Genomic DNA, 143,223 nt, shown 5'->3' with positions numbered 1-143,223 from the left:
CCCCCGGCCCGCCTCTCCGCCGCCGGCCACGCCCCCGCCGCGCCGCCCACTCCCATTGGCTGAGGGCGACGAGCGATAGGGCTCCTGGCCAATGGAGCCCGCGCTGGTGCCGCGGTGGCGCCCAATGGGCTCGCGCGCCCACCACCCCTGCCCGTCGCGGCCGGGTGCCGGGGCTGCGCGGTGCCATTCGGAGGGCGGGCGGCGTGGGGAGCGGATGGTGCAGGCAGCGGCTCCCGGGCGCCGGCGGGGGCAGGAGCTGGAGCAAGAGCTGGCTGCGAGCGTCTTCCCCCCTCCCCATCCTTCCCGCTCCAGCTGCGTGCCCCCTCGTCGTGCTCTGCCGCCGACCGCCCTGAGCCGGCAGCGCTGTACGATGTGAGCGGTCGCTGGGCTCGGCAGCGCCCCCGGTGCTCTCGACGTTGGGGCGGGCAGCGATGGCCAGAGCCTGGCGTGGAAGCAGCAGCCGCCGTCGCCGATAGGAAGCGCCGGGGGCAGCTGGGCAGGCGGCGCGGAGACTCCCTAGGGCCGTGCAGCGCTTGTCCCGCCCCGCCCCCTCCCTCCATCCCTCCCCCCTCCTCCTCCTCTCCCCGCGGCCGGTGCATGCGGGGCGCTGGGGGCCGAGCTCGGGTCCCCCGCAGCCACCGGAGCGAGTGACCCGCGGGGGTCTTGCGCGTCCTCGCCATGTCCTCGTCCAGCTCCTCGCAAACCCCCCCGTCCCACCACCAGCCCCCGCCGCAGAGGATGAGGCGCGGCGCCGCCGGGTCCCCCACCGCCGGCACGGCCGGGGGCCCCGGTAACGGCGCCGGGGGAGGCTCGGCGGGGACCAGCCGGCTGCTCCAGCCTATCCGAGCAACCGTCCCGTACCAGCTCCTGCGGGGCAACCAGCACAGCCCGACCCGGTCGCCCTCCGCCTCGGTGGGCAGCAACACGGGGCCGGGGAGCGGCGGCGGGGGTCGCGGCGGTGGCAGTCCCCCACCGCCGCCCAGCGCGACGCCGCCGCTGGCGGCGGGCGGCGGCGGAGCGGAGCCGGGCAGAGTGAAGGGCAGGCAGCGGCGGTCGCCGGAGAGCGGCGGCAGCAGGAGGAGCAGCTCACCTGAGAGACGGAGTCCCAGCTCCCCGGTGTACAGAGGTAAAGCACCCGGAGAAAGCTGGTCTCGCTTCCCTGGCCCGCGGGGGTGCTGGCCGGGCCGGGGCCGCCCAGCCTGCGGGCACCCTGGGCTCTGCTTTCGGGCTGTGCTCTGCCTTCCCCTCTGGCCAGCGGGGGTGGGATGCCGGGGGGACTCCTGGCCCGACGGGAGGAGCCCCGCCGGAGCCTTAGGGAGCGGGTCGGGGGCGAGGATGAGCCGTAAATCCCCCACCCCTGGGGCAGGTGTCGTGCCCCGGGTTTGCTCTACCAGGAAGAGGAGGGAAAAACACTTCGTCCCGCCGCCCTCCCTCGGGATGGGGGGAGGCGACCCCTGAAATGTCATCCTCCTTCTCGAGCAAGGTGAGAATCCTGCTTAGGAGAAACACCCCCGCGCCGGCCTCGGCAGGAGCGGAGCGGGGGCGAGCCCGCGGGCGGCCGGCAGGTCCTCTCCCCGGGGGGCGAAGCAGTGCGGGGCTCCGGCGGCGGGGCTCCTGCTGCTCCTGCCCTCGCGCTCGGGCTCTGGCAGCGGAGGTGTGTATTAGGGAAACGAGCCTAAAATTAACCCGCTTCCCGGTCTCCAGCTGTAACTGTCTCGTAGGGGTGATAATGAGTTAGATTTATATCTGGGGTGTCACAACCCAGTTCTGAAGTGTGTGTTAAGACCAAGCCTCAAATGCTCTTCTTTTCGCCAGAGCTTGGTTTCTTAAAAGACTGGCGTTTTTGTTAGATCATAGGTTAAAAGATGTTATGTTTCCAAGCACAGGCTCCAAAACAAGGAAATTCCCATACTGAGGTGCTTAAAAACAAGTCTGTCTCCTTGTGATATTTAGTAGTGAATCCTTGAGACTGTAAAAAGCTCAACCAAACAAAACCCACTACAAACCAACCCCCAGTGTAGCCAGACTAGGCCTGTAAAGTTTAAAATGTGAAATTGATTCTCAGCAAGTCCAACTTAACCTGCGTCAGGTTGTCTGTTAAATTATTGAGTGTGTTAAAGTGGCAGTGGCCATCTTACCTCCCCCACTCCCTTCTGCCTTCCCCCATCACTTGAGCAGTTGAATGAATTGGACTAAATGCACTTTTTATGTTGTCCTGCTGTAGCTATCAGGTATCGCACATCATCTCTTTCTGGGAATGCTTTCTGTGGTTCAATACCACTTGCTTTTTCTGTCTCTCCCATAAGTCTTACTGTGTGTGATTTCTGTGGCAAATTGTGGTCTGTGTTGGGTGCCAGCTTGTGTTGTAGCAGTGGAATATAACCTTTTCTACTCTTCAGTTTTTATGTGTAGTAAAACCTTGCTGTCTGTAGTATTTGTAACTTGGGCATATCTGTCATCTGAATCGTCCTAGGTCAGGGGCAGCATTTTACAAATGAGAAAAATGTCACTGCTAGTTACAAATGGAGTTAATTTGCCCTATGCATCTGCTTATGCAGATGACCTAATTGATTGTGTTATAATCTGACCAGACATACTTTGTAATGTATTTTTCAAAAAGACAGTCTATTTCTGCGGAGGGTTTTGCGTGCTTGAAAATGGAACTGATCTTCTGTGGTTTTGATTCATTCAAGCTCTATTGAAAATTTTAAAGATCATATTTTTCTGACTGTGTGGAGCACTAAGTGTAGATTTCCCTTCTGCCTCTTAAATCTTTGGAAAATGCTAATGGGAAATTAGGATAAACCAAAATAGCTGTGCATATGAGTAGTGATGGTGCTGATGATGAGCAGTAAATTATTTAATTATGGGAACCCGGAGGAAAACATTGTAGTGGTGCAGTGTATAAAGCCTACGCTTAAGGTGTATTGAAGAGGGAGGAATATGGGCAGTTACCTGCAAGCCAGAAAAATACTGCAAAGCTGTGAAGTACTTCATTAATGTGTATGAATTTTTTGTTGGAGGGGAAATTTTAATTTTAGAAAGTGGTTTCAGTCTTCCTCATCTGTGGGCTATTTTAGCCTTAATAAATCAGACTATAAATTAGTACTGAATGACTTTTCTGTCATTAAACTTGTTTGAGCTTGTCTCCTGGTGAACTGCGTCAGCAGCACGCAGAGCTTGATTTGGTTTAATGAGTGCAGTGTATAAAATCATAAATGGTCCGTCGAGAAATGCACCCTATAATCTGTATGCACTGCAAAGAATTCGTTCCCCCTCCTCCAGGTCAAGCCAGCTGCTGCTGCAGAAGCTGACATCCTTTAGCAAATCCTGAATGAATGAATGAAAACAACGTGATCGCCCTAATAATGACCACAATTGCACACGTCAACAGCTTTATTTTACTGAAATACAGGCACCATTTTCTAGCGGGCGAGAGTAATAAGATACTCTATTTCTTCAGTCTTGCAAATGAAAAAAGGTTACCAAACCTCTCCTTCGTCTGCCCCCCCCCCCCCCCAACTGTAGCTGTTTTTACACAATTTGGAATACAGTTCCATGCCATTGGGCAGTGTTTTGTCTTTGTTCCCCTGCTTGTTCTCAGCATTTTAGTACGTGATGTGTGAACACTAAAAATGTGTTTGTAGTCTATATGATGATAACAGTATATAGAAATTTGCTGAACTGGAGGACTACTGCAGTAATAATGGAGGACTTGAAAAAAAATTGTAAATGTTCCATTTTCAGACATGGACCATTTTTCTGTGGCTTGTTAAACAATGCAACTCCAGCTATTTATAGTTGTTATCAGTATGCAAGTCTTGGGGAAGTGGCTTGATTAAGTTTTTGTGTCAGTTTTTCAAAGCCATTTCCCACTGCTGTAAAATGTGAGCTTAGGCTCTCGGTTTAATCCTGTTGTTTTTCTCACCAGTGCAGGAGATGTTTGGCTCTGCAGTCTGACTTGGATTGTTTCACGAATATGCTTGTTCTGGACACTGCTTGTGATTCTGATGGATAAATGTTATTCTCTTAAGACACCTGTCCCTTCCTCACCTCCTTTCAGCCTTCCTCAGTATAGATGCCTTGAACTGGCTATCCTACTAAACCATTTTGTGTGGATATTTAAGTGATTTGCTAGAGGTTCTTTTATGAAGGAGATTTCTGTGAAAACACTTCTGCTTTGAGCCTCTCCAGGTCAGAGCAACTACCATTGCAGGCGCTGACATCACTACTGCGTGAATGAAAGCAGCATGGTCTGTTTATTTTCTCCCATCATCGTGTTTTCTAACCCTTTTTTCTAGTATACGGTAAAGGTTTTTGTTCTGTAGCAACACCCTGTGTTTTTGGGACTGAAGCTTTCAATAATATGATATTTTCTTCTAAGCAAATTTGGGGATTTTTAGTTGTTAGGAAACCATCAATGCCAGGAGCAGTATTTGGTTAGTACTGTTATTGAGTTGGTGAGAAATTGTGAATGTTACATATATATATATATATATATTTTAGGGTGCAAAAAAAAAGTGGGGAAAAACCTTCTGATATCATAGGATAAATCTGCAGTGTGCAACTCTACACCTTTCCTCTTTCTTGAAATGTGTTTATTGCTTACTAGTAAATATTTTTTATAGTGTGTGTTCATGTTTTGAAGAGCTGGCAGTGGAAAAAGTGTCTGGTTGAATGCAACAACACGTGGTTTTCTTAGAGGGAATATATCTGTTAGATCTCTGAGTGCATAAAAGTAATGTCAACAGAATCAGAAGCTGTGTGGTTTATGACAGAGGATAGTCCAGTGATAATCCAAAAAAGCCAAACCCTTGGACATGTCAAATAAAACTTGCTACTTGCCTGTGGACGCATCTTTTAAAGAAAAAAGCAAGTTCTTTCCCTCCTTGCCTTACCTGGATAAAATCAGAAGTTTTCTGCTGTTATGTAAAGTGACTTGTATAAATATGAGAGTGAGTTTCCTGTTTAGTCTCTTTTTTTCATGAAGCAGTAATATTTTTTATACAAGGAAGGTGTAAATGACTTCTCTATGATTCAAACTCAGCACTGTTCTCACCAAACGCTTTGGTTTGTTCACTGCTAACTCTGGTGGTACTGTAATATTATGCTTCATATTTTTCTAACTTTCACTTACACATTTTATAGTACAAACACTTTTCCATTCCATTTCCAAATTTTAATGATAAATATTAGTTTTAAGAACATATGAAAATACTGTAATCAGTTTGGCTGTTAAGGGTTCCCAATGTCTTTTGCTTCCCAAAATAACTCCTGAAGATTTGCCAACGTGAGCGAGAGGAATTACAAAAGATGCAAAACAACTGCAGGACCCAGTTCAGCGTGAGAAGTATATATATCTGGTTTTAGGCTATTGGAATAAGGAGTGGAATAAAACAAACAATATTGTTGATCTCTACTCTTGTAAGGGATATCAATAGTAAAAAAACACCCAAAATTTGTACTTCTAAAGTTAGAACTGTTTTAATATCCTGGATTCAAACCATCCAATATTTTGGCATCAGAAGCATTTATACCAGAGATCAAGAAGATCTTTCCTTTATTTCTAGCAAATGTAGGTAAGGAAGTAATTTTTGTGACGCTTCCTATTTCCTGATCTCTGAATAATAGCAGTATTCCCATAATTGTGTGGCCAAAACAGTTTTGCTCCAGCTTTGTCCCTCTCTCTTCCCAAAATAGCTTTCATTGGAATATAATATGATGACATAAAAGACCCTGGCTAAATTTGATCCAGTCGTCCTGAACTCAGAGCCTTTTTAGTTACATGTTTTAACAGGACTGTAAATGAGAATGATGTATTAGATGTCTTTAATAAATAATGCTTTATAAAACAAATGAATTGAGCTTCTTTTAGGTGCTAAACTACAGGAAGGAAAAATAGGAAGGTATTTTCTCTGTTGAACTTGAATAGTACTGTAGCAAGGCATAAGCTTTGAAGACAGAACCTCCCTATTTCATGGTAAAAAAACTGACTTAAGAAGTATATGGTTATACCTGTTTTAAATTACTACTTGACCTTTAATTCTTATTCTTTGGATATAAGCAAGTATTCGTGTGTTACATATGGCCAAACTGAAGTTACTTTCCAACATCTGTGCATAGTAAAACAGTGACAAATACTGAAATTTGGTTTCTGAAGTTCATGGTTTCCGGTGTTTTGTTGTTTTCTTTCCCATGGTGGTGGGGTGAATGGAAGTTCTTAAAATGTATTTTAAAATGCAGGGAGGGTAGATCAGTGGAGTGTATCTTAGAATCTTACAAAAAAGGCAGTGTTCACTATGTCTGGACTGCTATATTGCAAAAATTCACAGTGGAAAGCCAGTTATTTTCAAAATGGGTTTTGTGCTACTACTCTGTATCGTTATGAAAAAAAAAATAACTGATGAGTATTTCTGAAGTTAAGTCTAGACTTAAAAGCAGTAGTTGTAACAAGGCAAAGCATTTTGGAAATAGAGTATATGCTCCTCAGTGTTTCAGTTTAAGTGAATATCTGAAATACATTTTAAAAGGGGCTTCACCAGTTTATTAATTATCTTCATCTGAAGAAAATTTTTTTTAACCTGCAGTGAAAAAGTGAAAGTTCCCATTTAAATCAGTTGGTTGTTACTTCAGTAGCGAGCAGTGTTGCCGGCACTTGAGAAAACAGGTAGCTCTTCATGGATTTCACAAATGTTCTTGAGACGTTGTTAAAATAGTAGAGTTTAAACATCAACTAGCATTTTTTTAATAAGTATCTTTTATTGATGAAAAATATAACCCTGTATTAAACTGGAAAATTTTGCTCAAGAATTTAACTGTTAATGATCATCATCTTGCTTTAGTGTTGCAGCATTTAAATACATGTTTGTTAGTCATTCAGTGCTGCCTCCCATGTAAATCTGTAGTGCTTAAACAATGGCTTTAGGCATTTTCAGGCAAGTAAAGTATTACTAACATCTTATAGTTAGATGGGATGCATCACAGCAACTTGTCAGCCTGAGATCATGCCCTTTTCCTTTGTGTCACCATTTTTAAGGTTTGGGTAATTGCAAAATGAAGGGCATTGGAGGTCAGGGTGAAGGGAAAATGGGTGTTTGTACTTAGTAATCTAATTCTGAGTAACAATTTTGAATGTGTATTCATTTCCCCAAAATTAGATAGTCCTTCAGTTATGCTTTTTTTTTTTTTCCCATCCAATTTGACTCTGAAGCTCATCACTGCTGTACAACAAGTTTTGGAGATTAAATGCTGAAGTGTAGAAATAGTACTGAAAGTGATCAGAGATTCTGCAGTATGGATACCAGACAGAGTATCATGACACAGGGTGTAGTAGCAATCCTTTGGAATGGCGACTCAGGCTCTGGTTCTTACCTTTCTGAAGCTGAGGTCACTCATGGGTCACTTATGGTCTGTGGAAGCCCTCATCCATGGCAGAAACTGAAAAACATGTGCTCTCAGGAATTCTTTCCTACTCTCCCAGCTGTGTGAGTCTGGACTTAGAACCAGAGCTGTTCTGTTAGATGGCCCCCTTGGATTGTATGGTGATAACTGTGCTCAGACAGTGTCTCCTGTTAGTAGGACAGAGGAGGGCATGTCGCTCCTGGAAGTCTGTCTTGGAAGGAAACACTGCCAGGCCAAGTGTGGTTGTCTTGGGTAGTGCCTTCAGCCTGCTGTCTCAGGCCTTGTAACACTCTCTCTGCCCTGGGCATGTTCATTTCACTTCTCCACCTTTGGTATATGCACTTCCTAGCTGCTGCTGCTGAGTCCTGCCAAACTGTTTGCCCTGTTAGATCAGTTTTCTCTGATGGAGAGAAAAACACCCAGAACGTGTGAGTGTCTACGCTCAAGCAATAACAATTTTCTGCCCAAAACATTTGTAAATGGGGGATTAACCTAAGCAGTTGGTGTTAGGTCAGTGAAGATGGTTGTGATGGAAGGTTTTCATTTTTTGTAGTAGTAGATCTCTTAATTAGCTTTCCGTATTAGAAATTTTCATATTAGCTTTCCGTATTTCCATATTGTTGCTTTGCAGATTGTATATACTTCCCAGTAGGTCATAAAATGTTACGAGCTTGAGTTTTGAAACTTTAATGCAAGGTACTGTATGGGTTGACCTCCTTATTTCGTGTTGCATATGCCCCAATGAGAAATGATGCCACTGATGTTGGTGTTTATAAGGGCTGGACTTCCACTGTTGCTGGTGCTGAGTTGAGGAGTAGCTATTTGCAATGGATATTGTTCACAAATACAAATGAGTGATTAACAGCATTGGTTCTTACATGCCGTTTATTTTGCGCAACTTGAAACTAGTTTTACCCAAACTACTCAATGTTTCCTCTTTAGGAAGAAAGTGTCTCGTATTTTGCTCCTAAGAGCAGTTGGTAGTAGTTCTGTCATGGTTTTTGAATAATCTGATATCCTCTCTGGAATATTCTCTCAATCTGCTGTGAGGTAGTCTAAACAAGAATAATAATTTAGGTCTCATTCCTTGAGCAGTGCAAGTCACCTGTTTGAAGAAGGCTACTTTCAGCCTCCTTTCCTATCCTCTTACCACTAGGCATTATGCAGTGTTGTAAAAACGCTTCTGAATTTCAGGAATTAACACTTATTTCTGACTGTCAGGTCATTGCAAGATGACTGGCATTCATACTTGAATTTGGAACTAATTTCTGTAGCTAAATTAGTTTTAATATTATAAGTGTAAATCTGTTTTTTAGAAATGTTTTCTGTAACAGTAATTATTCAGTTGTGAACTGATTAAATGTATGGCTGTGTGGGTATTGTTACATTATATGCCTTTTAATCTCAGGTGTGTATACAGTGCCTATTTTAAGAGTTCTGAAAGAAATAATTAGTAAAGGTTGGCTAGCTGGATTACGTGGGTATCTACATTTTTTAAAAGCCTTCATGGTTAGAAAACAACCCCAAATGTTTTAATATAGGTGTTTAGGCTGCAGTGGCAAAAAAATTTCATCCTTTGTCAGCATTTGGAGAACAAGCTATCATTTGGAAATAATGTGTTCTTACCAGGAAACAAGTTTTGGTTATTCACTGTTCAATTACTAGCTAATTCAATTAATTGTGGTCTGCAGAAATTACCCTGTAAATACAAACCCCACTTCAAATTATGTCATGCAGTCAGAAGTTGGCTATTGGGGAGCAGATTACCTAAGTGCAGATATAAAATCCCAAGTTTGCAAGCATGTAACTCTCAGGGATAACAATGCCGTTGCTTTTCTCAGATGAAGTCCTGTGCCCATGCTGGATCAGAAACGTTGCTGGATAAACCTTAAAATTTTTGCACTGTGTTCCCATAACTCGGGCTACAGAGAGACAGCCTGGAGGAGCCAGCTCAACAAGAGCTATGGATTTCTGTAGTTATTTAACATGATCTCAGTACCACTCCTGCATGCTGTGGCAGAGCTCCCTAGCACAGTAGGACTAGAAGGTGGTGGTGAGTATAGCAGGTATCAGAGTGATGCTGTCTGTGCTCTGGGAAGGTTTGGTGAGTCCAGTGCTCACACATGGAGTCAAATTCAGTGCTGAGTGTCAGCTAGTCGGTCTTTCTGGAATCTGGAGCGCTGGAAAGTACATTATAAAAACCAAGTGGCTTTGCAACATTGACTCTGTGAGCTAGGTGTTACACCTCCATGTTCGGCATATATTATTCTAAATCTTTGTTATATGTGATATCTTAGCTTTCTGCTTTTCAAAGCAGTGAATATTTGAGCTGCTCACTGAGAGTTAAACCCAGATTTACGCTGAGTGTCCCGGAACAGACTTTGACCAGTGTGACTCTAAAAATACCAGCTAACTGCTGAAGAATGCAGAATGAGACTTAGGTTTACACAGTAGTTGGGAAGCTGCCAGGTTAAAGGAGAAGCTGTCTTCACAGAAGTAAATTTCTGTTCAAGGTCTTAAAATCTTCATTCTTAACTGATAGCTGTGTTTGCTTAATTGTGGCAATTGATAGTGGAATACCACACTTCCTTTCTCTCATACTTTGATTCCTCTGCTATTTCACCTTCAGTGGCTCCTTTGTTATACCTGATACCCTGCCTGCAATAATCATCTTTGCAGTGTTTTCTTCACCCACAAAGAAAACATAAAATACATTTTAAATACTTGCTGTCCTTTTCAAAGGGAACAAGGAAAAGGCCTAATATGGAAGAGAAAAAATTCTCATGGGCAAAAATGTAATTAACTCATGCATGTTTAAAAGTAATGTGTATTTGAGAAATGTCTGTACAAGGAAGAGACTGGAGATGCATACTCAGTATAGGATATAGTCCACATGGAAGATCCAAATAAACTTTGGGTGTTGCTTTGGAAAGAGAGGCTCATTCTTTCTAAACAAGTTGTTTAGCAAAGTGTGCAGTCCATATATTATTTAAAATATCTTGTAAAACTGCGGTATAGATCTACCTTAATGTCTTCCAAAGAAGGAACTAGGCTATTCAGATGATTGGAGACTCACGATTTTGTTTAGTGGTGTGTATAGCCTTTAATATGAAGTTGAAAGATATAGGGAGATCTTTCGACTGCAAGATTTATAGTAGAACTTAGACTGACCACATTGAAGATAGGAATTACCAACTATAACAACTCAAAATTCAGGAGAGGCAGAAGAAATGGGTGTGCTGACACTTCATAAATGTTAGATCTAGCCTTTGTTTAGTCAGGCAAATTTGCGTGCATATACAGCAAAAGAAGAAAATCCTACACAGAGGTTTGTTTAAAATTCATTAATCTGGAGTAAAGTTTTGATTTCAGAAGGAAATCTCAATCTCAAAGGAAATAGCTCAGATGTTTATTCAATGCTTTGTGCTCACTAGAAAAAAAAGTCTAAGAAATCACTTTCCATAAAGACAGTGATTTTTTAACCCAGAAAGATTAAAAAAAAAAAAAACCAAAACCAAATTGTAAGAGACAAGGATGATTGGGAATTAGGAATTATCAAGACTGATACAGATTGCATATTTCAGTAAAGGCAATTCAGAGATCTCCATTGCAGGATTTGGGAAAAGCCTACTCAGAAACTGACACTTAGCTTCAAATTTCTGAGGTGGTCTTGTCAGTAGGAGCGACATCATTTGAGAGTAGATACCTCCTGAGTATAGCAGGTACATAATTTAAAAATGTGAAAAATGTTGTGTCCAGTTCAGAAGTATAGAGAACTATTGATGAAACTTCAGAAGAAATTTGAAGGGGTGGTGGAATCCAGGGAGAAATGTTAAAGTGCAAAATGAGCTTTCCAAGTGGTGTCATGCTAACTTGGTCGTTTTGATAAGAAAACTGATCTCCTAGATGGGAAGTAGATCTTAACTGGTTAGGCAAATTTTGAAATTAGGGTAATGAAACTGTTGATGAATATTGAGAGATTTAATTAGTACACAGGAAGATTATGCAAGAAGAGTTTAAGAACCATGGGAATTGAAGTAATAAGTTTAAAAAATTAGATTTGAAAGTAAAAAGTGGAAGTTAATGTATGTGGGATTGTACTCGATCAGAGTATCTTTTCCTCAAAGGAGGAACATCTGATTTGAAAATTCTGGAGGGTGGACTTGGGTGATGGTAAGATCTGTAAACTGCCAGCATGAAGTAGCTGAAAAACTTCTGGGCACAGGTCTGGTCTTACATGAAGAGCAGTTGGCCACACAGGGGCTGCTGAGGCATTAAATGGGATTCTGCACACCCTTTTTTGTGCTCCACAGTTCAAGAAAGGTAAAATCAAACTGGAACTGATTCAGAGAAGGACTCACAGGTTAGGAGTTTAACTGTGTGATGCTAAAGAAAATCTGAATAAAAATCCAGTTGCGTTATCAGAATCCAGGTGAACAAGGAAGGGAATGAGCAGGCGGATTGATTTGACAGTATAAATATTTATATATTAAACTGTAAGAAGGCCTGAAAAAAAGTTCTTAGGTCATTTCTCCATTCGGAATTGTGAGGACAAATAGCTGCTGTAAGACTGACTGTACTCTGTTTTGAAGTGATTATGTGTTTTGTCTCAGAGATAGCTGCAAAGTGGGCTTCAGATTTTTGAAGCTGTTTCTAGTCCTTTGTTTCTATGTCTTAACTGATAATGAAAAGATAATTTATTTAATCATCAAAGTTAGGCACTCTCATTTAGGCAATCAATTTTAATCTGGTTTCATGTTTCTATTTTCCAGGGTTTTTTTTTCAGAAAAATATATTATTCTTGTTTTGTATAATTTGCTCTAGCTAGGAGAATGCTTTCTTATCGAATAAGTGGTGATCATTATGATGGCATTGTATAGCCTCTGTGCATTGATTACAGTTCTTTGTGTATTTGGATTATGAAAGTGGTGAGTTGTGTCTTCTGTTTTGTTTTATTCATTATTATGTCCAGCTGCATTTTGATGGAAAGAAGAATTAGATTAAAGGTTTACAAAACCATCATTTTCTACATCTTGTTAAATTTAAAGTATTGTTGTTATAACCAACAACAAAAAAATCCCTTCAGAATCATCAAGTTTGAAAAGTGTTCAGTTACTGAATGAACTATGTGTGCTTATAGTGACCTTCAATATTTTAATTATTAATATACTGGAAGAAAAAATAACACCCCAAGCTTTAGTGCTGTTCTTGGTTCCCAGGTTGGTTCTCAATATTTGATACATAGAATAGATGATTCAGCAGATCTAAATTAATGAACTAAAAGGAGGGCATTTCTCTGTATTTGCTGAAGTTCCCAGCAGTTAGTGGATGGTTGTTTCAGTGTGCTTTTTCCCAAGTACTTAGCTGCTGAGCTCAAATCAAGTTTGTCTTAACTTTATAGTGCAAACCCTTTTTAGATACTTTATTAAATGATATTAAGTTTAGGTATTTGTGTAGTATTTAAATTTGAAATAATAATCTTACAAAGAAAAATACATTCTAAAAATGTGAAATACATAAAAATGTGTTTTTTACTTATATGTCATCCTGTTAGAAGAGTGCAAGTGTGTCGGTTACATCTGTTGAACAAAGCAGTCTTTTGTGACATGAAATCCTTCAGGTCCTATACATGCCAGCAGTAATCTTTGTTAGAAGAATAGTTTAGCTTTAGTGGACTGAAACTTTCTGCCATATGGTTTGTTTACTTTTCTTATGGAGATTAGAGCGTTCTTTCTGTGTTTGATCTCTTAGGATAATGTTAATTTTGAACAGGGGAGTTTTGCTGTGAACAAAATCTGTGACTTCTGAAAGATATTCATAGACACATTTTACTTGTCCTGTGGTTGGGGGGAAGAAGGGACATGAGGCAGAGATCTTGCTTCACCATGCATGCATAGGTAACCAGGATTTTCAGTCAACTGGAGATCCAATGAAATATGCCTACAAATTGATCCCTGTGTTCTACTTCCTCTGATATCCATACTAGCCCTGCCACTGTGCCTTCCTGTGTGGTTAGGTGAGCAGAGCTGTACGTCCTTGAGAGTCATGCACGAAACCTCTGTTACGGAAGGAAATGCCTTAACCTATGGGTTGGATTCAGTGACTAATCAGATCTTTTCCCTGTCTAGATGACTTAGTCATAGCTATAAAAAATAGCTCAGTATAGTTGATTCTTAAATCCTGTACTGTGGGTCAGTGTGTGTACAATTTTCTTTTGAAGGAACAAGCTGGTGTTGGTTTATGTTGTTTTCCCAGTATACGTGATGTCCTGTCTTGATAGACTTCTGTTTCTTGAAGTTCAGTCTGAATTTTCGTAAGCCTTGTCAGGTACAAAACCAAATCTGTCCTGACTACCAGACTGTAAAATGATCTGTGTGGAAGACTGGCTCCCCTCTTTTTTTTTTTTCTTTCTCTCTGAAGAATTCTGGATGTAGAAAACACATAATTCATGGACTTGGATTTCTGAAAAGATCTTTTCTCTCAAGAAGTAGGCTGCATTCTGCTTGTTTGGTTTTGGTTGTTGGAGCCTTGGTTGGATTATGATGCTGTTCTGTGCTGCCTTTTTTTTTTTTCCCTTCAGTTAGGATAATGAGAGGAAATTAGAGTGGATTGTGTCTGTCTCTTTAGAGTAGTAACTTCAGAATGTCATCTCTCTTCATTTTTAGTCATTCTCTCTCTTGATTTCTAAAGATAGAAACTGGGGTATAATTTCTGAAGTTGATACAACTGAACCAAAACCAGTGTGGTGCACATAATGAAAACATTTTTTAAGGAGCTGAATGTAAAGTACTTTAGAGATGTATTGTAAGGTAACTTAAAAAGACTATCTCTTACATTCTCTTAGAATTATTATTTTGGTAGCAAAACACTGTACTGCCTTTTAAATGTTTGAAAACACTAGTATTTTGTTTTGTTTTAAGCTATTAAAGAGATTAGGCTATTTAATTTGAAATTATGAAGGAAGAGTGCAGTAATTTCATGCTTTTTCTTTTCAATTACATAAAAGGGCGCTGTGGGATTTTTTTTAAGATCCTACTTAAAATCCTATTTTTTGTTATTTTGTATGAGCAGTACGTGGCAAACAGCATGCTCTTTGTTGCTCTGCACCTTTCTGGACTGTTAATGCAGTCATGCAGCCAGTTAGCAGATTGGGTCAGAAACAAGTCTGTCAGTCACTGGCAACTGGGAAATGTCTTTTGAGCCAATAGATCTCTTTACTCCTCTGAAGTAAAACTTCAGGGGACCCCAAATCCCTTGTTAATCTTTTTCATGAGAGGTTTTGGCTCCAATTACAAGAGAAAAGCCTTCTTGAGAATGAAGATTGAAGATTGAAATATTTTTTTAGAGTGGCCTCTAAATCCCCATTATTCAGTCTTTTTCCTGACAAAGTCATAGAGACAAGTTCCACAAATTAAATACGCACCAGTTTGACCGTCTACTTACATAATCAGAGCAGGAATGACCAATCAGATATGCATTCAGATATCAGTACAGTGTCACTACTACTTGCTTAAAAAGAAAAAAAAAAAAAAAGAAAAAGAAAAAAACCTCCCTTGACCAGACTGTTCAGAGATACAGTCCTCTTGAATCCAGAAGTCTGCTTTTATGGTACTCAGGGTATCACTGTCCAAAGTAAGCAAGACCAAAGATATCCCTTTTTATCCCTATTCACTTTTACAAGGTGTAACAGGAGAGGGGACTTACAACTAGATGTAGGACTGTCATCAGTAGCTGCTGTGGGAAGTGTGACTTACGTGATGTCAGGCCATCATTCTTACAGGTCAATGTGGGCCACCATTCCTTAATATTCAGCTTTCCATTTCGATTTTTTGATCCTACACTGCATTCCGACGTAATTCATTATTTAAGAAGCATTCACACAGGCAGTTCTGCATCTCATTGGGTTGGTAGATTGTTGTAAATTTGTTGTCATATCTGGTAGGAATGTCCTAGAAATATCTGATACTATTTTATGGTGATATGCCCAGACTCTGAATATCCTTTGGGCCAGACTACCTGAACTCTGTGGTTCTTGAAAGGAGTCTTAAGCAGACTAGGATATCCATCATAGTGAGTCTTCCAAAGAGTATTTCTGGAGAAAATTATTTTGAAGTTAGTATTTATTTCCTAGACAAAATCTGAAATTCTTCAGGGGTAGATGAGTTCTAAGATTGGGACTCATTGCACTAGTCACTTGTGACCAGAAGGTTGTACAGGGTGCTAGCAACTAAACTGAAGAGAAACGACATCTCATGAAAATTGATTGTGGAGTTTAGTACTCATAGTTCATGGCATCTTGGGTTAATAGTTTAAATTAAAGAAGAACTTCTGAGAAAAGAAATTACCATAAGAATGTTGTCTAACCTTTTTGGCAGGACAGTGTCACAATTCACTGACATCGATAGTGCGATGACAATGCTAATGCTCCTAGTTTTGGAGAACAATGAATTTTATTTTTATTTCATGTTTTTTCACTCAGTTCGAGAAGGGTCTTTGTTATCTGAGATTCTCAGGATAATTTTAGTCCTTTAAAATCAATCGTAGCTGTGCAGGTATGTGAGTGGAAAAGTTCTAGCCAAATTTGTACTGGATTTGCTAACAGAAAGAAACATGGGAAGAAAAGATGTTTACAGATGAGCTCTGGTGGATTGAGCTGAGCCAGGTTTTTTTGTGTTACCAATGCTAGCTGTCAGTCTTACTCTCCTGTTGCAGGTGATTTTCCTCATTGCACATGTGGCACAAAGCTATTTAAGCTGAAAATGGTCTGTGAACACGACTTTCAGATTATGTGCAGGTTAGCTGCCTCTATCCTAGATGGGAAGGCAAGCTCTTCATTTTAGAGCTGCAGCAGATGGTTTTATTTGAGCTCCAAGTCCTTTTCAAAAGAGCTGTCGTGTTAGGCTCTTACTGAATTACATTTTGGTGTCAGAGTAATGGAAACCTTTTTTCAGTCAGTCTAGGTGGTATAACTAGAATTCTCTTTGCTTTCAATGCAGCATACAGAATTATGATTTCATGCAGGTTATTTAAGTTGATTCCTGCTGGGAGGTAGGATCACACTGAATTTTGCTAGCTGTAGTATTCAGGTGGACCCTTGTGTCATTTTGTGTAACATCCATAACTAGAATGGTGTGGCAATTTGTCCTAAATACATGCCATTAAAACTTGTGGCGTATTTTAAATAACACATAGAATCACAGAATATTTGGGGTTGGAAGGGACTCACAAGGATGGAGTCCCACTCTTAAGAGAACAGCTGATACAGGGATCAAACCCACACCCTGGGCATTATTATCATCATGCTCTAATCAGCTGAACTAATCTCAGTGCTCGTGAGGTATTTTGCCTTGCTGCAAGCATACATCTTGCTTTTCTAATTTCTAGGTAACTTCCTCACGTAATGTTACACTGCTTAAATGCTGTGATCTCAAGTTTGCTTCTTCTGGAGGTAGAGCTGAGTTTCATGTGAGATGTCTCACTTGTCACTGACTAAGAGAACAGAATCCTTTGACTTACCGCTGCAATAAAATCCATTCATATGCTCAGGATATTGTCAGGTGAGTTTTAGTCTGAAACTTGGATAAAATCAGTCTGTAATTCTAGAGATTTCTTAATACTGTTGAAGCCTTTCTGCATGCTGAAGTCTGTTGGCTGTCTTCAGGAGCTGTTGAGGCACTTCAGCTGTTTTGATTCTCTGAGAAAACTGGAGCACAGAGGTTTCCAAACCAGGGAAAGTGATTTGGGCTGGAGAAGGATACTCATGATAGCAGCATCAGCATTGCACTGATAAGGAAAATTTGGGAAGAAGTGTTACGTAGTAGCTCCCTGAAGTAGCAGGAACCCAGACACATGGTGAGGTGAGAAAAACAAGATTAAGAAATAAGCCCTGGGAGCAGTTCTAGTATCTAGGAAACTGCTTAAGCTGATTTGATCTGCCGCTGTTGAGGTCCAGTACAGTGATGCTCTCCAGGGCATCCCATCATGTCTGAGTACATTACTGTACAAGACACTTTGTCAAATGCTAGTTTGCAAAAGTTCCTTTAAATGTCATGCTTATGGATGCCTTCTCCTTTATTTTTTATGATTTAATGATGCATCATAAAAGATCTGGAGCCAAAGCTGTTCTTGAACAGACCACAGGATTGCTGCTGTTCTAGGTCTCCTGGTGGTTTCTGCCCATTATGTTGTGCTAACTCTGCTGTAATGGGAAAAACCCTGTGGTTATGACTTTAGAGGGATGCACTTTAGTTTTCATTATGTTTAATTCAGTGAATTATTTTGTCAGGTGGATTCACACATCTGTGCATGCCATCTCAAAGGAGATGGAAGGAGCACAGAGTGTTGGAATAGGGGTGGTATTGAATCCATCTCAGGGGATGGAAGGAACACAGACAACGGTGAAATAGCGTGACATTAAATTAGTGTTAACTTGAATTGGTTTATGTAGTTGAGAAGTGTTTTGTTTCCTGTAATTCATAGAACCATTGATGAATAGTAGGGACTTTAGAAACCACACCTTGAACTTTTTTCTCAGCTTTAAGGCTTGACAGTGTCTTGCAGTCCACTTCCAAGTTGCCCGTGGAAAAACAAAACTAGTGATTTTTGGTGGTGTTCAGTTTTAATGGCATTATTTGAGTTAGTAATGTTGGGATTTCTGTTGCCTTTCCTCTGGGTTTAGAACAAACCAAAATTACAAACCTTAGATAATTGTCTGGTTGTATATATTTTGTTGTGTCTTTTGGGCTTGTGTTTTCTTGGGTTTAGTCCTTACTTCCTCATTTTCAAACATCATGTTGTGCATTGTTTCTGACTTGTTTTAAAAGGTGTTTTTTGAGAAACTTTCAAAATTTGGGCTGAGAGAGTAGCATACTGCCATAGCATGACAGGGAAGGTTGTAAGAATTCTTTGTAGCTATTTACCCGTTATGGACACTTGTGTTTCAGTGCAAATGTAAACACTAGTTTAATTTTTAAAATTTGTCATCTCTATTGTGGATTTCAGACTTCTTTACTTTTAATAGTTCAGGGATCTTTCTTAAAATGCAGATTTGTCACAATTGGAGTCCTATAAGGATAGATCTGTTTGAAATGGTAGGGATTTGATTTATAGATAAGGCAGTCAAAATAATTATAGTATAAAAGGCAGCATGATATTTTATGTCATGTCCAATTCACAGCATTATTTAGAACTCTTCACCTAAAATGAGTAGCTAATGCAGTGTTTAAGCAGGTCTACATTTGTCTAAAATGGTTTGTTTTAACATTGTCTTCATATATCATACTGTAACGATGCTGTATTAGTGCTGGCTATACGCTGATTGTGCTGAATGCTATATATCACATTGGTGATGGACTCTGCCATTTGAAATCCATCCGTTCTAGGTGATACACGAATAGGAAATACTTGTGAAGGCCAGTGGCCATGTTTGGACTCAGAAGTGTACCAGCAGGTCTGCTTTCACATTCTGAGCAGTGAATTGGCTTTTGGTGGGTCAGATCAGTGCATAGCAAGTGACTTACTTGGAAGTTACCTCACTTGTGAATTTCTTTTAATACGAGTGAGCAAAACAGACAGTAGCTGCTGTTTAGGGCTTAGGTGGGCTATTGTGAAGTCTAAAAAATGAGTATATGAAGTAATACTACCTAAAGGACAAAGCAGACAAAGACAATCCAGAGTGCATGCCATAAAACTCTGTTCTTTCCCACATCAATCTTGTGAATCACCCTGCACTTTGCTCTCCAAATGAAATGCCAGAAAAGGTGTTCCATGATCTGGGTGTATGGCAAGGGAAGTACAGGGAGGAGATGAGGACTGCAGGCACAATAATGAGTGAAAACAAACAAAGCAGCTGCTCTGGCCGGCGCTCTGTCAGAGGGAAAGATGAGTCACACTATCAGCTTGCAGTGGGATCTTGTAAATAATACGGAATTGATTTAAATTATCAAATTATGTGGAAAAGAGAATAAATAGGATATGCATCCTCTTAACAACCACAATTTTTCTCATGATTTGTATTTTAGTGTATAGAAAGCTAAGCAAGCTGACTTAAAAAGTGCTGTCCCATATTTTCTATTTCTAAATGTCTGGCTTTCCTGAGTTGCATCATCACTGTATTTAAATTAGCTTGATGTTTTTTCTGAAGAAAATACATAGCATAAGTAGCAGTTCTTTGCAGATATGAACACCTTAAGCATTGGGGGTTTTGTAACTGTTAAGTTTTCCCTTTTCTATTTGTTTTTCTCCATTGTCTGATGTATTTACTTTGATGTGATGGCATTCTATTCAGCTTGGCATTTAGACAGAGGTTTCTGGTATGTTCTTGCCATTTTGTGTCATAGCTAGCTTTTAACATTTCATGTCAAATTTAGCCTGACTTTTTTGTTGATTTTGTTCTGGTTTTCTACAGTGGACAGGCCAAAATCCCAGCAAATCAGAACTTCTGGTACCATAAGGCGAACTTCTTCTTTGGACACAATAACAGGACCTTACCTCACAGGACAGTGGCCACGTGATCCCCATGTACACTACCCTTCATGTATGAAAGATAAATCTACTCAGGTAAAAGCTGTAAAACAAGACAACAGAGATGTTTCATATAATTGATGTCTACTCAATTTAATTCTGAAGAAATGTGGATTCACTTAATTTTATTATAAATATGAAACCCTAAAATAAATTACAGTAGTCTATTTTTAATCAGTGCTAATGCAGTAACATGGTATGCAATGATAATATTTTTATGCTTTTAGAAAACAATTGTTAAAAGTAATTTTCTCAATGTGGGCAGATCTGTTGAGGCTAATAAGCAGATAATCAATCTCAGCCTTGTATCTGGTTTATTTTGATGCTGCTATATGCAAGATTGTGCTGAGTATTATTTAAGAAAAAGAGTCCATATAGCAGTGGCTGACAAACTAAAGATTTTACTAAATCATGGTAATAAATCTGTCAGTCTCAAAAACTGTGTGTGTGTGTGTGTGGGGCTGAGGGAAGGCCACTGAGGTTGTTTATGACCTGATACTCTTGTGATAGCCTTGGGTTCTCTTCAGGGCTCTGTCCTCAATGGGCAGGTACAATGCTGGGGCATTCTACTGCTCCAGTGCTCTTGGACTCGAAAGGTGAATGTTCTTTCTTACCTGCTTCCTCCTTGTGCTGGAGCTTGTTGCTCGTGAAGATGTTCACTGTCAAACAGATAAATATTACATAATTCTAGCCACCTCTCCCCAGTTATTATCAAAAGAGCTGCATTATTGGCTTTTTCAGCAATGCGTTTGGGGTTTGGAATAAGCCATGTGAGTTTGTTTTCCAAACTAAATTGGAAACTAGAAGAAACTAGCTCTCCAGTTTTATTTGCAATCTGACAGGCCATGTAGGTTTGGTAGTTAATTCAGTTGCTTATCTCCTGTGCCACAATTCTGATCCATGGGTCTTGAAATAGATTCTATGATTCTAGTGTTTTGTGTAATACTGAATTTCTCAGGACAAGTTAGAATGTGTATAGAAGTTTCTTCATCTCTAAAATGTGGTGTCATGCAACACAGGAAGACCTTTGTTGAAGTAAAGATAAGCACAAAGTGTTTAGAACAGGAAAAAAAATGGGTCTGTATGTTTTAGAAACCTTACTTAATTTGCGAAAATGATGATTAAAATGTTCCAAGAAAATTTTTAGCAACTGTAATGAGGACCCATTGGAAAAGGCTGTCTTCATGTCCTGCTTATTTTGAAATGAGACAGTCAGTTCTAGCCAAAAGCCAGCAGTCACATTTACTGTCACAAAAGATCTACCTAACAGGCCCTTAATCCTGGATTTATTTTAAAGATACCTTCCTTTCACAATGTTATGACTTTAATGTCTTACTGTTTTGAAAGCATAATTTTGATTCAGGAGATTTTCCATAGCATGTTTGTAGTTACTATATTTCTCAACCCCTCTCTTAAAATGTATATCCATATCAATCTTTACAAATACCCTTATGAATACAAAATTTAGAATATTTAGACATTCACAAACAAATCTTTTAACTTACAGAAAAAAACCCAAACTGTTCTATAAATATTTGAGCTCCAAGTATTCGGCAGTAAAATTGCTTTCCTAGTGACGTCAGCTAAGTGTTCAGGTTATGTGAATGTTTGGCTGCCTCCCTTTGCCTCATTCAGAAACTAAAAATGAAGTTTTACCTTTTCAGCATATCAAGTGTAAAAGAGAGGAAAAACATACTGTTGTCATTACAAAATGAAGTATTATTTCAGAGAAATAGAAGCAGGGAGATCTCAAGGTTTGCATTTGTGGATATCTTCCAGCAAGGAATTATATTAGCTGTCTTTTTATTCAAATTGTGCCAGACTCAAGCATTTATCAGTGCTTAAGTTGAGTCACTATTTGTGACTATGAATATGTAAAACGGAATGAGCATATTGATATGCACAGTGATTTCCAGTTGGAGGGCTCTTTTTTGTTTGATGGTTTTTGTTTTCTTTTTCCAAATAAAATGCTCACTAGGGAGGCTTGAAGATGGTCGTAAAACATTGTCTTATGTTTTGGTGTGTGTCTGGGTTTTTGTTTGAGCTGTGTTTAGTTTGAAGTATATCTGATTTCAAGAACTAAGGATGAGTTCCAAGTGGTTGATAAGATGCATGCATAGCAAATCAAGATAAAAAGAAGTTAATGAAAATCAATAAACCATTTTTCTATATGAGCATGTTTCATTGGAGAATAAATTGTCTTTTGTTTTACTTCTAAATTCTTGAGCAATGCTGTCAGTATAACTTCAATTGTAAGTGGAATAATTATTTCTCTTTCAGGGGTATATTTTGTTCCTAATTAAATGTTAATCTAAAATCCAAATTTTGTGTGGTTTTGTTAAGGTGGTGATTATGCTTGTTCCAAGTTTCTTAGAATTCTTGTTTTTAAAAAAAGAGAGACAGTTTGTGGTCTTCATGGTGATCAGATGAACCTTTAATGAGCTTTATTCCAAGTCCTTGTTTCAACTTAAATTCTTTCAACTTGTATAATACTCATGAATACAATGTTTCTTCATAATAACAGAAGGGAGGAAGTAGAATTTTGTTTGGTTTAGTTTCTGTCATATCTTGGAGAGTAAGAACTACAGTTCATATTTCTGTGTCCTTCTTACTTGCCCCAAGTGTTTCAACTAAAAATACAGAAGAGAAGTGAGGTGGTTGTTTGCTTTTGGAAAAATACACTGTAACACTGCATTGTGGTATTTGTACAATTCAATGTGTGTGTGTGCATATGCATACAACTAGCATATGATCTTTCAGGAGCAGCACGTTTTGGATAAATAGAGGTATGCAATTTTATTTAGTAGTGTTTTAAGTATTTCAGAAATGCAGGTAAACTTCCTATTATAGGAAGTTACTTGTGTTGATACACTTTGTGATCCCCTTCCTGAGTTCCTCCATTGTCCTACTTTCCTCTCCTTTTGTAAAATCTGAATTTTTCATTGAGGCCATTTAAAACTCAGTATACCTTCTTTGCCCATTTTTTCTGTCTCTTTTGGGAGTACTGGTGGAACAATTTTGTACACCACTTCTTTATGCTTCATCATTTAATTTTGTCCCCCTTCAAAGGATGAAGAACAACTCAAATGTTGAAATGGCTATGTCTAACCTTAGAATCTTCAGAAACATTTGGATAATTGTCAGAGTTGATAAATATAATTATTTGGCAGTAGCTAAGTAATTTAAAAGATATTTATAAAATTAAAAAGGAGAGATTAAAAAGAAGCGTGATGTTGATGTCATAACAAAAATATTGCCAGTTAAAGTTTGTCATGTGGTCTTTCTCAATCTAAATTATACAAAGAAATGAACAAATAGCTTAGTGGCATTTTTATTATCCCCTGATTTCCAGTTGATGACTTGGGCATATCCAGAAATATTGGAATCCCGTTTTTCTCATTGTATATGAAATTATGTATGGAACAAATGAAACTGAAAAATGTTTGTAAAATTCTTTTTAGAATTTTTAATTCTCTCTAACCTAGAGAACAGTGCAGTTTCTAGGCTGAAATATGCTTTTCCTGTGGGTATGTCAAGGCTTTGAAGTAGCTAGCTCTCGTTAGACACTTCTATTTTCTTCTGGATAGGTTTTTTTTTTTCTGTAAAATTAACAGTCATAAACAAAGAGGATCAATTCCATGAAGCTTTTTTATTGGTGTATTAGTTACAATTGATTCCATGGGATATTTTAATGATGTATATTGGCAGAAAGGACAGGGAATAAGGTATGTGTTGTTGAGCTGTGAATTTGTCTTTCTAACTTTACTTAACCTGTCTGATGTTTAAGGGTCATCATCTATAGTCAAATTGACTTCTAACTCCTTAGGCAATTCCTCTTTGTAAAGTTTCTAGATGGCCTTTGAATACTTTAGAAATAACCTGAAAACCCATCAGTTTTTATCTTCTAGTGCTACCCCTTGGGTTTCTTTTGAATGTGGAAGTTCTTCAAAAGCATATTCTTCTGTAAAGCATAGACATTTGTAGATATTCCAGAATGCAGGCTGCATGTAGTAATTGGAGTGAAGGGCTGGCAACAAATGTGAGATATTTAAGGTAATACAGTCTCATTTTAGGTTTAGGTAGGTTGGTGTGCTATGCAGTCGTTCTGATCTAAGTGGAAAGAATGTAGGTGTATGTCCCTGGCATGCATGGAAGAGCAAGGCAGGATTACCAAATGTGTTGGAAAAAGTGCTGATCTCCACATGACTGGGTGAGTTGGAACTATGGTAGTTGTGATTTACATGAAGACTGGAGGGGGCAAACAGATGTGGCATTCTGAGCATGTCCCGTCCCACGTGTCAGATGAAACGGACCACAAACCTTAACGTCCTGAAAACAAGGGGATCTGTGTCTTGCAGGTGCAGCATGCATTACCTAATGTTTTCAAGGACCACCCCCCTAAAATCTTCATTTCTTAATATGGCCTTGCCAGACTAATCCTTCTTCATGAAGTTCAGTGCATCACTTCTGTGATGCTCTGAAATGTTACCAGTTTCAGAGATAGTGCCTGACATCTCTTGCTGTGAGAGGTACTCTACTCTCTGACTTGAAGTGCAGCAGCTGTGGTTTTGTTTGTGATTCAGAAATTTTTCTTCTAATGCGATTCTGAATTATGTTCTGGCTTTAGTATTATTTTTTTTCATATGTTTAACACTTCAGAAGTACACTTGCAGCTTCAAATGAGGGCTTCCATTGATAAGGTTGTTTTATGGAAGTTGTAAAAAAGATGAGAGAACAATTTCCATGAAATGTGACAGATTGTGGGTGCTACACACCCCCATCTTATTTGTGATCTAAATGACAGCATTTAAGTGAGATATGAGGTGTTCATACATAAGCTAAACTTGAAGAATTTCTGTTTGAATGCAACAAGTCTGGGCTGCTTCTGTTTGTTTTTTAAAAGCTTTTGCTTGAATATAAGGATTTGGTGTTACAAACCCAAAAATATTCTTCATATAATGTGGATTACAACATATTGCAAGCAGCAGTTTCCGGGGTTGGAAGAAGACTACTTTGCAGTAATATTATAGTAACTCCTTATGTTGTATTATTTTTGTAAAGCTTTTTTTTTTTTCTTTTTTCTTTTTTCTTTTTTTTTTTTTTGCCTCTAAGTAGCACATAAATATAACACTGTCTGACTTCAGTTCTGTGCTAGGAACATCATACAGTGTTTGTAATTTAACACTGCAGGTAAAACTGGGGGTCACAAATAGTCTGCCCCCTGTATACAGTGTATGTATACTTTGCAGGGTTGTGTCTTGACTCAGTTTACCAGAGGCTGAAAGCATCGGTGTAGTCCTTTTCTCAAGGGAGAATCTGTTTGAGTGGAAGAGAATGTCAAAGCATTCTTGACCCAGTACAAAATTTAGTATTAAATGAATAAGTATTATCTGATGTTTATTTTTGATTTCTGAGTAAATCCTCTGCACTATAAGGATTCCCACCTCTCTCTCCTAACAGTCAGTGATGTTGTTGATGAAGGTCTCTAGGGGTTGATCTTAGTTTGTGTTTTATCCTTGCTGTTTAGATCAATATCTTTGTTTATTAAAAATCCAGTCAGACTCATGTGTTCTACATATTTGTTTTGTTTTTTGACAGTGTACTTCTTTTTATTGAGAAAGTCACTTTGGCTTTTTAGAGTCTTGGTATCTTTTCAGTTTACTGAGCTGTAGTTGAGAGAGTATGAGCTTATAGTGATCCCTGGTACCCCCTTCTGCACTACAGGTAAGTGTTTGAGCCCCCAAACTGCCTGTTTCTACTTCATCCTGGTGTTCCCCAAGTTGTGAAGCAGTGCTGTATTCAGAAGACACTCTTTAGAAGATAAGTTTTCTTGGAATTCCCTTTGCGTTGCTGTTGTTGTGTGAGGATGTTTCCAGCTGTACTTGAGATATAGTAAAATACTGTAAGAGCAGTTTAAATTGCAAAGTAAATTGTAACAGATTGTGAAAGCCTATGATTTTGAAAAAGTAAAAAAATTTCCCCGTTTTCAGTAGTTCAGTAGAAATCTGCAAGCCACTTCAGTGTTTTTTAAAAAACCAACATTTAAACCCAACAGAATGTCTTCCATGCAAATTTCAGGGAGATGGTAAGTACCCAATCTGCAAAACCAAGTAGTTATTTAGAAGATGGCTCTATTAAAATGCAGAGCAAGCAGATGCACACACACAGGTAGCACATGCATGTGGCAGAGCCTCTGCTTTGGGTCAAGAGAGTTAAGTGCTGCCTGGCTGAGGGACTGCCTTGTCTTTCACATAGTTTTAAGTAGCTGTTTTAACTTCTCACATTTGATTTTATTCAGTTTTCATAACCATGTTATCTTCTGGTTTCTTCCCCAGAACCAGGCAGAAGGGGGTATTACATGACAGAGTCATGTAATAAATACACAGAACTCTTAACTTTTCACATAGGGACTAATTTTTTCTTTTCTGGGAACATGCAGGAAAAACTTCAGGACTGATTTTTTTTTTTTTCATTTTGCTTTCTAGTCACCCACAAAGCTTGCTGGGCCTTGGGTTGAAGTATTACTGGTGGTGTAAAAATAACAGAGAAAAAGCCCCACCAAAACCGTGGAAAGTGCAGGGCTGGCAGAAAACACAAGAGGGTTATGTAGGCCTGTGCACACAGAGACTGAGTACGTTAAATATTAGCAGTGATGAGTTAGGTGCTGGGCTGTAGGCTGTATAATACCACAGCAGTGTGGTGATTATGGAGGTGCAGCCCATGCTCTGAAGTTACAGTCTGAGCTTGATTAGTACCGTGGCTGGCCTGGATTTCCCTGGCCCTGGGGGCTGCTCCCAGCTCCCTTTACAGGGCAGTGAGGAGCTGTAGGTGTTGGTTTGATGGTGTTCTCCAGAGTGGTGCCCAGCCTCCTTCCTGAGCCAAAGAGTCTCCATTATCCATGTGGGTACTACACAAGCTTCTAAATTCTAGATAGAAAGCACAAGTGTAAGGAAAGCTGTGGAGGAGCAGGGCTTCCATGCATGAGAACAAGTCCCACAGGCATGTAGATCCCAGTTTGTCCTTTGGGCTGGGGTTTTGTCTCTCTAGAAGAAGTGTCAGCAGTGGTCCCTCCCCTCCCTTAAAACAACCCAATGGATGAATCGTCTTTTTCAGTGGTACACTTTTATTTCTTGTCTACTTGCTGTGAAAGGTTCAGCTAATACTAGTTGGAATTGTTGGGGGAAAAAGCCCCAACATAAACTGAAATGTATGTGCCTATGGCACTGAATTTTATATACTTCATATCCCAAACTCTTCCTGAATTTTAGATGCTTCCATTATTCCTGTGACTCTTGTTCAGGAATTCTGCTAGATAACCTCAATTTTCATGATAGCTTTGTGGCAAATAAGCATAGTGGTTGAGAGTTTGGGCTTTCTGATGCTTCTCAGTCTTTGGGGTTTAATTCTAGCTCTTACATCTAAGGACAGTCCCCACACTCTAGGCTTTCAGATATGGCTGGAAAAGGTCTGCCTGTCACTGTGCTGCTTATGTAAGTTGGTGCCAAAAGTAATAAAAGGTGCATCAAACTCTTGTCAAATCAGAGCTAGCAAGAAGAGATTGGTTCTGTGGTCCAGTGGTTGAGGAAGACAGGTGGAAGAGGTGAATCCTGGCTTAAGTTTGTTTTACAGTTTTTTTAATTGTGTTGTTTTCTAAATTGTCCACTAAGTAGACATGGATGCCAAAGCATAGGAGGGAGCAGCCAGGTAAGGTTTTTTTCTCAGGCCTCTGATTCCTTCTTCAGTAATATGCGTTGTTCTCATCCTTTGTAAATGGAAGTTTACAAAGCTTTGTTTTCTGTATTGCTTTTTATTTAATAAGATTATTAGTGCTGCATGTGAGATTCTGAAATTAATTCACATAACTCTTACACCGCCTAAAGAGTAAAGCAGTAATTTGTTCCAAAAGATTTTTTTACCCGGAGAATTCAATATAGTGTATTTTCTGGTTTTTTTCCCTTCTAGACACCCAGCTGTTGGGCTGAAGAGGGAGCAGAAAAGAGATCACATCAGCGCTCAGCATCATGGGGAAGTGCTGATCAGCTGAAAGAGGTGAGAAGTTTTGCACAGTTGAGCCTTTCAAGGTTTGATAAGCCCAAGAAATTTTTTAAACCCTATCTGGAGTCCAAGAAACTGCACCCTTTCCCCCTACTCTTTTGCTTTTGAAACAGGTTTTACGCCCAGTCTAAGAGTTGTTTGAAGAGTGATTGTTATTTTATACTTGTTGGACTTTCTCTCTGTGTACTGTGAGGTATTGGTTGTGAAAGAGTGGCCAGAGTGAATATTGAGGAACCAGCTTCTTGTTGCTTGCTTTCTGTTCAGTGTTACCTTAGCTTTCTGACCTTTAATGCTGCTCTCCTGGAGGAGGCAAAGTGTCAGGTGGTATGTTCACGTATTCTTGTGTAGAAATTCTGTTCAAATTTTAGGATGGAGATGGAAAGGACACCACTTCCGTGAGAAAGTGTTGATACAGTAATGATATGAGTACTTGAAATGCTCTTTAATCATAAGTACTTTGCTGCAGACTACAATTGCAACTAGAAAGAACCTACAGAAAATGGATTTACATCATGAGAAAGTAGATACAGTAAAATGGTGTCCACTCAGCTGAAATGCCAGTCTCTCAGTTTTTGTCCATGTAAACCTCCATTTTGTCCAGAGTTTGAGTAACTAAATCTGTCCTGAACCTAATAAGGGGCTACATTCAGCCTCACGCCCCTGTCAGGAAAGTTGTATCTTCTCTTCAAGAACTGCACTTTTCTTTTCAAAAAATGAGTCTTCCAGCATGTTCCCATGAGTTGGAATGTTTCCCTCTTACTCTGGGGTTTTTGCATGCTCTTTCCTAACTCGCTGTTGAATAGGGCATTCAAAAATGAGGAGGAATGTATAAGTTATTTAAGGAAAACAAGTTAAAAGGCAGTATATATTCTTCTTCTGGATGGCCATTGATAGAATAATTGTCAGAAGGAGTGATGCAAGTTTAATTTTAGAATCACATTTGACAAATATGGAATAATCCTGCAATCCATTGGTGGCAGTAGCCTCATTTTTAAAGATGAGGTCCTGGGCCAAAGGGAGGTTGATCAAAAGAGTTTTTTCTGTTCTCAACTCACTGAGTACATCTTATGAAACATTGATGTATTGTTGCATGGGCCATCAGTTGCCTGGATGACTTCGTCTGCAGCTGCGAGGAAGCATTCAGAATGGTTGCTGTGATTAAGTGACCAGAAATTAGCTCAGTAGGAGTTTTGTGTCTGAGAAGTTTTGGCTTAAACCTTACCTACCAGCACAAAGAAATTATAATACAGATAGGAGTAACATCTGTTTTTCTAGGATAATGTTTCCTTGCTTTTACTGAGTGACTATCCTTCATACTCTGGCAATTTCCTATCAGCTTGTGCAACAAGCTGCTCTTCTTCACCACAGGCCTTTGGCTGTCAGTGATAGGGAACCCTTCAGCATGTAAGCAAGTCTCTGCCATTTGATAACAGCGATCCACTGTGCTGGGTTGCCACCCTCTTGATGTACTGACCACAAGAGAAAGATAAGAAATGTGTGGCCAATGTGTTTCACAGTTCTTTTTTTTTTGATAGAATGCCTTAGTGGACAAAATAGGCTCTGTGGAAGAGTTTTCTCTCCAAACTTTGAATGGTTGTTCACCCCAAAACCTACCCTTTTCTTTTTCAGCGTACCATTCTTCCCCTTCCTCTGTTTTCCTTTCTCCAGCTACTCAGGCCAGTTTTCTTAACCTTTTCTAATTCCTTGGGTTCATAACCCGTGTCATTCTGCATGCATCATCCAGGCACTATTCATCTACCCTATCTGAGCTCTTACTCTGTTAACTTCCAGCTCCTTGTCAACTCTGGCTCTCCACTGTTTGGCTTCTATTTTATCCCTTTCTTTTTCCTTTCCCTCATGTGTCAGCCTATGTGGTGGGTGTTAAGTGTTTGTTCAATACCAACAGTATCTGTGCACTCAGTTTCTTTGTACCACAGTAATCTGCAGTTCCTAGAAGAAGAAATGCTCTGGGGTGGTTCTGTTCAAACTGTAAAGCCTACAAGAGACAGAATTGTTAACAAATGTGGCTGCCAGTTCCGGATATCTTTCTTGAACATGTGCAAACTGAAATTTTTGCCAAAGCTTCACCAAATGTAAAGATTCTTCCAAGGGACTAGAGGAGCACATTTGTAGCATAAAGGACCCTCAGGAAAATGTTTGGCTTTTTTGTCCAAAAGAGTGGAAAACAGAACTATGGAGGTAAAAAGCTTAAAGTAATGTGCTTTGGCACATAAAATGGTAAAATCTCTTCCACCCCCCTTTCATTTTAAATCGCAATCTTGAAAAACCCTAACACTTTTACTGAAGTCTCTGATAGAAAGGAGATAGAAGAGCAAAATGTTGCATGGTAGACATTTGACAAAGCTATGGGCAGCTGAAAGCAGGAGCTTAAGTAATGGAAATAAAAATACCACCTTCTCCTGGGCAACTGCATTTGTTATGTGTAGTGTAGGTAACATTTTTCTGCTCAGAATTTTGAATTGTTTCCCATAGCATTCGACAGTAAACAAGTAGATAGCTGTTCGCAGTTTCCTTGACTTGTTTTAGCAAATTGGATTAATGTTTTCTTGCTTTAGAAATTAATGGAATGATTTCTAGCATTTTTTTAAAATTATGTTCGTACTGTAAACCAGCTAAACATTTGTGTGATAGTTAATGGTTTGGATAAAATAAGATTGTGCATTTAAGTTTGAAAAGCTTTTTTTTCCTTGTTTGAGTACTATTGAAATTAAATAAATTTATTTAATACAGCTGGTAGCTCTCTTTTAAAGATCTACATCATAAAAACTTAAAGTGGGTGTATAGGTTTAACATTCCAAGCAAGGAAATGAATTCAGAATTACCACTTACAGAAAGGATTTCACTTTGCATAGTGAAACTTACTTTGCCCTTAATTGAAATAGGTGTGTGTCAGGATTAAATGTGTCTAGCACTAAGATAGATTTGCTTTCTCATAGTGAGTCAATTAGAAATTTAGAAGTCCCTAGCTCTCAAAATAACCTTTAATCATTTCCTAGTGAAATCTACTTTTAAAGAATTTGTTCATTCTGAAGGGCTCTACTACTTGATTTTAAGAAGTCTTAAGTGTAACTTGTCTAAGATGATGTCACACTGCTTTAACATTATTTCAACAGATATGTATCTTAACTGGGAGATAAAGATCGCTGTCAGTCTGTCAGTCTTTTTACTGGACACTGGTATGTTTTCCGTTTTGAACCTGAATAATTAGTTCAAAATTCTGTTGATGTTGTTCAGGGACAATTTTAGTAATAGCTTACCCTGAACTGGAATTTACCTAGAACTGGGAAAAACCCTCTATTTCAAACAAGTAGTTTTCGCCTTGTATAGGTTTTTAAAGACACATTTCACACAGCTGATTTTTCACTTCCCTTAAGCAGCTCTCTGTGCTGTATCTGTTACATAGGCAGCAGCAACCCCCCATTGGAAGGTCCCTTTTGCTCTAACAGAGTACTTGAAAAGGACTTAGGAATAAAAGAGAATTGAATATGGGAGCTTGCATGCCTAATGTGCTTTCATATACCAACTGAAAGATTGTATTCAAAGGTTTAGAGTGAATTTCTAATGCTTGTTTTGCTCTTTGACCTACTGGTTAACTCGTTTAACAAACATTTTATGAATGAGATGGAGTTCACTCCTTAGCAAGGATCTAATCTGGCTCGATCTGCAATAGGCTGAGCAGGCTGTGTAGACTGAGCTGTGGAAATACAGCCTATTGACTGGTAAATATTAGTGAGCATTTGGAGAGGTATGGTGGGATGTGTCAGGTTTCTTCATACTAGTCTGCATCTAGGTCCCTTCAAAAGGGAAAAATTACCAGGATATTCAGATTACCCCAGTGTTGTAAAGAACTGACCTAATTTGGTTATTTCTCAGTTTTGTGCCATTAGTTATATTAGACTGCATACATATTACAGGTGGTGTAGACAAAATTCATATTATTGATTGTACAGCTTTGAGCTATAAAAATACTTAGCAAGCAAAAAATATATTTATAGTGGGTGTTCCTGACTTGGTTATTTAATAATCGTGGATGGTCATCTTACCTTTGGCTGACAGTAAACCATGAAGACCAAACTGAAACTTTGTGCCCTGAATGACTTTGTCTAGGTTTCTGATGCACCGCTCTTTGTGTTTTCTCAGTGCTTTTATTGGTGGGTTTTTTTAATAAATTACTTTAAAGTAGGTAAAGAAAAGACTCTTTCCACTGCATCAGCAACATTGCAGAGAAGAGTCACTGGAAGAGCAAAGGCTAAAATTTTCTTAATTTTTTTTTTAAATGTGCACAGATCTGTGCCGTTTGCCTCCCTCCATGCAGTCACATGAGAGTACTTGCCAAATGTGAATTAAAATATATCCTTTGAAATTTACTACCATATATGTTTACATATTGAAATGTAGCAAAACAGTTTTAAATAACAAATGGCATGGGAACATTGGAAGTAGTGTTCAAATGGAGTTTTCTCCTTGATGAATCCCTTGGGTTTTTTTTTTTAAAGATATGTTTCACTTTCAGTTGTGTCCTCTAAGAAAATAGCTGTATTTTTTAATGAGAATGTTCTGCCCATCTTCAATTTAGGTAGGCAGGGAGAGCATTTGAATTGGTATACAAAAATAATTCACGTGTTCACGTGAATTACGTATGGATCTAAGCGCACATATGTGCTAGGCTAAGGCTTAAGATGTCTTCAACAAGTGGGTGCTTTAGGATACAGATTAGATCTTTTTATGATGATTTATATATGTTCCTTAATATGACTGTGTATACCCCAGTCACATTCTTGCTTGGTACTCGGGCGTGTGAGGGAAGTGGTGTCCCAAACCCTTTCTGTCCTTAGCTGCCCAGTGAAAATGGGATTGTTTTGTAGCTGTTCTTTGGTTTCCCCAGTGTAGCACATGGTTCATTTCCTGCCACTTCCTTGGCACCATTTTCTTTGCACAGGTCTGGTCTAATGCTGGATTTTCAAATGCCTGTTTTGCTGATACCACTCACTTGGCACCATTTTCTTTGCACAGCAGACTCCGTAGCTCATATTCACTGCATCAGTTGAGTGCCCAAGAGACAGGATCTGCTGCTGCTTTGAGTCAATTGGTAAAACAAGTGCCATCAAGGCATATGATTCAGACTCTTTCCTTATTCCATGAATTATATTTGTTTTGCAAGAATTAGCATAGCTCATACTTGTCTGTAGGTTGTTTTGCTTATATTTGGTGCTCTGGTGGCGCTTCTCTGCTGCCTGAGAAGAAGGTGTAGATAAACTCTCAGGAAGCTAGTGCAGCTGTCTGTTCCCGCTAGTAGTGGTGGCTTTATTTCAGCTACAGATAGAGAATAATTGGTAGTTAAAAGATAATCTTGTAGAAGAAAAAAGCTATTGCAATTTCAGGATTAGCGCGTGAAAGAATCACTGTGGACTCCCCTTGGTGAGGAGATGGAGCATAGTTCAGTTCAGCAGATTTCGTGTACTCGTTGATGCTGCCAGCTTGCTGGTTGTCTGTGCCAGTAAGCCTCTGTCTCCCATGTCTGCAGGATAAATAGGAAATGGTGGATTCCTTTTCATATGCCAATTGTTACTTTCTTGTTTTCTTGTCCAAAGCCAACTACCACATCATGGACACCTTGGGTCCTGCAAGTTTGGGGCTAAGGACATATGATCTAAGAAGGCACATCAGTTTCTTCACTGCATTACTTGTTTGGCTTAAAGGGCTTGTATCAGCTGCAGATAGACAGTCAAATCAACAATTTTCCATCTTCTGTTTCTCCTCAGTGACCCAAGCACTCTTTTCTTTGTTAGTGTTAAGAATCCAATGACTGCCAAAATACACATACTCTTGAGGTGGCTGAGAGAACCTTAAATTCCAGGGATCCATTGATTCCTTTCACAATATCCGAGCTTCAAGGTTTTTGGCTAACCTAGAGACATACCAGCCTATCAACACTGTCCCATTTAGAGCTTTCACTATCCAAATTTTACACTGAGAGGCTATGTCCTCAAAGATTTGCAAGCTTATTTGTGACAGAAATCAGTCAGCCAGGTATCTGAGGTGGTATTGTGTAGATATTTTCTTTTTGTAGTGTGCTCCTGAGGAAAGCTCAGAAACCATATTTCATTTAAATTAAACCAAACAGTATATTTAACTTTTTGACTTAGGAGGAAGTGCACAGAATCAAGGACAGGCAGTAGAAATGAAAGATTTGTATACACCACTCTCCTTGCTTTCTGATTACTCTTGTAGCCAGCCACCTCTGTCCACAGCTGTCTGCTGATCTGGGCATCATTTTTCTCCTCTGTTTTTAAAGGGGAAGATGGAGATTATTTCCCAGTTCTCCACATTCTTCAGCATTCCAGTGTAAGACACATATAATTATATTGTGTGTATATTTACCAGAGTAGTTGCCTGCGTGTTCTTTCATCTATGGAGTTAGATTTCCTAATTGCTTTTGCTCCTACAAGGAAAAGGGGAAATTTCTAGAAAAATGGATTTATTTTTTGTAGAGATGAAATACCTCTTCAGACTCCAAAGTTTCTTGCAACATGGTGCTTGAGTTGCACCTTTGAGCAAGAGTTAAATGTCCCAGTTTCCTAAACGTAGCTCATCTGTGTAAGTACTGCAGTTGTATTAGGGCTCTGTTCTTCTGGATATATTCAACACACAGACCCTTTTGGAAGTCTTGAACTGTTTGTTGTTTAAAGATCAAAGTATTCAGCCATTTCTGAGTAGCAGTTCTCTAAATATGGATAATGAGCTGTGGCAAAACTTGATATGAAGTCTTAAAGATAGATTGTTTTTCTGTGAGTGCTACTAGAGACAGCACAAAGAAGAGTTCACAGCCAGCAGCAGAGCTCCATCCAAACCTCTTCACCAAGCACTGTCATCTCTGACACTGAAGAGTGATGTGAAGTGATTCTCTGCCACAGAGTTGCTTTGCAAGAGTACCAGTGAAATATTTAACTACTTGGAAATAACCACAGAGTGCATGTACTTGTAAGTTGTCACTCAGAAAGAGAGGTTAGTTTCCAGCTGATGTATGAATTCCATGTGCATTCATTCTCCTTACTTGCCCTTCAGGTTTTTAAAAATTAGATGAGTTAAAAATGAAATGGGGCCATGCATGGCCTTATATTCCAGTGTGCTGAGCATGAGGAACAATGGGATTTGAGCCTAAGGGAACAAATTATCAGGTTTTAAGGAAGTGTCTGTACCTGTTGTGTGAATTTGCAGAGAGTCTAAACTTCTGACACAATGTTTTTAGAGGTAAGTATTCTCTTTCATGTAGAAGTTTCCCAGGAGGAATAAATAAGTAGAGGAATCCCAAAATGAAATTCTTTGGTTTCTTGTTAAGGAGCAGGTCAAATAGATAATGGCTTTAGTTGCATTTGACATTCAAAATATGTAACTTTTGACTAGACATCTTTGCAGTAGACAGCAGGAAAGATAATTCCATCTGCCTGAAGGAATCTGTGATAATCTGTGATAATTTTGCCTGCAGGGAAGTGCTATTAAATGTATTAGATAAGTACTCTGAAATGAACAGTGCATTTTGAGTGCCAGTTGTTTGTGAAAGTTCTTTACTTTTATGATGAATTATCACTAAAAAGTTTTGGTTTGGTTTAAGATCAAACAAATTAAACTGTAGGCTTCAAAGTCCCCAGTTTAAACCAGTTACAGGTGAGAAGATGCTACAAATTGTCATTCTGACTACTTTTATTTGCATCAGATATTACAGTGCTTGTGTGTAAATGAGGAAATTCAGTAAATAAACCAAGCCGGTTGTCATATTCAGGTTGACAAATAGGGCAGGTACTTTGGAGTAAGTATCTGATAAGCAGAAAGAAGCCTTAATGCACATACTTCAAGGAGAAGCAATCCCATATGCCTGTAAAATCCTCCAGAGAGGATTAAAATGTCCATGATTCACTTTATATGTGAAGATTTGAGCAGTTGTGATAACTCATTCTCACTTCACCTGAACTTCTCTCCAGCAGATTGCCAAACTGAGGCAGCAGCTTCAGCGCAGCAAGCAGAGCAGTCGTCACAACAAAGAGAAGGAACGTCAGTCACCTCTCCATGGCAACCATATAGCAATCAGTCAGACTCAGGTAAGTGGGTAGTCCCTTACATTAACAGCCTCCCACCTTATTGGGGTTGGCTGAATAGCCTGCTGAGCGTTCCCATCTGTCTTGTGTTTGTTCTCTTGTGTGGTACACTGAAATGCTTAACAGTCTGATACTCCTGTACCTTCACTGGAGTTTATCTAATGGTTGTCATATAATAAAAGAAGGGTTGCACCAGGAGAGCAACTGAAATATATTACAGTGCTGTAAAAGTTGTGGGCATGGCCAGATAAGGCTGCGCTTCCAGGGGTGCATACTTCCTTCCAAAACTGATTTTTTGTGGTAAACTTTCAAAGCTCCCCTGGAAAGCATTTGCTTATCAGTTTTGCAATGTAGTTCCATCTTGGCTAGGTAAAAAATAAAAACTGAAAATAAAGCAAAAGAAAGTACCAAAGCAGGGTGCAATGGAGGATACCCAAAGCAATCATGATCCAGTTATTACAACCTGTCAGCAATATTTAAACCCAGTTACAGTTCTAAAGCTCAGGTGAGGTTCAGCCAATATTTTCATAAATCATAAGGCACTTGCAGAAAGCCTTTAACCATGGCTTATTTGGGAGTGCAGATATTTGAGTCCTGATTAAATTTCACCTATGGTAGTAGATCCTTGACTTGGACTCCCTGTACTAGCAGGCCATTCTTTGAACATCTGAAATGTTGGTTCTGTCCTGGTATTTCCTGAGTACCTTTTTGACTACCTGGTGTTCTATAGCAGCTAGTTACAGGAGCTGGTTGAGCTGTGATGGCTGATTCCTTACATTCCTTCTGTGGGGATAAAATCTTGTGGTCAAAACCTAATGCATGAAGACAATAGGAATTTGATGCTCTTCCTGAATCTGTTAGCCTTTATAACAAAAGATCTTACTACATTTTGCACAGAAAAGGGTTTTACTTTGCATCTCACAGTAAGCTGTTGCAAGTACCTGTACCATTTTAGTCACATGGCAGACAATTTTTGACTGAAACCCACCCTAGGACATATGCTGGGAAGAAATATTTTTTTAGTACTTGGAGCTCACTTTGTCGTTGTTCACATGACATTTTGGTTTCTCAGGAAGATGTTCTCTGATAAAGCCATTCTGCAGGCAGTGTGTTTTGGCAGTCAGAGAATGCTTGCAGGCAAATGACTTGCACCTTGGGATTTGCACATTGTGTAAGATTCACTTGGTAAGAATTCAAAAAAAAAAGTTAACATTTTGTCTTAAGCATCCTGTGATTCTGTGAGCAGGAGGAAAACACATTGATTGACATGTGAGCACTGTTCATGGCGGTCAGTGTAGCTGCTGCCAAGGTGAAGCTTTTAAGGCTGATTGTGCAAGACGTGTGTTCACCCTTGTGAATGTTTCCTGTTGGTTACAGAGCTCCACTCAACAGGGTTTTCTGAAAATCATATTTCTACTTACTTACATGCTTGTTTCTTAAACTCAAGATGATTTCTGTTAAGACCTTTGACATAAAGTTCTGAAAAGCTATAAGCTAATGAAATTCAAGGTTCAGAATGAATGTTTTGTTTTTCATTCACTAAAACCAACCAAAAGAGAGTAAAAGTGCATTAAGTGAATATTTCAGTTGAGTCATTAAGCTTTAGGAATGTTACGGAATGCCTTTTGGATCCCAGTTAAAGCATTAGCATCAGGGCCCCATGCACTCCCCATCCCCCTGGGGAGTGAAGCCTAGTCTGTGCCTCCAGGAAGTACATACACCTGTCTACTTACTACCAAGTGAAGTCATAGAATGCTTTGATTATACAGCTTGTCTTTGAGTTAAGTAGAGATGATTTTGTTGGCTTTTGATTTATGCAGGCTTTTGTTTTTATTTAAATTCACCAAGTAAAGGTGATTTTTAGATGGCAAAATCAATACACAGCTTCTTACTTAGTAACGTTTTTAGTTTTGGTCTCAGACTTCTGCCTTTATTCTGTTTTCCATCTTTAAATCATGTTGGTGTCTACCTTCTAGGCTTGTATTTCCAGATCTGTCCCTATGCCACTGTCAAACATTTCAGTGCCAAAATCAACTGCTTCACGTGTGCCGTGTAACGTAGAAGGAATAAGCCCTGAACTGGAAAAAGTGTTCATTAAGGAGAACAGTGGAAAAGAAGAAGTATCCAAGGTAAGCATATAATAACATGTTTATGGTTGTTATCTCTTTGTAATCCCTAAACACAGGGAAAACCTTCCTCTTGAGCAACCTTTCTTGTGGTTGAAATTACAAATAATTTTCTTCAAAGAATTGCTTGTTTGAAAACTTTGTTTCAGTGTTTTAGCATGGTGGGGGTGGTTTTTTGTTTTTCTTTTTTATTTTTAAAGGGATTCCAGCCAAACCTACTTTGTTTGGAATGCCCTTTCTGTAGAGAACTTTAAAGTTTTTTGAGAAATACAAGTGTTAGATCATTCAGACACTTCAGGCTGCAGTAATAAGTAATTCAAGATCAGGGGTTTGTTGTACCCGCTTAATTTTGCACTTTTTCATGAGCAGGATGTAAGTTTCCAGTGCTATGCTCTCCTTTCTGGTTTTAATGCTTTTTTTTCCATAAACTGAATGTGGACCATTTTGCTGCCATGAAACCTCTGTGATCTGTCATGGGAGATCTCTGTATGGGAAATACTGACAAATGCGGCAGCTTTGCTTTGGAGCATTGGACTTTTCATTGAGGAGTTTAATGCTTAGATGACACTTAAAATGTGGAATACTTGGTTTACAGCCACTGTTTCCTAAATAGCCAGTAAAAATTTTCTGCTGTGGAATAAAGTACTCCACTTTTTTTTTTTCTAATCTCCAAGGTGTAGGTGCTTTTCTCATGACTGGTCATGTAATAGCAATTCAGTATACAAGTCAAGCTATAAAACTTCCATCAGAGGTTTAAGATTCTGAAACCTTGTATTTGCAGTTCTTCCTATCAGTAGTAAACTTAAAAAGTTTTGGAGTAGTCTTGGCTTCTCCAGACACCTAGTTGTGTGGACAAAGCAGTCCTAAGAATTGAAATACTGTAGTAGTACTTCTATGTTAAGTTTTCTTTCCTAAGACTGTCTTATCCCTTTGGAAGAGGTGTGTATTGTACCAGGGGTATTAGAAATAAAGCCATGCAAACTAAAAGCCCTACTCAATAAGCCTTGTTGCAGTATCTCCAAAGAGAGTGCAAAAAAGTGTGGACTGTAGTGCCACCACTGATGTTGCTATGGCTAGGGTTGTAATCTCTTGTAGTTGGAGGATATTTCATTTATCTATCAGACAAATCATCCTTGTAAATGTTGTCCTTGGGCTTTAACAGCCTATTGCTTGGGATGCTGAGCTCTCCTGTGTTACTGAATGTACTGACTCTGATCCAGCAAAACAGTTAAGCACATACTTAAGTGCATTGTTGGATTTGGGCCAGAGGTGCTCGTCAGTTTACAAAACCAAGGCAATAGTGAACCCTTCTTCCAAACATTCAGCTGGCGAGAGCTTTAGACACAAAAGAAAGTCCTAAATCAGACATTGCCCTTGAAGTCAAGTCCATCTTTGTGGCCAGAGGGTTGTTTCCTGCTATGTAACTGTTAATTCCTGTGAAGTCTGGTCTTGTGGGACCTAGAGTGGGACTCCTAGCACTGTCTTTGAGATTACAAGACCTCAGTTTGCTTATGGAAGATCATAACAAGATCATAATTTATTCAATCTTACTGCCAGTGAACTTTCTCCTTATAGAACAGTTTAGCTGTATTTCAGCCTGGGGGAGTGGGGGCAGCTAGGTTAAAGGTTAGGAATTACTGAACAAAAGATAAACGATAGGAAACCAAACTTCACTGGTTTCACTGCTACTGAACCTGTTTGTTTTTCTTTCAGTTTTCTGCCATTCTTTCTTGCTGTAACATTTTGTATTTTTAGAAACTGCTTTAAAAGCACAGTCATAGATAGTTTGTTGCTTTGGGATGTGTCTTCTGTCTTTACTCACTCTGGTTTAGTTCTGTTACTTTTTTGAAACTTTAAAAAATTTTTTTTAAACATCTTATTGATGATTAAAATTGTAGTTATTAAAGTGAAAAAACACAAACCACTCTTGTGTTGTCCTATTATTTTTGTGTTTCGTACAGATAATTGAGGATTAGTAATTTGTCTGTGTCATTACCTTTTAAAAATCCAGTTGACTATAAAGTTTAGAGAGATTGCATGGTGGTCAAAGTATTCAAAAAATTTCATTCTTTGCAGTTTAGCCATAACTGTATTTTTTCACATAATTCATCTTGCTTAGTTAGCTGAATGTGTTTCCTTTTTGCTTTCATTAAGCTAAGTTGTCCTTTTTGAGTCACTTCTTAATCACCTCTTTCTCCACAAACCTATTAATAAACTTTTAATTAATGTTCTAATGCATTTATTCAAAATTCTTGGATATATTTTCTGTCCTTCTTTTATAGCTTGCTGATTAACTCTGGCAAGGTGTGATGGTGTGTGTGTCTATTCTCACCATAACTTGTAGGATGGAATCAATTTTTTGTGAAGTTGTTGCAGGCTTTTGTTCTTTGTCCCATTGTGATTCCACAACACAATCATTGGAGACTGAGATACAATAAGATGATGGACTTTTTGTAGGGATTAGGGGATAAGAGGTGTTCCCTCTTATGCAATACAGCAGTGAAAATCATGATAAGTGCCCTGTAGGAGAACACAGACATATTCATAGGCCTCCTGTCAGGAAAAACATTCTACCAGAACTATCAAGTATACAGTAATTAGAAATAAAGAAATTTTGATGGACTGTCAGACAATGTAAGTAAACTGATTACTATGTTCCTTGTTTGATTTCTAACGTTTCTGGAAGGAGGTGACAAGGTGGTTTTATGTACCTATCTGGAAACTTAATTCTGTAGTAAAATTGCTTCTTTTATTTTGCACAGATACAGAGGATCCTTACTTAAGTCTTCATAGCCTTCATCTGAAAATTGTTTTTTTTTCCCAAATGTTCCTTCCTAGGATGCATTATGGTTTTTGCACTTGCAAAAATGCAAAGTCTAATGCATTGATGGCTTCACTGATGCCCGCAGGAAGAAGCATTTCCCTATGTTGGCCCTTGTCTTCCAGTCCAGAGGAAAGTTTTTAAATCAATAGCACTGAATGCTTTGCTATTAAGAAGTTGGCTCCCAAAAAGATGTACAACTTGTGAGGAGACTCCCATTGGTAATATTATTACAGACTGGTAGCATTCCTGATTCTTTTAAGTAGAGTGTTACTGAGATTGTTTTCAGTATAGATCTTTTTGCTGGAAAAAAAGTTGTGAATGTTAACAGTGTATTGAGAAATGCATGCTTCTTGTCAAATGGAGCACTTTCATGCCTTTGCTGGGAGATGAGAGCAGTGTGTAACTGTGTCCAAGAGCACACATCCAGTCGGGATGGACAAGTGTCTTGTCAGAATGCGTTTGGCATAAGGTCGACTTACTTGGAAAAAAAACCCTCAAGAAATAGCATATAGAATGCAGTAATTTCCAGTTGTTTTCCATGCATTGGGCAATATGGAAAGTAATAGCAGCTGTACCAAATTAGTTGCCCTCTTTCTTATCTTGTAAGGTTGTGAGAACTTCAGTTTTAGAATAGTTAGGGCATGACTCATGGAAAGTAACTTCAAAAGTGCTTTTTTTATGTTGATCAGTTTTGATACATGAAGTTTTTAACAAGTGAAATACTTTTAGTTGGTAATTTCATGGAGTTTTTTGCACTTGTCAGCGTCGAGGTAAAGATAAATACAAAAACCCAGAAACCTGAGAAATTAACTGACACTTTCTGTGTCTTAAATGTTATTGCACTTGTAAAGAATGATAAATATTTAGCTTTTTCTGCTTGTGAGTGTATCTAGATATGTGTCTAAAAATATGGATCGTTTTTGTACCTCAGGCTTTAGTTCAGGGGAGATTGAAATATGTGATGTGGGATATACTTCCTGACTGCCTGAGACTATGTTGTTCCTCCAGGTGTGGAAGAACATCTGTGTTATCCTGAATCTTTAATTATGTGACTACTTACTGTTTTTTTCCCCTCCCTGGAATCCTTGTTTTCCCTGTTACATAGACCATAGTGTATGCCCTTAATAAGCAGTTGTTTTTTTTCTTTTCTCCTCCTTAGATTTGTGTCCTCATGCTTACTGTTACACCTTGCTTTGAAGTCAGAAATCTGAATTTTTTCCTGAGATTTTGCTTCTTTTATAATAGGAGTGTGTCTGAAATTTCGTTCCCTTTACATCACTGTTACGCGAAGAAAGGTATTATTTACACGTTATGGATGGGGAAACACGAATTCATCAGGGTTCTATAGTGGGGTTCTTCAGGTAACTCAGGATGTTGCATTCCATTTTAGGAGTTTAGAATACAGCTCCTGTAGTCTCCTACTGTATCTGTTAATGCAGAGTACTTTTACAAATCAAACCTGTGTAAACTGGGCATCCAGAAGAGATACTATAAAAGACAGAGGTTGATTCAGTTGATTCCTTGGCATCTCAAAGAATTTTTGTGGTAGAGAGAGAAATAAAAATGCTGTTTTGCGTGGCAGTTTGTTTGTTGGTTTGTTTTTTTTTTTTCCTTTGTTGGTTTGGTTATGGTAATTATGATCCTGCTTTCTTTCTACAGCTTCAGTCTTGTTTTCTCTCTTCTGTCTGTGTAGCAAATGCTACAATTCTGAAGGTCTGTCTTGTGCATTGAATGAGTCAGGGACTGTTGGGAGTGATGGGAATAGAGCACCAAGTCGTGTTGTAACGCATATGCAGTGTGAACTGAGCTGTTGGAACAGACCACACAGCTGTGCCCAAACCTTACAGCATTTGATGGAGCAACTGTAATGTTCTCTTTATAGTGTGTTTCTTTGCTCTTATTTGAAATATGAAATGGTATTAACTGGAAGCCTCATAAGAAGAAAATTACCTTCCTGCTCTGCTGTGTCTGCCTCTTTGTATAGTTCGCGGTGGTTTTCTGGATAGACTTGCTGAAAATGGGAGAATGTGATACTCGGCCAATAGGTGTCATGTCCTCTAGCAAAAGTGTTGGGTTGAATTTTAGGCTCTTGGACAAGCTGTTACAGTTTTGGAATATATGTGGAAGAGAAGCAATAAAATAAAAATGTTCACTTGAAGTGAGAAGGAAAAAGACATTAATTTTTTTGTAGCTAGAACATTTAAGCTGTTCTCTATAGTTTGGACACAGTTCTCATTGAAGTGAGAATAAAAATTGTTTAAATCTTGCAGACATTTTTTCCCCTTCACTTCTAAGCAAGAGTCTAATTCCCGCTTGATTTCTTACATTGAAAGCAGCACTGTCTTTATTAGAAAAAACTAGCTTTCCATTGGGAAGGACAAGTAAGTAGAGCGTGCCAGTCTACTGCTGTGAACATGTCTATGCAGCATGTTGCAGAATGAGATGCAGGATCACTCTGGCCACTGCCAGCTAGGCTGATGGGGCAGGCAGAGCCTACCAGCTTTGGCTCAAGACAAAGCTTGTGAGCCTTATTACAAGCCTGTGTGGGCATCATCTATAGAAGGATGGAATGTAGGGGTGTGCTGGAGAATTACAACTTACTAACAAAACTTGGATGGTTTCCTTTTATAATTGTAATTTAGCTGGTTGTTATGGCAATAGTATGCCTTTGTATTTGACATTTTCTACTTTCCCTTTTATCCACATGTGAACTCTGTTAGGGTACTTGTTTTTGTTTTATAATAGCAGTGACCTTTATTGAAAATCGTAGTACTAAATAAAATTAGTGAGGGAGGTTTGCTTTTTTTAAACTATACTAAAAACCATAGAAACGTAACACTGGCATGTATTGAAGTGTGGATGTTAACTTTGTGTTGAAACGTGTGCACGTTGCCCCAGTACTCCGTGTAATGAATGTATGTTGTATCCATTGTACACTGCATTATTTTCTTGTGTGAGATCCTGTTCTTTCAAAAACGGTGTTTGTTCTTCTTAAGGCCTTCACTTATGAGTGCTGTAGGCTGACACTGCTTGTGAGTTTGCTCTTTTCTCTGTAACGTGAATTGCTTGTTTCCCCTGCAGCCTTTGGATATCCCTGACGGTCGAAGGGCGCCGTTGCCTGCTCACTATCGTAGCAGTAGTACCCGAAGCATTGACACGCAGACTCCGTCTGTCCAGGAGCGCAGCAGCAGCTGCAGCAGTCACTCACCATGTGTCTCTCCCTTTTGCCCTCCTGAATCTCAGGATGGGAGTCCCTGTTCAACAGAAGATTTGCTCTATGACCGTGATAAAGGTGAGAGTAGAATGGCCTGCCTTTACCTATGGGAGGCATGTGATGTCATGCTTTTACAACTACCTTCATTTTACTCATTACATCAGTTTTTGTTTTTGTTTGATGGTTGTGGAGGGATTGAGGATTTATCTGAAAATTGGTTTTGTTTGTTTACATATCTTTTTCCCTCTTGTTTGTGGAACTTCACAAACATCTTCCATAAATACGTCAGAGGAGCACAGCAAACAGTTAACTATTTATGAAGATTCTGATATGAAGAATTCAGACTGTAACACCTTTACATTTAAGAAAGGTTTCAGGAAGGTTTGTAGTAGACTGTATATTTATCATAGGTGAGTTGCTTGCTGTTCAAAATGGTGATAAAGTTTTATACTGCTTTTAAAAGAACTCTGCTTCTGAACTCTTACATTCCACTTGAAGCTGTTTGTTGAGAGGCTCAGATACCTGTGTGAACCACCTGGTGGAGAGTAATTACTTCTCTGTATGCTGCAGAACAGCTCAAAAATTCTGAATAATTTATGCGTTTATCAATATCCTGTGGTTTTTTTGAAGTCTGTAAAATGTTGTTGGGTTTTATAGTGGGAGTACAACTGGAGTTTCAGTAATTAAGAGTTACTGACAGACTGTGGACGATGAGAATATAGGCACCAGTGTAAAAAAGACTGCGTTTTTTTTGACAACTGTGTACTAATAAAATTATCTTTGTGCTTCTGGTCAGCTAGCTGAAACATGGACTTCAGTAGGGAGGATGTAGGATTTGGGTAAATCATGCAAGCTAAGAGGAGTAAGTTTCACAGAGGAAACAAAAACTTCTAAGATTTAGCATATATTTACCAATGAGCTAAAGATAGCAGTGTTTTGAGGTTATAAGTAAGGTTAAGCGGTTTTTTGTAAATACTGTTTATTAATAGTTGAGGTAATTTGGGAATAGGATTGGAGAAGTCAGCAGGAGAAATACTACCTTTTCTTGATTTCTGAAAGTTTTTTCCCCTCTTGAATTTAAAAGGAAATAGTGGAAAATAAATCCATCTGCCCAGAATCCTGAACTGCGGGTGTGTGTGCGCAAGTGTGTAAATTAAGCACATTAAAGTGTTAGCTCAACATGATAGTTGCCTATTCTCCAAAAATAAGTGGCATTAGCTTGCCCCCCACCATAGTCCTTTCTTATACTATGCACATGAATTTTAATGCGTTGTCAAGACTGAATCACTATAGAAACATCTACTCAAGTATTAGCACACAAAAAACCATCTTGACAGGTAAATTGGTTCATATATGTCCTGATAACAAATATAAGTTAAAAAGCAAGGAAATTAATAATTCCTTCTGCAGTCAGTACTCCTTCATCACAGTAATGGGAATTTTCAGTGGTACATTTTTTGGCAGCAGCAAGTGAAGACAGTTTGAAATAATGCATCTAGCCTTTTTAATGCTTTTCAAGACTGTTTATCTCCTGTCTTGGATTTTTTGAACAGCTGACTGGAGTGAAATTTATGAGTAGATACTTATTTGTGAATTTTGGTTTTAAGACTTGCTTTAATCCTAGGCTTGTATCAAAAGTCTTCTCCAGGAGAAGTGTGGAGGTGATGATGATAAACAGCCAGTGTTTTAAGTCATCATAATGGCCTTTTAAAATGAGTTTAAGTAAGGTACGTAATACTGTGCATATGAAAGATAAAAGCTTGAACTTCTCATCACAACTTAATTCTCTAAGGGCAAGGTGAAAACTAGGAAAATATGTAGCAGTTTTCCAAGAGAAAGTACTTTGTTCAGAGGCTATAAAAGTATAGTCAGAAAAGGTGCTTTTTTTCTCTTATATCATCGAGATACTACAGGGCAGTTGTTCTGAATGTTACTTCAAAATCATTAAATTATAGTAAAATGAGGGATATGGGTAGAAGTTGCAACAGAGTAGCGAATTTGAGGGACAGTTAATACATTTGGTGTGGCTGTCAATGGCTCTATACAATAAAAACTTGGGAAGGTTTTTTCACACCTTAATTTTAAAGGCTTTTGTGAGCTAGAGTAAAGCCATCATCAGTTTTTTGTGAGGCCCTTAAGTTTGGAAAATGCTTTGTGTAACCAAATGCAGATGTTTTGATGATGCTTTCTTGTTACTTTTCTAAAGGTTTAATTTTCCTCTTGATGGAAATAACTTGGCTTTACCATTAAAAAGTGGAGTTATCAGCGTTATTAATGGTTGTGGGGTGTGTTGCTGTGCTGAATAGGAAAGGAGGGTTAATTTGACTGAGAGACATAAGCAGTGAGACGAGCCAATGCTCTGTACAGACACAGCACTGCTTTACATTCCTAAAGCATCTTTTACTTCCTGTGCAAAGCTGTGCTTTGGCCTGAGGCCCTCCCAGCTGCCCTTTGGACTCTATCAACTGTTGGGTTTACCTTTCTGCAAGAAGCTGTTAAATAATTGAATTTTTCAAAAGCAAGTGAAAGCTAATTTTCAGCAAAGGCCCACAATATTGCTCTGAACACAGTAGTGCTACTGCACAGTATTGATTAGAGTAGACAAAGAAGGGTTGGGAAAGAATGTATTTAATTTCATGGCACCTTGACTTTATGATTTTGTGTTAAAACTACTGTTTGACTGGATTTGTTTTGTGATACTCTGGTCCATGAAACTCTAATTCAGATCCCTACATAGCATCCTCAGGAGCTGCAACAGAGGTGAAATTCAAAGGCATCTGAAGGTACAAGCAGATGAAATCTGGAGGGGTTTCTTTGTACAAATATAGATTGTATACCCGTTTTTCAGGGATTTTAATTTAGGTGCCTTTACATAGCATTTAGTAGTCCCACTGTTGCTAGCAGGCTCTTAAAAGTAACATGTTTGTTAAAATGCTTGTTAAATTCTGGGCATCTGACTCAGTTCTTTAAAGAAAAGTTGTTAGTGAAGTCTTTGGATAGTCTTAGTAGTTATTTTTGAACCTATCCAAAGAAATCCCAAGGCTCACTGGCAAAGTTTCTTGTTCAAGTATAGTCACTCAAAAAACGGTTTCACGGATTTCTTTTTTAGTTACCTCTTTTGTTGTTCTAATATGTGCAAGCTTTGATTTCTGGTATTAAGGTTAAAATAGTTTTTTTAATGTTTTAATGACACTCTTAAAATGTTTTCTAGTTAACAGTATATATGCTTTTAAATCTATGCCCAGAAATCCCATGTGACAAGGCTCCATATTGTCTGTTGTGCGTTTGTGGCAGCAAAACTCCCTTTAAAGATTCCATGATCAGTCACTGTCAGCGGGGCGGAACGGGCTGGAATTGGATGGAATGGGGCGAAATGGGATGGGTGGGCTGGGACATGCCGGCAGGGCGCCCCCTGCTGGTGGGACCTGAGGGGCTCGGCCTTGGGGCCTCAACAGCGAACACTCAGAAAACACACATGGATTTGCTGTGTCATCAGGGATTAATGCGGGGCAGTTTAGCACTGCAGAGCTTACAGGATACACAAGTGGAGACTGGCTTAAACCGTGAATTCTACCTCTTGTCGCTTTAACTCGTGGCCTGTGTTCCCAGCCCCTTCTGCTCTTGCCCAACACCTGCCTTGTATGTGCGAGTTTCCTCACAACCACGCGTGTTCTTCAAATAGTGCGTGGTGTACATTTGGTCAGAATGAAAATCTAACAACTTCGTAAGCTTTAAAAGCAGGGAGGGTTGAGAGAGATACTACTTGTTTAGCAGATGTCTTACATAGAAAGTTTCAGCCAGGCAGGGCTAACTAAACCAAAAACTTGAGTGAAAGCTGAACTGGCTAGCAGACAAGACTCTTAAATCTTCCAAGAACTGACTTAACTTTGAATTCTGTTTGATTCTTCCCTTGGATGTACTGCCATGTTTTTCCACTATTCGGTGGAATGAACAGTAGTACATTTTATGTCTCTAATTTTTAAAATAGAAACTTGGATCTTCAATTTTAAATATTAGAAGGAGGAAACAAACTGTCTGGGTTCTGTTAATGATTTCTGTGTTTGGAATGAGCGGTGTGTGCCAGCAGTGGAAAGATGCCAAGAGGACCATCATGCTCTCAACTTGGCAAATATCTGTATTGTCTCTAAGCATTTTCTGCCTTCGTAGTTAACACCAAAAATTCTGTAAATAGAAGTTCTGTATTCGCTCTACAGCAGCAAAGAGCTGAATAATCAATGTGCTACTGAGGTTTACTTCAACATTTTTTTAATTTCGTATCTTTCATAATCTTCAAAGGGAAGTGTGACATTTGAGTTGATTTGTTTCTTGTTGTAAGAGGAAGCAGAAATGTTTCAAAACATCTAATGATTAGGCTTTGTATTTGAGTCATGGTAATATCATAGTTTGTGTAGTTACTCTTTGCAAGCTGTTAAAGACAAATCTGTCCACTTTGGTGAAGTTAGATCATAGTGCTTGAAGCTTGGATAGCTGAAAAGGCAACACACATGCACAAGAGGAAAGTATAAACTTGAGTTAAAAATGATGTAATCCACATAAGTGGAAAGACTTCAAAAGAATTAAAGCAAGAGCAGCTATTTCTCTCCAATTGAGGTGTATTTGTAAGCTGGTGGGTCCTTATTAATTTTGCAATTTCATTTTTTAATTGTAATCCTAAGCAGGGAATAGGGAACCAATAATACTACTCTGGGAGAGATGTTGTTTTTTTGTAAAGGTAGAAGCCACTGCAGAAAGCTAATTTTCTGTGGATAACTATTTCTGTACCTACTTTATTTCCTTAATGTATTTACTGTCAAGTTGTCAGCGTAACTTTTTAAAGTGAACCCTTTCATAGGTCTTAATATTTCAAACTTCTGTGCTTCTGTCATTACCAGACTTGAGCCTTCTCTCATACTTTCTGAGGGGTACCAATAAATCTGCCTGTTGCCTTTTGTCCTAGATCTTCACACCTTTAATTCAAAGTGTGTCTGGTTAAAATACACACACAGCTGGAGTTACAAAGAATACCTGTATCATTTAGCCAGTAACGACGAGAGAATTAAACTGTGGAAGTTTTATTCTAGATACTAAAGCAACTTCACAACTGTGAAACAAGTAAAATAAGACATTGTAATGGTGAGGTAGCAGTACCTGTGTTACAAATGTGTTTTGTTTCATTGCAACTTCTGAGCTGTTCACGACACTAATGGGGTCAATATTCCACTGAAGAATTATGTTTTAAAATAAGATACAAGCTGTATACACACATCTTTAATAACACTGTTTATACAGTGAGAAGGTGTTTTATCATTACCACTCATAATTCTTCTGCATGTATTATGCACATTACCTTGTTTATTTTTGGTTTTTGAACTATGTAATAAAGAATGTGTTTGTTTCCAGGATCACAGCTCTGCCTTGTTCCAATTGCAGTGTTCTGGATAAAAAAATGTCCTCCTGTTACATGTTATTATACAATAGATTGCTGCTGCACCAAAGCTGATACTCAGAAGAAATGTGCTGTACACGGGTGTTAGAAGTAGCCTGCAATAAAGGAAGCGTTGTGGTAGAAGCAAACCAGCGTAGTGGCTAAATTGTGAAAAAAGCCATCTTGTTTGGAAATCAAATTTAATTAAAAAGCACTCTCAATCTCTAGTAATATAACTGCTTTAAATTTTCAGACAGTGGGAGTAGCTCACCGTTGCCCAAGTATGCTTCATCTCCCAAACCAAACAACAGCTACATGTTCAAACGAGAGCCCCCAGAGGGATGTGAGCGAGTGAAGGTCTTTGAGGAAATGTCGTAAGTAATGCCTTTTATATCAGCTGGTATCTGCAAAGCAGTAAACCTGTTTACTGAGCCTATTCAACTGCAGATGAATAAACTATTCCAGCTGATGGGTTTTTCAGGAGCAAACTATTATTATAGTTTGTGCAGAAGAGAAGTTCAAGTGTTTACATTGATGTGAAGAGAAAATGGAGTCTTTTACCTCTTTGTGTGCATTTATAAAAGGCAACAAAAATCCAAGCAGGAAAGATAAGGTACAATAATTTCTTAAGCATTTATATAAACCTCTTTCCATGTATTTTTTTTAACATTTTAAGTTTTTGTGGCTTAAGCAAAAACTCCCCTTGTCATAATTATCAGTTTCAAGCATAGGTTGCACTTTGATGTGTATAAAACGTAGAAAATGGAATGAAGCATGTGTGAAGTGTTTATAGATGGTAGTATGCTTATGGCATAGACTTTGCTCAATATTTTTTGCTGAGCAAGAAATTGGAAATTAAACTCACGGACATCATGTCTTTTTCTCCTAGACCCAGCAGTATTTGAGCACAGCACATGCTGCTGAGGTTGCATGCTAAGCTCCTGTGGATGAAAGAATTTAGGAGGGGACGTTTCTTGCTCTAACAGCATTCATTGCCTGCTGGGTGGTAAAAGGAGCAATGTTGGGTTGTGGAAAAAGCCTCCAGACAAATTGTGGAATATGGGAAATGAGAGGTCTGTTTTATGGAGGTCCTCAAAGGAATTTAAAATGACTAAATAAGTTGTTGCTGCATCGCTTATCAAAGAAGAATTTGTGCCATTCTAAATTAATCGTGGCATTTTTTCATGTGCATATGTACTGCAGATTTTTTGTGCTGGAAGTTGCATGTTTGTCCAGTAATTACCAAGTCGTTTTTTGTGATGGTACTATTTTTAATGCTGTGGATCAGTTAGCTGACTGCCAATATGGAAGATGTTTGCCCCTCTGTCCAATTAATCCCATTCCTCGTCATTCACATTTTAGCAATGTATAGAACCACAAAGCTCATAATGTGAAAAACATCTCAGCTAGCCAGATATATAATCTTTTTTCTCGTTGTAGGTCTCGTCAGCCTGTCTCAGCCCCTCTCTTTTCATGTCCTGACAAAAACAAGGTTAATTTCATCCCAACCGGATCAGCTTTCTGTCCTGTAAAACTTCTGGGCCCCCTCCTTCCTGCTTCAGACCTGACGCTGAAGAACTCTCCAAACTCTGGTCAAAGCACAGGTTTGAGCACCCTGACTGTTGAGCAGCTTTCGTCTCGGGTCTCTTTCTCATCTCTGTCAGATGACACCAGCACAATGGACTTGCCAGAGATCCCGGTACAGCAACCGTCCCAGCAGCAGCAGCCGCTTTTGCAAGAAATTCAGACTGAAGACCATTCCTCTCCTCAGAGCTACGTGTTAATCTAGAGCAAGGTGGAGCAGGCCTCTGCCCCGAGACAAGGAGGGAGGAGATCCTACTTCAGATACATCTGCATGAGGTGACAACCTTTCAGAACACCACGGAATACTTAGCAGCGTTCAAAAAAATATCTCAACACTGTTCTTGGCAGGGACAGAATCCATATTCAGCATTTTTTTTGTGAGAAAGCAGTAATGCCTGCAGAATCCATATTACGTTAAGCGTTTTAAGTGGAGACTATGCATTTCATAGTACGTTTGACCAGATTAGTACTGTGTCCTGTGTTCTGTTTCAAATTCTACAGTATAAATAAGCTCTCTCTATATATAAAAAAATGTTGCCTGTCTGAATAGAAAATGTCTTGCTGTGTTGTGTCCTATGGAAAATACTGTACTTCAGGATTATGTTTACAATTGATCCAGGTGTTTATGTTTCTAACTTCTGTAATACACACAATGCAAAAAAAAAAAAAAAAAAAAATGGCCACAGCAGTTGCACAGTGCCCACCCTATGGCCTAGCTTCAGGTACTTCTCTTGAAGTGTAAACTCAGGTAACTTGGAATGTATATCATATTGGAATATAAGATATTTTACAGCTACAAAGCTAAAGAGGGAACATCACTCTTTTGCCTTTCCTTGTTTTATGCATTATATTTCCTCATTACATTCCACTTTCTTGGAATAAGTGCATTCAGATCCAGGTGAATGATGACCCTGGGCATGGGTGAACATGAGGATAACCAGCAAATCTGTGATGTATATCACTTTGTCATGTGCTTACAAGTAAAACAACTGTTGCATTTACTGTCATTTCAATAGATGTAAAATTGTGGCATTTAAAGGTTTCAGGTGTTGCTCAGTTAATGACTGTTAAACTGTTGCAAATAAAGTGTTCAGTACTAGGCTGTACATGAGAAACATTCCACTTTGTGTGTGAGAGGATTTTGAAAGACAAAACTGTTTTTGTTAAAGGACAGAAATTCTTTCAGGTTTCACTGGGGGGGGGGGGGGCGTTTGGGGATTTCCTCTCATGGTTTTTGTTGGCAGTTAAGGATGTGAAATGCTACTGTTACCGTCTAAAAGTCAAATTAATGTTTAGTTTCTCTTTTGGAAATGTTCATTCATTTGCTGGTTGGAAATAGATTTTCAGATTTTGTTGAGCAGTGTTAGATGAACAGCGTTTTATTTATGTAGTGAGCAATTGTGTTTGGATGAAAGTCCAGAAGTAGCAAGTGGGTGTTTTAAGAAGGGTGGGGAAAACAATAGTTTTAAGTTCATGTTACTTAAAGCTTCTCCCATAACTTTCAGTTACTTAAGCTGTGTGTGTGTAAAAGTGTGCTTTCTCCCCTCCTTAAGTGTGAATAAAAGAAAACTCCATGTAAAATAATCCTGGTTTTGCAGGCTGGACACTTTCTCAAAATAGTACATGGCAAGATTGGGTTTGTGCTCTTTGGGTGCTCTTCTATTGTACTAGAAAAAGAGGAGCATTGCTTTCAGAGATAATTTCTTGTGATACAAAGAGGACCCCAAAGGCAAATTAAACTTGATGTTCTTGCTCCATTGCTTTCAGGTCGGTGGAACTACGTTTATGCTGTCTGCTCCTAAGAGAATAAGGTTCACCTTTTCCAGGAATTGAAGAGATTAGTAGCCTACAGCTACTAGGAGCATTTAAACATGCTCTTTTATGTTGTTTTTTTTTCCTGCTTTTGAAGATGCGATTGGAGGGGGATGAGAATGAGCCACCAGTAACTACTCACTAGTTATGTGCTTTTTTTGAAGATAAAGCATTGCTTCCTTTTTATTACTGAGTTTTTGTTAACGCTGTCTTACAAGGTGGAATTTGCAGCCTATAAAACATCCACTGTTTTTTTACTCCCCTTGCAGAAAATGTAGGAGAGAGGTCTGTCTCTAACCATTTTCATGTGAAAAAGCTTCTTAAAACACAACAGCCATCTTTAACCCTACTAATCTCAGGCCTAGGTGAAAACACTATATATTTTATAGACTGAAGATAAAGGGGAGAAAATACTCGTGATGTAAGTATCGATTCCTTTTGATATTTTTCTTTTTAGGCTAACATTGCAGTATGATGACCTTTTTATGCTCTGGTTATGTCCAGGTAAGAAATTGTAGTCTCAGTTATTGGTGTTAGGTTACCAGGGGATATGATGAGTGGTTTTTAGATCAGTGCTGAACTCTGTAAAGTATTTGCAATGCCATTACATGTTCTTTATATTTTTCCATGAGAAACTAAATATTAATTAAAAGACACATTTGTTCTTAGCAGAATTGAAGGTTTTGAACCAAATGTGTTAAAGCTAATGCTTTGCCATGTAAATTTCCCAGCAGTTGTTTATCTCAATTGTATTCTACATCCAGCTGTAGAAATCTGTCAAATACTGTTTAAAGTTTTGTACATAGTTGTACTGTTATTTCTAGCCACTGTGCTGAACAGTATTCAAGTTATCACACAATATTGCTTTACACAAGGAAATGTGTGGCTTTTGTTTTGTATTTTTTTCGATATAGAAGTTCCTGTGTCTTATTTAAATAAAAATTATAGTTAAAAAAAAAAGTGGTGGGGACAACACACAAAAGCAGTGGTTCATTTATTTGTCTTGGAAACTGTGCATGAAACACCATAGAAGGAGATTAAATTTTAATATTGTTCCAGATTTACATCTAGAATAATGCCAACCATGTATGACTAGTGTGCTCTGTCTTCTAGAACAAGATAATCTCTTATCTATTGATTTTTGCATAACGCTGTACTCAGAAGTGGGGAAAACCCCTAAAAATAGCAGAATGTTTAAATATGCTTTAAGTGGCATACTCTGTTTCTACATAGCACAGGAAAAAAAAATCAGTTAAGAGTTATTTGAAACTCTGTATTTGCTGCTTTGTTTGTGGTGTGGCTAATTTCAGGTTATCTGTTGAAAATTATGAAAGCCATTAGATGTTTCACTATGTGAAACTAAACTAAACTCCTAAAGGATGTGGTATAAATCTACTGACAGTCTTGGTTTCATGTTGTTTTGTATGACTCAAATGATTGTCATTTGACTTGCAGAATAATTCTTTCCAGATGGGGGTGAGGGGGAAGGAGGAAGAAAGAAGGATAATATTTAAATACATGTAAATCCTCCAAAGTCAGTGTTTACTGAAGAGCACTGTGGCAGTAACCATCAAGAATGGATTAATGCTTATTGTCATCAGGCAGTGGAAATTTGAAGTTTTCAGCATCCCAAAGATTACAAGGTTTCTATGCGACTGTGTTAGAAACATTAACTGGAACTTGACTAAAAGTCCTGTGCAGGGCCAGAAGTTGGACTTCAGTGACCCTTGTGGGTCTCTTCCAGTGTGTAGGATATTCTGTGGTTCCACCCACCTATGAGAATGCTTGGTGTCCTTCAGTCAGAAATGGCTTCATTTCAGCCATTTCATCATCAGCTTGAAGGCGTTCCTGGGAGTAGCTTTGTGACTGTCCTGTCCCATACATGGATTTGGCTGCAGCAGTTTCAGGCTGTCCCTGAGTGGTAGGGTGTTTTCTCAGGAAGTACTTTGACAAAAGCCCTGTAGCTTGCCCTGCAGAGCTGCGATGCAGTTTGTGTCACAAGGAGCTTTAAGCATTCCCATGAAACTAGGCCTTGCCTGGTTAGTCGCATTTTGGATTTTTTCCCACAAGCCACACTTTGTGTGCTGCGTGTAACTCACTGCCTTTGTCTTCCCCAAAGCCAAAACAAGGAGTCTGAATAGCACTGAGAGTAGAGAGCTAATGAAATAATTTTGCCTTGAGTCCCTGTTTTTTGAATAAAAGATCATAGCTTGAACCTAGTTTTTCTAATAATTTGTGGTTCTAGAAGTGAATGCTTCAGAGATTGGAGGATGTGTAAGGAGAGCCCTTGGCTGTGTATGCTGGGGTAGAGGACAACAGATAGTGAAAGACCTGCTTTTAGGAAACGGTGCTGAGAAGTGATTTCTGGCTTCCTGACAAAATAGCCCTTGGGAAGGGCCAGATACTGGCACAAGGATAGAGTCTCAGTAGCTTCACAGTATATAAACTGTAAGCGGTAACACAAACAAGAGAAATTGTGATGTCAGCCAACATCTCTTAATTTATTCAGTTGCAAGCAAATGCCATTGAGGCTTAGAAAACCAGATCCTCTCCTACCCTGGCATTCCTCCAGGGTAGTGGTTTGGGACCTTCAGACATTACTTGAGGTACAAGCCAAGCAGTTCGGAGATAACAGGTAACCAGTAGAAGTTTACATCAGTTACTGTTGTAAAATAGCCTGCCTTGCTGTGCAAAATACAGCCGTGAAAACAGATTTGAAGCAACTCAGCTGGGAGGACATAAACGAGGTTCCTACTGTGTATGTCCAGAACCTAAATGTAAGGAAAAAGTGAATTAAAGCTGGGAAAGTACACGCATTACACGTACAGTCATCCATCCGTACTTGGTAATTGGCTGAAGGAAGTTGTTTGATCAAAGATTGACATGCAGTTGAAATGTGTGTATCTTTTTTCTGTTTGCATTAGTGTAGCCAGTCCTGGAAAAGTCTAGTTTGGGAGAGACTGTAAAAGGCTCAGGGAGGAGCTATAGGAATAAAGTACTGGAAAAACCAGAAGGCAGCTGTGTAGGAGCTCAGCACGATTAACTTGATGGTTGAAGAGTGACTTAATTTCAGTTAGTAAATACCTACACATAGGAAATACTTACTAATGAGCTTTAAGTTTAGCAGACATGGAATATTAAGCAGTAAGGAATTGAAGGTAGATAAATTCATACAAAAAAATGTGGATTTGTTTTAGCACGAAGTATAATTACTGGGCCAACATGCAAGGAAAGATTTTTTTAAAGTACTGATATATTTAAAATGAGACAATTTTACAAAGGATGTGCTCAAATATGTTTTTTTATAAGCCTTACTAACTTGCGATTATTTGGCATTTTGCATTTCAGTTGATGGTAAAGAGGTGGGATTTTTTAACTACCATAAGAATTCTTGCCTCACTAGAGAAGGACATGGTGCAATATTTTCAACTAGGGTGTTAGCACATCTTATAAACTGTCTGGAATAGGTTTTTGAGGGTAACTTTTGACTTTTGGAAATTTTAGGTGTGTCAAACATGAATGAGGTCTCCAGTAAGATAGAGGCAGTTTAATAGCTTTATTAGTTCTTTCAATTTTGGCATCTCCTCAACAGCACCATAAGTATGGAGAAGTGGTGAGAAACTGGAGAGTAAGAGTTGTCCTTTTGGAGTGCAGCAGGTCACAGAAATAAATAATGTGTTACTTAAGTGGGGCTAAGAGGAGGTAAGGAGTTTCCTCAGTAAAGGCCACACTGGAAGTGAGTGAACATGTAAGTTAAACTGCAAATTCAATTGATGACAAGAAAGAAGAGCAATTATATGAAGTTGGATAGAGAGGTGGCCCCATTTTTAAGAGTAGTTGAAATTTCATCTCAGGTTGTAAGAAGTTCTGATGGGAAATTTTTAGGCTGCCTTGATGTGTAGCCTGGAAAGCTCAGAGGCAGAGGAGCTGGAAGCCTGGGAGAAGAGAAGGTTGTTTAATCTCTTCCCCCCGCTGAATAACAAAGCACAATTAGGCTAATAACTGCGCCTGTAGAAAAGTAAGGGTGTGTATGTGTGAGATTATTTTTGTGGATGTACACAGTGAAGTGTGGTTACATTTTTCACGAAGTAAATAGTATCATTTAAATCCCAGCCTGCCAGGCATTACTCATCTTAACTAAAACTGGGTGTCCATCTGATTCTGCAGGTGAGATCTGAGTGCTCTTAATATCTTTATGGACAGAGGTTTTTTTTCTCCAAGGAGGAGGAAGCTGAAAGAAACTAGAAAGAAACTTCCTGTTAAAGTTTGGTTCCAAAATGCTGGGTGGTGCAATTACCCCCTTTCTGAGTTTTATTTGGATAAAAATTTCTAGTTGTGCCCATCTCTGTGATACAGAGATTCCCAGAGGGTGAGTAGCAGCGTCCCTTTCCATAAGGTTGGTGCTATCCTTGGGTTTATTACATAGGGAATTAAGAACTCATGAAGGATTTAAAAAGGGAAACTTTTGGAAACTAAATACTGTTATTAGGAAATGGGAAGTTGTGGGGGGAGAAGTGCTTAAATCCGCTTTTGTGATTCCTTTGGATTCTAATTCATTGTACATCCTGGGAATGCTGAACACCATTCATTTTGATGTCTGTTGCTGAAAATACAGGAACCTTCAGATGTAGCTTTCCATCTCTATAGAGATGGAAAAGACAGTAGAGATGGTACCATACTACCTACTTTCACTGCATGGTTATATTTTGGATGGGGCATGTAGGTGTATTTTAAGGATTGTCCCTTCATTTAGGTGTTCTTGTTCATGAAATGAGTTTGGGTACAATGGTGGATCTGGTTTTGGTTCTAGTAGAGAAATCCAAGGAGATGGTTTAAACACTTTTCTGAATTGACTACCTAAGAAATCTGTTTTCTTCTAGGGAGGATTTTCTGGTTTTCCTCTTCTGCAGGGGAATACTAAACCTTTGGGAGTAGGGGAGTGATGAAGATAGGAGCAGTAGGTCTTGCACTTTGTAAACAATGGGAAAGCAAAGGCAGCCTAGGCCCCTGATTTGGAGGGTAACCTTGTATGTCTGTGTTGGTACATACAGGATGTTCCTTGGGTTAGGAACACAGCAGATGCCTTAATACTCCAGAGGAGTATTAGCCTGGATAAATGTCATTTGTTCTCTAAATCAGGCCATCTGTAGATTGCGATCTGTCCCTTTGGTTGCATCCTGGCTGAAAGGCTGTGAATGCTGCTCTGTATCATGTCTTGACTTTGTATTCAGTAAGTGGGAAAATGTACCTCCAGACTGGACAACAAACTGGTACTTCTGTCTGGCCCGGGGGCTTCATGGCTCTGTCCTGTTGGGTGCAGGTCTGCCAGAGCAGGAGCTGTTGTTCATCTCTCAGCCTTCACCATCATGGAAGTTTCCATTTCCCACCACAGTACATACAGGCTCTGCTGGCTCCTCCTGCCTGGGAGTCTCATTTCCACCATATCTGATGAGTAGGAGATGTTGTCTCCTTGCTGCAAACCAGGGGGGAAAACCTGCAAACCTGGGCTCCTGCAGCTGTTGGGAGTTCTGGCAACAGAACTGTAGTGGTGATGTCCCCTGGGGACAGGAACATCATTACCTGAGTCATAGTAAGACTGGCCCCAAGCTACTTGATGCTGTCCTGGGTCAGGTGTTAAGGGGTTTTTTTTCTGATAGGCTCTGGTGAAGAAACTTTAGCACCTTGATTGAGATTTTGAGATTGCTGATGGTGTATATATTGTATTAATCTTCCCTGAAGAAAGGCACTTACTTCACTTTGGCAGTTGGCCCTTGCAGAAAGGAACTTGGTTTGTACTGGTGCTGCTACACAACAGGACTTAAAATTAAGGCCATAAAAGTGTCTTCTTGTATCTTGAAACACTTTCCTTTTTTCAATTTGATAACAACCATTAAAGAAAACAACATTATATACCTCAACCTCAATTAAGCCCTGCATTAAATACTTCACGTGTTTATGGGGAACAGAGAGGGGAATCCAAACCACTTACAGACAAGCTGCACTGTTCATTAGAAACCACCCCAGGACAGACAGTTCAATCTGCTCCTCCAAATCTCAAGGACAAAAATTACCATTATGGATTTCTAGTGGTTTTCAATTGCATTTAATATTTGCTAACAGGATGGGCTGATAAAATAGATGGGGGCAAGAGAGGGGCAGTAAAGCAGTGTCAGTGCAGCCTTTCTTCCTGGACGCCTGTTTGCTTTTTAATCTTATTTCCTTTTATACTTTGTTTTGGCAATATTCCCATGGCTTCGACTGCAAGCAGTGAGATGGACCTGCACACTCTGAGGTCCAGCCAGGCTTTGAAGCACAGCACTAGTAACTTATGAACACTGCAAAGGCTGGTCAAGCCAAGAGGTCTCCTGACCCAGGTCACTTCCCTTAGAAATGAAAGCAAAAGCTGCAAAGTGCTCAGTGCTGCAGGGTGGGAAGCAAGGTTAAGAATTAACAAAAGGAAGGTTTTGTTCAAGTAAGGTGTCTTGTAATCATTTCCCTACATGAAGAGCAGCAGTGGCTGTGAGAATCCTGCAAGTGAGCTTGACTGTGGTTTGGTGACAAGTAGAGGTGACCACAGGTCTTGCCTGAGGGCTGTGGTAGTGCTGCTGTGGTAGTCTCCCCGTTGCAACAGCCTCACACCCCTCTGTGTCTTCTGCTGCCTCAAAAATTTTTTTGGGGGGATTAGGGAATGAGGGTGGCAACTTTTCAGCCAGATCAGTGCCATTGCAGGCTCTTTTTCAGCTGGAAGTGACCTGCTAGGACAGTGGTGGTCCATTTTTAGAGGGGTTTGGGATGCTCACAGCCCTGGGCAGGCTTCTGTGACTTCAGAGCATAGATTGGCATTTTGGGGGAAGAGCCTTGAGTTGCTCCTGTGCCTCTGGCTCTTGCAACCACAGCTGCTGACTCCAAATGCAGGGAAAACCTTGCAGAAAAGGCTGGATCAGCGCAAGACCCAGCTGAACCACAGATCAGGGAAGTTGCCCATGGGGCTTTTCTCATTCTTTGTGCTGTCTTGTAAAAATCTTTCTGAAAATCAAACTCCTGCCATAGTGAGGGCTGCTCTCTGCTGTCAGGGTTTGGTGTTCTGAAGCTCTGGTACTCAAGTTCAAGGCAGAGACAATTATGGGAGTACCACACAGACTGCCAGACAGTCCAGAAAAATAAGCAGCTGTAACTGCAAAGCGGCCCATGATTTCAATTCTTGTATTTTATGTGTCAAGGGTTTATTCTGAGGATTGTACTTGGAATAATGGAGCTTGGGCTTTTCCTTGTCACATCCTGCTCCTGTTACATTCAGCATGCTTGTTTCCTGCAGCCAGCTGTTATCCACCCACCTAGATGGAGACAAGGTTGGATGATTTAATTGTGTAGCACTTTAAAAGTTGTTTTTTTACCTTGCTCCAGCCTGTTGTTGAAGCATATGGCTTCCAACACCTGTCCTCGGGCCTTTCCTACTGCCATTATAGCTGTGGAAGTCCAAAATAAAAGGAACACCCTGCAGAGTAAGTTTCTGGGATAGATGAAAGACTTCAGTTTAAAGAGAAGACTGGCTGTAACTTCTTTAACAGCTTAGGTAGGTCTGTTCTCTCTTCTAAAATTGTGTATCTTTTTTTTCATTTTTTTTGGGTATTCCCTATCACAAAAAGGATTCCAACAGCAACCAGTGTAAATAGCTGGCAGGTAGTGTCAGACAGGCTTCCACCTCCAAGCTACAGCATGCTCCTCTCAATTTAAATTTTGTAATTTCTTGCAAGCAGCCAAAACTTCAAACACACAAGGGATTAATTACGAGGCTTGGCCCATCAAGCTTTTGCTCTGGTATAACAGAGTTAAAAGTTGATGCAGCTGCTGGGAGTTGAACACTGCTGTCTGGCAAGCAGCAGCCTCCTCACTTGGTCATGGACTCACAGAATGGTTTGGATTTGGTCCTCTAGTCCAACCCCTCTGCCACAGACATTTTTTTATGAGATGAATGAGGGTCTTCATAGTCCCATTGAACCAGACCTTCAACATTTGCAGGGCTGTGGAATCTGTCACTTCTCTGGTCAAACAGTTCAATGTCTCACCACAAAAAAATTCTTACATGCAATCTAAACCCTACACCCTTTCAGCTAAAAACCTGCTTCTTGTCCTTAGGTCCCGATAAAGTCTGTCTCAGTCTTTCTTACAAACTCTATATATTGAAAAGAAAGCCCCACAATGAAGTCCACAGAGACTTCTGGACCCAGGCTCAACAACCCCAGCTCTCAGCCTTTCTTCATAGGACAGCTGCTCCAGCCCTGCTGACTGGTTTTGTGGCCCTCCTGTAGACCCACTCCAGCAGGGAGAGCTCCTATGCTGGCAAGTACCTTGTCTGACTTAAGGGGAGTTCTATACTTGTTTGTAATTAGTCAGTGAGGGGAAAAGTCAATTTTAGGCTTGGGAGAGCACTGTTAATGAATGGCCAGGTAATGGTCTGACTGACTGCAAGGCCAGTCTGCCTTGGTGCTGGAGGCTGGCTGGTCACCAGGGTCAGACTTGCTGGGCCTGCAGGGCCTGTTCGGCCATGGTGCCCTTGTTTACTGTTCCAAGAGAGGCTCTGTGTGTGCCCTGTGTGTGTGTGTGCACTGTGCTGGGCTGAGCACACGCACAGGGACGATGGCACTCCCAGCAGCTCTCTCGTGCTTGGCTGGCCAGTGACGTGCCAGACCATCTCAGCATTTCTGCTGCTCAGCTGAGGCAAAGCCTCTGCTGCTTGGCTGTTGGCAAGCCCGATCGTTGCTCTGCTTCCTGCCTCCCCCGTATGGTGGCTTGTTTAAAAATAAGACATTTACAAGGAGCAGAAGTTGTAAAAGTAGGCTAACCAGAGAGGGATTTACAATAAGTGCTTGGAAGGAAGCTTGAAGAAAAGAGGAGGAACCCAGTATTGGCAGCTGCACCTATACCATGTTCATTCTTGCTGCTGCTCTGGCCTCTGATCATCTTTGGGAACTGCACTGAGAGAAGACAGGATATTCCAGCTGCCCTTCCTGTGCTCTGGGGCTATTTGACCCCACATAGCCTCAACAGCCAAATGGGACAGTACACCCAGCAGTCATCAGAGGCCCCAGGAAAAGCGGCATGGTGCCAGCACCTGGGTGCTCCATCCTCACATCAACCACCTACTCTGCTGAGCCTTTCCATGCTCAGATCCTGTCAGGGCTTGTAGGCCATGACATTTCCTGTATTCCCACTTGGAGCAAAGCTGCTTGCTGGTTACCCTGTTGCTCAGGTGGTCCCACTTTTTCCTAGCACATGCAGCTCCTAATGTTTGAAGGGAGTTTAAAAGGACAGTTGGGGAAGGCAGGTGGCTGCTTGTGGCCAAGTGGTCCTGCTTCAAAGTACATCAGCGTCATGCCCATGCACTGTTGGATATGGGAACAGCAGAAAGGAACAAGGTAAGTCCTATTCTACTCAGTTGAAATAAACCATGGTCATTTCAGAAGGCCAGAAAAATTACTTTTAAAAGTTACTTGCTCGTTTTCTCTATGAGCTGTTCAATTGCCAGGGTCACAGTCCAATTCCTCTGAAGCAGCTGCTCTGAGATTTGTAGAAATCTTGAATCATCGGAATCAATTACATGAAATTTAATAAACTTCACAATAAAGACAGCTAATCAATTGCCACTGTTTTCATCTGCCACAGGGGTTCTGCAGCTGTTTTTATTTTAAAACAATCCACTACTGAACCAGAATATGCAACTGGAATGAAGCATATTAAATCAAGATGAACATTATGTGTGTAGAAAAATCAATCCATAATTTTGCCAGGATGGTGAAGTGCCCTGTTGTCCCAAGCCTGAAAGCACAGCACAGACAATCCTCTCAGTGGCGCTGGCCTGGGAGTGACTCCACAGCTCAGGCTGCTGCTGAGCATGTGCCTTTCTACTACTATACTTCTTTAGTAGTAGGGAAGTATTGTTTGTAAGTCTGTACTTTGCATTAACAATGTCTAATTGCAGGATGGTGGCTTTCCTGCTCTCGTTTTCAACTTCACTAAATCTTTATGATGATAATGCATTGTACACAGGGACTTCATTTGCTTTTCTTCAAGCAAAATCAATTACATTTTAAGTAACTCTGGCTTGTTTTTTGGTTTGTTTCTTTTTCATTTGAAAGTGCGAAAAAATTGCATTGCAAATGATTCAAAGCTTAAGTAATTTCAAAAGTTACATATTATAAGAAATCAATGCTAAATATGAACTATTTGGTAGTGCAGATTGCATGAGGTGGAGGGCAAGGAAAAAACCCTGCACATGTGGTTTGCCTTGTGTGAAAGGGATGATCATTCTGATGCTTTCCTACCCCAAAACAGGATAAGGATTTAGAACATCATTAGTTGAACCTCTGCAATGTCCTTAATTGTCCCAGTCAAGACAGGAGTTTGGGTTTTTGTGCTTTGTTTTGATTGTTTTGGCTTTTTTTTTTTTTTTTTTTTTTAAAAATCCTGGAAACCTAGAATCTGTGACCTAAAGAACAAACAGTTTTTGAGCCTTTAGGAACAGTTAATTGGCTGTTTTGAACTCAATACAGCCTCCCCTTTGCTTTTCACCTAACTGCTTCAGCTACAAAAAAATGCTGGAGTAGATTGTCCACAAGTGTTTTAGAAACTATCCAGACAAATATAATCCACAGCAAATTTAGCAACCTCAGACTTGCTTAAAGTTGCAAGAATCTGTTTAATGATTTTGTGGTAACCCAGCTGGGCTGAAGAGCAGCCTGGCTCTCCCTCGAGCGCCTGACACTAACATTTTTGGTATTGTAGATAATTGCAGCTTGGGATGAAGAGGGTTTCAGGCAAACACACTTAGGAGTGCTAGTTTGTACTCAGAGACTAAGTGGAACCCTGTGTAAACCTTAGGTATTTCCCAGTTCATCCCCTTTGTAGATGTCTTATTTACTGCCAGAACTGCAGCCCAAAGTTGTGAATTCAGCCCCCTCTTAGTGCTCAATAAAGTTACAGAGTGCAGAAAAGGCAGCTCACTGAGCAAGGAGCTGCCAGTACTGAAGGGTAACAAATAATGTGGAAGCAACCAAGTGTTACCTTTAGAAAGAGTATGGCATTGACATCAGATTCCAGGTCTTACACACCTCAGAGCTCCAGCTGGGCTGGGGACTGTGCAAAGAGAAGATCAGACCATCTTCTCCCATCAGACGTGAAAATCCAATGCTAAGCATCTGAAGAACCTCTCTGGCAACAACTGAAGAACTTTGACACTTCCAGGTTATGGGATAGGATAATGAACAAGACAGTTTGAAGGGGAGTGTTTAAAGCTTGCTGAGGACTGAGCCTGATGAACTCTGGTCAGTCCACCCTCCGACTCTTTTAGACAGGAGGCACCAAATCCACATTACTGCTGCTCAGTGCACACATGCAATGGTGCTCTGCTCCGCACTCAAGAAGTTGGCCAGTTTGGTGAACTTGTACATTTATATAGTTATTCCCAGGTACTTAGTTACCTATTAGACCATGAAGCAGGGATTAACTGAATGTACAGGTTGTGAAACGCTTCACCAATGTAAAAGGAAAATCAAGCAAATTAAAAAAGGTTGAATATAATAAATTGTAAAGAAGGTCCTATACAGCACATAGAGCTTGTGATCTTAACTGGCTATTGACATGGCCTCCGGGTGCATCTGGGGATGTCCAGGTTGGACATCTGAAAGAATTTCTGCACTGAAGGGGTGGCCAGGCATTGGAATGGGCTGCCCAGGAAGGTGGAGGAGTCACCATGCCTGGAAGTGTTCAAAAGACATCCAGACATGGCACTGAGTGCTGTGGTTTAGCTGGCAGGGGAACTGTTTGTTCCAAGGTTGGACTCAATAATCTTGGAGGCCATTTCCAACCTTTATGTTTCTGTGAGCCTTTTGCCCTTCTTTTGCAGAGCACCACACTGAGTTCAAATTTTCTCACTGTCCTTCCTACTGGACTGCCATTCAGAAACAAAGGGTTCAGTACTGTCTACAAACTGGTCATCTTTATCTTCAGCTGCTTGTTATGTATCAATTCAACAGCACAACAGCATTCCAGTGGGAATAAAGTTGTGGTTTTTGTCAAAATCATTTTATTAAAGAGTTAATGTCACAACAAGCTTAAAATAACACATGCTTCAGAAATAAACTGGATGAAAAATTCTCAGAACAGAAACAGAAATGGATTGAAGGCATGGTAAAGCATCAGTTCCAAGAAACTTCTGCAAACAGGTGCAAATTCTGTTGGCGCAATGGAGAAAAAACTCAGAAAAAGAAGCCCCCTGGGCATGGCTTCTCTTTACGTAGTGCAGTTTGTTAAATAAGTTAGATTGGAAAGGGCACAATTTCAGTGGCTGCACAAACCCAAATTTACTTCTTCAATAATTAGCTCCAGTACAGGTTTTTCAACTGTGAGTACTAACAAAACCAATTTAGTTGACATTTTAACACAGCAGTAATAGATATATTATATACATGATAGATGTTTGACTCATGCAGCCTCTTCAGTTACATGATTTTTTTTTTTAATTTGCTCAAGAAACATTATAAAAAAATAGGTTTCCAATTTGTATTTCACTCTGGTGTTAGCTCCACATCACCCCAGGCAAAGACAGTGTTTCAGCAGACAATCTAATTTGGCAAGAAATCTGCCCTAATTCTTAACCTCATTTTTGTAAGTCCACATAGAAAATAAATGCAAACTCTTTATACAAAACAAGAGCAAGTAACTGTACCTATAGAAAAGGGGATTAATTCCCTTTAATTTTATTATCATGGCACATACTTTATAGTTTCACGACAGCATACTAATTTTCATTTATTTTTTTTAAACTCCAAAATAGTGTTGATGAAGGGAAGAATGTGAGTTACCAGAGGCAGCTGACTCATGCATTAAGCAATTCATGTTCTTTATCAGTTTTCCCAACAGCATCAGGATTGGATAATGGGTCAAGGTCAGCAAAGAGACTGAACCAAGCAGTCAAGTCTTTAGAAGCCTTTGTAGATTCTGGAAAAAAAAAAAAAAAAAAAAAAAAAGGAAAGAAAAAAGAAATGCACAGACTTGTCAGCTATTTTAAAACAAAACTGACTGAATGTTTGACTGAGGTCAAACAAATGCCATGCTATTGTTTAATTTATTACCAAGGGCACTTCTTACAAGAAAATCAGAATGAGTGATTGCATTTTAAAACACTGTCAGAATATAGAACTTTAGTAAGAATGAGTGTTTTACATGTCTGCTATGTATTTTATATGGCTCCTGCCCTGATAAGTATAGGAACACTTTAACTAGAAATAGAAACAATCTCACTCTATCTAGCTTTGTTTCATGAAGGGTATCTGAGTGTGCCCCTGCATGCCTGCAAACAAGGAAAAGGAAAGTGAAGGCAAATTTTACTTTCAACCTCTCAAATTCCTTTGCCTAAATCCAATTCATGTGACTGTTCTGTCTCCCCTGTATGCAACCAACAAGGTCATTTCTCATCTGGAATGAACTTTTAGTGGGAAGGCTGGAGGGAGAACGAAAGGGGTTATAATTGATAGGCAGTCCCCAGTACAGCTTCTAGTATAATTCTGATAGATATAGATGAAATGTGAATAGGGAATATATCCAATAGCAGCTGGACTGTTGCACCTCTGTGTCCACATTGATATCTGTAGTTCACAGAGGTCTCCTGCCTGCTTTTATTCCAGCTGGGCAGATGTTCAGGTGAAAGCAGTAACAACTTGGGCTGCTATGAAGAAGGTACGTCTCCACTTGCTTTGTTTTTGTGGCCCTATGCCCAACATGTATTATACTGATAGTGAAATAAGATATGCTCTTCTCTCAGAGAGTCAATGGTACATGAAAGCTTTCTTTGCAACACAAAGAATTTACAGACAAAATAGGCTCTGCCTGACATGACACTCCTCTTGGTACCTGACACTTTCAGAACCACAGATTTCCAAATAGCTGAAGGCCATTTCTTTTGTTGGTGCCAGGCCTGTGGCTGCAAAATCGCACTGATTTCCAAAACGGTTTCCAGAACACCTTAACCCTCTTTTAGTTTTCTTCTGCTGAGCTGAAAAATCTCAGGAGAAGGAATATATGTCACCCTTTTCTTCTGTATCATCAAATGTGAAGCACAGAACGCACAGAATTGTCTATAAACTGGGAACAGAATTCAATGAAATTCAACGTAATTCTGGTTCAGTTCTCCAGAAAATCCTAGTCAAAAATCAGCAGACCTTTTTCTCAGTAGATGGCAGGACTATGGACTCTTGGCTCAGTTGCAACAACTGAATTTTTAAACAGATGATTACTGATGTCATGTATGTTTATCAAAAAAAATTTCAATTAGGGCTCTTATGCCTTATCAGCAGCCTGTATTTTAGCCACAATGCTAAATCTTAGAGCTTAAAAACATTGTTTAGCTCAGACAAAGTGCATGCGGATGCTATTCTGTGTGACTCAAAATTAAAGTACATAAAAGAAACTGTAGCATCAATTCCTTTGTTATATAGAAAATTACTCTTTTGACGTGCTATTAGCACTAAGCCTACCGAAAATATACATACACACACATATCATACAACTAATCAAGGTGAAACAGAATAATCAGGGAGCACAAGGTCGAGCTGTAGCTACTACAAAAAGAAGTTCTGTTACTACAGTAACTGAGAAGACATGAGACAACATACAAGATACAAGAGTTAAAAAGGAAAAGCCAAGTTACTGAAAAAAATACATGACTATCACCTTTCACAGGCGTCTTGTCATCATTCACATTCAGGCAGTGTGGTTTCTGTGCTGGCTGTGGAATTGATGGTGGGCTCACACTGCTGGCTGCCCATCCTGAAATTCAGCAATACAGCAGCATTAGCATGAGGAGTTACTTTGTTAACTCCCAACACCCCAGTGTCTGGCAGCATCAGACAGAGGAGCCGAGTATTGCCAGTATACCAGTTTATTACCAGCATGGCCAGTTTATGGCCATTCACATCTGTCCTTGTACACACAAAGTCAGCAGTCAGACCTGCACAGGAGCAACACCCTCTGCAAGAGAGGATCTGTAGATCACTTTCATCATCTCCAGCTTCAGGCAACTATACTCTTCTCAAACCTCTCACCTGGCTAGAAAAGGTTTTTGTTTCTCTGATTGAATCACGGTTAATACTCATTCACAGAAAGGCCAGTTCAGTAACCAAGTTGAACACAGCTGTAGGGAAAAGAATCACTTACATCTGGGTGGAAATACCACACAAAATAAACATTTTTTCCAAGTCCAAAAACTTTGATTTCATCCATTGTTTCAGACAAAATTTTATTTAGAGACCCTAGAATTTTTAGTTAATTTTGAAGGAATTCTGGAAAAAAAGATAATACACTGAAGAATTAAATTCAAGATTAATTACCTCAAGTTAATATAAAACTAAATTTTAATGCAGTGTTTCTTTTTGCTCTGTATTTGAAAGGAGATTCTCACCAAGAAGAGAGCAACTATGCAGGAAAAAGTGAAATAATTTTTTGTTCTTACATGCATATTCTATATCAACAAAAGAGTAATGATAAATACAGTTAATGAGGCCAGATGAACAGGCTGGCAAAAGGAACTAAGGGTAGTATACTGCAGAAACAAATTAGGAAAAACCCAAAACAATATTTGTCCCTTGCTTAAGATATTTAAATTCATGTCCTTTATTACATTTAGAGGACTGGAGACAGTATTTCTAATTTAATTAGTATCTTCTGTAAGTTTGGCCTGGTCAATTATCCATCTAATTTGGCCATATCACAAACAGGATGCTCATTTATGCACCCAGTTACCATTTCCTTATTCAGTCTCTTTTTTTCTACAAGTTTATGCTTTCACATCCTTTTTTTTACTCTTTTAGTCCTTACTCCCCTTACTTTCTGCTCTTTTGGGAGCCCTGTCAGATATTGGCACCCAGCATCCTGACAGGTAATGCAGCAACCACATCAGTCACTTCTACCCTTCTCTCTCAGTAAGTAGATTATTCTCATCACTGTCTGATCTTACCTTGCCTATAAAAGGTCTAAAGCTCAAGCTGTGTTATGAAAAGAGGTAAGAAGAGTTTTTCTGTAAAAATCACATGAATTAGGAAGGAAATTTAAAGCCACAAACATCCTCTGCATCTCTATAACTAACCAAAAGCTTCTTCAAAATCTGGATGCAGAGTGCTCACATGTATTTGCTCTAGATAAAGGTGATAAAGGCTTGTGAACCAGCCTGTTCCCTCTGAAAGTGAGGGTTTAGAGTTTTATCTTTCAAATAAGCAAATCTGAATGATAAATAATGGAAAGCATGGCATTACCCCTTCAGAATGACATTCTTTTCCAGGCATTTTCTCTGCTTGTGTTACATACCAGAATGGCAGAGGACATTATACACAACTACAGTAGACAGCAATGCTTTTGTGTGCTTGGACAGGCATTGTGAGAAAGTGTTTGATATGGCAATGAATGACAACAGGTAAATTCAGCTGCTTAAACAAAGGGGGCCAAATCCTAATCTGACAGAAATGAATGGGAGCTCTGCCAGAAACTTTCTGTGCAAGTCCCAGTGGCTTCTGAAAGATCAGGATCTGAGTCCCTGCGACATCACTGATGTTCCTTTACACTGGTGTGCTTGGCAGGTCAGGGAGCAAAACACTTCACATCTGTGAACTCCTTTGGAGCCCTCCCTCTTTTTGAGTTCCTGGACCAAGGCCTGGTGGGGCAGCACATCTGTGACCACACGCTGTGGCCTGACTGTCATTTAATGGAACGCAGGTAGCTCAAGAGCCACCCAGAAAACAAGAGGAACCTAACAACAGCAACAAAAAATCCAACCAAATACACTCCCGAAAATATGTGATGCTTTCATAATGAAATTCGTGATCTAGTCAGAAAGACTGACATGGAATTTTTGTTAAATACTTTCATGAATTATATTTTTAGTGAGCTACAGAGAACAACTTTGCCTTTCAAAACCAAACCGCAGCCTATCAGTCTGAAAGCAGTTGTTGGACCTAAGCCTATTTTGGTTTGCCTTTTCACAGGATGGCTTTGTTACGTGACCAGACAAAAAGCTTATTGTTAAGACAGCAAGGAAACCAAACAGCTTGCTGTTCAGCAAGCATCTTCACCAACATTGCAACAATTAAATTTAGAAATGGAAATGGTGAGCTGTGCATATTCTTACCAGCTACAATACATGCACATGTAGGGAAGATAAAGAGGAGCCCTTAATGGTACGAATGAGTAAGTAAATGAGGCCATAAACACCATGAAAAGAGAAAGCCAATGCTCCCTCAGAAAATGTAGAAAGGCAACTGAACTACAGAGCTGTATCTGGAGGAGAATCTAAAAGATACATTGGGAACATGCTTTGTTTCTATTATAAATCTACACACACACAAATTTATATGTATTTTAAACCAGCACCTGGTAGCCCCATAGCAATTCAGAGGCCCATTGTGCTGGATCCTGCCTAAAAATACAGCCAGAGAAAACTCTGAGCTGGGAATTCCTGACCGTAACAGTTTATAACCTGCATAGCATTGTGCCTGTTTTACAGATTAAGATCTGAGGCAGAGAGAAAACAAAGCCCCAAAGATTTATGAGTGTGCTTAACGTAAAATAAGTAAGTAATCCCACTGAAGTTAATAGAAAAGTTAATGTGCCTAAAGTTAAGCATGTGAGTTTTAAGAATCTTTATGGTCTTAAGGCCAAATTCACACAGGAAGTATGCAACATTGGGGTTACAGTGTAGCACCTCACACTGAATAATTATTAAGTAATCCTACCAGCTAGGGAAAAAAAATGCAGAAGATGTATCACAAGTCCTCGGTAAAAATATAATTCATATATTCTAATATTTCCAACTTTTATGTCTAAGTATGCTTATACTCCCGTTAGCATTTTTTTAAAAAAGTCTCTATTCCCACATTTAATGATAAGGTCAAATTCTGAAAGAAAAGTAGTGAAGTGAAATGAAATGTAGTTTAAGATAAAAGCTGAATTTTTACAAGATATAAAATGGACCAAATTTCATCTTCTCTTAAAAAATAGGAAACCAATAACTTGTAAATATTTATAAAGATAAAACAAGAAACAAAACACTTAGAAAGATTATTTTCAGATACACTCACTCAGCTAATTAGCCCTGACTTTTCAAATGCCACAATTAATGTCAATTACCACAACCTTCTGCCAAAACCCTGGAAACCCATTTGAAAACATCCACATATTTTACCCTTTATTATTTTTTTTACTCAAAAAGATTTTGGGATACCATGTTGACTGGAACAGATTTTCAATGTCTAGTATTCCTTGAATGCAACATTACTGAATTTTGATTTTGAAGTCTCTAACACTGCACCCAGTCCCAGTGCAAATGAAAGCTAGCAGCCACCTCAGAAAGGACACATAACTCTGCTTGCTATTTATACCTAAAAAATACTTTTCCTTTAAAAACACATTTACATTAGAAAAATGGAAATTACACTGAAATGTAAATTATATTTTAAAATATGTAAAGCTGGGGGAAAAAAAACCAATCTCATAATAATTCTCTTGCTATTTTTATCAATTTGCCTAAAAATCATGTACCTTATAAAAAAATACATCTAAACCTGTGCATCACTACAAATTTCATTCTCCCATTTTTCATCTAAGTGCTGAAGCCAATGAACCGAGGTATCTTGCTCTAGGGGTGCTGATAGTAACTGTATTAATTATAAAATAAACCTGACTTTCTTATTCCTGCCAAAATGTCACAGGGCATTTTACATCACGTATGACTCTTCCAGCTGCATGAGTTCCAAGAAATAGTCTCCAGGATAGGATCAGTCTGCTACTCTTTCCTATATTGCTCTTCCCCAAGTGAGATTTAAATGACTTGGGACAGAGCCCAAAAAGGCAAGGTCCCCTCCAGCTTGCAAAGCCCTACAGAAGATCCAGCCAGACTGCAGGGAGGACAAAGGTAGGTGCTGTTGGCTGTTCATCACCAGCATGCCTTCCTCCCTCCCTTCCTTCCTCAAGGCCAAAGCAGCAGCAGGAAAGCTCTGCCCTAGTTCCCCTCTTTTCTTTTCCCCAGCAGTAGCTTGGAAAAGCCAAGAGAATTAACTGCACAGAAGAAAGAGGAGAGAAAGAGTTGCATCAGTAGCCAGCCTGCAAGAGAAATCCACCTATATGGTTGCTAGGATGGGACAACCCATTCTACCTGACCCATATCCCGACATGCAACGGTATAGGATGCTTCGGGGGGGGGGGGGGGGAAGGGAAGAAGAAGAGCGCAACCGATTTTCACTACATGGTTTAAAAATAGTATCCCCAGACAAAATACAGTAATCATTTTTCGTTCCTTGGCCCCTTAGAGAGACAGCAGTTGTGATTAAATCACTAAAACCCACTCAAACAAACATATTTTCTATTTCAGGAAAAAAAAAAGATCTCCAAGTTCCACAGAACATTTTAAGAAACTCAATGAAAACAATCAAGACAGTAATCTTGACTTTAGGTTTTGGGTACTTCATTCAAACACTGAATGAGAAGGGCTAGAAAAACAAGTAAGTTATTCCTGTTTTTTCTCCAGGCCATACTCCACTTTAATTTCATGGCACAACTTCTGCAGCCGTGGCACAATATAAACTTTCACCACACTTCTACATACCAGAAAACCATACTTTAAACCCTAACCCCAACATACTGACAGAACAAGATGAGCTCTCACCATGTAAGGATGACTGCAAGTCATTCATGTTTTGGTCTAGCAGCTGTGAGGGCAAGTAGCCTGATGGTGCTGGTACTGCAGATGATGAAGCGTTCTCCCCATCTCTAGCTGAAGAGTTCATGGTGAGATCAGCAGCCTGTCCAAAAACAGCTGTCCACTCTTTGCTGAATTCCCCCTCATCCAGGGAGGAGGCGTTGAGGATCTCATTTAGTAATACCATGTCATCCTTATCACCAGGTTCTGGCTCCAAAGATCTCACAAACTTTTCCTTTGAAGCTGTCTCAGAACAAGAGAGTCAAGATAAATTTTTTTTAGACGAAGTAAAGAAGGAACTGTTTCAGACATAGCCTGTCTAGGCTAGGTATGTTAAGTGAGATGGAATATTTTTGCATGAATATTTGTTTTCCTTTTTAGACTCAATTCTCTTGGAAATCTGGGTTTATACCTTATGCAACAAATAATTTCTTCATTATCTTAGATAACCTCACTGCTGTTAAGACCCGCTTCTTATTAAAATAATACTAAAAGTATGATTAAACACACCAAAATCATTGCACAGTCTAATATTTCAATCATTGGAAAATACTACTTTTATGTTGCTTCTTGAAATATTATATGAAAGTCTCAAAAAAACCCCACAATGATATAAATGAAAAAAAAAAGAGTAAGACTTGGGGATTTAAGATCTCCCTCATGACCTTCTGATCGATGCTTTAATTATTGGGGTAAAAAAGGTTAGTCTGTTGCAGAATTGGATTTCTACACTGACCAATGCTGTAGTATTTTTTTTTCTTCTCATAACCTGCTGAGAAATAATTGGGGCTCACTTTCCTTCTGATTCCCTGTGCTAGTTTTTCCAGCATCAGAACAGCAGCTGAAGAAGCTCTTAGATCACTTGAGCCACTGCTCTTTAAAAACAATTTTTTCCTATTTAAGAAATGTTAAACAGCTATCTCAAATACATGAAACTGGTGACCAAGATCATCATCCTTTTCCAAAATACTTTGAGAGTTAAAGAACTACCAAGGAGCCCCAAAGTGTTATTTTACTTGGAAGCATTTGGAGCTTCACTGTGGAAGTCTGCAGATGACAAAAATGGTGGTTAACAAGGCTGACAATGTCGTGTTCCTGAAATCCAGATCAGTTTATCATAATTATGTTTGTTTCAAACTTGTGGTAAGGCACAGAAGCAACTTCAGTTTTCCAAAGTTTGAGTAAGTTCAAAGCTGAATGCTCCAATTTGCATTCAACTTACAAAATGCTTTTAACCCTTTTGGGTTGGGAAAAAAGATTGACAGTAGTAAGTGTTTGCAACAGGCCATTTTACTCAAACTCAGCAGCCTTCTCAGAAAAGTTTCCTGGTAACAGCTGTAATAACTTATAATGAAATGGTTGAAGTTGAGTCAGAGGAGAAAAAAAAGCACAAAACTGTGTTCTAAAATAGGCTCATGCGTCAGCACACACACCTACGTGCTAAGAAACAAATAAACCAACACACAATAAAATGATTTTATTCATTCCCCTAGTCAGCTGTGAGATTCAACTCCTTTCTAACTCACATTTTGATATACCTCTGTAACCCCTGACAGGGCCTAAAAATTAGAAGTAAAAACATTAGAAACACGTCAATTCTCCTGATGTTCCCCTTAGACTATAACTAAAATTCCACAGAAAACAATTTGCTCTTATGAATTTTCAGGCTGGTTTGCCATCTTCAGATTAAGAGCAAAGAATATTAACATTGTCCAAGTACCTCTAATTACACCAAGTTATTCAGCAGGTAAGACAGAGGGTAAATTCTCCCACAGGGGAAACACACCTGCTATTTCAAAGGCCCTTAAGAACTCTGAGCTCTGTGTGGCATCACCACCTCAAAACTGCTCTCAGGAAGCCCCTTCATGAACTTGCAGGGGGAGATGCAAAGGGAGCAGCATTTGTAGCAGATCTGCTACGACACAGCACCAACACCACATGTAACCACAAGTGCCCTGAACGGAACAAACGCAGCAGCACAGCTCACAGCCAAGCTCTGCTCCATCTGGGGAACCATTGCAAGAGCTCCATCTTGACTTTAGGAGCAAATACAACATAAAGCTTTACATGTGAAGAGCGGTCAGGTCTTGCTGCAGGGTGTATGACCACCAGGAATCTGAGCAGTGACACATTTTGTGGCTCAGCAATCTTCCTGTGGGGACTGTTCAGGCTCAGGCTGCCCTGAGTAAGCAGCAGCAGCAAGTTTTACTCTTGCTTGCAATAAAGGTTATCCAGAAACCAGTCTTGCTTACCGAGATATTACTCATGTGGTATCTCTGCTAGATTACTAGAATGATAGGGACTTTCTCACTTTACCCGTAAATCTTCTATTACTTCTTTTCCTGCTTCTGTTTTCACTGCCCATTTTCAGTCAAAATCCTTTTTTCTGTCTGCACATGCTGCCCCAGCCTTATAAACGCCCATGAAAAAATCTAAACCTTCCAATAAAACACTGAAAGAACAATGCAACTATATTCTTTTTGTAGTTGTTTGAACAAGCCTCTAGCAAGGCTAACAATCCCTTTGTAAACATACCTCATTCTGCTGCTATTAAAAAAAAAAAAAAGAGAAGAGAAACTAAAAATATTTACAACAGTAGATGGTTGGTAACACATGATAAAGACTTCCTTCTGAAACACACATGAAAGCGTACCTCTACCTATACAGCTTCACTTAAAATAGTACAATATTCACTAGCCTAAAGTTGGTTAATGTGCAAAATTAGGACAAAGGGCTGATATTATAACAGTGCCATAGCCATCCTTAGCCAATGCAGACAGCCCACGGCAGTTTTTGTATTGATTTAACTGTTTAAGTTAAGAAAAAAAATGTTCTAAGTGACACAGCTAAGCTTGTATGAGCAATAATTACATGTATTATCTGTATCTCCACTAGGAAGGCCCAACAAGGAATGGAACTGAGTAAAAAGAAAACCAGAAAAAAAAAATTCTACTACCAGACATGCACCGATCTTTTTTATTAACCACAGAAAAGAAGTCATTCTTACCTAATCTATTTACAGATTAAGGCTGCTTCTACAGACAGCTGAGGAACTTTCCTGGCGCCTGCCTTCATGGGTGATTCCTCACATGGACAATTTCCCCCCAGTGCAAGACAGTGCCCGTGGCAAATCCAAAGTCAAGGTGTTTGCAAATGCTCTTACTGACCATGAAGGCAGTGTTTTAAATACACCAAAGGCTCTCACTATGACTACTAAACATCACAAAGGGATTTTTTTCCTTTGCTTTGTTTGCTTTTTGAGTTGCCACAATCGTTTTGGTTGTTGACTTTTTTTTACTCTTCTTCTGAGATATATGAGTGAAAAGCAATTGAAAAATTATAGACAACACTGACTTCTTATGAAAACTTATAAAACTTCAACCCAGATATTTCATGTTATCTGGTAAAACAGCGCATCCCCTCGAGCTGTCAGGGATCTCACAGAAGTATAAGGACAGCACAGTGAATTTAATTAACGCTGTCTGAAAGAAGTCACCAGTTCTTACATGGTTTTAAGATGACTACATTATTTGTTTCTGATATGTACATTTTTAACACAAAATCTTGTGGTTACTAGTGTATTGCCAAGAGTTGTAGCCCAACAACTAAGAAACCAAAATGAAATATTTGTGAAATGTTATAGGAGGGGTAAGGTTTACAATGGAACCTACTTCAGTTGGGCAAATGGGATATAGTCCAGTCTTTTTAATCTTGAATAACCTGGTATAAATATTTTATCCCCGATAAGGTTTACTTCATATTGTAATATCAGGAATAGTGCCTCTGCTGAGTTTCCTTTAGCATTATTTAAATACTGCAGCTGAATAACTTCATTCCACCTTTCAGACTGTGAAAGAAATTAAGACCTAAAATTAAAACTATACTTGGGTATTATGATTGAAAAGCAAATGAAACAGATGAAACAGACATTCACAATCATATCATACCATTTTCTTCAGGTTGCAGGTCTAATAACTCATCTATAGCACCTAAAAAAAAAAAAAAAAGAACAAATAAAGAAAAATTAGAAGCCACAAAGGAAGATCTGCAGTACACTGACAATTAGTATGTAAACATGTAATAACAGTTTTCTTAAGTGTCATCACCTGAGTTCTGCGCGTGGTTACAATGTCCTTGTAACGTGGAGATGACATCCTTGCCATCATCAGCTGTAATTGAGATCCATAAACACGTCAAATTGCACCTGGCAGGAGACCATGCTTATAAACAACGCTGCCATAAGATCAACATGGAATGGTTCCTGCGATTCATGTTTTAAATGAGTCATGTTTAAAATGAACCTGGTCACAATGAATGAAAGATCCAAGGTACAAGCATTTCAAAGTGAGGCAAATTTCTGAGTAACAACCTGAGGGAGATCTTCCTTTGAGTCCCTGCCTGCTACTCTCTTCTACTCTCTCTACTACTCTCTCCAGGCTGAGGGCATCCAACTAAGGCAACTGAAACGAGCAGTCCACCAGAAGCAGAGAATTTTCTTTTAGGAGTTTGTACTTAGGCCAGGAGAGTGCAAAAAAAGTGCCCGGACCTTGTCACTCTCTAAACTGTCTTCCTTACAATATGGTCCTCCTCATGACACAAACTCTGCCAACAGTGAGGAGGCTTCACCCAAGGTACCCCAAGCCAAGATATAGTATCAGCATCTCCCCTGCAGAGAAATAAATGGAGTAAGACCAACAGGGAGTAAAAAGGAGAGGTGAGAGTTATAGGCTATTAGAGGTGACAAAACATGGCTTAAATTCTCAGCAAGCTTCTTAGATGAGACATGGAATCAAAACAATCATCTAGATTCTCTTTAGTAGTAAAGAGAAAGATACCTCCCTCAGGTGATTAACCCCATTTAAGACATGTAGCAAAACATGAAGGATGAATTACTGCTGAATACGCCTTTTTCTCCCTTATTAACTGTTAAGAAAATCTAGTTCCTAGACAATTAAATCTGTAGGTCTAAAAGCAAAGGAAGGGTTTGGCCACAGTACTGGAGAACTGGAAGGCCCATCTGCTGGAAGCCTCACACAAGAGGCTAGAAAGGTGAAATAGAATTCTCTATTGTGAAATAAAAACTGAATCCCAAACCACTTCAAGAGAAAATTCAAGGTGTGTTCAGAACTGAAGGAAACAGAACAGCTTGCTGTTTGTATCATTATCTTCATAAGGCTTTTTCAAGACAGAAATGTGCTACTAGCACAACAATCAGCTGGTCATTTAAGAACCCATGAGCACATATGATTACATTCTACATAGATATTGATGTAGACATGAGAGGGATAAACACACATGAACAAATATACATGATCCTTTCATAAAAGCACAATGCACAAAGCTAAAGGGGAAAATCCCAAGCCTAAACTGTCTGGGAGAGGGGAAAAGAAAATCAGAGAGAGAAGTTCACGACAGGTGGGATATGAATGGCCACAATTCTGTAATGAAAAAGGTACAACTGTTGCACAAAGCCTGCCTTAGCTGAGTGGTAAATATGATGGAGCCAATCTTAAAAGCATCTGTAGTATAGTAAGGGAAAATGCAGAGCAAACAATAAAAAATGGAAATTATGAAATAGAAGTAGTTGGTGAGGAAAACTAAGAAGCAACATAGCTCCCCCACTAGAAGCACTTATCTGTATGACTTTAGAATATACAGGGTAATTTAAGAAAAAAACCAAAAAAACCTTAGCAATGGCACAGACCTGCTGGTGTATGAAGATGGAAAAATTTAGAAGACCAGTTAGAAATATTTCAAAACACTTCAGTTCCTATTAGGGGTGATGAAGAAAACACAGAAGGAGGTATTTATATTATGGTGAAATACTTTACAGTCTGTAAGTAACTGAGATTCTAGAAAACATCTAAGAAAACGTAAGTCAGATATTGTACCCGTACATATTAACATATCTTGTCAAAGATATATCTGATCTAATTAATTGCAAAATGGGTGAAACTTCAAAACACTGGGAAAGTCCTAGTATTGTGCCTGTATTAAAAAAAAACACCCAAACAACAACCACAATTAAAAAGAGTGACTCAAGTAACTGTGAGTTACTACAGGCTGGTAGATCACTGTTACTCCCAGTTAAAAGATTAATGGAATGCCATTCAATATGGCATCCAGCAAAAGAATGTGAGCATAATAAATGCTCCTCTAATAATTTACTGTTGATTTTATGAAAATCAGACCTAGTTGAAAAAAAACAGCTAACTTAATTCTTTGATAAAACGATGAGTTTTTTTCAATAAATATATTTGTTTAGAAACAACTTGACTTTGCACTGCACAGCCTTCCAGCTAAAAAGTTAGCACTGTGTAACATCTATAATGAACATACTGAATGGATTAGGAATGTGACAACTAACAGATGTCAAAAACACGTTGTTAGAAGAAATAATTGCAAAGCAGAAGTGTTTCTAGTTTAGATCTGCAAGGCTTATTACTGTTTTAGCCATTGCTAGTCAATAGCTTTAGCAGTCATCAGGAAGTAAACACAAAATCACTCCTGAAAAAGAATGTGCAAACAACTAACAGACTATTAGAGGTGGTCAGGCAGTCCACTCATTCAGTTTCTGTAGTCAGAGCCAGGAGAATTTAATACCCCCAAGTTGTAAGTTACGTCTCCAGGACTAAGGAATATAAGCCAAGCTGTAGAAAGGATGGATGAATCCTGGAGAGCTATGACTAAGAGGAACTGAGTCTTGGTAAATAATTCAGATACCAGCTTCAAACTTGATGTTGCAGCAAAATGGGATGCTCGTCTTAGATAAAGAAACAGGAATGTGATTTTACCTTCTAGAAACATGACAGGTGAGACCAACACCAGAAATCTCTTGTCCAGCTATGCATTTCATACTTGAAAAGGGATGTTGTAAAATGCAATGGAAACAAAAACTTCAAAAATAAAGATGAGATGGTGAGTTCAAGACATCAATATGATTAACCCACTGAAATAAAGATTTGAGAGTAGTCTTGATTTTCATGTAGTGCCTTTTAAGTACCTTAATGAAGAATAAAACATATTAAAATTATTCTCCATTAATTTAATAAAAAAAGTTAGATTGTCTTGAAGAATTCCATGGATGAAGATTCCACTTTTTACTTCACTACCCTCACTGCAAGCACTTGCTTCTTAGTATGTACTCAGAATTTCCCTTTCTGTCACTTGTATCTATTCCCTCCTTTCTTCCTCCATGCACTTCCAATTGGAGCCTGGCTGCGTCACTGGGTAATAACAACACATAAGGTCATTGGCAGCAGCTGAGTATGACATTGCCTGACTTTTGGGCAAAAGTTCCACTGAATTCATCAAGTTTTTGATGGACTACAGTTTAATGACTGGAACAAACTAGTGAGCTAAGTGGCACACTTCCCTTGTCTCATCTACTAACCTGCAGATCCCTTTCTTGAAGGGTACAAGCCCCATGTAAGAATTAGGCTTTGGAACACAAGCTATTTGACTTGTCTGAGAATGACTGAATGAAATGCAGTGGGATGTAACATGTAAGAGATTAACTTTAACAGATTCTCCTGGCCTTTGGTTTTATGCATTTGTAGGGATTTGCTGGGTGAAGCTGATAGAGGAAAAAAACCAAACCAAACAAAAAACCCACCAAGTGTTACAGCACTTAAGGAGTTATGATAACATGATATATAATACCTGAATAGTTCGATTCCTTGGTATGGCTCTCCTCGTCTAATGAAATCAACCTTAATTTGAAAGAAAAAGAAAAAAAAATTGGAAAAATAATTCTAAGACTCTAAAATAACAATATGTTTTCCTCTTTTTGGTCAAATCATCACAGATTCATATCATTAACGAACAAACAGTAATAGCAGATGGCATCTTGGTTGGTCTGTTGTTACCTTTTATTGTTTCATTGGCAGGTCTGTTAAAAATGAAAATTAGATTGAACTAGCAAATCCTATCAGCTTCCACTTTTAGTCTGACTCAATTCCTACTGAAAAGTATTGTGTATTCTGCATTTCCACACTTGGTCTTTCACAGCTGTTATGAAGGAGCTACGACTGTTCCCCAGCCCCTTACCCCTCTTTCCCCCCCAAAATGGCAACCAACCACTTTGTGCTTCTCTTTTTAAGAGCAACTAATTAAAAACCAACAGTCAGGACAGTTTTGCCCCATGTCAGCAGATTTCAAAAATAACAGATCAGCAGCGTTGATGAAAAAAGCTCTCAGCGGGGTAAAAAAAAAAAAAAAAAGGTGTAGTTTACATATAACTCTTATACAAAGGTCGTCTCTTCAGTGAGGAAAACATACTTTCAAACTGCAATTACTTTGTGTAAAGCCATTCAAGGAGTATGGACTGACGCAGCCATGACACTTAGTCATTAGCTAATGTGATGGGGAAAAGGACTGTGTGGGCACATTCCTCCTATCCTCCAGTGACAGGACAGAAAAAGACACCTCCTCTGCTCTTGGGGGTAGGCCTGTGGTAGAGGAAAATTAGATTCAGGTCAAATTCCCGTATAATGAATGTTTACTGTGAATGGAAAGTTCATGAGGATTTAAAAAGCTTTGTCTTGTGTAATTCTGGAATCTCAGATGTTTGTTTATGGTTTTAGACAGCAAAAAGGATGACATTTTTTCCCCCCACTTTTATGCCAGACAACGACAAAGATTATGCACAAATAAACACAAGTACAACCATGACATGGCATCTGATCAATTTCCTGGTAGGTGCCAAAGCGCACATCTTGCATAAATCACACATTCATTCTAGAACTTCATATTCAACACTGAGGAGAGAACTATTTATTAAGCTCTATTACTGTCACATGAGATGCAACAGATGGAAGTAAGTGCTGTGGAGACAACCACCTGCCAAATGGTACTCGGTCAAGTGCTTTCCAATATCAACAGCACCAAATCTGACCAATTTATAAAGTGGTATTGATCAGTGGTTCTGAATCTGTACCAGAAAAATGACTGAAAAACTGAAGTCCTTAAAAATCCGTTATTATAAACCGCCAAAAAAAATACACTAATCAGTCAAGCTGTTCTCTGCTTTTTGACAACTGATCCTTTGCTGGGTACTACATTTAAGCAGGGATAGTCAAAACAACAGGTGGCAGCAGGATTATATCAACACTGCATCTCCTGGCAACCGAATCCTGACGGTCAGGTAGGGGAGGGATCGCATCTCTTTCTCCTGTTCTCCTCTCCCCACAGCAGTCCATTCATAAGTCTTTCTCAGCTCAGACCTACAGGTAACTCAAAACTTGACAGCATCAGCTCACTTGGATGTACTTTATACTAAGTACCTACTGCTTCATTGAATTACTAATTGATGCTGTATACATTACAAAAACTAATCGCTGCTCGGAGCAATCAGTAATCTATATCCTATTTCCAGGTGAAAGCAGATGCTGCTGAAAGGAGAAATACAGTGCTCACATATCTTCTTCCATGTGTAGTTGTTTATCACTTATTTTAATAAAGAAAAAATGAAGCCAAAGCTGAAAAAACTAAAAAGAAGTCTAGGAAAGATGAAATAAACCTAAGGGTTTTATGGGCCTTTTTAAAGCTCTTAATTTCACCACAAAGTTTATTAGTTTTTATGTACACATTACTACATTTCAGGAATTTTTGTATTGAGGTAACAAGTAGAATTAGACTAGCGGTGCCCACATCCCTCCTTATGTTTGGTGACTTTAGCAACCAGGAAGCAGATTATAGACAAAAATACTTATTATTTTGATATACAGGATATGTGACTTACTGACTCTGCTGATCTTCCACTGAATTGGTGCTCTCAGTCTGCGGGTCCTCCTTTTCAGCTTTTTCTGTTAGTTTATTCACAGGATCTTGCAAGCTCTAGATCATAACCATAATATAAATGTAAAGAAGAAAACCAATTTGAATCAGGCAAGCTAAAGTGTGTAATTTGAGACCAAACCTGATTCTAGAACCAACAGAAATCAAGCAAGAATGGTTTTACACTGCATCAAAACTGTATCTGATTCAAACAAGCAGTATTAAAAGTGTTAGAAGATACTCTTCAAATTGAGTCTGTGAACACACTTCATGTAAGAAGGTGACACACGGCAACTTCTGAACACATGTTCTGTTTCTAATATTTCTAAATGATTATTTCTAGGTAAATATTTCCAATATTTCTAAGTAAATTTACCTATATCATGTGCAAAGTAGGCACAGATGGCATGTTTCTTTGCTGTTTCGGGGATTTCCTTATTTTTTTCCTCCTTCTTTTCCTTTTTTAAGATGAGAAAAATGAATCCTTTACATCTGTTTGTTCATCATATACTGCTTCTTTTCTTATTTACTCTTTTTTTTTCCCTTACACAATTATTCACACAAACTTGGTGACTGCAGTGGTAGTGGGAAGATACTGCTTTGTATCCTAAATCTGAAAACAAGGGTTAAAATCTTGAATGATAGCTTGATAAAGGTCGGGTGTGTTATTACGAAACCCTAGTGTCCCCTTGCAGTCTGAAAAGGCTGTGCTACAAGATAACAACATGTAGTTTCATGGTCAGCATTTTTATAACCAAAATTTGGAGATAAGAACAAGCCAACACAAGCATTATAGACTGACTCTGAAGTGATAAATATACTACTGGTTGTCACTCTTATGCATCAATTAGAAATTCTGTCTAACAAATTAAATGAAGGAGCCCAGCAATTAAGTAAAGCAGATGTTAGCAGTGTAAATACTTCTATCTCCATGAAATGGTTTAGCTGTGAGGGTGAAAAAAAATTCCTCTTTCTTAAGTCAACACAGTTTCTGAAAAATTAAACCATGTTACATGTGAATAGTCTTGACCATTTGTAATTAAATTTATTAATGTTACCCTGATAGTCACAGTAGTGAATCTCACCCGATCTTCTCCTCATGTTGTCCCCCATCTCTCAAAAAAAAAAGCTAAGGGTAAAACAGAGAAGTCACCTTCCATAAAAAGCTTAAAACCCACAAAAATGTAGTGGTTTTCCATCTGGAATTTGAACAAAATATGGATGTGTTTCATGAGAAAAGTAAAAGAAAAAAACACGGCCTAATTGACAGAATAAAAGTTAGGGTGCCCAGCCCATCTGTCACAACAGAAAGCAATCCCAGACATGTTGCAGGTCTTGTTTGCACTGTCCTGTTAATCAGGATAGAGGAGTCCCCAGAAGGAGCATTCCAGTTTCTGCTTGGTTCAGTATTTGTCTGTATGAGGAATCTATACTTCAGTATTTTAGAAACTAAACTTCTAGATTTGTCACGTGCTGCAGTTGTTTTATTTTTTTTTTCCCTCTCAGTAAGTTAATTCTACACAGAACTGCTAATTAATTTGTCATAAGTAGCCTCAGCACCGCAGACATGGTCAAATATGAAGGTCACAAAAACAGCAATAAAAAAAAAGCCTTAAAGAAATGAACCTTGTTCTGTGGTTGCCACTTTTTTATTTGACACTGTTGTTAACCAAAAGTATATGTAAATGTACTTCTTGAATGCTGGATAAGGACACTAGCTAGTAATTATCAGCTCAGCTAATAACCTATGTATGAGTATCACCCTTTCCCTGAATTTGTACTGGGTACTGTTTGGACTGCACTTCTTGTGCTATTAAAATCGATGGGAATTATTCCTTGGAATCCAAGAAGTCCTGACTAGAGTTCAAGAACATTCAAATATCAACTATACTTGAAGAAAAGTGCAGAGCAGAGAAAGAAAGCAGCTCAGCATTATGGGGACTGTGCTGCTTTGGGCACTTGAACCACCCTGGACATCTTCAGGTCAGGACACAGTGTACTGAATCAGGGGGTGATGGTGAAACAGTAATGGTGCTCTGCCTGCCACCAAGTATAGCACCTTAGAGCTTGCTCCAAAAGGGATGTAAAGGTTTTGGACAAAAATCAGAACTACTTTAACTACTGCCTAGCTATTTAAGTTAAGGAAACTTATTAGTAGTAAAGTCTGCATATTCACCAAAAAACCCCATGGAAATAAGGATCCTTCTTTAAGGACCTATATTTTAAGAAGCTTCCTTTGTCAGTGTTTCAGGAAATCCATAACTAAAGGACTGTGATCAAACCACGGAAACGGCATATAGAAATGGAGTTCACAAATACCTTGGGAAGGAAACAGCATGATAATAATGGTAGTTACTATTTCCTGTATTAGAAAAATAAACATAGCTCTGAAATACAGCTTTGGTCTCAATGGCGATTATGATAAAAATAGTTAAAAATCAGAAGCTGTATTTTGATGCAGTATTTCCATTTAACAACTTTATTCAGACTCAAAATCAAATACCAAACAATGAAATTATTTTCCTCACCCCTGCCTGCCTCTACTCTGCATTCTGAGGTTCACTAAAAACTGAGGCATCTTTTCAAAACAATTTTAAGAAGCTATGAAATGAGTATGAAATGAAACTGAATGTTAAAAAAGCCACAGTCAACCATTTTCTAAACATGAACCCACAGTAATGTGATCACTACTGTCAGCAAGCATAGAAATGACACCATAATTTTCTCTTAATTGTTTCAGGTTTCATTAGAAGAAAGAAGCCTCAACATCTAGAAAGTGATTAAACAGAGTTGTGACGAGTCCAGACCAAAGTGAGCACATTTCAGCTGGATGTACCGCTGACTTGGCTGCTCAGAGCACACAGATGTGTAACTTCACAGCACTCTTCTGGCTGCTCATGTGGACTAGAATGGATTTGGTTGTGAGCTACACCACATATGCAGCTTAAAGTAGGATCCTTGCATATTTAGAAACCCATCTTCCTAGCTTCCTAATCTCTCTTTTACTACAAAAGTCAGATCTTACACACTGGCAGAGCAAGTTCACAGTCATTCACTCTGCCTGATGTGTCCGTCTCTAACACCAAAAGTCACCTAGTGATATTTCACCTGCTCCCAGTAGTCAGACTAAGTATCCAAACTAACAAAGGATTCCTCCACTCTAGAGTTAACTCTGGTTCCAGATCAGGCTCGACTTCTGACTGCTACTCACTCACTAAATTCCTTCACCTGCATCTGAGCTGCTTTCAAGTAAAGCCAAGGTCATCTGGATTGCACATAAAACCTGCCCTCCGCAGTTAAATCAACAGCGTTGACATTGCACTCAGCTCACCCACAGCTCCTCTCAAGTGCCTTGGACAACTAATGCACTTCTAGACAGAAAAAGAATCAAAGCAACACAGCTAAGGGCAGTTTCAGGAGCCAGGCACACATTCCAATATGTCACAATATTTATGAAAAAGTGCAACAGCACTGAAGGGGCAAAAACTTAAACATATTTCATTTGGGGGGAAAGCTGAAGAGGATGAGGAAAAGCAGGTTGTCTCAGAATTTCCTCCCAGATATTCATCAAGAAAAGAAATACCACACCTCCCCGAAACCCTCAGAGATGGAAAATCATAGGCAATCCTATCTATGAGTAAAGTCATGGTGTGACAAACAGAAACAAGAGAGGATACCAGACTACAGCAGAGGTCAGCAGAAGGCAGCCGTATTGTAATACTTGTTTGGACAGAAAACTCTAAGGGAGTACTCCATGTAAGGAGCTCAGGCAGCAGTATTCTACTTCAAACAGAAATAAAGAGATGCACTGAGATTTATGCCTTTTGACTCCCTTACCTGGGCTACTATTATCTCTAAATTCATACAAACTCTTCAGGAAGTTTGGTATCCTAGCATTTAAATTTAAAAAATGCAACTAAATATTAACTGGTTAACTAAGGCAAATAAATGGTAACAGAAACTAGAAAAAACCATATTATTCATGAAAAGTAGCCCCTGAAATAAACTTGAATTCATTTGATATATGTTAATTTCAAGACAATCAAACTTTAATGGCTTTACCAAAACAGCAGCTCATCATCTGCAATATTAAAGCAATGGATACGGTAACAGATACTTCTACATCACAATACATAGAGTTGTTAGCACATTAATAATCATCTTTCATCAAGCATAAAACTCAAGAGTTAGGAAATACAGCTGCAATAGCACAATTATACTGTTCTCTGCACATACCCTGAAGCAAAGAAAACAAATGGGCTGCTTTTCATTAAAGGAGTTTGGCAAACATCTCTAAAGACAATGTTTTCTTTCCAGAAATAATCCTGAGAGGCGCTTCAGAGTTTCTTTCCTGAGGTAAACCTGGTACACAAATATATATTTATACTACAAAATACAAACAACAGTTTTCTAGTACATAGCACCTCTTAATTTTTCAGTAAAACAATCTATGTCTAAGTCAAATATTAACTTGTATTAATTTCTTCTTTTAAAGTAAAACATTAATCCTGCATTCACATATGCTTAGTTTAAGTCAGTTTAATTTGTCTGAGCAAGACTTTGTCTCTTATGAAATCATAAAGAAAAAAAATATTTGCAAGCATCAAATTCAAAATATTCATTTAAGAAAGACCCCTTTTATGGTATCAGGCAGGGAAAAATAGTATAAAAGAAGTAACTTCCAACTAAATGTAGAAATAGGCACACTGAAATATTTTATGTATATTTTATTCCAGTATATATTCTGATTTTATATTTTAATGCACACAGTCAACAACAGACAGGGCATCTCCATTTGGTACATTTTTAAATCAAAAGTTTCTCAATCAGAAACTACACTACCTTAGATCAGCTATAGCTATCAACCTTACTCTATTAAAAAACAATACCTCGTAATCTCAGTGTAAAATTAGTTTGCAGCTCCTTTTTAATATGTAGTTATTCTAGTATGAACATATGACTGGTAGGGATCAGTTCCCTAACCATAATCACCTATTGTTATTCCACACCCAGCTGTAGCAGAGGTGAGATGAGACTCACCACACCCTTCAAAAGCGACAGGCAGAGCTCACTTACCCTAGAAATGTAACTGAAGTAGCAGCAGACATCTATTCTCTTAGGCAACACAATGTCACCTGATGCAATCACCAGATTTTGATTTAATCACCTTAGCAATCATTTAATGTAAACAATCAGAAACTAATAGCTGGGGACAAGAGATGGTAGAGAAGACTTTGGTATAGAAAATAACCCCACACTCTTGAGACCAAAAGAAAAAAAAATCCCTGATACTAAAAGCCAGTAACACAGTCTTACTCCCAAGCAGCTGTTTTCCGAAAGCACAGTATTACATGAAATCCTATAGTTTTAAACCATCACCTGATTAGCATAATTTATCAGCATACATATCAGTGCAAATACAGGAAATTGCATCTTCTCAGTGCAGGATGTGAGCAATACAATTGGTTAAGATTTTCATAACAAAGGCTGCATCCTGAACACACTACAATATTCCCAACCATTTCTACAGTTACTTTTTGCTTCACGGGAGTGCTTGTTATATGTGCGGCTTCAATATAGATGGTATTTCTTTATCATAGATTCCCAATCTAATTTCAAATTTAACGGTGAAATGTTTCACAGGAGGAAGTTCAGACAGTACAAAGCATTCCCGAATGTCTCTCATCCTCCATCACAGGGGTACACCAAAACAGGTGCACTTTCTTTCCAAGTTCCTCTCCAAGGTGTTAAAATGTTATTATACATCTTGAAACATCATATGTGTTGTTCAAATAATCAAATTTTTAGATACAAAGGAGCATGAAGAATAAATCCCCAGCAACACTGAAGGTTACCTACACAAATTAGACTGAAATTGTTTTGGATCAAAGCAAAGATAAAAACATCCTCAGAAACCTTTAAACATCAGGAAGGTAAGAGAAGAGCCCACCAGCATGGCTGGTCAGAAGGACATTAAACAGAAAACCTGTATTTAAAGGAAAAGACAAAACAGGAATAAAAGTGTCAGAAAATACATGGAAAAAATATCAACATGTGCTTTCTACATCCCTGTATGATCTCTTACTGGTTATCACTGGGCAAACATATATATCTATATATTCCTTACCTTTAACATAGTGAATTCATATGGCTGATAACCTTTGAAACTTTCATGGATGGCTGCCATCGTGTGTGAAGTTTTTTCCCAAAAATGAAGCAGTGTTGTCTGTAAGGCAGGGTAAAATTTCAGTGCCAATGTTAAAATAAATCGGTTTTCAATGCAAATTTCACATCTTCCCTCCAACACTAGCTACATATTCTTACAGTTGAATGTTGCCATGGTAACATCTTAAAAAGCCACATTAACAGGAAAACATTATTTCAGAGGTCAACATACTCCTTGGATACCTGATATGTTGTTAACACATGAGAAAGAAGGTTGCATCTACTCGCTCCCAGAAGATCCACTTTTTGACAGACATCAGTCTTCAGTTTGTCAAAGTTGAGTTTTGCATGTCGCACTTGTGCTTGAACCTTCACACAAAGGGACAATTGTTTAGGTAGTGATTTTTTTCTCCATTTTTAATGAAAGAGCAAGCTAATACAACCTCCAGGGAAATCAGACAACTGAACAGACTCAATTACAGTTTTATTTTCATCAATCCCACTGAAATTAAGATAAACTGGCTAATAGATGGTACTCTTACTATCTTCTCTGTTATTGCTTTTTGCAATATATTCAGTGAAGAATCTTTGTTTTCTAACCCCTCTTTTGTGTGATAGATATTAATATAAAACATACACTGAGAACAATATGAGTACTCATATTGGTATCTTTCAATGAAGACAAATTCAAAGCCCAATCAAAAAATTTGGACCTAAAAGTTTACTACATAACATAGAGGTGCACAGTCAGAAACATTTCTGTGTACTTATAGTAAGAGACAAATTACACTGACAAAGTTTAAAGTCTGTCTGCAATGACACAGCACTTCAGTATCTTTGGATCGCTACAAAAATTTCACTCATTAAAGTTCTCCAACTAGAACAGGAGTGCCTTTTGTGTTTACTGCTATCAGAAAAATATCAAGTCCCCTTTTCCTGGGAACTACCAATTTCTGTTTCAAGGGGTTTTAGTTTTTCAAACCATTTTTCTATCACCTATTAAGTACATACACATGTACATTAAGTACATACACAACATCCTGTTTCACAAATTGCACGTTTAACAACAATGCTGACATGATTTGGCATCAGGGTAGAAGGCTGATGTAGGCATTTAGTATCCAGGATTCTCCTTTTTTGTAACAGCTTTGCACAGTACCCAAAGACTATATTAATGAAAGATATTTGTTAAAATTCTGTAAATAAATTTTGTTAGCGTTTTCTTCCAATGGAATGGGAAGCAATCAAACCACAAAACATAATGAATCTCCTATAAGTCTTTCATAGTTAAAATATTTACCCTCAAAATAAAATGTTTCACCAAGAAAACAAACTACTGAAGTAAATTATACATTTCTTTCCTTTTCTGGCCTAACTTGGAGAGTAAACCCATTTTGTCCAGAAGACGCAAACTCAGTCAAAGATTTGTCAAACTTGTATGCTCCTGATCTTCAGAAGTGAATCTGGAAATTTGCAGCAAGTGCCGTGTGCAGTAAGATCAAATACATACATCTCATAATACAATCTGAAATGTTACGGTTACTGTATTTCTGCTCTTATCTTCCCAAACTCAGATTATACAAGACCTCCAACCAGGCAGAAAAGCAGACAAAAATCTGCATCCCAAATTCATCCGATGACCTACTCATACAAATTACGGGGCTCCTGGACTGCTGGATGTGGCAACTTTGTTTCACTCATCAGATCAGTTCTGCCTAAGCAACACTGCAAACCAGCCTAATCTGTTCATAAGGGAGAAACTATCACAACTCAAAATATGTCATAAAGGCAGAATCTTACAGGTGAGATTTAGAAAAAGGATGATGCCAAAGGAAAAAAACAAATCCCACTTTTTCTTTTTTTAGTAAAGAGCAGTCATGCATACAAATGCTAAGCTTTGATATAAAAAGCAAGGAGCAGCTACTGCCAAGATATCTACTATAAAGTGTGGAATTTCATTAAAAGCCCTACCCAGTGAGAGTTACACCAGCATGAGCTGATGCTGCTTCTTAGTTTGGGAACCCCAAGGATTACTATCCTTCTAGATTGTGCCTAATAGAAGCCCAAGCAAGGCACAATGCTATCCATGCCAGGAGTGCCATCCCAGGCACAGCTGTCTAGCCAACACAGCATATGGGTAAAGAGCTTATGGACCTCTAAAATTAAGCAGGTTGGAGGAAGATAGGAAAAGTGGCAGGAGAAGTGTAGAAGCTTTATCCAGCGTTGAATAAAGACATTTGTCCTGTGTTAAGTCCTCTATTTGCTTTAATTGCAAGTGACTGCAAGCGAAGTTATAACTTCAGTGTAAAAAGGAGAGTTGCGAAGAAAATCATGGGCCCGAGCAAAAAGGAACCTCTAACTGAAATCCAAATACGGGATTACGTGCATGTTTTGCCATAAGGAATTGTTGCGATGGGTAGGGATTTAAGGAAGAGGTGTTGTAGGGCTTTGAAAAAACTAATCTCAGTTACAGCCATGAAAATCCAGAGAAATTCAACTGATGTAAATGGAAATGTGTCACATATATAACTGTCTTTTACAATGGTGCAGCTGAGAACAGAATCCCTTTCCTACTCAGTATATCACAGAACTGGTGAAAGCACAGTAAGAACAGCTGTGGCTTTGTAGACTGAAAGTCCAAGTAAGCAAAGAATGTTACTTCTGGGGACTATAAATACTCTGCCAGAGATGGTGAGCCACAATTTAAAAAATAAGAAATACTAGTATATGTAATTATGAATTCCTACTTCAACTCCTTAACAAAGGAGAAAAAAGTCCATAAAACAAAAGCACCTGTAAAGTTTGAGTTGCAGTCTTCCTGCATACATTCTTCAGGAACATTTGGCAAAGAACAAGGCCAGCATTTATCTTAACTGAACATGTAATTAGTGTCTCTTTTAAAAACTGAAGCATTCATAAAGAGAAAGAGGTGATCCACAACACAACGTGGAATACAAACCCTTAAGTTTATCACGCTCATACAGATGATTCAAGACACTTAATGCACCATTATCAAATGCTACACATTTCTCTTGCCAACCAGGAAAGATGTCATATTATGAAAACTATTAAATTAAGGATGCTTTTAGGTTTTTTGGTATATTGAAAGTTTATTGTGTTTATTGACCACACACTATATCAGCATGACCTTTTGCTTTTTATCTGTGCCAATAAATGCATTTTCAATTGAAATTATTATTAGACATCTTTTAAGATTACTTGTTGGCTTCAGGAATTAGGTACAAAGCCTTAGTGCTTACAAAGCATAATCTACTTAATACCACACAAGTTATCAGAATGAACCTTTGGTTCTCTACTCAAGGGAAAGCTGATATAATACATACTAATCTTCTTCTCCTTTCTCTGCAATTACTCTCTAAGACATGAGAAACAGAACCTCATTGTGGTCTCAGTATGGCAAATTTTTATTCATACATTTAAGTTCATTAAAGCTGAACATACAAAATTTCTTGAAAATCCTGGTCTGAAAACTGTCAGGATTTTACTGACCCTAGGAGAACCACCTTGATCCAAACACAACCTGAACATTTTATGATGAACAAGCTTCTAAGCATCTGAAACTAGACATGCTAGATGTGAGATTTATATTATACAAGACAATCTTACAGTACTCCTGACAAAAAAAAAAAAAAAAAAAAAAAAAAAAAAGATTATTACTCTTTGTCTTTTTCTAAGCAGCAACCTGGAGCAACCTGCTTTTAATTTCCCAATGCAAACACCTAAGTGCAATATTCATAAAGAGCACACAAGAAAAAATAAATTTGGAAAGCAGTATCTTATTCAATCAACAGCCAGATAAACTGCAAGATGCCAGACAAACCTGAAATAATTTCAAAGGACTGAAATGCTACAATCCTAAATCCTGGGGGTCAAAAGTCAGATTCTAGAATGCTTTATTGTAAAGACAAATATTTGATAACACGTTTCCTAAACAGTATCATAAAATGGATCAGGTTGAAAGGGACCACTGTGGATCCTTTGGTTCAGCCTCCCTGCTCAAGCAGGGCCATCCCAGAGCACACGACAGAAGATTGCGTCCAGACAGCTCTTGAATATCTTCAGTGATGGAGACTCCACAGCCTTTCTGGGCAACCCGTCCCAGTGTGTGGTCACCTGCACAGCAAGGAAGTTCCTCCTCATGTTCAGGTGGAATTTCCTGTGCATCAGTTTCTGCCCATTGCCTCTTGACCTATTGCTTGGCACCACTGTGAAGAGCCTGGTCCATCCTCTTGGCACCCTCCCTTCAGATACTCAGAGACATTGACAAGGTCCTTTCTCAGTCACCTCTTCCAGAGTCTGAACAGGTCCAACTCCCTCAGCTTTTCCTCATAAGAGAGATGCTCCAATCCCTTAATCAACTTTGTCACCCTCCACTGGACCCAGGCCAGGAGCTCCATGTCTCTTTTTCACTGAGGAGCCCAGAACTGGACACAGCACTCCAGGCGTGGCCTCACTAGGGCAGAGTAGAGGGGCAGGATCACCTGCCTCGACCTGCTGGCAATGTTTTTCCTAATGAACACCAGGATACCATTGGCATTCTTGTTCACAAGGGCATTGCTGGCTCATGGACAGCTAGTTATCCAGCAGTACCCCCGGGTCCTTCTCCACAGAGCTGCTTTCTAGCAGGTATGCTAGAAATCTTTATTTGAACAGAAAAATTCTAATATTCAAGCATGCTAACATAAAAAAAAGTCCTCAGACTCAGTTAAAAAACTCTATTCAATATTTCAGTTACTAAAATACAGATTTGCCGTTTACTTTCAAGGAGTCATTGTGTTGTCTACAGTACATCTCTGTTACTATTTTCTTTCAGTCTTCTATAAAATGCAAAATGTATTTTCAGTAGTAGCCTAATTTCAGGGACAATTCAACTAGTGAAGCATCATCTCCAAAATTATGTTGGACAAATGTACTAACTCACTTTACATAGCGTATATTTTTGTCTCAACATTTCCAGCATAGAAGGAGAAACAGATGCTTTTAGTCTAATTTGTCACCCAACCTCTCACTTACTCGATCTGAAAAGCATGCACAGTGTGTGTATAGGCTGGAAGGAGGGGGATAAGTAAATCAAGGGGGAAAAACGCCTGGAATATAGCAAACCTTCCTGTCAGGGGCTCTGGGTAAACTCTACCAGCAGATGGAATCAGCGCAAATCTTTGCATTAAATAAGCATAGCACCTTCTGGCATACCTGATCGTTGTAAAGACAACATGAAAATGAAATCAAACTGTAGTTTGAGGACAAAGTATTTACCATAAAGCACAACTTACAGCATTTCTGCAAATGGCACAGAAAACATAAGGAACTAGACTCTCAGTTCCCACAAACTCTAGTAAACTCATAGTTATGAACATAAGTAAGTACTTGCTGGTTAATTTTTCCCTTTCTTTTTAATTCAAGATCGATGATGCACAGTCAAAGGGCAGAAAAGGCAATGTTTTATACAAAATAATGCTTGTACCGAAACTTTTCCACATGCAAGGTACAGACTTCCAACACCTTGTGCAGTATGACACCTGATTTCTGTGTGCTTTGGTATATTCTACATTTTGCAAACTTTACTTTGAATCAACTATTCTCTTGGGTTGGAACAGTATTTATTGCATTCATTAATCTCTTCTCCATCATTTTTTAAGAATAACACATTAAAAATGGTTAAAGAAGAGTGGGCATACTTCTGTTCATCTGCTTCAATCCTGGTTATTAAAATCTTCATTTAGGATCTGATGAGAAACACTGGTAGAAATTAATTTTAGGAGATGAAATTTTTTAAGTGAGTCACGTCTAGCTAAAAGGGAAAACTACTTGGACAGTGTAAACAGATCCAAATGGTATCTTTAAGTCTGAAGCTGAGCAGATGTACATCACATCTGTTCAAGAATTTAAACTATTCTTGAAATCTGAATTAAGATAATTTTAGTGCAGAACAAGCTCCAGTAATACATTTCTTAAATTTGCCATTTTGGACTTAAAGATGATTGTCTGTGCTTGCGCAAAAGCCCTATGCCAACTGAAATAACCGCAAATACCTACTAGAATATTACCTGCCATAATTACCCAGAGATTTTAGATTTAATTGTTCATGACAGTCCTGGAACTCAGTGTAAGCAATAGAAGAAGAGTGCTAAAGTACACAAAAGAAAATTAGGAAAAAAAATAAAAAAGGCAGAAGCAATGCTATATTGCTGCATAATAGAATACAGACAAATGCATGTTAACATGGATTAGTGTAACAGTAGTTGCATTTCCCAGTATTTACGAGGACCAGATCATGTTTCTCTGCCCAAAAACTCAATGGGAAACATCAACTCTCTACAAACAGAATGACCATAAAGTCAAAAAGTGCATCATATTTTCTCCAATTTTGTGATTTTTCAAATGTCCCATTAGGACATGGTTTGTAGCAGCTCTTGAGGAGAGTCATTATTGACTCTTCAAAATTGTTATCACTATTTTGGCTCAGTTTTTACCAGAATTTGTCTCTGTGCACACACCTATCTCCTTGGTCATTCATACCTAAACCAGCTTTGGGAAGCTCCACAGGTTTTCTAGAAAAGCCTTGCTAGACACTTGCTGTGTGTTTCATCAGAGAGGTTACAGGCAGTACAAATCAGCAATGAAAATCACAAAATACTACTCCTGCACTTATCCTCAGGCATGCCTTCCACCCACAGAAGTATGCTAGGTGTGCCTAACTCAGGCCTTGACATCCACCTTTTTACTCTGTGGTCTGTGTTAGTGGATGGAGATCTAGCAAACACAAACAACTGACTCTAGAATTCACTTCATATTACCCTGTTTCTCTCCACAGGACTATAAAAGGGAACTCTCATTGATCAATTTAAGTGCAGAAATCTACAAAGCACACGTCTGAAGTTATGTTTGATAAATCCTAACCTAAATGACATGTGGAAAATGATTTCCTTTATTGCTAATAACAACCACAAGTATTTGAATGTGTGCCTTATCTACCCTTTTAATTCATCTGGTATAAGCTTCCAAGCCATGATTCTTGATAAACTCCTGATGAAAAGACTGAGGCGTCTCAGCAGCTGATGTATTGTGGTCTAACCAACTTTTCATCTTGTCTTTGTTAAATGAGTCATATTGATTTAGAAATACCTCATCTTAAGCAGCTTCCCCTAGTCCCTGTATTACATCTTACACTTTTTGATACTCTCCTTTCCAGGTCTTCAATCCAGAGATGTGGACTGTGATCTGTGCTTGCTCAAACTGCACTGAGAGACACCACTGGCTTACAGCTAAGCTACATCTTTACATAAGATATTCACAAAAACTTTTACAAAAAAAAGCTTTCAACTGTAGCTGTAGAGCTGTAATTAGCAGTTTACTGCTGGGAGAAAAGAATTAAATATACAAAAGAGACGAAATTGTGATTAAATACACAAAAGAACTCTTTAATCTAGAACTTCAAACATACACTGTTTTGTTGTTTGTATCTCAAGTCATTGAAGATGAGGCCATTATGCTCAGAATACAAATATATCACAGATGAAGTAGAACTACCATTCTCTGTTCTTTTCTTTGACCATAGAGCCTCATGGTCTTATTTTCTCTTGCCTATGTAACTTTGCCTTAATTTCTAGCTCTGTTATTATCCTCTCATTACTCTGGGTCAGAGGCATGTGTTTTCATTCCTGTTTGAAATTCATGTCTAGGGTCTGGGTCAAGGAGAATGCCATGTTAAAGAGCAGTGTTGCTTAATGAACTTTGTTGCAATTTTTACTTTAACAGCAATAGAAAAACCTAAGGTAGGAAAACATGTTGTTAGGTACACTGAATTAATTACTATTATTTTTAAATCCCAACAAAGGATTTTCTTCTAAAAGATACACAAATACCTACCAAAGCGCCAGACCATGGATATATACCAGGACTTCTCTGGGGATTTTTTTTTCTAGTAGTATATGAAATGTGGTCTTTGTGTCACATTTATGCCACATTTCCCTCTTCAGTTTTTCAGTATTTGGCCTGTAAAAATTTTACTGCCTTCAGCCTGTTGGCTCACACACCATGCAACTCCAGCCTGGCAGTAATGAGTAAACCATGGCCAGAACCGCTTACTTCACAACCACTGACAGTCAGCAGATGTCAGCAATTCTTGGAACCCTGTAAGGATATAAGGTTATGGCTGGCTTGAATATTCTTCCTTTTTTCCTCTCCAAAAAACAAAGCTTGATTGTACCATCCTCTGATATATTCAATGATGGCTATCACAGAAACGGAATAGTTCTTCCTCCCTCCTTTATGCAAACAAACAGACATTTATCTTCTTTCTCCCCCTCTTTTTTTTTCCAACTGCCTCACTTCCTTCCCAGCCTTGTGTTTATTCCTGCTGTTTTATTATGTACCTTTTTCAACTCTCTTGTGTCTCTTTAAGGATGGAGAAAAATGAGAACCTCCTCACACTTTATGGGTGTGATTCCATAAATGTTATACAGGGACATGACTTTTCACTCTGTATTTTTCTTCAGCTGAAAGCCAAGTTGGATCTGCAGACACAGATCAGTTCAGGTTTAGCAAATAGGAAAAAAAAGGCAGGCAACAACAAAATATCTGACCAAATATGTAAATTAGTTTCTGTAAAAAGAATGATAGATGAGGGTTTGCCAGGCCAGAAAAAAAATTAGTAAGGAGGAGTATGATGGAAGGCCATCCTACCACACATACAAAACCTGTGAAAGATGAGACTTCACCCAACACAGGAACCAGAGGGCATTATACTGAACAAGGCATTTGAACACAACATGAGGTGAGGGGACCTTTACACAACATCTGTGTCTGCAGAGCAGGTCTTTGATCACAGCCATGCACTGAGTATGTCTGGAATTTATATTGGTTCAAAAGGCAACTGGACAACTCTACAGGAAAACAAACCCTATGTCCTGTCATGTCCTGTCAATTCTATCAAATATACTCCACTGGTCGCAGCACTAAAAGAAAACACTACTGTGTATTTGCTCCATGCAACTTCCCAACTACTACCATTGGACACCAATGAAGAAAGATGATGCACAGACAGTGGATTTTTGTCTGAAGTATAAAGTAACCCTGAGGCACATTCACACGTTAAGAGGAGTCTGAGAGTTTGCTCTGCTGGATTCAGACCAGCAAAGCATCTTCTTATGCCAGAAGAACTCTGTTCTGTGATCTAAGGTAGCACAGATACTTTAAATGAGCTTTTTCAATGTAACACCTGTGTAACTGCAGATTTTCCACTACAAAGATTCAAAATCATGAGTTATATGATTTTATAACTGTTAGAGGTGCCAGAGCGCATTCAAGCACTGCTTATGCCCAAACATGCTGAAGTAACAGAAATCACATGGAAATGCTTCACATATTATAACTCTATGACAGAACGTAAACTTTACATTCACACATATTCACCTGGAGAAGGGATGGGGGGAATTTTGAGGTGCTCCAACATTTCTACAATTAGAACTGCAGCACAGAGAGAAGAGCAGACCTCAGTCTTTTCAAAAAATTTTGTACCCCCTTGTAAAAAGTCTACATATACATTATAACTTGAGCTTTGTATTTTGGAAATCAACGGCCAAAACCTACAGGATTTACCTGGACAGGCCTAGCTTATCTTTCAGCATCCATCACAAATCTCCTCTCTTCTTTCAAGTCCCAGAGGGCTGTCTGCCAAGTTAAATGTTTACTCATGGTATTTAGGTGGGGGCTGGAATACTAAACAGTGCTATTGTCTACATGAAACATGTGGGAAAAATGTATATCTAACTAATTTTTCCCTCTATTTTTAGAGGGTAGCTTGCTAACAATAAATACTGTTGAAACAGCCCCACTTCTGGGTTAGGCATTTCATCAGAACAGGCCCATCAACTACATATACTCTAAATTCACGTGAAAAAAAGTTGTTCTGCTATTCAGTCAACAAGATGTTCTAATTTTAGATGTGTCAAGAGAATGTGGGGTTTTTTCCATGTCTGTTTTAACCTTTTTTGATCCACATTTGACATATTTTCTTCCCTACTATCAGTACTATAGTAATGCAAAGACATGGATCCAAACACATCTTAGCAGCAGCAAAGTTTTGTTACATCCAAATTAAGTTTCTCTGAACTATGAAAACCATTTGTGGCAAGTAATACAGCACTCTGTACTAAATAACAACATTCTGAACAGTTGCCCTGAAGCAATAGAAATATACTTCCTCCTCCATTATTAAAAAATAATATAGTCCCTTCATAGGAAAAAAAACCCCAAACACCACAGGTTGAAAGGTACAGCCCAATAGCAACAGAAAACCTCTGAAGTTTTTTTCTAAGGAATTACCAGGAATTAAAGTGGCATTTTCCTCCTCTTTCCTGATTTTCACCCCTCTAGCATGGCCAAGTGGAGGCAGACACAGTGTGTGTGTCATTTGGGAAGAGCAACGCCTCTGCAGAATCCTTTCCACTTATCCAGCAGCTGGACACAGCCCTGATCAAAATTACATCCACAGTCCAGCAAGTTCATCCAGCCAAAAAACCAAAGTCTTTAACTTAAAGCACCACAACAGCTTTCACAAAGAGAACACACAGTGCAGACCCAGAATGCGAATCCAATCTGTTAAAATAAAACAATTACAACAAAATATACCAAGAAATATTCACAGAAAACACATCAGCTTAAAAAAAAATTTTATCAAATACAGCGTTCAACTGACTCTCAAATACATGGTGTGCACCACTTCTGTAATTTCAACCACTATTTACTGTAAAATGAAGGAAAGTCTATTAAATTTAAGAAGATGAAAGCAACAACAATCTTCAATTTTTCAGAACTGCACTCAGAGCCATTATAGAAATTATGATCACATCACAACATAAAAATTCAGGCAAAGCAAAAAACCATTCCTGAGTCACCCCATTTTAAAACATTCAAGAGCTTTTGAGCTCACAGCCCAAGAAATGGAGATATGTTACTTTTCTGCAGGTTAGCTAAGCTGTTTTAACAAAAATCTTGAATTAAACAGACACTAAGAGTATTTACACAAGACTTATTTCAAATTAGGAGTGGTTTACTTGAATTTAAGTTTGGCAATATCATTTTCAAGCTAAATAGATAGATGCTACGCTCAAAACACAGTGAGTGTTTACACAGAGCTCTGCACCAATTCAGCTTCATCTAGGCATCACCTTTCAGAAAAGCATCCCTGTGTAGACATATATCTTCCCAGAAAACAGGTCATACATACTCCTAGCTTTTCCTTTCCAAAAATCTTCCCCCATCTCTTCAAATACATAGCCCCAGACTCCTTACATGTTGCCAAGAAACTTCCCTATCTCCTGCCTGTGCAGAAATAAATCAGCTCCAAATGAATGTGTCCACACTTCATGCAGGGTAGAACCTGGCTTCAGCAGCTTTGATCCAAAAAGCTGCAGCCTGTGTTCCCAAGAAAGGTTCAGAGGGAAATAAAGGGATACAGTCAACCGCAGCATCCCACCTGACACTACTGCTGGCTGCATGAGGCCTCTTCTCCTATTTTAACCAGTATAAAGACAAACTACTTATGGTCAATATGTTTAACTTCAAACTGTATCAAAGGCAGGAGTTTTAATGCAGTGAGATATGGGATAGTTGAGAGCTGGACTGCACATAGCCTCTCCTCCCAACTCATTCACACAGGGTCATTGCAGGCATAAACTGTGTATGAAAGCAGCTCCACCTCTCAGAGCTTATACCTCCTGGTTACTCTCAGATTATCAGTGAGCAGAGCATATTAATAATTTCATGCTCCTGAAATTATTAATATGGATGGCTTCCTCACAGCCATTGTATTAATTTTTTCAGCTTGAATCAATATGCAAATTATTTTTAAAAGAGAACAAACGAGAAATGACCATTTAAATGAAAGGAAGCTAGCAAATATATAACTTCTAGCCTTGTTAAAACATCTGCCTTTTTTTTTTCTATTTTAAGAAGCCTTTTAAATACATGCTTCAGCTTTCTGTTGGTAACAGGTTTCCATACTAGTCCAACCCAGAATGTGTGGTTTAACAGGCTGAAAGGAAAAAAAAAAGACCAAAAACCACTTGTTGACACTAACAGGGACCTTGAAGCAAGGACATACAAAGAAAATATTCATGATGAGCAGATTCTTAAATTGAATACAGAATTACATTCACCTGAACAGCGTTATTTCAGAGTTCAGGGATGGATTTTAATATTAGGAGTCCCAAATGTAGTTCCAGTAGGGCACATACATCTGTCAGTCTGCAGACAGGAGTCATAACCACCACAGTGTTCTTGGGCACACCCTTTCACTCTGCAAACAGGTGCATATCTTCATGCATGGACATACATTCTCTTTAGGGAAGAATATGGCTCAAAAATTTAGAACTACTGAACTCTACTCTCCTGAAATTACTATAAGGGAGTTCGTAAAAACCCAACAGCTCTTTGCATAGATGCAAACAACTATATATAGTCTGAAAACCAAGAGTCATGTTTTATTAGTATGATCTAAGTCTGTAAGTTGCTAAAAATTATTGCAAAGATTTGTAGCAAGAAGCAGATCAACCAAGAAAAATGGCAAAAATGAAGAAATAATACAATCTTTCAGGTTTGAAAGACCACATACAGCTCTAAAGCATGCATCACCTGGACTTAGTGTTAGAAGTGCTGAGAATTGCTGAGCCTATCATAACTCAATTATGTTAATCATGTTAGAAAACCTGAGAGCAAAGGATGGCTGTCACACATGGTACAGAGGGGAATGCTGGCAAGTGGAGAGCAGTTAAACAGTCACCCCTGCAGGAAACTGAGACACGTAATTACTGCTTCTTAACAATGAAGAACAGAGGTGAAGGAACATCATAATATAGCATAAAATGAACATGTCTACTATGCCCATGACTGTATTCATCTAGTAATTATACAGTTCAGTTTATCTCAGATAATGCAGATAATTTGGAGGTCATCTTGACTCCTTTAGGTGCCGTTCTCCTTTAAGTTCCCTCATAGGGAAAAAATATAATTCACATTTTTAATTTCTTCGCATCCAAATTAAATTCTTCAAGGCCTGAGCAAGATTGTTACTTGAATCTGGGCCTCCTCTGAGCAGGCAGATGGGAGGAGTGAATTAGCTGGAAATAGGTAAAGGGAATTGAAAAGCTCAAATTCAGGTGCAGTAACAATATCCCCATTGAAAGCTCGCTGTAAAACAGGGAGCTGGCCCGTATGACCCCTTAGCCATTGCAAAGGGCAGTGAGATGAACAGATGTACAAACTGACAGGGAATTGCACTGACACGTTGCAAATCCTAGCTGGATGTGATGCCTACACTTTAAGAAAGATACCTTTAACAAAATCAACATGATTACCAAGTTCCTTTAATATTCAGTCCCCAGATGCTCTCACTGTCCTGAGCGCAAAGCCACTCTGTTTACGGTGCTAATGCAGGACTAGAAGTCCTGTAAGTCGAGGTTTTGTTTTTCATTTTCTATTTAACCTTTCAGCACAGAATATAAAATGGCACCCACTAATAATCATGATTCATTTTTAACACAAAGTCTGTTGTAAATAATCCCATGCATTGTTATTGCTATTCCAGGTTGGCATTTAACATACCAATAAGCATGTCTTGTTTCCATCAAAACAATTTAATTATATTTTGCCAAGATACAAACTCTGAAAGAGTACAAATTCATAAAAAAGACCCAAATCTTTTTGTGGTGCTCTTCAGACTTCACAGTGTGCTATTACAGACAAAACAACATTTGAAATCTAAGCAGGGTTCAGGCAGAACCCTGAATCAGGGATGGTGGTATATTTGCCATTTTTTTGGTTAGAACAGTACCTTTTCTTTGTTGGGGTTTTTTTAATCCTATCTAATTTGGTTTCATTATGTGAAGGAGAAAAATCAAACACAGCCATCTTTTTAATCATTCAGAGCCTATGCAATGTATGAGTGAACAGCAAAGGCCTTATGAAGTAAAAGCAGATGGACTACATTATGCATGTGCCCAAGCATTTTAGGAAAGTATAAGAAAAATTCCTGGGCAGTGGCGACCACAGAAAAACTTGGTTCTCTTGTGTAAACAATGTTTTCCCCAACAGCTGTATTCTCCTTCCTGTTTATTCTTCACTTCTGCAGATTTCTCTCAGTTCAGTCACATCTGTATTTCATTTGTTTTTAAAAAATATTTCTTTAGCTATCCTCCTAGCCTTTTCAGATTATTAAGGCAGAGGGAATTTTCCAAATCTCATTTCTCTTTTCACAGCCTACTCTGGTCATATTTTTTACACTTCATTTAGGTTCTGAATTCACAAAATGATCCACATGGGTAACAGGCTTTGCCCACATAGACCAGCTAGCAGGGTTTGAATTTTCATATGAGCAACAGAAATTGTCTAGGCAATCATATTTTCTTTCCCATTTTCAGAATATTTCAGAAAATAGTGTTCAGTTGTTACTATTTTTTAAAATCCAGTATTATATTTCATAATTACACATTTCAATAATTATTAGACATGAGAAAATACCGGGAACTTAGTTTTTATTACACCATGTTTGACAGTCTTTTTAATACTGGGACCCAAACCAATTATTACATAAAAGATAAGACTATTGATTTAAATCACTGATTTTTTTTTAAAATATCTGTTGTACTCTGTTGAAACATTTTATATTCTGCTATTTAGGTGAACAGAAATTTTTAGGATGTGCCTGATGTGTCTGCCTACCTTTTCCCCAAATAAATACAAGTCTGAAAGTGTACAAACACCCCAAATCTACCTTTTTCGATTTCAGCAAGGTTACATGAAACAAAGTTGTTAAAAAAACTATACTGTATCTGTAGTCTAGCAGACTAATTAGCAGACTAATTTTATTTTACTTTAAAGCCATTTTTCAGAGTCTCACCTCAAACTCTTCTTTTGCAAAATTAACTGAACAGATGATGGACCATTTCTCAAGGGTAAGCATTAATCTCTCTGGAAGCAACCATATTCTACAAGCAATACCTCTAAAGATGATGTAATCTGTTCCAAGAAGTCTTGTTTCTATTTTTAAGTGGCATACTCTTATTATGCTTTTAAAAGGGCATCTCCACCACACATTGTTACTCTGCTTTTAACTCAGCAACAATCAGCAGTGATATTTAATACACCTGAGATGGCTTCAGAAAATAATTGATTTTGTATCATTACGTACTCTGAGTCTTACAAATGGTACTTGAAATGGTAATTTAAAGTTGTAAGAGTATAAAATGCTTTTACTGTGAAGAACATTTCTCCCAAAGGTTTCGTTTTCCAAAGAAGTACATCTTTCCTAACTGCCTTAAAATACTTGAGCATTTTGTATGTGAGGTAGCTTGTAATGTTTTGGTTTCTCCACTTAATGTTACTAAATAGGATACTGGAGAAGCTGAAAAGAACATTATAGCAGAAACTCTTCAAAGAAAACACGCTCAGCACTGAAACTCCATCTGCTTTTCCAGGGAGAGGCAACAATCACGAAGCAAAAACTACAATTTTGACTGAAGAGCACTTTTTATGTGCTTTTTTTTCACCACCCCAATTTCTAGGTAAATCACTAAATTTAGCATTTCCAATACCATATACTTTCATATTAAAAAACCTGACTTCAAACCCCATACTCTAACTGCTATTCCCTACCAGAATGACACCAAACCTAGTCTTGATGGCAGAGGCATGTCACAAGAAGCGATATGTGTAGGTGTTGCTTATCATACTGTAACAGCGGGCTGTTATCTCTATCTCTGCTATCACATTGCTACACTAAGATGTGGATCTCAGAGTGCAGTTTGACAGCATCTTGCTAATTTTAGAGGAGACACAGCTACCTTGCAGAGAGTATTACTGCATCTCCTGGAAGTTCACCTATTTTTCTAGCAAGCAGCAGCAGCAATCCAAATCACCAAAGAGAATAGGTGGGGGCTTTTTTATAAAGGAGGATTTTGAACGAAGACTGATAAAAATCATATCTGTCAATGTGATAGACTTTACTATCCCAGATTCCTAGCAGGTATTACGAAAGCCACCATTCTTTTTTGACATTACAGTGCCACACATCTCATATCCAGCGGATGGTCTACTAAAGCAACTCTGATCTTTCTGACACCTCCAGAGCACAAACACCAACATGTGCTCCATCACATGCAGGAGCCGGTATTACTGTCACCTCAAGATAAATGTGCTTTTTCATATGAAGTTGAAATTAATTGGGAAAGTATCACCTAAAAATCAAACAGAGACGACAAATGTCTAAAACTTTTTTTTGGAATTGTTTTTGTTACTTTTTAAAACCCAAGGCTGGTCAACAGGGACTACCCTAGCTGGCTCTAAACATCCATCAATTACACTGCTATTTGTAACTATGACAACTTAGAGTCTTTTATTTACACCATTGTGACTGCCACAGTCAAAGACATTTTTCTTTAAGATGCTGGTATACTTTACTGTTGGAAAACCAAAAGGCTTTCCAGCTTAATATCATCTGCAGATGCAAATAGCATTAGCATATTTTCTCTTGGTTGGCTTTTAATAATTGAACTACAACATGACCAACAAACACCACCACAAAACTTCCAAGAGGGTCACCCTCAAATAAATTGTTTTATTAGATATAGAAAAACACTTGGAAAATATATTACAGATGTACAGATTTTGTCCTGGCAGGAAGAGAGTTTAGCTGATATTTAAGTTGTTTTCCATCCTTAAATTCTACGATCCTCTGAAACTTTGTTTAGTGTTCCTTGGCCAATACTCTCAACTCTCAGCTCCTGAGAGCTCTTATTTTTTCTAGTAAAGTTAAATTCACTTTTCCAGTAATCACTCATAACAAACTACAACAATACAGATTTGCAATTTATTTTCCATTAAATGAACAATTTGGCTAAAAATGCAAAAATAAAAAAAATCCAACATGTAATGCTATTTATAAACCTATGTTTTTACTTGCTCTTCAGCTTGCTAGCTTCTAAATGCCTACAGATTTCCTTTTCACCTTATTTTTACCAGAAACTGAAAATTAGTTTCCAAGGATGTCAACTGCCAAGTCTGTTCTTATTTCAGAGATCAGCTTCGTATTTATTTTTTCTTCTTTCCTAGGATTTTTGCATTTTCTCAACTCTCCAAGAGTTTTCAAAAGTAACAGAGAATTAAAAAATTAAAACAATACTCCAGCACATTTCCACAGTGTCTTTAGGTTTGCTGGGCTGTTTGCAGTGGGTATTAATGGATATGGGAGCAGCAGATGATGCTGTAAGGTGGTACGGCACCTTTATCATCACACAAGCCAGAATATCCTCATGCCCAGAAGTGATAACAGGCAAGGGGACAGCAGGGGAACAGAGTTGTAGGTCCTGAGCCTTCCTGACAGGCTACCAATGTATCTTAGCCATACTCGCTGCGACCTTTACAATGAACACATACACATACAGTCAGTGTTTCCCTTCTGACCTTTTAATCAAAGATTTATTTGTATCTTCACTATTTTCTATCTGCCCACAGAGGCTTTAACTTTTAAGAAATAAAAGATATTCAAGGAAAGCTTGCACAGGTCAGCCACTCCCTATATTGGTACATTTCTAACAACAGCAGTTTAAGTTATTGTTACGTCATTATGAGTTCTTGTTGAACTTTCCTTCTTCCCACTTTCCTTTTCTTTTGACAGATTTATCTTTAAAATGACATTAAAGGGCATTCATTTTGTTTCAAGTATATGAAGGGCTACAACTAGAAAGGACTGGAGATAAGCTGTATCCAAACAATTCAGTTGCAAGCTTGCAAGTTCTCAACATCTGCATGCAAACCAAGAGCTGGGCACTAAGGTGCAGTGCAGCCTGTCTCACGGAGCACAGCACAGCCACTGGGTATTTATAAAGACACTCCAGCTTTGGTTCAAGCCTCAGAATGAAAGTGAAGCAGAGGAGTATGAGCACGAAGGAAGCAAAAAACAAATATAGAAAGGATTCATCTGCTATATCAATGTAGCATGATAAACAACCTATCATGTCACAGATGTAATTTTCTCATAGTTAGCCTAAAGGTCAAGCATGACAATTTTTTTCAGCTCTCACTTTTTACTTGTTAGGGATGGCACTGAAATGTACAGGTTTGATGAGAAAGTCATTGAATTACACGTATATGCATCTGAGATAGCACAGCCAAAATTGAATAGCACACCTTTCTGTGCTCCAGCAGGCTGCACATGGAAGGCTGCTCCCTGGTCTCGTAGTTTATCACTACACACTGTTGCATTCCTGCTCAGAAAATGCATGGAAAAGCTTAACTTTTTCAGAGCTGGAAGAAGGACACCACCACTTTTGGGGCATTTGGTCTATATTTTTACAACATCCCAGCACAGTTTGTGTTATAGTGTACAGTCTCCAGACAGATAGAGACCAGATTTAAGAACTTTAAAAATCTGATCAGTGTGGAGAATTTGGTAAAAGGATATTAACCCATTAAAATTCTTGTATATATCACAGCACTGTTTAGATGCTCTCAAGGAACACTTCAAACTCTGAACTTGGGACGGAAGACCTCTATAACCAGGACTGCATTGGACTGTTTATAAAAACTGCTAATAGAAAAAAAAAGTTACATAGCATTTATAGAACTCTGCAGGGAAAAGTAAATACCTATTTCCTCAGTTTGACTCGAGTAGCTACAATTACATAGATACCTTCAAACAACAATGTAAAAAGGCTGCTCTGCAGTGTTCTGAGACACTCTGAAAGGGGTAGTGTTGCTGAGTCTTGCATACTTAGACTGACGCCTTAAGAACAGCATTAGAAAATTCTTTCAAGTACCTCATTGTTTTGAAAGAGAGCTACAAAAATGTCAGTGTTTTAACTCAGATTTTATCAGCTCTGAAAATACTGACTCAACTATTGATCTTTTAGCCTGAGCTATTCTGAGGGAAGGTATGAAAAACCCATCTGGATTGATTTAGCTTTGGTCTCCAAAAACAAGTACCATATCTGTATACATAATGATACATTAAGGATTACATTATAAAAGGCTACATACTTGAAAAACAGTCCTTTAAGTAAATGATATAAATACTGCTGATGCACTAGGTGCATTAAAGATCATTAAACCAGCACTGTTTACCAGAAATAATAAAAAAAAGTTTACTAAAGTAATACTTTGGATTTTTACAATCAGAAGACTGAAGAAAATTTTCTTTCAAGTGCTCTGAGAGGGATCAGCTTCACTAACTACTTGGTGGTGTATCACTCAATATGCAGCTCAAGCTACAAATGCTTCTCTCTGGCAAGGGCATATTTAAGAACCAAAAACTTTACATAAGTAATTATAACATCTTTCTCAACACAAAACTAGCATGACTTCTTAAATTGTTACAGATCCAAAATAAGCTGTAAAATCTCAGCATTACACTGCCACACTATGGCACAATTAAGATCTGCAAGCAAAAATGGAAAAAAAAAAGACAATAAAAACTCCTCTACTTTAATTATTTAGGACTACAGTATCCACCATTAATTTTTGTAAAGCACTAAAGCCAAACTTAGATCTTGCTCAGCAACAGCTAGCTAGGAACATTAGGCTTGAGTATTTTATTTCAGTACTTTCCCCCCTGATTAAAAAGAAAAGGTTTACTTTCTGCAAGTATTAAATCTTCAAAGACTAGCTTGATATGCCTGTTGCACAGATGGGATATGTGGGGAAGTGGATACCAGGGGCATTTCTTTACTTTGTTGGCTACAAAATGTAGAGCTTTTTGTTCTCTGCATTACCATGTGAACTGAAAGGTTTTCAGTTGACAGCCAGTTGGAGAACAGAAATGTTCAAAAAACATTCAAGTTTGGTTCTTTTTAACTATTTGAAGTCATGCTACAGAATTTTAGAATCTCCTTTTAATTTTTATGTCAGAATGTAATTTATTTCAAACCTAGAAGTATTTTTAAAGACTCAGTATTTCCACATTTTTGCTACTAAGTTTTGTAAGAACTTAAAAAAACCAATCTTTTTTTTCTGACCTTGAAGCACGGCAACCCAAGATGTCTGAAATAGGTTTTTATATTCAGCAGCTAACTGCACAAACCATTTTATTTAAATTACTTTGCCACTTATATAATTTATGCTTTCCACAGCATTTGTTTTGTAAGAAAGCTATAAATCAGTTTTCTATGACCATTACCAGTATTTCTTTATTCATTCTAACATTCCATTTTTAAGTGTTTTCCTAATAAATCAAACATTAGACATAAGCAATCAGCTGAGGCCAAGACCATACCAATTATTTTACCTGCAAGAACTTGCATTACAAACAGTTCCCATAGGGCATAATAAAATATATGTCTGGTGCCTCAAGGCTTTCAGGAATACCCTGTACTGAAGCATTAAATAAAGACTGGATGACTAACTGGGGTACTATTTGTTCCATCTCTTTCTTAATTGCTATTGTCACCACCTTGGTTTACAAAAAATGGCACAGTTAGATGCCAGTTCTTTCCTGTTAGGATGGTTTATTCAAGCTTTTAAAATCCCCAGTTATATATCTTTCATCTTCAAACACTTTCAGTTACAGACTGCTTAAGCCATCAATTAACAGGGGTTTCTCTTTTATACATTACCTATCTCTCAGCCATACACATACACACACGCACACTTTAATACAATTTCTGTTATTAGACCTCTGCTTTCAATTATGACACAATTTCTGTAAAAATTTTTTAATGCCTTTACTCAAAACATGAGCCACTTGGTTATTCCTAAGATCCTAAGTCTTCCTGATAACCAGCATCTATAAATAGCCAACTGTGAACATAATAAACTTTTAAATGTGAAGGTCTCATGTACATTCTTGAACTGTGACAGGATCAGCCTAAATAAACTCTATACTCTCACTTGGTAGCAAAATTGCAACCTATCACCTAGGACTTGTGATTTTGCAAGTCCTTTGGGAGGGGAGGAGTTTAGCATTGAGTGACACTGAATGAAGACTATTTATGGAGAGTGCCTCCTTAGCAGTTTTAGTGTTAAAGCAGTTGCCAAAGAATCACGCTGAACTGCATAATGAACCTAAAAATAAATTCCAAATTTGCAACTTCTCCCCAAAATCAAACAATAGCAAATTTTGAAAATGCTGGTCTTTAAATGCCCTCAAAATTTAGCAGCAGATAGTAGAGCACTTCAGTTATTCTTTTTTAGTTGCAAAAATAAACATTTCTGTCCCCCTCTGACAGCAGACATATCTTCTTCTATTAATCATTCAGGCATCACTGCGAAGTATTCAAAATCACATAACCTTCTTCAAAAATATATATTATTTAAATTATAAAGATGTATGCTGAGGTTGACTATACTACTAAAAAATTTCCTTACAGCCCACAGAGAAGAGATTACTTAGCATAAATGGCTTCCTTACTGCTTCTCAATTATGCCCTCCTTGGAAGAATCAAAACCATGCTTCATTGTCATTCATTAGGCAATCCCTTCTAGGAAACTAAAGGAAACTTCATACCTTCCTGAACTTTTCCATCTGCTTATAAAGATCTGGATCCAGCTCCTGAGACACATCTTTCATCCAGAGTAGAGCTCCTCTGTATTCAGTCCGATACTGCTCCATTCTGTTCACTGTCAGCCACGTGTCTGAGATGGCCCTGTATCTGAAAGTCTCCACTTCTTGATACAATCTACTGAGAGGAGCACGGAGTGCTAATCTGAGGGAAGTCATTGAAATAAAGAGAGGAAGAAGAGCAACATGTTAAACATGTTGTTCCACAAAGGGTTAGTACAACTCCTGACAGTTTACTAGCACTCAAAAAAAAAAAAAAAAAAAAAAAAAAAAAAAAAAAAAAAAAATACACAGCCAACACAGTTCATTTAAGTGCTAGTGTATGTTCAGATGATACTGCCACATGGTTGGAGGTACACATGAAACAGAATAATTTTGAAAGAATACCGTGTTTGTGACCCTTCTGTTCAAATAACAACTTTTCAATTACATGTGTGAGTGGAAAAGAAACCTCTTCACCTGTGCCCATGTATTTTAGTTTGACAAGCCATTTGTATGTTATTACCATTCCTCTTCACCAGCCTAACAACCATAAAAATATACACAAGGTAATTTATTACTGGAAAAGTATCATAGATGTGATATCAGGAATGCCATGCTAAACATCACAAAAAGCACTTCCATTAGCCTTTCAGTCTTCAAATGTAAATGCAAATAAATAAGTCATCTGCCAGGTAGATAATTATCTTATTATTATTATAAGAGATTTTTCTTTGCATTTTTTTTTATTAGTAACTCGAAAAATTCCTTTGAAGGATATTTACCTTTCAGAAGATTTAGATATTTTATCTAAATGCTTCTTCTGGCAATGACACTTTGGAAAGGCAGTAGGGGACACTACTGTCCTCCCTATGCCACCACTTCAGCTCCTAATGGGATCTCAACACTAGGTGGGATTTCTCCTTTGGCTTTGCTTCCTCCTGCTGCTTCTACTTTCCTCTTGGTTTCCAGCAGCACCTCACTGGAACAGCTTCAATCAGTTCCACACCAGCAGAGAGAGAGAGTTTAATGTGCTATAGGAAGTCCCTTGGCATAAGAGAATTTCTAATTTTGGCTCCAGTAGCCCAAGAAATGTCTTCTTGTTTTCCAGCTACTGAGCTAGCTATGAGCATGAAACATAAACAAAAACAGTCTCAACTTCAACAAGAGTTTGAGGATAGCTCAAAAGAAGAAAGACAAACGATTTTTATTTTTATGTGAATTTATTTTAAAAGATGCCTTAAAAATGTACTGAGCAAGAGCTACAACAATATGTGAATTTACTGTGACTTGTTTTTTTCCAATACATTTTTTCTCATTCCACAAATTCTTACCCAGATATCCAAAGGAAGTTTAGTTTATGTAGATATGCACTGAGATTTCTATTAACAGTTAGGCTTCATAAAGAAGCAAGTCATCAGCACTTTGGCTCAAAGGTGCCTTACATGTGTCTTAAAGATCCCAGTCACGACTGTTACTGGACGTGCTAATGACCAAACTCTAGCCCAAGGTAAACATATGAAATTCACCCTGCTCTGTATGCTATGCTTTATTTTGAGTCAAACAAGTGTACTGTTAAGATAAAGCCAGAAAATACCACAGTATATTAGTTAGAAGCCCTCCCAAAATCCTGTAAAACATAATGGAATAGAATTTTCCTTTGTGAGTCATGGTGAATTTCATACTTTCATAGTCCTAATGCTGTGAAGAAGAGGATCACAATATGATAGTGCCATCAGGTAATGGTATACTTCTAGAGCAAACACTGTCAATGAGACATTAAGGACTGGTTAACGGCAGGTGTTAGTGTGCTTGTGTGTCCATCTGGATTCCTTACCTTTTACTTGCCCCTACACAACCTACATGAGCTCTGTAGAGATCTAAGATCTTCTCTCAGGGGGACTTTACACTAAAGTTCAAGCAGGAGATGTCATTTAGACTCCTCCTTTCTCCTCTAGCCAAGGTATGAGACTTGACGGCCCAGGAAAAAGTATTCCCTTACTCATTTCCTCCCTCACAGGGCCCAGACACCTCCACAGCGAGCCTGCTGTAGCATTTCTCTGCAGAGTGAGAACTGCCACCAAACAGGAGAGGGACCTGACATCAGCTCTTTTAAAACCCTACTGCTGGAGAGGCCATGGAGATGCTGCAGCACAGCTTTAGAACTACTGAGCTGAACAGGCACAGGCAGGGGATTGGAAGATACAGACACAGCAGGTCCGTAAGACAAAAAGCCAGCATCAGGCAAAATTCATGAAGCCTCTAATACTCCCAATACTACAGCAGATTTTGTCAATAATTTTCTTATCAATTGGCTCCTCAAACATTTCAAATGGTCAAATGATTTATGACATTGGTGTACCAACTTCCATTATCACAAGCCCTATGCAAATCAGACAGTAATATTGACCCATATACCTTTGCTGAGAAGAAAAGCAGAGGGCCTTTCCTGTAGCTTGCATCATTTTTCCTGCTCTTGTTTTATCCTGAGAACCCTGTGATCGAAGAAATTTCCCCAATTCATTTTCTTCCTGAGACAGAACTAACAAAAAATAAATTAGTTGTCAAATATGTTATTTAATTGGTTCCTAACAGCTTTAAAACTGGCCTAATATCAAACACTTTAAGTCACTTTATGTCAAAGCAGCAAAGCAAAATTAAATAATTTCACAGAATTCCTGCACTTAGTAAACAGAAGACCTGATTCATTTGAGACATTTTCTGATATACTTAACAAGAATCACAAAATTCCATCAGCATCCAAAGACAACAGGAAAAATGTGATATTTCTTTCTTAAAAAGACAAAGTTAAGTTGGTTATATTACAAAATAGGCCATCTTGATTGCAGTAACTTTCAGTGTTGGGTTTTTTGGGTTCTGTCTGGTTTGGTAGGTTGATTTTTAGCTCTCTTTCACCTCCTGGACTGCCTCAGATGATAGCATATTTTTATTGAAGATAATTCCAAGTTGTACTACCAAAACTCATTCACTCGCTTTTCTCTTGCTCACCATTTTTCATGCTTGACTACATAAAATTTCACATGAAAAACCTAGTACTTCATTTTAAAGAACATTTACTTCCAAATTAATTGGCAAGATTACCTGAGAACTTTAACATTATGTAATTGAAACACTGTATTTCAACTATCTGAAACACATCTACCTCAAAGTAACTGATCATTTTTTAAACAGGAAGATGAAGTGGTTTTACACTGAATTGCTGACTGCTTCTAAACCTGGTCTGAGGGACCACAGACCTCAAATAACCTTACAAAAACATTTCATGATCCCCCATCTCTTCGTCTTTTGAAGTGGCTCTCTCCTATAGCACCAATGTCAATCAACTATCAAGAGGGAGAATGGCCTAAAACAATGAAAGAAGATCTCTTGAAGTCCTCTTGCCATTTTTCAAAATGGCAACAGTCAACTCCAATGCAGACTCAGTACTCTTTGATAGAAGATGCACATCTGATGCAAATCCTCCCATCAGATTTCGCCTGCCGCTTCTTTAACTTGATACACTACTACTCTGTATTTCAATTTTACCTCCTGATTCTGAAACATTATCTCTGACTTTCTCTGGATAAAGAAAAATGAAAGGCTCGAGAAAATATGGGTAACAGTCAACAAAAGACAGTACATTGGAAGATGATTTCATAGCTGGAGTCTCTCCTTCAGGCCAGAAATCAACCAATACGGACTGCAGAGAACATTTAGAGGACATTTAATACAACTTGCTGCTTGCAACTTCCCAGATCAAGTCCCCATCTCTCACTAATGACTGTCACTAATTACTGTATGTTTTTACAATCAAATCAGCATTACCAAATTTATCATAGTATCATGGATTACCTAATTATAAAACTAGCAATAAGCCAAAAATTCTTCATCATCAATCCTGATTAAAAAAAGAAAACAAAACACTAAAACACTTTAGAAAGGAGTTATGATTCCTAGACAAGATATTTCTGAATTTAAACAAGCCAATCAAGTCATAGGGAAAAAAATTAAAGGAAGCCTTCTCCAGTCATTACTGCTATCACTGCATTATATCAAAATATAAAACCTCAGAACTGGGAAATATTCAAACAAATAAGCAAATCTGTATTCAGCTGTCTGCAAGGAACATTATCTTTACTTTTGAATAGGATTAAACTAGTAGTTCCCCACTTTCATTTTTACCTTTTCACTTGTTCAATGATTCCATAATGCAGACCTTCTTATCATTTTAACTACTGTGTTTGATCATACTTACAACAAATCCTTTTTTGATACAGTTCAATCGCTTTCAGCAACTCCATACATGTTCTCTGAATAGAATGGAACAGCTGACATTGAAAGAAAATACACAAAAAATTGTCAAGTGTATGCAAAAAACACTGAGGAATAAAATACAAGAAAGAACTTAATTTTTTTAGAAATTATTAGGGAACATTCTTTTTTTCTTGAACAATGAGCAACATTTCTGGTATTTGTCTCATGAATTGTGCTCTTCTTTCAATTAACTTATTCACTGAAACTAAAGACTGACCAATCATAACTCTACAGAAGGAAAATAAAGAAAAGATAACTTTGGAAACAGATTTACAATAAACAGCTGACAGTTAACCAAACTACTTGTGTTGGGTTTGTTTTTTTTTTTTAAGGTGGTATCTTTGTATAGATATGAAGATCTACAAATCCGTTTCCAAAAACCTCATGGTAGAACAGTTATCAAAATATCTATCAATTACTCTCACATGTGGAAATATGCATACTGAATTTTTCATAGACACTGTGAAGTCTAGGCGAACAAACTTGCATAGGTATGGCCAACACAGAAAGTTGTTGATTTAAACTGAAAAGTTTTATTTGCATAAGCAAATTTCTAAAGCGGCATCTTCCAAAGGAAGTAGAGGTAAAAAAAAAGTCAGTCATGACTATATTTGGAGACTGTTTCTAGGAAATAGAAAAATTACTACTCTTTCTGTCTGCCCATCTAAAATCTCCAGCCTGCAACTTAAACCTAAACTCTACCACATCAGGCATTACACGGCTAGAAATAAAATGGCACAGTTAGTGCCTTCTTTCAACACACCTTGACTACAAATTTACACTGGTCTTGTCTTTTAAATTGGGAATATGACTTGCAGGCGAGAATTTGTCCAAAACACGCTTATTTCACTTCTGTGACTACAACTTTCCCTATTTCCAATCCCACCTGAGCCTACAAAGCATCCTTCTTGATGAGTCTGCAACACAGCAGACATGGTAAAAACTCAGGTATGTATTTACAAAATACTGTTCCATACTTCCAGCTTGTTTTACATAAATACTCTTGATTTATAACCCATTGTGAAGACTTCATAGGTAGAACCACCGAGTGATAAGTTATTGCTATTCTTGTGTTTGTTGTACTACAGCCTCCTGTATTCCAGCTAACACCTAAATAAACTGAGAATCCTAAGTTTATATTTTAAGAAACTGCAAGAGAGCCAGTAAAGCCAAACATTTACCTTCACATAAGAAAACAATACAAACAAAACTTACATGGGCATTAACTGAGTTATTACACGTCTTTAGTACATCCTCAATTTTTTATTTTGTCTCAAAGATATTTTAGGTCTTCATTTTGTAGAACTTTAACCTATTTTTTTCTTTAGTGGGGTTGAGTATACTGACAGTAGGACTGTATTTGTCACACAGCAGGATTCCTTCTCTTTGTTTTATTTTACAGACTTTCAGAAGCCTCTTTTGCCATGTCAGAACCCAATGATCTTCTCAAAACCTCCAGAGCAGAATGCACAGTGCACCTTGCTCCTGGGTATATTGCATGTTTTACTAGTATATGTGTATTTTATACATGTCTAAAAAACATAATTTGTACACTCCACAAAATACTATTAGGAAAAAAACCCAAAACAAATCACCTTAAACTAACAGAGGCAAAGGAGAAGGATGATCTCCTGACTCCCCTGCTAACAAAAGGAGAAAATCTGTCCCTAAAACATGAAAATAAAACTGAGATATGTTAAGTTCCAAATAAAGTTAGAGGGACGTGGGGGGTTTTGTTACAAAATTCCCCTATATTCCCTGAATTTACATAGATAATTTTGTCAGAATTTGGAAGAGATCTTACATGAAAATTATAAAAATCTATGTATGTTATTATATCCTATGTGCACACATATTAAAGGTTTGGTGGAGATGAAAACACTTTAAAAATTAACAAACAGAGAACACACATTATGTAAACACTACAAACCTCTAGTTTTGCATCCAGATCTGCATCTGAAGCCACAACATGCTCATCTTCCTTTTTTCCTGTAACTTTTATAAGGGTTTGTTTTGTTTTCCAGTATTTCTGTTGCATTTTATTGACCACAGATTTTTCTTGGCTTTGAGCATATTGATCATAAAATTCTCTTGGATAGTTGCTAGAATATTAACAAACAAAATTTAAAACTTCAATTGGATGCTTTAAAAATAAGCCTAATACACTCAATTAATGCATTTCCATTAAGAATACTGCATTTGCATGCCAAGATATATACTAACATGCAGTTCCTCATTATGCATTATTAAAAAAGCAACTAAAGTACTTTATTTCTCATCCTACTCTGAAAAATAATACACTGATTTCAACTTGAGTATCTTAACCATGCAGTACTGCCTGATAAACAGCTTCAAAGAATTCTTCCCAATCCATTATGAAATTATTTATAGCCTATGGAATTAACTTTTTATTTTGTAAAATTAATAGGAGAGTTTCAAGTGAACTAGCACAGTTGCTTAAGCAGGTAGCAATTTTCATGCCATTTCCGCACTGTTGGGATTTGACACAGCTCATTTCATGAATGGGATTAGAGTACTTCTTGCCCTCCTTTTTTGTAACTGAATAAAAAAAAGAATTAGAAGAACACTCATCTCTTCTGAGCATGCCATGTGAAAGACTGATATCTCACATCTCTCTTTATACAACTGACTACATGACAATTGTGTATGTATAACAGGTAACCTTTTCTTTCAAGGATTAGTTTTCACTGATAATTCTGCATTCCTGTAGCAGACCTAATAAAAGAGTCCAATATATAAATTCCATATTCCACAACATTTAAGCCATATCCCGACAGCTTAATAGAAAATATGGCCTTACAATGAAATCTTGGTATCTTTCAGGAAGTGTCATTCCATTATTCATTTGTGCAAAACTACAACATCTATATCCATATATTTGCTGTGAAGTAATACAGCCATTCTGAAAAAACAAGCGATTGGTACACGTTCCCCAAAGGGCAGCACATCTACCCTACATAGTTACTAGTGACACAGTTTAACCTGAAAAAGAAATTTTTTCACAGGGTTATATGATTTGCTTTAGTTACTTTTAATCAGCGAGTTAGGTGACAGCGCCTTAATCACCGAAGAGATGGTAAGAAATTAAACCGGTAGTGAGCAGGGACATAATTTTAAAAAGCACTTATATAGAGCACTTCATGGCTTCTCCACCAAACTTGACAATGAAAGATATTTACCCATTTAATCCTACACAAGTATTAGTTCCAAGAGTTTAACTTATTAATTAAAATGAAAATAAAGGTCTTTTGGTGCTACAGCAGAAAATAAAAACCATGTACAAAATATACCACATTTTATTTAGAATTCTGCACAAACAAGCCATTACACACACTGAGAACAGACAGCCTATGAAGCTGAGTGAAGACTATATTGACTTGATACATGCTGCACCTTTAAAATACAAAATTTACAGTCTCAAATGAATAAAAAAATCCTCCTGCATTATGAGAAAACATAATATGAGAGTTTATTAACAATAGCATTATTTTAATAATAATTAAAAATACCCATCAAAGCTCTCACAAGGTATTATAAAGGCCTTAGCTGCCTGGGTAGTTGTGTTTTTTGACTTCTGCTACCACAGTGAAAATAACTGAGATCTCATTTCAGCAGTCAGCTGAAGAAAACACCATAATTCATCTGATGTTAATCAGCCTAGAGAGCTACCTCAACTGAGGTCACCAGAAATTCTGGGGGCATGATGCAAGGACTAAAAATTGGCTACTAATGTATGGTCACAAAAAGATTAGAAACACTGTTGGGAATAATACAGATTCCTGAATTACGAGACTTATAAGACAACTGAACAAATCAACACACCAAACACTATTACCTCTTCAGAATTAAAAAAATTATCAAGATACTTACTATTTATGACCTTCCATGATTCTTGTATTCTTCAGACACCTAAATAAGAAATTATCAATTAATACTAGCATCTGTAATTTTTAAGGTAAACATTAGAAATCCTGTATCTTTTCCCTCAGAAAATTACTGTGCTGCAGTATCTTGTTTACCATGTAACAAAAGAAAACTTTTCAATTGGTGAGCTAAGTGCATTCCTTGTGTAACACACAATTCTCATGAAAATCCATTACAAATGGATTTAAGTGCTGCCATCGGTGACGCCAATCCTCCTAGGTTAGCAAGTTTTTCAAGCAAAAGCAAATTTACCAGGCATAAATTCAGTGAATTTTAATGGGGCATGCCAAAATTGTCCATGCCAAGCATCACCCTCAATCAAGTTTCTTCCTCCAAGTTTCAGCCACAACAAAATTTAATTACTTTTTTCCTTTTTTTTTTTTTTTTTTTTTTTGCCTATATCCCACTGATCTATTTTTTTAAAACAATAGCTACATCCTTTCTTGAGTCAGAGATGTGAAATTTAATGACCAGATGGTTTTTCTGTGAGGGACACCACAGCTCCTGAGGTCAGAATATGATTTGTATGCATTAGAACTTTAGATTTTGTAAGTTACTATCTCCAGCTTGGATACTCAAGTTTCCCACTATACTTTGAGCTGGCCAGATGGCATGCACATCACTTCCCACCAGTTCCTGAGCACACTCCTTCCAGGCCAAATTTAACAGCCAAGACAGATACTCATAAACAACAAGCACCTGGCTTCTCCTCTGCTGCTTTCAGAGAGGACTGCTCTTCAGCACACGGTTATCATGGGAAGGGAGGCACTGCAGCAGGATCTGGATGAGACCTAAATGAAGCTGGTGGGATGGATGGTGCTGCTGGGGAATGGACTTTAGCAAGCAGAGGCACAGAATGAACACACCAACAGGCTTCACTAAGGTATGAAGCTGATTGACTGAGAAAACAGTAGTGGAAAAAGCAGCTAGGGTGGTACCAGCTGAAACTGGACTTCGGCACTAATCCAAGTAAGAAGGAAAAGGGACTACAAAGGGGAGTCATGATGTTGGAAACATATCTGGCAGAGTACTGCATACAGACAGTGTGGTTAGCACTGGAGAGACAAAGGGACTGGAACAGATTGCAGGAACCCAAACAAGGGAATGCAAACAACCTGAATACTTCTGCAAGCATGAGGCACATGCACATCCATTTGGAGCTGAATGGAGGCAAATCCCAGATTTCTGAGTCTAACCTCTCTTCTGTCAGTACCTGTGAAACTTCCTGGCAAAGTTCCATGAGATACTGCAAGATTATATCAGAGCAGGAATTTTGCCTGAATTGGAATTTTTGTGAAATGTTCTCAAGCACTGAAGGAGAGACCATGAGAAAACTCGTAACTTCGTCTTCAGACCAGAGTTTAAATGTAAGGGTCAACAGCTAAACAAGGAAGAAAGAATCTTTTCAGATTGTTGTTGTGTTACAAAATCATTGAGTCAGACAAGACACAGAATGAACTGCTTTGCAGTTCTTTCTAGAGCCATAGGCACAGGCACTATTAACTCATTTTCTAATACCTTTATATCCTTGACTTCACTGTTTTCACACTGGTCCTCCTTAAGTCAACTGTGGGGGTGTGTGAGTGACGTAAGACCACAGGATTTAGCTTGTATACACATCCATGACTCAGTTATTCAGCAGCACACTTGGTTTGACAGGAAGCAAAGAAGAGCCTATCTAGGTGGAATAACATGCACATTACTCGGAACAAAGTATAAGCAACCAGTATGAAGAAAAGGTGTAAGGCACTGACCTTACTCACTGTATACCTACACCTGCTTCACCTGGAAACCAATGTCCCTACAAAAAATGAACAGGGTCATGGTGAAATAGCTGTCATTTGCAAGTACAGCTCACGTTCTTTCTTTCTAAACATCTGACCTCACCTTATGACTCTGAAATTTTCTTAGTTACACTATTCCAGGGCCTACATAGCACCCTTATGCACTGAAGATATTTTTTTGTGGGATTCTTTCCATTCAAAATGGACAATATCTTCATGGTATGAAAATGAGGGCATGTATTCTCTGTTCAGCTGTGTGACAGGATGGCATTTGAGGTGTTTGAGGGTATAAGACCTGCTGGGATGGTGTCCTATGGCCAATCAGGCTGGAAGGAAACAGAAGTAGAGCCTTACCTACACTGCCTGCTGGAAATGGCTCCTGGCATGTGATATCACCCAAAACATGCTAGGAGGGAAAAAGGTCCCAGAGAGTTCTAGATAGTATAGATAAAAACCATGCCAGGGAGATTGCTCATGTAATTAAGCAGTGGCAACAAGCAGCAGGCCAGGACCCAAACTCAGTCCCTGGGCCCATTTTATTTCCAGCATGGAGCTAACTTTTGGTCCTAAATGAAAATTCAGTTTGCAATGACAGCTTAGTAAGTACCAGCACTGAAAAAACAGAAATGTAGTTGCCAAAAAGTAACGTGCAGCAAATTGTCTCCGTGGTAATTTAACAGTGCCCTAATTTATTTATAAAATCTCTTACTTCATGTGATGTTAGTGTCCCAAGTCCAGGAACCAAAAAAGGTTCAGGTTCAGCTCTAACAAAGGACACTTTCAAAAGCATATGGCTTAGCTGAACTGAGATTTTTTTGAAAGAAATACCAAAATCTAAGTCTAGTCTCAAAAAGTGAGAGATATTAATAAGAGGGGACTGGAAACAGCGCAGGGAAGTATCCAAGAATTGAAAAGAACATTTCACAGCCATATAAAGAAGAATCCCTACAGTCACAAAATGCTCACAAGAATGAGCACATAACCTCTCACTATTTTAAGTTTTGAACTCTCTTATTCTTTCGAAGAACAAGACAAATGTAAGACAGAAGTAACAAGCCAGTTGGTCTTCGCCAAAATTGACTACAATAGAAGCACATGACACTAACTTGAACCTACCCATACTCTCTCCAAAAATGGTAGTCAAATTTAAAATTAACCCATACAGTTATCATACAGTTTTAGATATTAAAACAAGCTTTATTTGCCACAAGGAGTTTATGTAAGGGACTTCTTTTGCTTTTCTTCTCGGTGCATTAAAATGAAAAAAAAAAAGAGAAAAGTTTCAATAAATAGTATTATACTGACAGCAACAAACAAAAGAAAAAATAATCACCACCCTATAGGAAAGCATTTGTATTGGGAAGTTTCCATGATATTTGACAATAAAGAGTTGCACAATATTTGTGATCTCCATGACAGACTTTATCTTGACAAACAAAAGGGAGGGATACTCTAGATAAGGGGGTGGGTGGCAGAAGCAAGCACACCTGCTTTATTCACACCAGAGAAAGCAGTGCCACATTCCAGGTGACTGTACACAAACCCACATTTAATACCGCACAGTGATGGATCTGAGGTTTCCTGAAGAAGTCAACTCAGGCCTCCAGGAATTTTGCAAGTGCTTCTCAGTGTTTTGAGGGAGACTAATGCTATCTCAGTTTTAGCATTAAACTGAGCTGGCCCTATTCATAATAAGTCTGCTTGGAACACAAGGGACCACAGGGCTGTAAGACCCATTCCCATACAGAACCAACTGGGGTCACAAGCCCTGCCAAAACCATGAAAATCTCTAGCAGGTGTTTTTGAGGAGCCACCAAGAAGCCTCCACATCACTTTCCTGTGATCACAAACCATCCTGTTTGCAGACTGATGCCAGAGAAGACAGGCACAGCCTGGACACTGAAATACATCAGAGCTGTTTCTAGACTCAGCCTGGCTTCAAGTATAATACAGCTGAATTCAGGCAGTGCTCTGCCACAGACAACAAGAAATGCTGAAACCAAGATTGTCCTGCCAACAGCCAACTATGGCAGAGTTTCTCTGGGTGGCAGACTATTTGCCCACAAATTACTTCCACATGAAGCCATAACAGCTGGAATGCACACTGAACTTCATGTTATTCCTGCCATACTCATCATCCTACTGAGAAATTTTATTAGCTGTGACACTGGAAGGAAACTTGATGGAGGATACTCATCATTAGCAAGTAGCATTTCTATTCCTATGGAAAATCTTCTGATTCTCTATATTCTCCAAGACCACTTGAATACACATGTAAATTTTTCTGCACAAATAGGAAAATGCTTTCATGGTGTTTTGTGTGATTTGAACCGCAGTATACCCATGGATTATCCTCCAGTTCATGCTCTGTGTAACATTTGTACAAGCTTGTTTTTCATTTTTAGCTTTAGTATATTTTGATGCAGCATAAGTTATCTGGTTTCCCAAGAGCTGAACAGCATTATGAATAATCTTTAGGATGTACTGGTCTAAGAAAAAGATGGTATGAGCGCCTTCTCTCCAACAGCTACACTGACAAAAAACAAGTCTGTGTATCAGTGTCACTCACATTACCTCTCTTTTTCAGTGAGCCTAAATGTCAGAAGTGTCATGTGGCATGGTAAAGTTCAGCTCTTAATACTCTCCTAGGTTATTAGAAAATCAGTTTAAAACCCAACCCAACAAACAAAAGCTTTACCCCTAATTCAAGTATCTCTTCTTTTCTGAGCATTGGTTACATAGCTCTTACTGTGCTCTTCGCTCAGACAACAGATCCCATAGAAAAATGGATGCAATGAGAGGCATCAAAAAGGAATCTTTTCAACTCTGAATGATTAGTTATGCCAATTGAACAACACATTCTTTTGAGATACATCCAGAAACAAGGAAAGGGAACTGATCAAACAGCATAGCAGAATTCAGCAACCCTTACATGAAGGCAATATTCATTAAAACACACAGAAGAGTCTGCACTTTCACGGACAGAACTGTCCTCTGAGTCTACTGTTCTTTCAAAGCAGATAATATCTTCTGTGACTCCTCAAATCCCAACACTCCCCATATCCTAAAACCCTTGCAACTTATAACTTCAAATATGGCAGAATCATGCATTGCAGTTGACTCACTTATGTCAACAGTTTGATTAAAATGAATAATCTTCCAATAAACTTTTAATACAGTAATAGTACAGTGGTGCTAGGTAACAAAAAAAATTAAGGAATTCTATATATAAAATTTAAAAGTGATACTTTCATTTATTTAAAATACTTTGAAGGAAAGAAAATGTGCCTAGGTGAGGGAATCAAGGCCATCTGTGCCTCCAACAGCTCTTGGCTTACAACCTATCCCCTCCACTCTGCTCCCTGGAATATGTGATTAAACTGAAACAAGTAAGTGGGTCTGCAGAACAAGAAGCAGTCTCACTGCAAGATGAAGACTAGACAGGGTGCAGTTTTATCTTCTCTCATGGATCTATAAACACATAGACCAGGAACTTCAAATGGTGTTTGACTTTGCCTTTCCCAACCAAAGAGAATATAACAGCCTGTAGATCTGAATTATCCATGTTGTCAATGCAGGAAAAGAATCAAAGCCAAAGTCTGGGTCTTTCAGCATCAAGATTATACACAGATTTAGAAGTATTCCTACTCTTAAAAACAAGAATAGCCACCACTCCAAGTCACCTAAAATGAATCTAGAGTTGAAACTATATCTATGACAAATGACAAGATTTAATTTTTCCTCCAAAGCTCTTAATTCTCAGTATTGATGCTCTAATCCTGCAGAATCATCCATGCTTAGCTTTAAATCCAGGAGCCTTTTCATTCTGTTAGACTACTCAGTGATGCACTTGTTTATTAATTCAAAAAGTTTGCAAATTGGTCTGTAAGTGTTGCATTAGCAGCTCCTTCCATCCATTACAATTTTTTTGTCTAATCCTTTGTCTCAGACTGATCCACAGCTTTGCTACTTATCCTGGAATGTGTCTATCTTGGAGATTACCCACAAGTTCTCAGGAGAAGAAATACAAGATTGCAGTATCAACAGAATTACTCTTTCAATCTATTTCAGGAGCTGACACCTAGAAAGGAACTTCATACATCCTTAAAAGCACAGGATAAATGGCATTTGTTACACAGCGAAGGCTTCTGCTATATTCCTACACCTGGGAGGTGCTGAGAGTGGAAAAAATCTTCCTGTTTGACTGCAATTATCTAACTTTAGTGCCTAAATTACCATACAAGTCTCTCAAGACTAAGTCCTTGTACAGATAGTGAACAGAACCTCCGAAGAGGAACACTGAGCACCTCAACCAAAGCCTCACCACTGTGCTCTGTGCACACAGAAATTATGCTTTTGCATTAGGCACCTGAACTACAAAGATAAATCATGCTGTGAGAGCAGTGCTCTATTCCCCTTCTTTTAGAACTAGGATTTCACGGTGGTCTGTTGAATTACTGTGAGGGAAAAAAAAAAAAATAGAAGGCAGCATGCTGAATAACACTATCATTGGGACATGGCCACATCCCACTAAGTCCCCTGGAAACACTCCTGGAACTAACATTTCCATACACAGTTTTTGCCACTTCCTTCTCCTCTCTCCCAAGGCCTATGAGACATCCCAGAAAACTACTCATTTATTCCATTTCATTTATTCGTTTGTCTTGATCCTTCAAAGAATTAAAAAAACCCCAAAGAATTAACCTACTCTACCACGTCCCCCACCCCAGCCAAATCTGACGTGCAGAAAAATTCCAAGCACGTACTTAAAACAATAGAAGTATCAGGGAAATTGGAGTTTGTTCTCCAAGGAGTAGTTTGACCCAATACCGTACACATTTCTTTTTCAAGCTAGTAAACTGTGTGGAGAACAAACCATAGTAATACCAGCAGTTATCTTAAATAACTAAGATGGCGTGATTAGAGACTTGCACTGTAAGAAACCAAGCAAAAGGCATGAAGAAATCTGAATATTTGGGGTCAGCTTTCTGTCAATTTGTAGCACTACCAAGGTACCTGTCCGCACACAGTACAGCCAACCAAAAGAGTAGCAGTACTACTATTAACACCTGTCTTTCACTCAATTTTACCCTGACTCTATTTAATACTCTGTGTAGGGCATATATGGGTCACATCTACTGCAGAGAGTACTGTCCAGAGTCACTTTCTTTCAAATTTGTCATAATTCTAATTTCAGAATACACAATTAATGTGGGAAATTATTCTACTTAAATTCCTGGTGTTCTTATACTATCATTTAGTCTTTATTTTTCTATTCTCAACCACGATGCATACAAGTTAATAGAAGTGGCAGACAAACTGCAAATTTACACTTTGAGAGTTTATTGGTCACTTATATCAACAACTAAAGAGTATCAATCCATCTGAATCACTCTGGTTTTCAGTACTTGAGTGGTTACAAGTAATTTTTAGCCAACATGAAGAAGCAGAAATCTGTCAACACGTTTTATAGAACTTGTTTTTGCCCCCATGAAGTGCAAGGACCAACTCAACAGTTAGCATTCCTCTCTAAAAAAATAATTTTGTGTCTATTTGGCACTACATATCTGTCATATTATTCCAAAAACTATCAGGTCAAACTTACAGGCGTAAGTGATCTCCTTTCTAGAGCATAAAATGTATTGAAATGAAACTTGGAGCTGGATTGCGGGTTTTTTTGGTTGTTTTTTTAACAGTTTAATGAAAAATTCCGAAACCCAGTGGATTATCTCAAAAATACTCATAAGGATGGCACATGAAGTCACAACACAGTACATATAGCCTCAGAACCAAATATTTCAAATAAATGCTGGTAGGCTGCAAGACTGATGAGCAAACAATAGCATTTTCTAGATAAGCTCATTCGCACACAGAACTTTATCATCTGCACAGAGATATTTAATCACATAAAAAATTAATTTTAAATTCCTTTTTCAGATTATACTGATTTTTTAACTGCTTACCATGCAATAATGTAGGGACAGTACATAGTATCAGTTTCCCCTCAGGTAACATCTTTTGCTTCACTAGTGAAGTATTCCACTTATATTTGTGGAGAACAGGGAAACAACCAGGTAAGCATGGCAAGTACTACATGCATTTTATGGAAGAATAATATAAGTCATTGAATGGGAGGTCTAAGCTCACTGCAAATGAGCAAAACTGGGGATATTTACTGTGCAGCATTTACTCATTTTCTAAATGCAGACTTGCTTTGTTTCTTCAAAACAATTGTATCAAATTGTTTTGTAATACACATTTGTTCTCTTAGTTTAAGAACCACTATTTGTAAACATAATAGTTGAATATTATTAAACAAAATATCATATGGAACATGCACTGTACATAGATTTATAAGAGAAAGATCTTTTCTGATGCACTCTACTTGTAATCAGTCAAGAGCCTTAATATTGGGAAACCTTCTTTTTGTGAAACTGGGAAAAGTAGTGAATTAACAAAAAAAAAAATCATTAAACTCTTTCTGCATGTAATAGTATATTACATACAAACATATAAGGCTTTAGAACTTCAAACTAATGGCTCTCTTATTCAGATATCCTATTTGCTGGCACAGTCAACCCTCTCACATTTCTGCCTGCCTCCTCCTTTTTCATCCACTCAGAAACCAGGAGGTAATGCCATTTATACTCAAGGGGAAACAATGCTGGAGGAGGGAACACAAGAAAATAATTTTCTCCAGATTCCCTTGGAGATTATTTCACATCTGTGGATAAGAGATTTGATTAACAGAACAGCCTTAGCATGCACAGCAAAAACAATACAGGGTGATCTCCTCGCACCGCCCTTTGAGTAAACATCATCAGTACAGGCTATATATTCTCAGCAGACACACAGTCCACTCAACTTTTATATTACTGCTCTCAGGAATATCCTGGCACACCAGTCCCTAGAGCAGTGGTGATCCCCGTGAAGCTACTTGCAAGACGGACCTAAGTACTGTTTCAGTGACTTGGTACAGACAGTTCTCAAGGTTGACGTAAGCAATTGCATAACTGGTCAAAATGCCCCTCAGTTTGCCGTGGCTAACAACAGCCACAGGAAAAGGTACTGTGAAACTGTGGTTACTAGCAAGACTTAAAAGGTCAAATGTTTTCTACTGTTCGATTCTTTCTCTAACAAACTTCACTCTCTGGGCTTTTGTATTTTTAATGCTTCTGCATCACGTGGCACAATTTCATCTCCAGAGTGTTTTTATGGTTGAGAAGCAGCAAAACATCTTGAAGAATAAACTACTCTTGGAGCACTACTCTTGGAGGTGATTTTGGAAAGACAAAGTATTAAAAGTCTTTGAGAGCATTTTTTGTCTTCTTGTTTAGATGAGATATTAGGACTTTTTTTTTTCTGCCAACTCGTACTAACGGCTTTCAACACTAGCTGAAGACTGAAAAGAGCTGTTATTATTCATTTCTTCAAGAAAAGGTTACGTGAAAATTCATCAGAGCAATTTAACAATCATGTAAAGCACAGATAAAAGAGAAGAATTGGCAAGATGGGTTTGAAAGTCTTAGCCAGGACAAAAACCCCTAACCCTGTAGCAGGGTTCAACAGAAATTTTACTTTGCACTAAGTGATCCCCTTCACCACCACTAATATAAACTTCCAAAAGAAAAATGTTAATGAAACCTCCCCCTTCCATAAAATCATAATTGATCTTGAATCTGCAAATCTGCAGTAACATTTATATTTGCATTTCAACTCCAACAAACACAACAGAAGAACGTGCCATTACCTAAAATGCATTTAGTTTTTTTTTCTCACTGAAAAGGAAGCAAATTCCACTGACCAGCATCTAGATTCTTGACTAAAGTGCTGGAACCTTTCTGGAAACAACAGTGTTTCATGCATGAAGTTCGGACAGTGAAGAAACTTTAGAAACTCACTTAGACTGAGGCTTTATTTAACCGCTGCATTATCTTCCAGTAGAGCTTGTCATGTGCAAAACGTGACTGGTTATACCAGTTATGGCAGTTCACTACTCAAAAGATCTCTGTGGCTTGACACTCAATTCGTCCTTCAGTAGTATTAACGTTAATCTTAAACCATTACATTACTAAGTTTAAATCAACAGGCCGCTCAAAGAGCAGTTAAAAAAAATTGCTAAAGTCTAGCTGAGGTGCTGCTGGTCATCATGCTACGTACCAGTAAGAACTGCAACTTCTAGATCTGTGCCAGACAGCACTGTCAAGGGGTTCTTCCACTCCCTCTGAGAACAATGGATAGACAAAGTGGGAAGAGTGGGTTATCAGAAAAATCAGATAAAAGACCATAACTAAATGCCACCTGCACTGCAGACACCAAAATCCAGCCCACCATTTTCTCTGTCCAACACTTTGGAAAAGTGATCCAACAGTTTTGTCCTTACAAGAGTCTTGCTAGAACAAAACACAAGAACAGTTTATTTCCAAGAAGTCTACTCTGAAACAAGAGTTACAGCTGCTTTCTGAGACCCAAATGAAAAAAAAAACCAAAACTATCCAGAAATCAAAGGAAAGAGGATAACACAATTAAACATGGGGAGAACAAAAGTCAGCAAACAGGTGCCTCATGGAAATAAAAGGTCATCTTGATTGAAAGCATGGCTTGTAGGCAGAGAGAAAATATTATACACTACCAAAGAGAAGAACAACTCCAACGCCAAGCTTCCAAAATACGATCACAACGTGACTTGGCAGTAGGGGCTTAAAAGATATGACCATGAGATTACCAAAGTCAGTTTCACATTGACACCTCTGGACTAAGGCAAGCTTGAATTACTGCTTTAAGAGAGATCCTTGAGGCTATCAGCTTTATCCAAAACAATGGGGAACAGCAGACTTATTTACGTACGGTACTGAACATGAACATAATGATATCGACAAATAAAAGAGCACAGAGCCCTTCACCCCTTACTGCTACTAAAAACTGACCTGATGTTTCAAATAATATCGATTTTCCTTTTTTCTTCCAAAGGACTAGAACAGCTTTCATGAGTCAGGTGGATGGATGTAAAATACGTCTGATTACCAAGATGAACCTTTCACAAAGCATAAGCTTTAAATCACAAATGGGGGGTTCCTGAATTGCCATTTCACCAGCTGTTACTGCCTCGGTGCCGGTCCGACATCTGACATTACCTGACCAGAGGATGCCCTGCCACCCCTCTCCACCCGGCTGGCCCCAGGAGGGTTCGGAGCGCAGCCGGGCAACCTGCGCCTCAGCCCGGCAGCCAAGCCGGAAACCGCCGAGGAGAACCGGCCGTTTCCCTCCCCGCTTCCAGCGGGCAGAGCGCCAGGGAGGATGTACGGGAGGCACAAACGGATAAATGCAATAATCATGGCGAGACAACCGCACGGCGGGAGGGGGAACACACGGCAAAAGGAGGGACAGATGCCATCTTGTGCCTCGGAAATTTTGCTCTGAACAGGTCCGGCCGTGGATACGGCGCTGACGGGCACCAGGTCCGCAGGCCCGGCGGCCGCGCCGCCTCCGTCGCCCCGAGCGAGCTGCCCGCGGGGGAGGCGGCGCCCACCCGGGGCCGGTACCCGCGGCACCAGCTCTCCCCGCCCGGCCCCAGCACGGCGACCAGCGAGTCCCCCCTTCCTGCACTCACCTTGCGGAGGGAAGGGCCGAGCCGCAGGCGCCGCCGCCCCTCCAGGTGTTCCAGCGCCGCCGGCGTCACCGCGGCGAGCGGAGCCGCCTGTGCCGGCGCGGACGCCCCCGCAGCGGGGCGGAGCCGCCGCCCGGCCCGGCCCAGCCCGGCCCGGCCCCCGAGCCCGGAGGGCGCGACCGCCAGGTCCGCGCAGCTCGGGCCGGCCGCTGCCCGGTCTTGGGCAGGGCAGGGTTTGCTCTTGCTGTCCCTGGAGCGTTGAGAGGGAAGCGGTCGGAGACTCACCCGGGTTGGCGCCCTTCTGGGGTTCTGATCACCACCTCTGAGCTCCGTGCCTCAGCCCCAGACAACTGGGGACCGCAGGTGTCCCGCGAGGAGCGGCAAGGAAATACTAAAATGTTTTGGTTGTCATAAATAGTTGCCATTGAGGTAATGGAAACTTGGAGGAAAAGGCCCTTTAACGTAACAGGCAGGTGGCAGTGTCGGGGGGTCAGGAGAGCGTTGGTTTTGAGCTCATGTCGGAATTGGGTCATTGGGGTTGTGTGGGAGCTTTTTAGTAAAGGTGGTGGATTTGAAGCTGATTTCAGACCTTGAAATGAGGAGAAGAGTTCACAGGTGGCATTTGAAAATGAAATAAAAGGAGAAACGGAGAGCAACAAGATAGGGTGAAAAATGATCCCGGTGAAATGGGGCGGTGTTAACTTACCGGTGTGAAGGGAGCAGAGGTGTTAGCACAGCGCAGGGCACGGGAGCAGGAATGGAGAGGAGGAGGTTGGGTGGATAGGGCTTGAAAAGGCTTGAATAAGAGTGAACAAGGAAGGAGGAAGATGTCGAAAATGAAGAGAGGAGAAGAGTGGTAGTGAGGCACAATTTTCTGAGCCTTTCGGAGGTCCCAAGCACTCATGTCAGCGTCTCCATGTTTCTGTGAGGCAGAGCTGAGCTACTTCACTGGAAGTCACAGATCTTAAGAGTAAAAATGCAAGATGTTTACAGCAACGGGAGCTGTGCTGTGAGACTGTGACGGTGAAAAAGACTTAGGATCCCAATGAGTAGAGAGCTAGGCGTGCACTCCTTGAGCCCTGAAGAAATCGACAGGGATAATTTAACCCTGTATAATGCGAGGAATTTCAGGTGTGATTTGAGAGTTTGCTTACAATCTTTGGCATTGGTGTGACCACTAACAACAGGTCATACCCCCGAGCATGGTGTACGTAGCACAGACGGTGAATTTACAAACAAGAATGGTTTTATGGCAAGAAATACAGCATTGTTTCCCAGAAATACAGAAACTAATAGGATAGTTCTTGTGTTAAAGCAAAGTAAAAGCAAGAAAATATTTTCATGGGAGACAAATCTCTTAATGGAGTCCTTAGTCTTGCAGAAAAAGGTATAACACAGCAGCTGAAAGCTTGGAATACAGGAAACCTGGTGTGAAATACCTCATTTATTTTGGATGTTATACTGTCAACACCCTCCAGCTGCCTTGGTATTCTACAGCTCTCTTTAGAGCAAATATAAAAAGATGCATTTTAGGGTGTGGTTATCTGGTTTATTTTAGTTTCCAGTGAGATTAATCATTCTCTGGACAGGGGGTCCTGTGACTGAAAGAGTAACAGGCTGAAGTGTAAATACTTGCATTAGACATATTGCCCCATTAGTCAAATAAATTCCAGATATTACTGGTTTTGAGAGAAAAAATGTTCATGGAGTTTTTCCCTTGCCAAAGGGAAGTGGTGCTAATAAGTGACAACAGGGTTTCTCTGCAGTGGATGAGGATCTGGGATCTCTTCAGCCACATCTGGCATTGGGTTTTGGTAGCTTTTAGTTTCTCAGTGAATATGAAGAATCCATTGTGTCTTTTAATGGTATTTATATCAATCTTTATATATAAATTATCAAATTTGTATATAAATATATATTTATTTATCTTTATATATACATTTATCAAATTTATATATAAATCTTCTAGAGGAAGGTGAAAAAAGAAAGTCACACAGGATGTAAGGAATTTAACCATTATGGGAGCAGAAGAGCAGAACCAAGACAAAAAGATTTTTTTTTTTTTTTTAACGTGCAAGTATTATTTTTCTTAGTTGCTCCACGGTAAGGTAGGAGGGGAAATAGTCCTAAATAAACCTTGATTCTGCAAAAAAACTGTACTTTTGTAATCATGGAACTGTTTTTATGCCCATATTTATGTATGCGTGTGAATATACCAAAAATCAGGACTTAGGCTAGCTCATTTCTCGTGTACTTTAGGACTACATCCTGCAAATTACAGACAGCTTTTTGCCTTGTCTATCTTAATGTGTCAAACCATTAGCTGAGATTACTATATAACCTCAAAAATTAGTTTTAAAGCTTTATTCCTCACTGAACTGCAGGCATATCTTAATCTTTCATCATGTTTCATGTAGTTTATCACCAGATGTAAATGTTATAAATATAAGCTAGTGCCATCTGGTTGTTCTAGCACCTCTCTTATCTCCCATGGAGATATTTTTAGGGCAGCAGAAATACAGAAATGTAACTAAAGCAGTTATTTTAAGTGATATTTGAAATAAGGTGTACTTTCTACTTTTCACAAGCTTAGTTCCTTGCTAAAGCTGGCTGAATGCATGAAACACCTTGAAGTATGGTCCTTCTTTCTGTTACTAACAGTTTTTCCCCATTTGAACATCAAAGTAATCTAAGTTACTTAAATTAACTAAGCAGTTGGTTCCCTGACCTTAAAAAAGTTCATTTCTGCTGTTCCATAGAACACCCCATCCTCTAGCAGACTGAGATTGTTTAGGTGACATCATTAAAGTTGCCATAAGAGGCAAGTCAAGATAAAGTACAGCCCTCTGAGGTGGAACTACTGATCATGTCACAGTTGAAAACATCACTTTTTGTGGTAGAGAAATGCCTTTCCAAGCCCTCAATCACACAAGCCTAGAGTTTTTCAAAAACTGAGCCAGCAATTAGTCTTAGCCCTCATCTTGTAAGCTCTTTTCTGCATCTGAGCTTTGTGTTGTACTTTGCTCCAGCTGCATTTAATTTTTAAAAAGACAAATAAAGGTTGGAATCCCATGTTGACTCAGCGAGACTCACCATCCAGTTGTGTTTACTGTACCACATGGCTACTATGGCATACTATGGGATATGCTACCCTTGTCACTTGAATTGATACATTCTTATGTGTTCTGTGCTGTCTTTATAAAATAATCCTAAAAAATGTGTGTGATGGTTTTTAGCTTATTATATTCCTAAAGTAATAAAATTGAATTTCAAATAAGAAAATGGAAACCATCAGGGGCAAGAGACAGTAAACTAGAAATTCAAGGATTTTGGAAGCCCAGTAGTACTGCCCTGTTTTTCAGTTGAAGCAAAGAAATTACATTTTCCCCATTTGTATATATTATTTTCTTAAGGTTTCTTAATGTGCTGTTATTCTGTCTCTCATTTATATGTATCTGGGAATTAGTAGCTTCAGAAACTTATATAGCATTAGGTATCCTAGAAACAACATTGAAGGTTTCTCATCTTCCCTGGACAGCAACATTGTAATTGTTATTTTTAGTTAAACTTTCACATATTACGATGTTTTTTAATCCTCTCATGTCACTTGTCCTCTGTTTCTTGTCTACATAAGGAAGTACAAACATTTAATGTTTTGTTTTATGGACACAGTCACTGCCACTGCCTGCTTGAGTTTCTGCTCAAAATTTAGAAATCAAGGTGAGGTAAATGATGCTTTCCCTAAACTTGCTCAAGTCCCTGGTATGAATATTTTCTGTCTTTTTGTCCTTTCTTATCTGACTGCTGTTCTTTTAGTTTTCCTACCACACTGCTCTTTGTTTTAAAATTTCTTAGCAAAAAAATCTGTCTAGTTTAAAGGTATTTGTGTTCTATTTTGTATTTATTTTTATAGTTTCTATAATTTAGCTCTATAAGGCATGTAGTTTGTATTGTTTGTGTGACTATTCCAGCTTAGTGATCTGCTGAAAACTTTTAACCTATTGTGAGCTTCAGAGATTTAATTAATTAGTAATTTATTTCTCCTTTCATAAACTGTAAAATACAGAATTATGGCATGATTTGGGTTGGGATTGGAAGAGATTTCTGAGATCATCTGGTCCAGCCCTCCCTGCTAAGGCAGACTCACCTAGAGCGTGTTGCACAGGATTGCGTCCAGGTGGACTTTGAGTATCTGCAGAGAAGGAGGCTCCAGAACCTCTCCATGCAGCCTGTTCCAATGCTCAGTCACCCTCAAAGTGAAGTTTTCCCTCCTATTCACATGGTACTTCCTGTGTTTCAGTTTGTGATATCTTCTATGACAGCAGAGCCCCTGAAATGACAGGCAAGTGTAGAATTAGAGGACTCCAGGTTGAAGTGGTGCCAGCATCTCTGACAGTCAAAGTAGGACTGAAACTGCCAAAAAGGACTCAACCTGTAATCGTGGCTTTCATGGTGTTCAGTCACCATTACTTTCCCGTGGTTCTTAAGGCTTAAAATGAAAACAGTCTTGAGCAGAAGGGCTTACCTGGGTTTTTCTTCATGCAGGTTTGTGTTCACTTTTAGATACTGTTGGAAGTCTAAACTTAATATTGCTGTCCAAGTGCTGGTTCATATACTCTTTTGCAATTCCTGATCAGTGAGCTGTGCAACACTTTTCTTTCCTCTTGTCTGGTTTGCACTGAACGTTGTTGTATATCCTTTCACTATCCTCCCCTATTTGTGTCCTTTATTGTCATTATCCAGCTCCCTGGATACTCTTGCAAACAGCCCACAGGGTACTCTTTCCTGCCAAATAGTTTTCATTTGAATGACAGGGATGGAGCGTGTGGAGTGACTATCTATTTTTCATACCTGACATTTTGAATCAAAAGATCTGTGTTAGTTAATCTGTTGTTTAGATGGAGCTGGTATTTGCAGAATTCACCAGAGAATTAGCAAGACGTTCAAGAACCAAGTTTATTCTTAACAAAGGCAAGTAGACAGTAGGGAGAGGAGAATGGGTACAGTGGCAATTTGCACTGATTTTTGTCTGAGAACAATAATATTAAAAGAAAAAAAATCTTCTTCTTAAGTATTTACTTGAAAATATTAATTTGAACACACAGAACCTGCAGTCATTGGTTGTATTCTGAAATGCATATCTACTTGAGCTGAGGTTATCTTCATCTCCTGTGGATTTGGATAAGCAATCCAATCCCTGCAGTAAACTATGAATTTATTTTATTATAGTCTGCACCAGTATTATTGAATAATCCCCAAATTTCTTTCCCGAAGAGGCTTACAGTCTGAAAGAAAATGCAAAATGGGAGAGAGACAGCAAGAATCATGTTTTTGTAAATGAGAAATTAAGACACAAACAGATAAAATAATTTGTCAGCAAAAACCTATGACAGAACTGGCCAAGGGTTCTTATGCTGATTTACCACTGCCTAAGCCATCCCATCTTCCAGTGTTTTCGAAGGCTAGAGATTCATAAGATGGGCTTGCTTTTTCCACAGGTTTGGGAATAAGAAAGGAGCAGGATACTGACAAAAACGGTGTTTAATAAATACAGCTTCTTTGATGGATGGTGTATCAATAAAATAGCTCTTCATTGAACAGATTTTCACAGTGGCAATATGGATACATTTCCTAATAAGTTTGTTTCTTTAGAAGACAATAATATAGTAAATACAGGCTGACGCTCCCAGATGTTACCATGTTCTCTTTGAGGCATTCATGACAGTTGTTCCATATAAAGACAAACATTTTGAAACAGTCATTAAAATATTCTGGCCCATTAAGAGTATGAGTCACCTAATTTTTAGAGCTCTCCTGGAGATGTTTCATGTGTTAGGAGTGTAAGTTTACTAAAAAAGAATCTGGTGGCTGCTGTCCTGTATACTGTAGATAATTCTCAAATGTGTGAGAAGAATTCTACTACATCAGAAAATAAATTTACAGTACAGTAACTATTGCAAGCAACTACAGAGTTTGATTTAACTTTCAAGCCCTCCTGTACTTACTGAATTTTCTGAAGGGATTACTTCTAATACTTAGCAAGCAATACTATGGCTTGGTGTCTCTAGTTCCTAGTGAACATTCTGAACAATCTGTCTGCAGATAATTTAAAATACTGGATTTTTTTTTCCCAAAACATGTTAATAATATTTGGGTTTATAATTTTTTTGACATTTGCTTGAAAAGAAACTGTAATGAAGCCATTGTTTTCAATAAACCTTTGTAACATATGCCAGAGTTCTTAGTGATAAGATGGACCTAAAATTTGGCATCATGAAAATTTGGCATCATTTCAATAATCTCTGAGGTTTCAATAACTTGAATCAGGTCCTCCAGTGCTGTATCATCTCTTTGCCCTTCAAGGCAGTATGAACTGGCTGTCCCAAGATAACTGTTTTGAGATAGAAGATGCTTTTCAGTTCCTTATGACACATGGGCTTTATGTCATTTTTGCTGTTTAATAGAAAAAAAAATGTGGTATTGCTTGAAAAACAGAACATTGGTGGAGTTTCATCTTCTATTATGCAGAGATCTCTTCTCTGACAAAAATACCTTAACCAATTTGGGTTTTTTTTCAGTTGTGCCAACAGGAATCATGAAGGCTACTATTCTGAAAATATACCTTAGTCCAACTTCAGTACGTCTTTCCATTGAAAAACAAGCTACTTAATTTTCTAAAGTCCACTTCTTTAAGTGATGGAAAATATCAATTGTTACTGAAAATTTGATTTTTCAACCCTTTTCATACTATACTTTTAAAAAAAATGCCTCACCTCATCCTAAATTAAATTATTGAGCTGTACAGAGAAAAAAAATATGGAAGTATTGTTTTAAATAGAAAAAGTATTCATCAAAATATTGCTACATCTCTCATTCAGCAATGAGTTTTTTCTTTTTCTCTTTTGTGAACATCATTTGTCCCAGGAGACAAGCTATATTCTCACCGAGATTCAATGTCTTCTGTTTGTGCTGTTCTTTTTTTCCCATCCTATATAAGTATATTCCACAAAACTGAAAATATGTGTATACTTCCTGCATGTTGCCATGAGATTGTTTTCATTCTGGTTCTACAAGAAGTGTTCTGATAACTACAGAACATTGAACAAAGGTAAAGCTGTTGTGGGAAATCAAACCAGTTTGCTCACTAGGTTGGCGTGCTCATCTCATTCCTGCTGAAGAGACATAAACATTTACTTGGAATATACACTAAGATGAAGATCTTGAGGTTCAGCTTTTCTCTAGGCCAAGGTTTGAAAAAGGCTTTCAAACTCCACAGATATTGTTAGTATGAATGCTTAAAATATTCTGTAATTTTTGAGAAATTATATTTTGTTTCTTGTGAAAGCACAGTAGATAATTTGTCTTTTTGAGTTATTGACAACATGGATCATCTTAAGAGTTTTAGAGATAAACCCTGCTAAAATTTGCTGTTTTCTCATGATCAGCTCATGATTTGTACCGCAGTAGATTTCTGTCCTGTGCTGCTTTAGTGAAAGATCTGTCAGCTTTTTCATTATCACATCCTTTTTTGGAGAGGATCCTAATTCATTCATTTCAATTCTCACCAGGATAAAATTTGGCTTATAATACATATTATTGGTAGTTTTCACCGTGTTAGCATTTGGAAATGCAAAATATGCTGTTTTCTCACAGCTCTACTTCTAATCTGTTCCCTCTACAGCCAAAGAATTCATTAGACTGAATTCTGGAAAATAAAATATTCAGGGCTAGACTGTTCCTTTCAGCACATCCTTTTTCCATGAATGGTGTGCAATCTGTGCAGCTTGATGACATTGTGCCTTTGAGACGCTCTCCTCTGGTATAGTACAGTCTTGCTTCCCGCTGGTCTACTCCAGATTATTTTAACTTCCTTTATAAAAGGTGGTTCCTATGCAGTGTCAAGAGGAGAAAACTATATGTATTTCCCTTCGCAATGAACCTGTGCAGTGAAAAGCATTGTGTTTGCTACTTCTCCATATTAGAATACACAATTTAAGTTACTTGTTCATTAGTATAAAGGCAAACCTTTTACATACCTAGCTGCTCTAATAGAGGCACACAATGTTATCTTTCCTTTTTGAAAATGCAATTTAAACTTTTTGGCTAGCTAGCTATCTTTTTATTTTTGATGATATGTGTTATAGGGATGAACAAGTAATAACAGTGCAAAATTTCACTGAGTGCGTTCATTGTGGCTAAGAAAAAAATGGCATTTGAGTCCCTTAAACTATGAGTTCAATAAAGTCTCTATGACTTCAATGACTGCCGGTTCAAGTTCTTGTACTCCTTCTGTTTATGGGGTTTTAGAATTTCAATCCATTGAGCTCAGTTCTGTTCTTGAGCTATATTTTTTCCCAGAGCTCCTTAAAACTGAAATAAATTTAATATAAATAGTCTAAAACAAACAGTAACATTCTAAATTTGACCTAATCAAGATGCATTTATGATGTCTGTAGCATCATCTCCCAGATTTACATGTCTCTTTTGAACCAGTAAAAATGCGTAACAAACACTTGATTTGAGTAAAGCTGAAGACATTGAGCTATTCAGCCATAGCAAACACGCACTACAAAACATGACCAATTAGAAAAAAGACAAACAAAGAAGCAATTAAAAATATTTTTTTTCCTATTGGTTCTTATATCTACCTTTATAAAGCTTATTTTAAGCTACAGAAGAATGTGTAAAATCATAAGTGTCTGTTGGTAGTTGTTGGCCAGATCGGTTTGCGGCCTCCCAAGTACATGTTCTTTGTGGCAGAATCACATTAAAGGAAGTGCTCTCCATGCTAGAGAAGAGCTGGGTTAAGGACCATTTAGGCATGGTGAACATACACCAGTTCGTTGCACAGACTGAGATGCTGGCTGGTGTCATGGAGGGAGTGCAATCTCTTGTCCTGGAGAGGCTGTGATGACTAGGGGATATTTCTGATGTCTGGGAAAAGGCAAACATTATGCCTGTGTTTATGAAAGGCCATCCCTAAAGGTGACCAGGGAGGTGTAGCCTGCTCTGCCTGGCCTCAGTCTCTAGGATGATTGTGGAGCAAATCCTTCTGGAGGCCATTTTCATGCTCTTAAAGGCAAATAATGTAATTAGGAACAACCAGGAGAGATTTGCCAGGGATAAGTCATCCCTGAGCAATTTGATAGTTCTCTGTGACTAAATAGCTGTCCCTGTTAGTAACTGAGATAGAACAAGGGATGTTGTATGCTTTTACTTTAATAGGCTTATGTTAAAGGCTGCCATAGCATCCTTATAAACCAAGTTAGATATGGATGGATTAGAAGGTGGCTGGAAAACTGGTTTAGTTGCTGGGCTCCAACAGCCAGTGGTTTGAAGTTCAGATAGCCACTGGTGTATCTCTTCTGCAGTTGATCATGGACTAACTTGTTTAATGTTCATTAATAACCTGGATGATGGGATGAAACATTCTCAGCAGGTTCATGGCTGCCAGTAAACTGGGGAAGACAGCTGTTCATTTGAGGGCAAAGCTGCTGCATAGGGGTTTCTTGAAAAACTGGAGAAAGAGGTTGATGTGCTACTTAATATGTATGTCTTAAGTAGTAGATGTGTATATACCTAGACTTACCTCAGGACAGATACTATACAGGAAAGGTCTATTATCTCTTCTGCAACATGACTTAATTATGATGAAGTGCTTTAAGTATTGGAACATTATTCCTGTTTAATAGAACTATTAATCGGTGACTTGGTTCAAATCTCTGAACAACAGTGTGCCCTGTCTGGCACTCAAGATATGAAGCAAAACACCCACCACATAATGTATCCTAAAATGAAAAAGCACAGAACAAGCTTTAGCATACAATACATATATTTCAGAGTTGTACTAGTGTGTAAACACTGCTACTTGCTCCCTCTTTCATCACATCAATGCAAAATTCTTCCACTACATTGCTACAAATGTGAAGTGAATGGACTTCATTGTTTCGGGTGGATGTTTCTAACTGAAGTCAGAATTTGCCCCATGAAGCTAGAATAATCAAACACCAAAATACTTGGAAAACATTCACTGATCTTTAATCTATTGAGCAACTGTGACTGTTTTGTGGAGAATCACAATAAGAGGAGTAGGTCTTTCTTTTATAAGCTTATACTCAAATTCAGTAGGAATTGATTGAAAGAAGTCCTGATATTTGGCATGGATGAGGCGAGATTAGGCACTCTGTGGTGGCAGTACAACCAGTATACCCATGTAACATGAATTTTAATTTTTTTTTAAATTAGCTTCTGTGTCTGAGGAAGGGTGTTATTGCCAAGAAGAAATAGTACTGCTTTGTGGTGAGGAAATAATTTTGTATGTCTAGTTCTCTCCACCTCTCTGAAAAAAAGAAATGGCTTATTTGATTGCAACATATAAAAGTGCACTTTTCTATTTCAGTATAGAAATATGAGCTTACTGTTATCACCATTTTTAACTTATCTTGTATACTTTTCCAGACAGATACCATTCTCTAGCCCTATCCCTAGAAAGTGTGAAAGAATTCTTCAATTTTCTGAATATTGTCTTTTTGAACAAATCTAAGCTTTGAGTATTTGGCATGAACATAGACTTCCTTTGTAGTAAACCTTTTTCTATAATGACAAACATCTCATTTTAGGTGTTTTCAACTAAGATTTAATCAATTAGGGCCATTTTCCCCCTGGGGTTGGTATTCATTAGTGCAGCTCATAATTTCTAAACTCCAGTCTGCTGAAAATAATGACATTAGATCAATAGAGTTGTGTTTAATGGCTTGTGTTATACAGCTCATCTGAAAGGGCTCTAAATGTACATTTTCATAAGGTCTGCATTACTCAACTCATTGACCAGAGTGTGATGATGAGCTAATGCTGTTATTTTTAGTTCCTGCAGGTTTTATCCAAGGCATTTTGGAGATGAAGAGCTGGAAGGAATGACTGCACTGAACAGGGAAGCAGGATGCATTATGAATAATTTTTAAGTTCTGTTTTTCGGGAATGAAAGTTAAAAAGTTAGTTGAGTAGTGTTGCAACTGCAATTTCCTGATTTTAATGACTGCAGTTTATAGCCTTGGTAATGTGCCCATTTTCATGTTTTCATAGACTGTGTCCACTGGCTAAAAGAGCAAAGAAGTTGCACTGCTGTGTGCGGTCCTGTGTGGAACTGCAGCCAGCACTAGGGGAAATGCAAAGAGCTGTACAGGAGCTAGTTGCAGGTCACAAATAGATCTCAGCCTAATCCCTGAATTTAAGATCATAACCGTGAATTTTTCCTACTTCTGCCTGTTTGTCACTCATACTGACCATTACAGCCCTGATATCACTAGTATATAGACATGGTAAGGATTACTAAGAGGTAGGATTGAAGGGCCTTTGCTTTGTCTCATTTTTTTTCTAAGAAAATCAATATCAATATTTTAAGTCTCCCTTTGTAAAACTCCTTCACCCTTCTCTTGCTTCCATTCTTCTCTGAATCCCCTGTAATTCTGCAGCAGACTCCTTGAGAGGCTGTGTGTGAGCAGGTGCACACCCAATGCAGAGAGGGCTATTTCTGTGACTTGTATAACAGCCTCCTGATGTTTGGTGATTTCCCCTAGTCCTATCCTCGCACCACCTGCCAATTTGTCTGGTTTTTGAGAGAAGAGATGCACATTAAGGTTATAAAATGTATTATCCTCATTCCACTTCTGGTTGGATTTTTTTAATTCAGAGGAGATTGTGACTGATATAAAGGAAGCCTGGTTTCTTAACACTCTTTTTCTTGCTGGCCACGTGTTTATAAAGATGTTAGAAATTTACATGAAGAACCTTGTTGAGTGCCTCTTAATGAACCTTATTGGCTCTGTTCCAAACTGTTTTAAATAATTAGAAAAGTAAATATGGGGCTGCGCAGGATATTTTCAAAGGCACAAAGAACAGTTAGGTAACCAGCTCATAGAACAGATCTAAGGCTTTCTCCAGCTAAGCCACTAAAAAAGTCCTATACCTATGTAACTTTACACAAGCTGAAAAACATGGTCCATAGATATTAACATATTTCTGCAAACTAAATCTCAAAAAAATCTAATTAAGAAGGAAAAAAAGGAGTGATAGGAGATCTGGAACAGAGGATTGTGTTGAGATATATCATTCATAATTACAGATAGGAAATGGCAGCAGATTATTAAAAGGTCTTTGGCCTGAAATGAAATAGCAGAAATCTGTAAAGAGCTGCTTAAAGAGGCCTATCAGCAAGCGTCTGAATTTCACCAAACCTTCTGTGTTCACTTATGTTGAACATTTTCAGCTGAAAAGAACCAACAAGTATGAGATGGGAACTTTGATTTTGCTTTCGATAAACAGTAGGAAGTGCCAGTAATTGTCAGTTTGTAGTGGTTGAGCTGATACTCCATGGCATCAACTCAGCAAAACCATTTTCTTTGAATATTTCTAGCAAACAGAGTGGAGCTTACTAGAAATGCCCAGTTTGGTGCTGGCCTGTGCTTCTGTGCAATGTTTGTATGATGCACCAAGCTGAGAGATATTTGGTGATGTCTGACCGTGCTGTCATGCTGTAGGCATGGCCTTGCTTCCTAGCGGATAAAAGAAGACAAGACAGAGGCAGCATCTTGATACTGTTCTGATTCCCTTGAGCATAGCTATGCTGCTGTCTTTGTGTTCAGTGTCTTCTGATTGCAGGTGAATATATGCCCAAAGAGCAATTAGAATTTGCGCATTTGTCCTCTAATTCATTAGTATGAATGCCAACATGACAGAAAAATACTCTATTTTTTTACCAAATTTGCTTATTTGATTTGATTCAACTTCCTTTAATTCTGATCTTATATCATGTACAAATCCAAATCAAGTTACATGTTTGTAATAACCCACATAATAAAAAATGCACAAATGTTTTATTGTCATTGAATTCAGCATCTTTCACTTCTAGTGTCCAGAAATTTAGATGTGGTGAAACTGCATTGATGTTAAAATAAGACAATTAATTAACTCCTTTATTGCTTTCTAATGTACAAATAGGAATTACCTGCATGAAATCCCATTAGGATTAAATTTTGAAATTATTTCCTTACAAATTAAACACATTCTATTCCAGATTCTTGCAGTACACAAAAGGAACTGAAAAGGAAACTTGGACAAAAGTTTGATTTCAAGAAATGTTTAATTTAACAGTGTAAAAAAAATTTAACATATCAATAAACCATATGATGGGTGGCCTTGCTTATGTGACCAGAATTGTAAGGTTGTTTTCAGTGAGTTGACATTTGCCATGGTATCTATGATTTATTA

General features: G+C 38.5%; 2 protein-coding genes across 10 annotated transcripts; one reads left to right on the top strand and one right to left on the bottom strand.

Annotated features, from left to right (window-relative positions):
- The first annotated feature begins 288 nt into the window (after positions 1-288).
- Positions 289-52,475, top strand: GLCCI1 (glucocorticoid induced 1). Of its 4 annotated transcripts, none has more exons than XM_066196860.1 (8): positions 289-1,126; positions 19,808-19,959; positions 27,886-27,972; positions 35,982-36,095; positions 38,069-38,221; positions 44,124-44,334; positions 49,935-50,055; positions 51,122-52,475. In XM_066196860.1, exons 1-8 carry the CDS (start codon positions 679-681, stop codon positions 51,468-51,470), a joined length of 1,635 nt encoding a protein of 544 aa, XP_066052957.1. In that variant the 5' UTR covers positions 289-678; the 3' UTR covers positions 51,471-52,475. The 4 variants fall into 4 exon arrangements, with proteins under 4 accessions (XP_066052957.1, XP_066052947.1, XP_066052975.1 ...); XM_066196850.1 differs by having other exon boundaries at positions 35,979-36,095; XM_066196878.1 differs by lacking the exon at positions 49,935-50,055 and having other exon boundaries at positions 51,122-51,300.
- A 12,669-nt stretch (positions 52,476-65,144) lies between these two features.
- ICA1 (islet cell autoantigen 1) lies at positions 65,145-130,063 on the bottom strand. Of its 6 annotated transcripts, XM_066196812.1 has the most exons (16): positions 129,961-130,063; positions 120,321-120,367; positions 118,513-118,551; positions 116,552-116,723; positions 114,563-114,635; positions 112,726-112,849; positions 110,275-110,473; positions 89,001-89,126; positions 88,720-88,818; positions 82,558-82,652; positions 80,478-80,527; positions 76,922-76,984; positions 76,763-76,804; positions 72,783-73,058; positions 67,805-67,900; positions 65,145-66,073 (listed from the first exon to the last, which is right to left on the bottom strand). In XM_066196812.1, the coding sequence occupies exons 3-16, from the start codon at positions 118,527-118,529 to the stop codon at positions 65,952-65,954; spliced, it is 1,554 nt and encodes a 517-aa protein (XP_066052909.1). In that variant the 5' UTR covers positions 118,530-118,551; positions 120,321-120,367; positions 129,961-130,063; the 3' UTR covers positions 65,145-65,951. The 6 variants fall into 6 exon arrangements, with proteins under 6 accessions (XP_066052909.1, XP_066052926.1, XP_066052902.1 ...); XM_066196829.1 differs by lacking the exon at positions 116,552-116,723; XM_066196805.1 differs by lacking the exon at positions 120,321-120,367.
- Between the last annotated feature and the right edge of the window lie 13,160 nt (positions 130,064-143,223).

The sequence above is a fragment of the Chamaea fasciata genome, unplaced genomic scaffold, assembly GCF_029207755.1.
Source record: "Chamaea fasciata isolate MVZ Bird 193981 ecotype frontalis unplaced genomic scaffold, bChaFas1.0.hap1 SCAF_1, whole genome shotgun sequence".
Taxonomy (NCBI): Eukaryota; Metazoa; Chordata; class Aves; order Passeriformes; family Sylviidae; genus Chamaea; species Chamaea fasciata.
The sequence above is the reverse complement of the archived record's forward strand: the minus strand, read 5'-3'. Positions and strand labels throughout refer to the sequence as shown.

Bases quoted from the DNA above. Each gene is read 5' to 3' on its own strand.
- GLCCI1 (XM_066196850.1), top strand. From the start codon at position 679: ATGTCCTCGTCCAGCTCCTCGCAAACCCCCCCGTCCCACCACCAGCCC. The intron at 1,127-19,807 runs GTAAAGCACCCG...GGTTTTCTACAG, and splicing joins CAGCTCCCCGGTGTACAGAG to TGGACAGGCCAAAATCCCAG. The intron at 19,960-27,885 runs GTAAAAGCTGTA...TTTCCCTTCTAG, and splicing joins TGAAAGATAAATCTACTCAG to ACACCCAGCTGTTGGGCTGA.
- ICA1 (XM_066196804.1), bottom strand. From the start codon at position 118,583: ATGCTAGTATTAATTGATAATTTCTTATTTAGGTGTCTGAAGAATACA. The intron at 114,636-116,551 runs GTTTGTAGTGTT...TTTCAATGTCAG, and splicing joins ATCTGGATGCAAAACTAGAG to CTGTTCCATTCTATTCAGAG. The intron at 76,805-76,921 runs GTGATGACACTT...TTTTTTTTTTAG, and splicing joins TAACCACGCGCAGAACTCAG to GTGCTATAGATGAGTTATTA.